This window comes from Tiliqua scincoides, chromosome 2, assembly GCF_035046505.1.
Source record: "Tiliqua scincoides isolate rTilSci1 chromosome 2, rTilSci1.hap2, whole genome shotgun sequence".
NCBI lineage: Eukaryota > Metazoa > Chordata > Lepidosauria > Squamata > Scincidae > Tiliqua > Tiliqua scincoides.
In genome coordinates, this window is record NC_089822.1 from 65764194 (window position 1) to 65908372 (window position 144179).

Sequence of the window (144179 nt, forward strand, 5' to 3'; positions counted from 1 at the left end):
CTCAGAGGCCAGGGTTTCCCACTTGTTGAGGTCCATCCCTAAGGCCTTCAGATCCCTCTTGCAGATGTCCTTGTATCGCAGCTGTGGTCTACCTGTAGGGCGCTTTCCTTGCACGAGTTCTCCATAGAGGAGATCCTTTGGGATCCGGCCATCATCCATTCTCACAACATGACCAAGCCAACGCAGGCGTCTCTGTTTCAGCAGTGAATACATGCTAGGGATTCCAGCACGTTCCAGGACTGTGTTGTTTGGAACTTTGTCCTGCCAGGTGATGCCGAGGATGCGTCGGAGGCAGCGCATGTGGAAAGCGCTCAGTTTCCTCTCCTGTTGTGAGTGAAGAGTCCATGACTCGCTGCAGTACAGAAGTGTACTCAGGACGCAAGCTCTGTAGACCTGGATCTTGGTATGTTCCGTCAGCTTCTTGTTGGACCAGACTCTCTTTGTGAGTCTGGAAAACGTGGTAGCTGCTTTACCGATGCGCCTGTTTAGCTCGGCATCGAGAGAATGAGTGTCGGAGATCGTTGAGCCAAGGTACACAAAGTCATGGACAACCTCCAGTTCATGCTCAGAGATTGTAATGCAGGGAGGTGAGTCCACATCCTGAACCATGACCTGTGTTTTCTTCAGGCTGATTGTCAGTCCAAAATCTTGGCAGGCCTTGCTAAAACGATCCATGAGCTGCTGGAGATCTTTGGCAGAGTGGGTAGTGACAGCTGCATCGTCGGCAAAGAGGAAGTCACGCAGACATTTCAGCTGGACTTTGGATTTTGCTCTCAGTTTGGAGAGGTTGAAGAGCTTTCCGTCTGATCTGGTCCGGAGATAGATGCCTTCTGTTGCAGTTCCAAAGGCCTGCTTCAGCAGGACAGCGAAGAAAATCCCAAACAAGGTTGGTGCAAGAACACAGCCCTGCTTCACTCCGCTTCGGATGTCAAAAGGGTCTGATGTGGAGCCATCGAAGACAACAGTGCCCTTCATGTCCTTGTGGAAGGATCTGATGATGCTGAGGAGCCTGGGTGGACATCCAATCTTGGGGAGAATCTTGAAGAGGCCGTCTCTGCTGACCAGGTCGAAAGCCTTTGTGAGATCTATGAAGGCTATAAAGAGTGGCTGTCGTTGTTCCCTGCATTTCTCCTGCAGTTGTCTAAGGGAGAATACCATATCAGTGGTGGACCTGTTGGCTCGGAATCCACACTGCGATTCTGGATAGACGCTCTCTGCAAGTACCTGGAGCCTCTTTAGTACAACTCGGGCAAACAGCTTTCCTACAACGCTAAGGAGAGAGATGCCGCGGTAGTTGTTGCAGTCACCCCTGTCACCTTTGTTCTTGTACAGCGTGATGATGTTAGCATCCCTCATGTCTTGAGGTACTCCGCCTTCTCTCCAGCAGAGACAGAGGATTTCATGCAGCTCAGTGACGATGATCTCTTTGCAGCATTTTAGGACTTCAGCAGGGATGCTGTCTTTTCCAGGTGCCTTGCCAAAGGCAAGGGAGTCCAGGGCCACGTGAAGTTCTTCTAGGGTTGGTTCACTGTCAAGCTCTTCCAGCACAGGCAGGCACTCAATGTTGTTCAGTGCTTCTTCGGTGACTACATTTTCTCTGGAATATAGCTCAGAGTAGTGCTGCACCCAGCGTTCCATCTGCTGCGCCCGATCCTGGATGACCACGCCTGTGGCAGACTTCAGAGGGGCAATTTTCTTCTGTGTTGGACCTAGGGCCTGCTTGATACCATCATACATCCCCTTGATGTTGCCCGTGTCAGCTGCTATCTGTATCTCGGAACAGAGCTGGAGCCAGTAGTCGTTAGCACATCTCCTGGCAGTCTGTTGGACTTTGCTGCGAGCAGTTCGGAGGACCTGCAGGTTGCGCTCACTGGGACAGACCTTGTATGCTGCTTGAGCTCTCCTCTTTTCCTCAATGACTGGTGTCAACTCCTCAGAGTGGGCTTCAAACCAGTCTGCCGCCTTGTTGGTCTTCTTGCCGAATATGGACAAGGCGGTGTTGTAAACGGTATTCTTGAAATGTTCCCATCTGTTGGATGCGTTTGCGTCCAATCTGTTGGATGCGTTTGCGTTTGCGTTTGTAGTGGGAAGGGAAAGGAACTGGGGGAAAGAGAGAAAGAAGTGGAAGAAATACGTACAACGGTTCAGCCATGGTGAAAGACCATGGCAGAGCTATGGTTCTCTGAAGAAGGAACCAGAGATACAAGCAAGGAGTGAGCCCTGTTGGCTTTGAAATCACACAGCTGCCAGGACAAGCACCATTCCCAACATCAGTAACACACCCCATTACCCAAAAGATTCCAAATGCTTCTCTGCTACACACTCTGACTTTATTTTCAGTCAATTTCACATAGAACCCCAAAGATCACCAAAATCATGGAACTGGAAGGGACATAAGAGCTCATGTAGTCCAACCCCGTCTGCAGCTTCTCAGACATATGCTCAGTACTTACTTTCAGCCCACTTGACATACAACCCTGAAGATCACCAAACTCATGGAATGACCTAAAAGGTCATCTAGTCCAACCCCCTGTCTGTAGCTTTTCAGAAATATGCTCAGTGCAGAAGAGATGGCCAAGGTAATTGGAGACATCTATTGTATCTGTTTGACTTAATGCATGCATCAGAGAAGTGGGGGGGGTGGCACATCCCCCTCACAGCTGAAGAAGAAAAATAGGGATGCCCTACTGTTCTCTTCCCAGCTGCTAAAAGGAGCCAAACAGTGGGGTAGCTACATTGGAAGGGAGCACTCGCTTGTTGTGACTGGGAGCGGTGGCAAGGTGCAACAATTGAGGGGGTCTCCATGATTGTCTGGCTGGCAAAATGCAAGCACACAGGGGACCCGGCTCCATGCGCAGGAGAGGGAGGAGGGGGCAGGGGGCAAGCTTGCCATGTGGGAGGGGTCCGTGCTGCAGCGGGGGCAGCAGGGTCAGCTTTGCAGAGGGAGGGAGAGGGGTGGGCTGGGGGGCTGTGACGACCAGCAGCAGCAGCAGCAGCAGCAGCAGGCAAGGGGAACCCCAGCACACCTGGGGATGAAGCAGGGACCAACTGGGCACCCCTTCAGGTTCCCTCACTTGCCTGTGTCAGGGAGATGTGCAGATGCTGCTGCCACCCATACAGGCTTTGGGAGGCAGCAGCACCCACACCTCCCCTGGCACACCCTCAGCCAGGCAAGAGGGAGTGTGGAGAGGCAACCTGAGGTGGAGCCCTTCAATGGTGGCAGAGGCTGCAGCGCCCACAGCTCTGCTGGCACACGCTCAGCCAGGTGAGGGGAGAGGCTCAGCCAGGAGAGGTGTGGGCGCTGCAGCCTCCGCTGCCACCCACAGGCTCTATCCCAGAGCACCTCTCCACACTCCCTCCTGCCTGGCTGAGGGTGTGCCAGGGGAGCTGTGGGCACTGCAGCCTCCACCGCCACCCACCCACGGGCTCCTTTCCACACTCCCTGTCGCCTGCCTAAGGTTAAAAGGAAGCCAAACAGAGGGGCCTGCACACCCCCCCAAGGATGACAGAGCACACACCTGAAAATCTCCAAGCACGCTCTCCTCCCCTCTGCTTCAAATGGGGCTGGGCAGCAGCATGCTCACAAAGGAAAAGCGGCACGCTGCCTGCCCTGCGCATGTGTGAGCTGCTCTTTCTGTTTATTTACTCTGTGCCTGGAAGCCTAAAATGGCGCCCCCAGGGTCTGTTTGCCCTTTTTCAAAACGGCGCCCCCCAGGTCTGTTTGCCCTTTTTCAAGATAGCAGCCGCCAGCTTCTCATGACCCACCAAGTGGGTTGCACGACCCACAGTTTGAGAACCTTTGCCCTAGCCTGCCCTGTGGGGCTACTCAGATCTCTGCCAGCTATTTACCTGGTAGAAATAAGAACAGCCCCATATAAGTCTGCTAGGCCCAAGAGGGAGGATACGATACAGTGGAGGAGGCCTCTGCAGATCTTGCCCCCTCCCAGGGCTGATCCACTCCTCCTGCTCCTGCCCCCAAATGCCCCTTTCCCAATTCCAAAGAATTGCCAGGAAGTGTTTTGTATAGCAATAAATTCTGTTAATTGCTCTCAAACTGATAAGGATGTTCTGTAGTTCCTTTGCACACTGCAGCTGCCATTTCAGGAGAAGGGGAGGTGTTAATGAGCCAGCAAGTGGGCATTGGAAGGGAGACGGAATATTTTGGATGGGACAGGAGTCCAAACCTAACCTGCCTTCTATAGGATTCAATGGAACTCTGTTGGCAACCTTCAGTCTCGAAAGACTATGGTATCGCGCTCTGAAAGGTGGTTCTGGAACAGCGTCTAGTGTGGCTGAAAAGGCCGATTCGGGAGTGACAATCCCTTCCACACTGGGAGCAAGTGCAGTCTGTCCCTGGCCTGTCTCCCTGGCTATGGGCCTTCCTTCTTTGCCTCTTAGCCTCAGACTGTTGGCCAAGTGTCTCTTCAAACTGGGAAAGGCCATGTTGCACAGCCTGCCTCCAAGCGGACCGCTCAGAGGCCAGGGTTTCCCACTTGTTGAGGTCCATCCCTAAGGCCTTCAGATCCCTCTTGCAGATGTCCTTGTATCGCAGCTGTGGTCTACCTGTAGGGCGCTTTCCTTGCACGAGTTCTCCATAGAGGAGATCCTTTGGGATCCGGCCATCATCCATTCTCACGACATGACCAAGCCAACGCAGGCGTCTCTGTTTCAGCAGTGAATACATGCTAGGGATTCCAGCACGTTCCAGGACTGTGTTGTTTGGAACTTTGTCCTGCCAGGTGATGCCGAGGATGCGTCGGAGGCAGCGCATGTGGAAAGCGCTCAGTTTCCTCTCCTGTTGTGGGCGAAGAGTCCATGACTCGCTGCAGTACAGAAGTGTACTCAGGACGCAAGCTCTGTAGACCTGGATCTTGGTATGTTCCGTCAGCTTCTTGTTGGACCAGACTCTCTTTGTGAGTCTGGAAAACGTGGTAGCTGCTTTACCGATGCGCCTGTTTAGCTCGGCATCGAGAGAATGAGTGTCGGAGATCGTTGAGCCAAGGTACACAAAGTCATGGACAACCTCCAGTTCTTGCTCAGAGATTGTAATGCAGGGAGGTGAGTCCACATCCTGAACCATGACCTGTGTTTTCTTCAGGCTGATTGTCAGTCCAAAATCTTGGCAGGCCTTGCTAAAACGATCCATGAGCTGCTGGAGATCTTTGGCAGAGTGGGTAGTGACAGCTGCATCGTCGGCAAAGAGGAAGTCACGCAGACATTTCAGCTGGACTTTGGATTTTGCTCTCAGTCTGGAGAGGTTGAAGAGCTTTCCGTCTGATCTGGTCCGGAGATAGATGCCTTCTGTTGCAGTTCCAAAGGCCTGCTTCAGCAGGACAGCGAAGAAAATTCCAAACAAGGTTGGTGCAAGAACACAGCCCTGCTTCACTCCGCTTCGGATGTCAAAAGGGTCTGATGTGGAGCCATCGAAGACAACAGTGCCCTTCATGTCCTTGTGGAAGGATCTGATGATGCTGAGGAGCCTGGGTGGACATCCAATCTTGGGGAGAATCTTGAAGAGGCCGTCTCTGCTGACCAGGTCGAAAGCCTTTGTGAGATCTATGAAGGCTATAAAGAGTGGCTGTCGTTGTTCCCTGCATTTCTCCTGCAGTTGTCTAAGGGAGAATACCATATCAGTGGTGGACCTGTTGGCTCGGAATCCACACTGCGATTCTGGATAGACGCTCTCTGCAAGTACCTGGAGCCTCTTTAGTACAACTCGGGCAAACAGCTTTCCTACAACGCTAAGGAGAGAGATGCCGCGGTAGTTGTTGCAGTCACCCCTGTCACCTTTGTTCTTGTACAGCGTGATGATGTTTGCATCCCTCATGTCTTGAGGTACTCCACCTTCTCTCCAGCAGAGACAGAGGATTTCATGCAGCTCAGTGACGATGATCTCTTTGCAGCATTTTAGGACTTCAGCAGGGATGCTGTCTTTTCCAGGTGCCTTGCCAAAGGCAAGGGAGTCCAGGGCCACGTGAAGTTCTTCTAGGGTTGGTTCACTGTCAAGCTCTTCCAGCACAGGCAGGCACTCAATGTTGTTCAGTGCTTCTTCGGTGACTACATTTTCTCTGGAATATAGCTCAGAGTAGTGCTGCACCCAGCGTTCCATCTGCTGCGCCCGATCCTGGATGACCTCGCCTGTGGCAGACTTCAGAGGGGCAATTTTCTTCTGTGTTGGACCTAGGGCCTGCTTGATACCATCATACATCCCCTTGATGTTGCCCGTGTCAGCTGCTATCTGTATCTCGGAACAGAGCTGGACACTCCTTGAAAGCAATAAAAAGTTCAATGCACTCATTTTCATACGCTATTAAAATGTTCTAAAAATTACTATCAGAATACTGTGTGTGTGGGAACTGCACAGGTTATTGTGTAAAGAGTAGGAATCCATCCTAAATGACGAACCTTCTGTGTATACATTGGCACTGAGTCACTTTATAGATCACTGCAAAGTTATCTTCAATTTGATCTGTGAATCAAATAATAAAAAACAGATTTTTGTCAATTGGCCATCAAACAATGTTGAATGAGAACAATAGTCAAATATGTAAGTGAGCCGTGTATGGTTTTAAATCTAATTTCAGTAGCAGAGATTGAGAAAAGCCCAAATAAATAGCCTAGGAATTCTTATTCAGAGAGAGGAACATAGAAAACAGGGTTCAGAATGTGTTAAAACATGCCTTGCAAAAGAGTAAGTTTGATCAATAAAATTGCATGACCAATAGGATTGCAAGATCCATTGAAGTATGAGCAATTCAGGGGCAGGTGCGCAGGGAAGAAGAGGCTGCTTTTGTTCCTCTTACAAAATTCATTGCTTGAATTTATTATTTTTTTTTAGTCACACAAACACCTCGTGCCAGTGAGTTAAACATAAACCCTAACCAAAAAAAGAAGCTATTATAACTCTAATGTTGTTCCCTGGTTTGCAGTGATCACAGTATGTATACTAACAGCCCAATCCTATCTAGGGGCTACTCAGCCCTTCATGATGGAAGTGTGCTGCATGCCTTGCTGGTGACCACTTTGGGGCCACCACCACAAACAGCAGTAATGCTGGAGGCCTACTTCCACAGCCAGTTATCACAGCGGAGGTAAGCCAGTGGCGGGGATGAGGAAGTGGCGAGCTCAACTGGGAGAGGAGTGGAATTGACAGAGATTTCTGAGCATGGGGTTCATCATTGCCTTGCATGATGACACTTGACAATTTACCAGTATGCCACTAAGCACCCTTAGTGAAACAACTTTTAAAAATAATGTAGAAATACCAGTATAGATATCCTTTGCCTGTAGAATTTAGCTGAATGCTCTGTTGTGTGCTAGAGCTGCCACTGAAATTTCAGCTGCAATGAAATATGAAGCAAATATTGGGATGTGTTATCAGGGGAAATATCTGAGGATTTTGAGCCCCCCCCCCTCCAAAGTCCTGATAAGGCTATCACTGCACCAATACTCAGAGCTGTAACTAGGGCAAAGTCTGAGGGGCACCTGCCATGGGTGCTTCGCCAAGCAGGGGTGCATGGCTAGTTATAGAAGAGGTGCTAGTGGCTTTGCGGGCTGAAGCGAGCACCCTGTCTTCTGAGGAGAACCCAGATGTGACTGTGCAAGCAGCACAAGGCAGTTACTTCCAGGTTCTCCCAGGGGAAGGAGGCGCTGGTGGTTTCACATGCCCCATTCCTTCTCCTGTGGAGGCTCCCAGTTTCCATGGAGAAGGAACAGGCCGCACAAAGCGGCCACAGTGAGTGCGCCCAGGGAGAACCAGGAATGGACATCACAGCATCATGTGATGTGACATCACTGTCCTGGGTGCTGGGGCAGTGCTGTTGTGATAGCACTCTCACATTATGTCACACATCACGAGTTATGTGATGTGGCTCTGCCACTATTACTTAGAGGGAACAAGACGTCTCTAGTGTAATCACAAGTCAGCATTGGTGTTATCCTGGTTTTGGACAACTGAGAATTCTTAACACTGGGAATGTTAGCCTGTGTGCACCCCCCAAAGTCACGAGTCACCAGGGTTGATCCAAATAGGACTCCCCACTTTATTTGGCCCATTCACAGATGGTAAAAAATGGGGATGCCTGTTCAGTGATTGGGGGACATAAGAATTTCTGCAAAATACTCAGAGGGTGTCTTACCACTGGTTGGTTGCAGCTGTCTTTTTCTCCTTCTCCTTCTCCTTCTCCTTCTCCTTCTTCTTCTTCTTCTTTAAAATTTCAGCACCACAGCAGTTGTAGTAATGACCAGATTCAGTGGCCGGGTTCCACCAACTGCAACTGCCATTGTTTCCTCTTCACAACCCTCCTACTACCAAATGTCCAGGAAATGGAGGAGAAAGATTGGTCACCTCCACATATTGGTACTTTCAGGTAGAATGGTATTCCTTACCCCTCCCCCCACACACCCACAGTGGCCATAGAATCACCACTTATTGTGACGAGGATGAAGAGGAAGAGGAGAAGCCAGGTGTTCTCTGCTGTGATGATTCCTAGTTTTATGTAAGCCTTCCTGGAAGCCTTGTTGGCTGAGTTTTGGGTGTGGTACCAATACTTGAAATGAATGAATGATGCTACAGTGACATCATTCTGAAGGGGAAACAATGGCAGCAGACAGGAGCTGGCCATACTATCACCACTGCAACCAAAGTGGCTGCGTTTAAAGGAAAAACAAGACAAAAACAAAGGACAGCTGCTACTATCTCCAGTAAACCAGCCCTGCAACTTGTATACACATTCTCATTCTATCTGAAATAAACCCGATTTTAGGGGTCCAATTCTCGTTACAATCCAATTCCTCCGGCATCTTCCAAGCTGAGCTGAAAGGTCTTCAGTGAGAACTTCCAGCACATCACTGCATATAGCCTATGAGAAGAACTAATTACATGCTTATGTTAAGAACCTGGTCAGGAACTACGGTTGACTGGTTTTGTAATGCTCAGTTCTTCGCAAGATCTAGCCGGGAATAAGCCTGGGAGACAGATTTATCTCTAGTTACACACACGGTCGTTATGACTTCACCAGAGACATTTGCCAATCATAGAGGCACACCTGACCTGTGCAACATGCACCTGCACTGTAGGGCATAAAAATGATCTGCAGGTGTCTTACACAGTCCCATATCTGAGAATGAGCAGGCCCGGGCCAGTCCAGTATCTAGTATCTTGGAAAACTGCCTAGGAACTCCATAGGTTGCATTGAATTCCTTGGAATACATGGCAGGTGGGTGTGACAATTTCAACAGCCTTGACTCACTCCCACTGCCTCACATCACTGTTCAGTGGCCATTCTCCCAGCACCCAGAGTCCTCCCTGCTGGGCAGTGCCAGAAATTTGCCTCCTCACTGGTGGTTTCCTCCTCCTCCCTGCCTCTCCTGCCTCTGTAGGCATTCCTTCAAGCAGGTTCCTGTTCAGATATTGCAGCTGTTGAAACTGTGGCCAGAGTTTCCACTGCCTTGGTTTGAGCCACCTCAATACCTTGGCCCCATTCTTCTTGTCGCCTTTGACTGCCTACCTATGGGGGGGAACATTTGTGACCCCCAAGGGTGTGCCATTGGGTGTCAATCCATTGGCACTGCTCATCACTTCCACCCTGACTCTTTTTAGTTAGATGTGGGTCAGTCACAGTGGAGCTGCTCACGTATTACAGATGGCCCTACACTGGGTGAATGACAAAGAACAGAACCAGGGTGGGATTGTACAGATAAACTGGACTAGGTGAATAAGGGCAGTTCTCAATGACTCAGTCACATTCTATGGGACAAAATGAAGCAGCCTGCAGTCTGGGACACAGGTGAAAACTGTTCTCAATAGCAGGTGGTTTGGCCTCTACTGACATGTATCCGGCAAAACAGGTGTGCCGTGCCAGGGCTATGTGTCACTATGGCCACAATCCTAACCAACTTTCCAGCACTGACATAAGGGCAATGCAACTCTGAGGTAAGGGAATAAACATTGCCTTACTTTGAGGAGGCCTCCGTGACTGCCCTCCATCTGTAGGATGCAGCACATGCCCTACTGGCACAGCTATGCCAGTGCTGGAAAGTTGGTTAGGATTGCACCCTATTTTGCTTTTTATTACTTAATTTACAGCATAAGTCTACACATGTCTACTCAGAAGTAAGTCCCATTGAGTTCAATGGCACTTACTCCCAAGTAGGTGTTTATAGGATTGCAGCCTTAGGGCCAAATCCTATACAATTTTCCAGTGGCAGTGCAGGTGTGCCAATGGGGCATGCACTGCATCTTGTGGTGGGGAGGCAGTCGCAGAGGCCTCCTCAAGGTACCTCGGGCTGCATTGTGACTGCACTGGTGCTGGAAAATTGAATAGGATTGGGCTCTTAGTTAGTAGGGTCCACCTCTTGTCCCCTCCAATGGTAAATGTAGCTATTAAATTTCTGCTCAACGTTGCATATATGCATCAGGGACCAAATGTGTACACCTATGGGCCAGGTAAAAATGCCTTTTTTTGCCCTCCATCTTTCTGGTGATGTTTCTGGTGATGTTGTTTGCCCAATGTGGGCCAGTCTACCACATTAAGTATAGAGTCAAATAACTATCATCCATCATGCCAATGCATAGGATTTCATCATAATGTAGTGGCATAGCTAAATGGGGTGCAAAGCACTAAGTGTTGCAGGGAGCCTCACTGCAGCGTGCAAGGGGTCCCTCTCCCTCCCCTTCAGAGCCATTTGTGGCCCTTGTGCTTACACCTCCGTTTTGTACCCTCCCCCACCTGGAATGGCTCCAAAGGGGAGGGAGAGAGACCCCTTGCATGCTGCAGTGAGGCTCCCAGCAAAACTTAGTGCTTCGCACCCCCTCTAGCTATGCCACTGATAGCATGCCACACTATGACTTTTCAAATAGGTACAGGTTTCCCCACTTGCCAATAGTGCAACTGGGCTAAATGCAAATACTGTGTTTGACCAGAAGCTGTGTTTGGAAGAAATATCACTGTTGGACATTGCAGAAGTCTCAAAAACAGGATCACTTCTGTGTACTAAATAAATGTGAAGCATAAATGGTGATGAATTCCAGTCAATTTTCTAAAAGAGGTATATGATGAAATTCTAGCTCCATGGGAACACACAGAGAGTTTTAGCCACTTCTGTGCATGCAGGATTTCATCTACCAACTCATTATATTAATGGACATTTCAGGCAGCTCTTCTCCTGAGGAATTCTCATCCTCCTTCCACCAAGGACAACTTATTTTCCATTTCAACTTGAACAGCTTATTGCAAGTCCAGTTTTCAGAAATGAGACATCAGCAGAGCCAAATTGACCCAGGGCACCTCCAGATGGGCTCCTTGTCACACCAGCCAGGTGTTGCTTTTCCATTTGTAGTCACAGGTGGAATCGCACTGTCTGCAGCACGGCAGCAAATACAGCACGAAGTGGGAATCACAGTACCCCCCCCCCCCCATATCCCTGCTGCTTATGCTGTGGTCTGCTGTATCTGGGCAAAAAGACAGAACAGCAAGCCTGATAGAAGTCCACACATGTGGTCCTTTTGCTACTACTGCTCAAAATAGTTGGATTTTCTGCACTGATAAATGCAGCAGTTTAAGGGTGGAGAAAATACCGGTGGACAGGGGGTGAATGGCAATCTCATTTGACATTGACTACTTTGCTGTCCAGCAAATCACTTGCAGTTCTGCTGGGAGGAGATGGTTGGCAACCCACTTGTGTGTTTCACTTTCAGATGTTGCTCCTTCTTTGAGCAAGTGCAATAAAAACTTTGACCTGAGTGCACCTGTTGTCTCTGGGTTTAGCAGATAGGGATCCCTCCTTCTGACCCTATTTGTTTCTCACCTCAGGGTAGGACTTTGTGGGGGAGCCTCTCTGCTCTCAGGATCTGCAGCATCCTCACTTTTGGACTCCTTGGGCTTCAGTGGTTGGGGAGGGCAATCCTCTCTGTTCATGAGTCCCCTCTTCTCTGCTGCCATTGTGCATGCAGCTTGCAGGGTGACAGGGAGGGCAACACACTGATAGCTGCACCTGCAGGTGCCAGCGACTATGCAACAGGATGGTCTGGCCACTGCAGTGGGTATCCTGTGTCACCAGCAGCCCTAAGGTTGACCCTCCTTCTGGTAGGTCCATGAGCTGCAGCCTTCCAGTCGGGTGTGCCTGTTTGTTTAGGATGCTAAATGTACAGTGAGGTGCTCTTTGCCTGTCTCCTGCTGTGGCTGAGTGGCTAGAGAGCCACTTTGTGGCACAGGCCAATGTGGACTGTAGAGTTGCCTCCTCTTCCTTTGTATCTGTCATGGGTATTTCTTACCAGTCAAGCAAAACATGAATGCCTTAGCGGGCAAGGTAAACCTATTGACTGGGCTCAGAAATGTTTCAGCTGGCTTGCAACCATGCATCTCTGTGTAGCTGAGTGCTGTTAACTAGCCCTTGTCCTTCTCCTGGAAAAAGGGTTCCTTCCAGTTGGGGGATTCCAGCCACAGAGAGACCTGTGTGCTTACATGACTGCCCTCTTCCATGGGAGCTGTCTTCCTTCACTCTACTGTGGTTTAACAGATATTTCTTGGATGTGTGTGTTTGTGTGAATAATATAAGAGGACTTGAATGGGTGCAGGGATTCCTAGCAGTTGTCTGCTTTCCTTGTTCGCTGCTTACATCACAATAGCTCCTGTATCGAATGGGGGTGCTTATGTCATGTGTGTGTGCATGGGGTGTTATTAAGGCATATGCCCATGGTTGACTGATGCTGTGTTGTCCCATTCCCTGGGGGCTGCCAGGACGGGTGTTACCTAGCAATGGCTGCTCATTGGCCTTGCATCTACCAGTGACCCTGCTGGTACTTTTGAGGCCACTGACATTGGGGCTGGATATGATGTGTTGACTGGTTGCTTGCACATTGGACTAATATTGCACTGATGTCAGACCACCATGTCAGGCCATGGATGCTGGGCTGTGTTAGGGCTTCCATGGATTCTAATGGTGTTACTGGGAGGTTTGCACCAGTATGGTCTTGCTGTTTCTAGTGTTCTTCCTCCTCTTTTGTGCTGGAGGAGCTTTGCTTATGGAGACCATCCCACTGGGATTGCGTTGCAGTTGCTGCACTGCTGGTGTAGCCAGGGTCATCACCAGCAGGGTGTGGGGGTGCCTCGGGGATAGTGGTGGTGGTACTGACACTACTAGAGGCCAAAATTACAGAAAACTTTTGGATAATTTGTAATTATGAATAATACATCATTGGAATGGTAATTTCATACAGAATGTAATGAAACAAACTGTTCTGAATTATCTGTATTCTATCAAAAGTTATGACCAACTAACCAAAAAAAAGAAAACACAACTGCCTTATGTAACAAAAAATGGATTTCTGCACTCAGAACTGACCAATGAGACTGATTATTCCAACAGCCAATGGGGTTTTGTTATGACACAGCAAGGAACCAATAAGATAGCTCTCATTTCCATGTATCAGAGCTAATATTCAGTTGTGTGAATGTCATCAAGTTGACAAGTGGTGTTGGTTACTGATTGATTCGGTGACCTGTGCTGTTATATATTAAAATAAATAAAATTAATGAGGGTGACACCAACTCTAGTGATGCCATTGCATTTAGGCTGTGCATATGATATTGTAATTTATTCTGTATTGTCTGGTATGGGAGGAGCTCTATCAGGGGGATGACGCAATGAACTCTCACACCAGGTGATGCAAACGCTGGTATCGCCCCTGGATGTAGTATCAGCACAGGACCAAGTCTGGAGTCTGATCATAAACAGTCCCTTCATTCCTTTTTTTTACCCTGTTGACAAAATGCTCAGCTGGTCAGGTCAGCCCTTGGGCGGCTGGGAGACAGCAGAGGGGGTTCTCCAAGTGGGGCACTGTAAGGGAGCTTCAAAGAATGGGGCAGCTTGTATGGAGAGATTTATTTTTAATCTCCTGATAGGCAAGCTCTGAAACACAGGGCATGGACCAGATCCTAACGTTTTGGACGAGCCTTGAGATTGACCCCACATATTGAAGAGGGAGGCTAGAAAAAGGGAGGGTTGGCATTTTGTCTGTGGCTTTCTTGTGGGCACATTTGGGCCCTTCAGTTCACACACTCACCCTTCTGACAAATTAAAGAGGAAGCGATTGGAAGAAGAGGCAACACGTTCGCTGAAGGCCTGGAGAGGAGTTGGCTTTTTTTTTTTTTTTTTTTTTTTTTTGGCCGGATGGAACGTTGATACAGATAGGTATGAACATTCCATCCTCCAAGGCAACATTCCAGACCCTCGTCCCTCCATTAGCTTAAACAGGGCAGCATCTATCTGACTCTCGCTCCTGCCTGTCCTGTAGCAGGGATGCATTATTTATCTCCCTGTGTTATTTTCACAGATTTCTGCAGAGAGCCGGGCCAGGTAAAGGAATAATAATAATAAAAGGAGAGAGAGAGAGAGAGAGGCAGGCTAGCATAGTCATCGCTCGCTCTCCCACGTTACTTTGAGTGACAGCTCAGCCTCTCCACTCTCCTTCTCCCCGACCTTCCCATTCTCCCTGCCTGTCTGAGCGCTCCGTTGCCTCCCATTGGCTCGCTCGGAGGGGTCCTGTAGCTCAGCGAGGAAAGGCTTCCTAGCAAAGGCGAGGCGGGGAGGCAGGCAGGGAGGGAGGGAGAGAAGGGGAAGGAGTTGCCCAAACCCAAGCCGCCACCCCATTGGCTTGATGTCAGAGCCCCACGTTGGTCCCCGAGCAGCCCATTGGCCACCCTGCCCCTGCTATCCCTCTTTCGGGGGCGGGGCCCAGAGGCTGGTTAGCTCGAGGAGTGTGAAACCGCGTGTTAATGTAACCAGCGCGGGCGGATACATTGTGTGTCCCGTTTATTGAGATCCTGCCGCCGCCGAGCGAGGCTGCGTGTCCCGCGGAGTTTTCTCTGATTACGAGCCTCTCTTGTCTTCATGGAAGAGAAATCCTGGTGATTATTTGGGGACCGGGGGCAGAAGGACCAGCAGGAGGAGGAGAGATCGCCTTCTTCTCCCTACCCCCCCCCCCGGATGTTTCCTCGAGGGATCCTGGAAAGAACTTTGGCCCGGGATTGAGCGAGCAAGAAGGCGGCGGGGAGGAGGCTTCCTAGGATGCTGCTTGTCCAGTTGCGCGCTCCGCTTCCCGGGCTGCAGCGTGGGATTCGCCTCGTGTCGTCCGATGCGCTGCGGGCCTAGAGAGGCAGCGCTGAGGATACAGCCAGGGGGATCCTTTTCTTCTTGATCCTTTTTTCTCACCCCCCTCTGCGTTGGGGTGTGCGTGGGTGTGCACCGCAGGGGGAGCAGAAAGAGAAGCCGAAGTGGAGCTGCCTTTGTGTGTGTGGTTCTTTCCTTTGCAACTCTCTGGATGCGACGGAAGGCTGGCTTTGCCCCCTCTTTCCCTTTCCTGAGCGGGGCTGCGATCTAACACCCCCCAGCCAGCCAGCCAGCCACCCCCGCCTCTTTTTTTGATTTCCTTCCCCGTGTCCTGAGCGTGACCCGGAGTCCTCGCCAGGCGCCCGGAGCCGAGCGGCCCTTTGTAGTGGGACTCCTTCTCTGTGCAAGCTCCAGCCCCTCGACCAGGCTGGGCACTTGACTTCGGCTGCAATCCTAGCCACGCTTTCCTGCGAGTAAGCTCCATTGACTCTAATGGGACTTACTTCTGAGTAGATTAGGCTTTCAAGCTATAATCCTAGCCACACTTTCCTGGGAGTAAGCCCCATTGACTCTAATGGGACTTACTTCTGAGTAGGCAGGCATAGGATTGGGCTCTCAGGCTGCAACCCTAGCCACACTTTCCTGGGAGTAAGCTCCATTTTCACTAATGGGAGTTACGTCTGAGTAGACGGGCATAGTAGTAAGCTCCTAGCTGGATCTCCCCTGCCGCCACCTCTACCCCCTCCCGGGATCGAGAAGCAGGAGCTGCAGCTTCCACCTCCAGCCGGGCTCTCCGGGCTTACAAGTGCAGCGCGCAAGTTCTCCGCCGGCCCAAGCGAGGGAGGTTGTTTGCTTTCAGGCCCAAAAGGACGAGCGTCGCCAGCTGCAGCCGGACCGTCCCTGCCCGGACAGTGGTGCTCAGCCGGTGGCTTGCCCTGCCCGGAGCGTCACAACAAAGAAAGCGGCCGGACGGGGCCCGGAGGGAGGATGAGCCTGCAGCCCCGCCGAGAGACTGCGTAGCGACCCCTCCGCCTTGCCTGCTCCCCTCGGGATCTCCAGTTCGGGGCTCCGCCGAGAATCGACTTGCCCGGGGGCCCGGCAGCGGCCGCAGCCACAGCCACAGCCATGTTTCCCCAGAGCCGGCATCCCGTAAGTAGCCCTGGCCGCCCCTCCCCAGGCGGGACGGGAGGCCCCTTGCCTGGCCAGGGAGCGCTGCCTCGGGAGGAGCCCCACCGCTTCTGCTGCCCCCCCTTCTGGTTGCACAGCGGCAGTGCTCCCGAGGCCCAGGAGAGCCCTGGGAAACTTCTGGTGCCCTCGCGGGGTTCCTGGAGAAGCCTCCCCTCGCCTGCCCCCCCTCCCGTGGCGGGGAGTCTGCTCCTTTGTTTACTCCCGGACTTGTTTGTCTGCCTGCCAGCCTACAATGGCCGGGAGGGCTTGGCTGCCTCTGGTCCTCCCGGGTTTCGAGCTGTGGGGGTGGGCAGGACTGCTTGGCTCAGGCTGAGGCGCTGCTGAAGTCTCTTGGGGTGGGGGTGGTCATGAGGGAACGACTTGCCCCTTGAAGTGGTGGGGGAGGGGTGGTCATGGGGTACAGCTTGCCCCTTGAAGTGGGGGTGGGGGTGGTCATGAGGGAACGACTTGCCCCTTGAAGTGGTGGGGGAGGGGTGGTCATGGGGTACAGCTTGCCCCTTGAAGTGGGGGTGGGGGTGGTCATGAGGGAACGACTTGCCCCTTGAAGTGGTGGGGGAGGGGTGGTCATGGGGTACAGCTTGCCCCTTGAAGTGGGGGTGGGAGGTGGTCATGAGGGAATATCTTGCCCCTGAGAACGTGCAGGGTATTTTCCCAAACAGTATTAAAAGCGGGGAGTATGTAGGTGAAGTGTAAGTGAAAGCATTGCACACTTAGTGACTGGGGGGGGAGGGAGAGGGAGTACCAATGGGTGTCCTGCAGGCCCCCAAGGGATTGCTGGCAGTGCCAAGCTCTGCTTCCCAGGTGCAGCAGGCCCTCCCTGGCACTAAGGGGTCAGACCTCCTGCTTTGCACTTTGGAGGGCTGGGCAAGTAAGTCACCACAACAGCACAATAAGGTTGCTTATCCTTGGAGATGTCTTCATTTCGGATCTAACCCATTTCTGTTTTAACTCTGTTTCACTCCCCCCCCCCTTTTCCAGACGCCACACCAGGCTGCAGGACAGCCCTTTAAGTTCACTATCCCCGAATCTCTAGACCGAATCAAAGAGGAGTTCCAGTTTCTCCAAGCTCAATATCACAGGTGGGTGCCAGTCTGTTTGGTCTGCTGACTGTTGCTTTCCCCATGCTCTGCAAACCTTTGGCAGGCACCTGGGAGGAGGATTTCAGGTTTGTCCATAGCATGCTTGTTCAACAGGATGTGTTTTTGCTTCTTTTAAAATGTACTTTGTATTTGTGCCCAGGTGGGGGCGTGTGGAATCAGTTTAAGGCCTGTCACTCTGCCTAATAAGTATTAAAAAAATATTGGCTATTGTCTTTTAATTGGTGTATGTGTGTGTGGCTGTAGTTCAGGTGAGTGGTTCTCCCCCCAGAATGTACTTGCAGAGCCTTACAGGAACTGTCAATATTTGCTCTGAATTTTTTTTTAAAGAGTCTTGAGTTGACATTTGGTCAGCTGGTGTTCCTGTCCTTGTACTTCTGCATTCCACTACTAAATGACGGGGGGGGGGGGTCAGTTACAACTTTATTGCTTTATTATAAATTAACTTTATTTATAAGGCACTGTGATAGCAGGAACTTGCCATCATTGCCAATAATAGCCTCTGGCACTTCACAAAATGGTGAACAATTTTAACTTGGCCCTGTGTTTGTTCACTCAGATGGAACTCCCACTAAACTCAGTGAGACTTACACCCAGTTAAGTGGGCATAGAATTGCAGCCAAGAGGGTAGATAAGATATTTACCTGCATCAAAAGGTGGAGTTTAAATTGCACTCCTACACGTACTTGGAAGTAAGTCCCCTTGCAATTAGCTGGACACTTCCAAGCAAACAGGAATGATAATTGGGCTGTTAAAGTGTGTTATCTTAAAGTGTAGCAGCAAAAAATGAGATCAGCTCTTACAAAGCCAGAGCACTGTGTACACAATCTTAACTCAAAAGATCCAAGACCATTCAGATAAGTAGCCTTCAAATAAGCAACATTCTAAAACTGTAGGAGCTGTCCAGGTATTTAAGTGCACTACTACAAATAACTTTTATCAAAGATGCAGAATTCAGTTACTTGAATCTTTCTAAAAGATTTGTCTTGATACCCTACAGGCCTTTATTTTGAGATAATGCACCCTAGTTGTAATCCCAATGGTGGCAGTTTTAGTACATTTCCACTGGAGTTAATTCCATGTAAATGTTTTTGAGACATAAATCTGATACTGTGCTTGCCTACCCCAAGATAAATCTCAGTAAGGCTTGCTCATTAGTTAGGCATAATCCTCTGTGTATTTACTTAGAAGTAAGTCCAGCTATGTTAGTGGTGCTTGTTTCTAAGTAAATGTGCATGTGATTGAAATCCTATGCATACTTATCTGAGAGTAAACTCCAGTGGAACTGACTTCTGAGTATACATGCCTAAGGTTTCAATGTAAGCTATGTTTACTTTCAGTTGAAAGATGTAAACTGTGAACAGGTTGAGTATAAACTTGTTAAGCATGTAATTGATGCCAAATGTGCTCTACGATCTTAATGAAATTGCACTGTGGTAAATGTTGTAGAATGCCATGTATGATTTTTAACTAAGGTTTGAGGACAGGGACTTCATTGTGTGTGCACCATGTAGTAGTTCTCAAATTGATCTGTTACTCTTCATTTTTTTTCTTCTCAGAAAAAGGCAAGTGTATAATCTAGTACTACGTGAAAATAAGCTTCTTATCATTTGACTATAATTTTAGAACTTTCTGGTTCTTTTAAAACAATTGGTTATAACACCTAAAAAGTACAGTTGAAACTGTTCTTCTCAACTTTAATGTTCTCTCTTAAGGGAGAGGCTACCTCTCTGAATCTCACACTAGTAGAAATTGCTGAATTGGTGCACTACTACAGCCTGTCATAACCCGGCCTCCCCCATTGTGAGCATGGTTTCTATATAACATCTGAATAAAACGTGTGTTTAATTTGATCACAGTAGATATTATGTACTCTGCATATTCCAGCTTGGTTTTCTATATTAAAACAGTATGCTAGAGCTTCTCAGTATTTACACTACAATATCTCATGACAGTTCTCCAAACTGCTTTTGCTTCAGAGAGCAAATAGAAGCAACTGCTTGAAATGAGTGACATACTTAAGAATACCTGTTTTTTTGTGTTTTTTTTTTAAATCTTCCTAGCCTTAAATTGGAATGTGAGAAGCTGGCAAGTGAAAAGACAGAAATGCAGAGACACTACGTGATGGTAAAGACAACTTTTCTTGCTTTTTTTTTTGTCTTAAGTGTTGCTGCTCTGTGTTCATCCCTAACAGATTTTTCTTTTCTAATTGCAGTACTATGAAATGTCATATGGATTAAATATTGAAATGCACAAACAGGTATGATGACTACAAAAGTCGTGAAATAACAATTAATGTGGAATGCTTTGATACCCAAGACTTTGCGTTAATAATTGAAATTGCCTTATGATTAGCTCTGAAAACAAAACTTCAAGGAAACGGTGTTGGTAAAAATGTACAGTTTTTCTTTGAACCACCAGTTGGCTATCTCGGTGGAATAAATATGAAGCAGTTATTGATATGGTACTATTCTGTCCTTTTAATATTGCTTCAGAGAGGCACTTAAAGTTAAGTGCTTTCAAGGAAATGGATCTCTACAAGAAATTTCATGTTAGTGCAACCTTGGGTTGGCCTAACTGGTCTCTCTTCTTCCATGCAGCATATGTTGATGCTTGCTCTAACCCTAGCAATTTAAAAGCATGAAAAGATTAGTGACTTGGAAAGCCCTCCTTATGACTGAGTTTGCAAGTTCCCATAAAATTCACACTTATGGCCACTATAATGGTGAATAAAAAGAGTATTGAACTGGAACAAGGCACTAAGGACCTCATAAGAGAAGAAAAGCTAAATGATTGCTCAGCCCAGAGGACCTTCAATTGAGTAGTTATTGTCTGCCAAAGAAAGCATTAATGGCAGGGTATAAGTATTCTGTAGATATGCTGACATCCACTTTTTCATCAAGATGCTGGTACAATAAGTCTTTCAGAAATCAATGGCCTCTTGAAAAAATTATCATTAGATGAAGTTGCACAGTTGGACACATTTCAGAGTGCAACAATACAATTCGTTCTTGATGTATATGTGCTATTTCATCTAAAACTCTTGTTTCATTAAATTAAAGAGCATGGCTGACCGGCTAGGGCACAGCGCAGAAATTGATTAGTTCAGGCTTCACATCTTCAGTATATTCAAAGACTTCCATTAAGCAAGTGTGTTTCAGTGCTGAATTCTGCTTTTGTAACTTTGAACCCTTTATTTTTTTACTATAAAAATCTATAAGATTTTAAGAACATGTGGGAAATGCAAAGTTACTCCTGTGTCAAAGGTAGATGCTGTTTAGCTGTAGAATGGTAATGTTTGTTTATATTCAAAATATTCACTCATGTAAATGTGACTTAAATTGCTCGGAGGTATCACTGAATTCTAGCAGGAGGTAGGGAAATGAATGTGCTTACAGCACATTCAGTCTCTTGTTCCTTGTGATAACTCTTTGTCTGCAGTTGTTCTGAAAATGTTGGTCTTAATACTAGTGTGAAAATTTATGTTGGAAAAACAAAATGTCCAAGAGGCTGTTTGCTGACACTTTTTATTAAACTGAGACCTAAAATAAACCGACATGTTGCAAATCATGGGTTTTATAAACTTGTCATTCATCGTAGTTTCCTCTAATGTTATGACTGACATTAAAATATCCTGGCACAGTGGAAGCAGAAGTGTCATTAGAAACAATGAATTAAAAACAAAGTTCATTTGAGCACCCAAAATGAAAGAGCCCTGGAGTTGAGGCCTCTGCCTTTAGTCTTGGTGTTCACTGAAACATTTGTTGTTTAACTATGAAGTTTGTAGACAGAGTATAGTATCTCCGCAATAGAGACTACACTTTAACCTAATAGTATGAACTGTCTGCATAAATTTAATAGAATCTCAGTTAATTCTGCTCTTGAGAGGTGCAAGAGACCAATAGGAAGGAAATTGTTTCCTTAGGAGGAATTTGCATGCTCATTGTATATTGCAGTACATAAACCTTGATTTTTCACATACAAACCAGTGCAGTGGGATTCCGTTTTTAATTGCACAAAATGCATAAATCCCCTCCCAACAAAGCTGCATTTCTTCAAAAAGCTAGAAGTTCTTAATGTTTGAGCCTGTATAGGTTTTCTTAAACTTTAACAAAGAAAGAAAAAACACCCTTCCAGATTTTAAACATGGACTGTATGTTCTAGGCATTTGGTAGAGAGTAATCATAATTCTTATTAAAACTGGTGATGTGTAGCCCCTAGGGTGTAGCCAGGCTCAAATTGATGCTTTTTGCTGGCTGATCACCAGCATGGCCTAAGTGCTCATTATGTTGTAGAGAGGGCCTTCAGAGCTCTCATTACGTTTGACAGGAATTCTCTCTAGGGGGAAACTGGGCATTAGCTAGACTCCTGACAGGCTGAAATTATTCCTGCTTTATGGCTTATAACCAAATGCTTAGCAAGGCATCATCAGGGGACACAGAAAGTTGTCACTTCTGACAACATCTTTTTTAACTGAAAAAATGCAGTGATGGGGAAAGTTTTCAGCACGCTCTCCTGTTAGTGAAACTTGAATTCATTGTCACTACTCCACTTGCCTTTGGTGTCAAAGTTCCTCTTTAAAACTTTCTTCTCATTGTAAACATTGCAGTAGTTCTGGCCAAGTGAATAGACAATTTTAAAAAAGAAAAAAAAAAGAATGTGGTTGTCCAAGGAGGAAACTAGTGCATATTTGAAAGTTGCTAGTATTGTTCTCGGATTTAATGCTGAATTTCATAATTTCAGCTATGTATTTTTTTTTTTGAGGGGGTGACCTCTTATGAGTGCCTGTGATGTATTGTCCCACATACATTCTTGACCAGTGAAAGAGTAGATATGCAACAGCTGTCATTAGTTCTATGTTGTGATTCCATTGCATGCCCTTGATGGTGTGTGTGTGGGGGGGCCCTCTCTTCTAAATGTGTAGTCTGTTCCCATGTGCATTTTCTTGGAAAAGCTTATCCTGAGGTAATTATATTTAGGGATGCAGGATTAAAAATGGATTGAAGCATTCAGAAAAAATAACACTGTCAGAGAATGGAAAGGTATGCAGTTCACATGTTGGGAGGCAAAGAATGTGCAAACCTAAACATAGGGCTTTGTTATGGAGGCTGCACCTATGGCTGCTGACGCCTCCCAGTTAATTCTAAAAGGTAGAGCTTGCCTGGTCAGTTAGGGGCAATTCATACTTGCCCAACCAGGTAAAGGACTAAATGTGCCTTACGCGCAGCATGTATATTGGAAATTTGTCGCATTTTAATTTTTTTAAAAAGAGAAGTAATCATAGGAGGGTAGAACTTGGAGTAGAGATGTTGGGGGTGGGTGCTTAACCTTTTCTGTCTCACAGCTTCTCCACTCCTATGGGATTCAAAATGCATGTTTGTCCTCACTTTGAACTCTGTGGGGGGGGGGGAGAAGCTGGGAGGTTATCTGGAGTTGAGAAACTGTGGGTCCTTGTATGGTTCTCTCTGCATCCCTCCTCCACACTGTTACTCTACTTTAAATTCTCTCCTCCTGAAACTGCTTGTCTTGAAACCCAAGTGTTGGCCCTCTTATATGCACATTTGAACAAAGCCTGTAGTTAGCTTCCTTCTGAGTGGCTAATTACAAACTTGGTAGTAATGGTGCTCTAAGGCATACTGTAAGAAATCTGGAAAGGTTGCTGTATTCAGAAACGTCTCTACCAAGTAAAATAAGACTGGCTCTCTGTTCTAAATTCTGCCCCATAATTAACTGTCATGCGCATAAGTCTTTAAGACAGTAAAGCACCTTCCATTCCTACTTTGCAAGTCTCTTGTACTATGGCAAACTGGGCAGTAGCCAGCAAGCAGAGCTGCTTTCTGTAACATGTGGTCTTGTATATTTCTGCTGAAGTTCAGGTTAGCCTTTGTAGAACTGAGTGATGATCTCCCCCATCCCCCATCTGGGAGTTGCAGTTGCTGGCACACCACTAATTATGGTGACTTTCATTTTCGTTTGCCAAGCTCTGCTGCAACTGTGAGTACTGTGGTGAGTAGGAGAGCATGATGTGAGTAGGAGAGCAGTAATGTGCAGATACTAGTGGTGAAGGGGGAAAAAAGCCATATAAACAGGTTCTTTCTGGTGACAATACATGTTGTTTCTTGAGGAAATGGGAAATAAAAGATTTTCACTTACCAGGGCAGTTTAGGCTATGTGCATTGCAGTTAAACAAGCTGCTGATGGGGACAGTATGGCTGCCCAATCATTATAGCCACATCCCTGGGCATTTAAAAATGGGGCAGCAGCATCTAGGGCAAAGATTTTCAACTACTTTTATCTCACAGCACACTGAGAAGGCACTAAAATTGTCAAGGCACACCATCAGGTTTTTGACAAGGCACACTGCGCTGACACCAGGGGTTCTCATCCCCCAGTGGCTCTACTAACAAATGATCCTCCCCCAAACTTCCACAGCATACCTGTAAACATTAGTTGAAAATGGCTGCTCTAGGGCCTCTAAAAAGTTTGGGAACTACTGGTGTCGGTTGTTCAAAGGAACCAGTTATAAAGATTATGCTCTTTATTCAAAAATTCAGAGTTAAAAAGCTTGCTCATTGTGGCAGCTGGGTTAACAGTGGCTACTGTGGTAAATCTAGTGCCAAAACAGAGTTTTTGCTTGGACACTGGTAGCCATGTGGGAAGTATTCTCTGTGTGTGCCATTCTCATCAAATCACCTTCAGAATAAACCAGGAGGTAAAACTTCTCGTGTGTTTAAAATCCAAATTGTTTAGGTGTAAGATTAGCTTTTGTTCAGTGGCAGTCAGCCAAAGAAAGATTGATCACTGCTGAACCCACTGACAGACTGTATAAACTACTTCAGTGTTTGAGTTCCTGCCATCCTAAAACTGACAGGTGGGCCTTTGTCTGCTTTGGGTGGATTGCTGTGATCTTTCTGACCTGCCTCAGGCAAGCTTGTCACTCTGCCCTTTATGTTTTGGCTTGCTGCCTTCTCACTTCCAAATAATCACAACTTCAAAAATGGCGCATACTGCTAACAGTACTAATCTTCTTTTTTCGTTCTTCTGAGGAACCACTCTTAAAATACTTCTTATTCTACATCCGTATCTTTTCCCAATCACATTAAAAGACCAGTAGTGGCTAAGTCCAGAAGTGGGTTAGAGCGACATTTTAAACATTTCTTTAAAGAGTGGCAGTGAAGAGACTCGCTTGGCCTAGCTTTCACAGAGGTGATAAACCTAGGTTTGGGCTTGCTACTTCGGGTAATAGACGGGGCTCACATCCCTGATTGCTCACTTGTAGAAAACAGGAACCCTATTCAAGCATTCACGCAATGTATAAGGCTTCAAAGGCACATGCGTGTTAGCCGTACCTCCCTTCTGATGGCACATGTTGGCCTCAATCCCACTGCCTCTTATTCAGCATTTGCAGAGGTAGACTTTTTGCCTGTAATTCTGCCTGAGAACATTCTGGAACATTCTAGGGAATGTTTTCCACTGGCAAATCCTAAACACAGAGAGGATGGGAATAGGGCCAGTCATCAGTGGGTGGGACTAATGCATGTGGCCTCATGTTCACACTCCATCAGAGAGCAGTCACGAGGGCTGATTTCAGAGAGGAGGGATGTAGCTTCCTCTGTGCAATTTTCTTTTCATATACAATTTTGTATGGAGCACTATCAGTCATAAGCTGCTGTCTTTATTGTAGCACAACCCTGATCCATGTTTACCACATTACTAAGAAATAATGACCATTGTTGGGACAGATTCAAAGATGACTTTTCCTTTTAGGGGGCTGCTTTAATTTTAATTTTTGGTATGAATGTCTTTCTCTGACTTTGCAATTAAAGCATTACATAAACCTATTGTAACACTGAAGTACAAAAGAATGCATCCAGGTTTCTGACTGAATCCTTGGACTGAACTGGACATTTGGCAGTAGACCACACCTTGCTGTGTGTTTGGGACATTGGATTAGCCTCATTTTCATGGCTTAATGGGTCTACATTCACAATTCAATAAAATGGTTTGTTGGATTGGAGATGAGGAAGAAAGGCTGGGGGTTGGGGTAGTTGAAGGATAGAAGCAGGGGAAGAATTAAGAAACCCTTCCCCACCTGCTGTTTGTTCCCAGGTTATGCCCTTTCTCTGTTTTTCAGCTGTTTAATCCCTTAAGGGGCAGCAATTTGACACACAAAGGCCATTTATAAACTTTCCACATTCAAGAAGACTTTGATAAGGATGCACTGTCTAACTAGAAATCTCATTTAGACCTTAAATGGTAGGAATGAATGTGAGATGACTGCACAACATGCTTCTCTCATACGTGAATTAGCTCTGAGGCAACCTTTTATGTGAAATGGGAACTTTGTCTTAGTTGAACATGCCTTTTGTGGCTTTCAGTTAGAATGCTGCAATAGCGTTGGTGGAACTGTGCAAGGAGTTCTTAATCTGCAAGTTTACTTTGATTAATCAAGGTACCCAGAAACAATTAAACTGATGAAAATGATTGAAAGTAAAGACATGGCTGCTCTGTGCCCTGCTTCTTCAGAATTGGTGACAGACTTTTGGCTAAATGGCAGCTCTGTGTAGTAAGGCTTTCAGAAATGATTGGACAGAAAATCCAGCCATGTTTTTTATTCTGTTTTTCAGCCTTTTGATATCTTGGGTAAACAGTCGGTCAAAGCAGCTTATGGAGTAAGGTGACCAGTCAGTGTATTGACAAGAACAGACACAATAGAAAACTGCATTAGGAGGCAAGCCATTGGGATTTGCAGTAAATATATTACTGAACACAAGTGAATTGCCAATACTGCTTGTTTAGCAGTTTGCAAGGGCAATGGCAGTATGGATTTTTGAATTAGAAGGGAAGGACTGTTCTTTCTCTGTGCTGGAACATCTAGTGGATGGCTGAGAAGAAAATTGATTTAGGGAACAAAATGCTGCAACCTCTGTTTTGTGCCACGTGAAAGGCTTCTATGGATTAGCCTGTGAAAACACAAAGGTAGCTTTCAGTTTAGTAGAGGAGAGCAAAGCAGAAGGGGTCTTTGTTTGCTGCCTGGTCAAGATGGCATGCAGCTAAGCCTAAAAGATGCAGGGCGAGACCCTTCCAGCTATTACAAGGACTTCTTAGTTTGATCCTGCTTGAATTAAAAGTGCCTCAAATATGCTGGTGTTGTGAATCTGCTACTATGAGCACTGTCAACCATGTGCAAGTGAAAAATTGAGAGGTCATTATGCTGGTGATTATTTGTAATGACAAGTTCATTTTCACACTGGGATAAAGCAAATGGTTGTGCAAACTGAGAGATCCCAAAATGGTTCTGTGAATACACTTCCAGAGTCAACTTGGGTCTTGATGTTGCTACTCTTACTTGTTCATCATTTGGGGTTATTTCACTTATGTTTTACCACTTAATAACAGCCTCGCATGTGTAAAACAGACATCACAAATTAGAAACTAGAAGACTTTTTTTAATGAAAGTGTTTTAACTCTTATGTTCAGCTGAAAGTCCAGAATGATAAAATGTTGTACCAGCACTTGAATTAGTATTTTGAGTGAATAATCTCAGTGGAAGGAAATATTGCAGCGAACTGACTGAAAAATTACTTCTTGTTAAAGGGTTATTATTTAAGATTATAGAGGGGAGAGTGGTTAACATGGAACAAGGATGCCTGGGTTCAGCTTTCAGGGTAATGGACCACACAAATTTAAAGATACTCAGAAACTTTTAAGAAGATGTTTGTGTACCAGTACTGAATACTTAGTAAAACACACAGCCCGTAGTTTAGATAAAGGCAGGAAAGGAATCCGCTTATCTTGTACTGTACTAAGTGCTGGGAACTTGGGCTCGATTCATACAGTTTCCTACTTGGATGGAATCTCTTGTGTATATAGTCATGTGCAAGGCATACATACATGCATGCTATGGAGGGAGACCCAGTTGACATGGCAGAAGAGCCATTGTTGTTTTCATGACATGTGACTTTACCCAGTTTCCTATGTAGAAGTGGTACATAGTTGGAAACTGATCATGTGTGAAGCAGCCCCAATGCATAGAGCAGAAAGCAGAGAAGAACTTGAAAAGAAATGAGCTACTTAGTCTCGCTAGCCAGTTAAGGGAATTAAAACTGCTGAAATCATATTAATCTGACTTTTAACTGACTTGTAAATTGGGTTGTGAATGACCTGAAAAGGACAAGAAGAGCATAATATAGTTGGTGTGCCTTCTTGAGTTTAGCATTCATTCGCATCAACACTGTTCAGACAGCACCAAGACACTTGCTAGTCAAAATGCACATCTGAATTTTTAAGGGGGGTAGCAATGATGCACAGTATAGCGTTCCCATTATGCGAATGCATAGTAAGTGCATTGCACGTAGGGAGTCTGGGGAGGCTTGAAATGATGAACTTCTGTTGCAAATATACTTAGTAACTGATCAAAGCTCATTTGAATTGAGTGTGTATTCCTGTTTATCAGTCTGAGCGTAATCTGTTTTGAGTAAGTTTTCCCACCCCTTTCCTGTTGATATCACTATTAATGCTGACAGCATTGATAACTTGAAATATGGTTGAAGGCTACCTTCTATGGTTTTTTTTGTGTGTGTGTAATGGTTAATATGGCTGTAAATAGGAGATGAATGTGGCTACTTTTCTAAGTCTATTACTCAAGAGGCCTGTAAACTTGATTGGCTGTTACAATTCTAGCAGAATCATTTGATTTGAGAGCAATAGAGAGATAAGATATCCAATTACCCAAATGATTTGCAGGGCTAGCCAATGTTGTCATGGAGACGTGAGTTGGAACAAATTAAATTTTAAGCAATAAAAATAATCTTAAAGCACGTCTGGGAACAAGAACATTTGGCAGTGGCACTTACCTGAATTGAATCTTAGTTTGACATGCTGTTGTTTGACATTGATATACTGTGGGGGCTTAAACTTTTTGAAATGGCACATTGCCTCTTAATGTGCTGCTGCCACTGCCAAAATAAGGGACTAGCACATTTTAGTTTTTAAATAAAAGGGTATTAATAATGCATGCTTATCATGGGCATTAAACTGGGAGTCAGTAATGGTTGTGTGCAGCAGAACATTTGAGGATTTGAGAAGTAAAATGTCTTAATCCTTTTTCTCAGTTTTTAATTGTGAAACAACTTTGCTTGGAGCTATCTAAAAGTAAATGAGGGCAACCACTCCATAGGCAACCAGTATGGTGGACAGTTTCCCAGAAATAATTCCCTTGAGTTCTGCACAGATTGGCTCTTTCAGTTTGATTTTAGATTATTTTTCCTGTACATAAGAGACTCCTAAAATACAACCTCTAAGATAGATCAGAAGTTCCCAGTGTGCAAGAAGGTACTTTTGAACTTACGGGTAGAGCACCAATTCTCCCCCCCCCCCCATGCTTGCAAGGCTCTGGAGAACTCCAGAGTCACTTTTATGGGCATAGAAGTCTGCAGATATGGCAAGCAGAAGTGACTTCTGCTATGAGAAGCATCCCTAAGTCATTTTCTCAGCTAACAGCCCAATCCTGAGCCGCCCAGTATGTGGAGCTACAATGGCACAGAAAATGGCTGCCACTGCATCCAGTAGCTCCAGGCAGCTGCTGCTACCTCAGGAGAAGGGGACTTTTGTCCCGTTCCTTGGGGTAAACCAAGTAGCCTCGCAGTGGAACTGCTTGATTCAAGGATGACCTGAGGATCGCTGTAGAATGAAGAGCGTTGGGCAGCCAGCCTGACACGGGGACTCTTGATACAATGGAGCAAAGCTCCACTAGTCCCACCTCCCTCCTGCCCCACTCCCGCCCCTGAATGTCTTCTCCCACATGCCCCCACCTACCTCTCTGCTGCTCAGTGGTCTGGTGCTCCACCGCTGCTAGCCAAGCATTGGGTTAGCACTGGCGGTGAGCTGGCATACACTCCTTAGGATTGGGCCCTCGTTTTAAAACTTAGCAAGGTGAACTTCCAAGAAAAGAGAATATTTTGGGTGATAAAGGATAAGAATCTGAAGTGTTTGTGGCACAAAATGCTACTTTTCCTTATTAATGATACATGAAACAGATTCCTGGCTTGCAGCATAGATTTAAAAAAAAAATCTCCAAGAATGCCCTGTAAAGAGCTTTTATCCTCATGTCGGTTAGACAGATGGAGACAAAAATTGGTCTGAGGTCAAGCCATTTGCTGCATTCTCGCAGTCTTCGATTTTCCTCACCACAGATCATCTCAAATGATTCAGTAATGACCAAAAGTGCGGCCTTGACCTTTTATTCCCTGGTGGATTACTGTTACACAGTATAAATGGCAAGAAGAACATTTTGTTCATTCAGATGGAGTTTTCAGCTCTATTTTGCTGGGCCTTCTGTAGCTTGAGTACAAAGCAATTCAGCTCAGTTGGTTGCTGATTCTGTGGCAAACCTGAATGCATCACTTCAGTTCCAATTAGGTGGTTGCAGTCCTTTTTAAATATTTCTTTTCTTGGTAACCTAGAAAATTATATTTCTAAGTGTCTGCTTCTTAAATGTATTCCTAATAGTGAATAAGCTTTGTTTTATCAAGGTAAAGTTGGGGTCCTTGTTGTCAATATTGGATATGGCTAAAACATTTCTGTACATTCTTGATTGCCTTTTTCTAGTTATAATTTTTCTTCTCTGTTTTGGAGAAATTGATTTTTTTTTTAAAAGCATGTAGTTTAATTTATGACCTTCTGTGAAACAACTGGTGATGGGGGTACTTGAAGGGTTAAAAAAGTTCAGTAAGCTACCTTCCTTAAGTGTCTTTATAAACATTCTGTTTTCCACAGGTCATGGTCAACCAGATTAAATGTTCAGTTGGCCATAAGAAACCAGTGGCTATATCTTATTAATGGAAATCTGCCTCAATAAGAACTCCACTAGATGATTGATTAAATTGGAAAATCTAATTGTACAGTACAACAGAAGTAAAATTTCAGCACTTAAGCCAGAGTTTACTGAAGTCATGCTTGCATCTGATACCTTTGCTGAAACAATGTGGGAAGAGAGGTTGGAAAGGTCTGGGCCAGCCTGGAAGATGCAGAATGACATGCAAGTGACTCTAGGCCTAATTTACAGGTTACTTCTGTGCCTGCTCCTGTGCTGCTCTGGTAATATGTAGCATTTGTAGCCATGTGCTTATAGCAGATTTGCCTGGTTACATACTGTATCTGTGATGTGGGGATATTTCTCCCCACTTTTTTGGGGGGGAGGGGCAAATATCTGAGTTGCACTCAAAGAAACAGTGGGAAGTTGGGTAACCAAGTGCTAACTATACTGCTATATGCAGACTCGAATTAGTCATTTGTGAGTGTATTTCCTACCTAGTCTTGAAACCAATTCATCCCATATCTAACTTCGTTCTTGTGAAAGTTGTGTGCAAAGCTCTGCACTTCATAGCCACTGGTCCCCTGGTCTTCTACTGCTTGGAGAAGGGAAGATGGCATTGCTCCTCCATTGCTGAGGCCGCTTGTTACTTGAACACAAGTGCTATATTGCAGTGAGACTTGTACCCAAATGTGCATTTCAATACAAACTGATTTAGTATGGTGGTTTGGAGACTGTGCAACGAACTTGGATTTCTCCAGTTTGAATTTTGTCTTTGCCATGAACTTCAGCAAACCACTTCCCCTCAGCTTCGACTCTCGAGTTGCAATATGGGAATAATAATACGTAACCTACATTATCTGTGGTAAGATACCTTGCAGTAATACACGTGGAGTGCTTTTCACACTTGGAAAGCACTGAACAAATGTTAAGTTTCTGTGTTGAGGTGGCTGTGGATAGCACTTCTCGCTACAAAGAAGTATCTGCTCAGTTCTCTCAGCAAGAGAGATGTATTTTTTCCCCTAAGGGTTATTCTTTTGTGAACAGTTTTGCAGCCTTTCACCAGACAGGTCTAATTTCATGAGGGCTGAAACTGTGTGTTAAATGTCGTCCCGCCCCCCCCTCCCCGCTTGCCTCAGCCAAGATCACACATTTGTTAGCTGCTGTTATTAATATCCCATCTTTTGGCCCTTACAAAGGCCCCACAGTGGCTTACAGTCGATTAAGAATGCACAATGTGAAATTCAGATTGGACGAATTAATGAAAGTGACAGGACCATTCGAAGCAATTAAAAACAGAAAATTGGAGAGCAGCATGGATATAAAATGGGGCTTGACAAACTTGCTTTGAATTTAGGGGGCTAGAGAAATTTTTTCAGGTTTTATAACATAATTCTTCCCCCCCACCTCGCATGCAACCAGTGAATGGCACAACTTTTACATATAAACAAGCATTAAAAAGCACACTTTCAGATTTGATTCAAAAGGTTTTGGTTCACAAATAAAGAAGTTATACCAGAATTTAATTAACTTAGATAAAATAAAAAATTCATAAAGCTGTAATACTGTACACTCTAATCTGGAGTAAGTCCAGTTGGACTATGTGGGCTTACATGTGACTAGTGGTGCTCCCACCTTTTCCTTCTGTTACTTCTATTATAAGCATTGTGGGGAGGGAGGAAGAGAGACTCTTACAAACTTAGGCAACCTATTGGAGGGAGGGAAGTAGAGGGTGTGTACTCCATGAACCACACCCCTCTGCCAGAATATGCCCAAAGTTCCCTCTCTAGTTAATTATCCTCCCCCCCCCCAGTCTAGTTATGGTTCTTCCTGTACCTCCACCCCACCCTGCAGCTCCTGCTCTTCCTTTTGTTGGATTTCATTGTTTAAAAAAAAAAAAAAAGTTAGGTTAAAGTAAATTAAAAGTCAGCTGAAAGAGAGGCTTTTTGAAGGAATAAATGATAGTGGTAAATGTGGAGGCCTGGTGGACCTGCTTGGGCAAGGCAGTTTGTAGGCCAGTTCAACCATCAAAAACACCTTGTCTCTGATCCCCACAAAATGAAACTACTAGAATGGTGAGTTGGAAAGCAGGGCCATAAGGGCCCATTCAAGCTCATCTGATGAAGATGGCCTTGGGGAAAAAAGTAGGGTCCCCGGTTGTATAGAGCTTGGCAATTGAAGTGCCTGCTACAGAGTACAATTCTTTCTTCTCTACTATTTCATTGGGAAGATACCTCCCCACATACGCACACATTCATAGTAGCTCCACAGGTAGACAGCAACGCAAAAGTTCCAGGCATAGGTGAGCTGTGCATAATTATGACTCCCTTAAGGGCTACAAGTGCTCAGAGAAGGGGGGTCACAATTGACACATGAGCTTTCATTTATGTGTAGGCCCAGTGTAGGTTATTAACTGAGATTTCTAGCTTGAAATATCTCAACCCTGTACCCTTTTAAGTCTCCCATAATTTTTTTTTTAAAACAAAAAAAAAAAACATAGGACCCAATTAAACCAATGGATTTAGAAAAGAGTTACTTTAGCTGTTAGTATAAGAACATTTGTAGTTTTTTTTAAAAAGCCGCGGCTTGCAAAAATCATTAAATAGTGTTAGCGTCTTTGTAGAGCTGTTCAAGCTGTTCTGAGCACATTTTGCCATTCATTTTAAGAATGAACTTTGACAAAATGACAAGCAACAGCACTTCTCTTGGCTATATTTTAGGTCAAAACACTTATGTTAATAAAGATGCATCACACAAAAGGAACCTCCCCCTCCCCCCCCCCCCAAATGACAAAACAATTGCAGTTTCTGCTGTGTCTGGCAAAATGGAGCCAAATTCCTTCATGTTAATTTTTATGATGCTTCAAAAAAGGAGGGCAGCACTTGAGTCTGGGGGCCTGGTAAACTTGTCATTTACAAATAAATGAAAAGACCATCACTGTGATGGCAAGGACTAATGACTGGAGTTGCTGTGTACTCTTTGATAGGCCCCACACTCAAGCTGGCTATTAAAAATGAATGCATTCAAGAGGTTCTGCATTAAGAACATAAACAATTAAGGGCACTTGAGCTGCTCCACGAAGAGCTGCAGTACAAACACAAGGGCTTTCATGACCTTTGCAGTCTACTTTGCTACTGAGCCAAACAGAACATGGGCAATTAGTGTTGATGTGTCTGCTATCTGCAAGGGCTTGTTTCCTGTATCCCTCATTGTTTTAACTGTCTTCTATATTTGCAGATCAGAAATCTAACGATAAGCTGTGTCAAAGTGGTGACAGGTCCCAATGTCATGAATACTACATGAACTCTTCAGGCTGGCAGGCGTTTTGGAGATTTAAAACCATATGCATTGTATAGCCCATGTGTAAAGCAGGGCTTGCGTTTTGATTTGGCTGGCTGGAAAGCCATGCTTGGATCAATTTATATATATATATATATATATATATATATATATATATATATATATATATATATATATATATATATATATATATATATATATATAAATTTAAAAGGTCATTGAATTTTGGCCTTTGAATATTTTTAGAGAAAAGCAGGAAAGTTGTGGAGCAGTTATTTTATGCGAGCTTGTCTTAGTTCTCTACCTCAGGATTTCATTACTCATTGCAGAGAACCTCAAACTTCTCAGTGGCAGGGTCTAGGAGAAGGGGGTGAAGGGGTAATTTGTTCCCCGGACCCAGCGTCAAAAAGGGAGCCCAGGAGTGAAAGGACGGGGCCTAGAAATTTCCTGCGATCTTACATTTTCCAATCTCACCCAGGTTCATTGCCCACATGGGATGCTGGGGGTATTACCATGGTACATGGCAGCAAGCCGTACACACCAGGCCCAGGAATGCTTGCATTCCTTAACAGTGTCACATCTGGGAAGAAACGGACCTGCTGCAGTAGCTCTTTGGCTTGTGGATTCACTTACCATGAAGGAATGTAGAGGAGCTCAGCGACACAGTTGCTACAGAAGTCAGTTTTGGTGTACACATGATACTTTCCATTCTAGTGTGAGCCTAACACAATGATACTATTCTCCTGCAATGATTTTCTATATTTGAAATATTTTAGAGGGGCTTGGAGTGTGTTTGGTTTTCCGTATTATTGTATCTAGCTGCCAGCACTGGGCAGGCAGGTACACCTGACCTCTGCATTGGGAAGACTGATAAACCTGGGCTCCAAAGACTCTTCCAGCTGTTGTCACATTCCCCCTGCCCGTTTTGCCCCCATTCTGCCCACTCCATTCTGTCCTCACTCTATTTCACTCCCTGCCCCTTTGGGAAGGGGCCAAAGGAAACTTTGTGCCCCCTGATAAAATTCCTCTCAGAGGCCCTGCTCAGTGGTCTTGGGTGCTTCAGACAGAATATAATTTGTGTGTAAGGAATAGATAGATCATATGGCTTTCAGGTGGATTGCATAACTGGAGCTAAGCTAGTGCCTTACAGCCAAATATCCACAAATAAATCTTCATGTGCATTTCACATTTAGTTAATTGCAAAGGAAAAGCTGCATTCTTTTCAGGCCTCCTTAGCTTTTGCTAATGAAGTACTTTGCAATGTTGCAGATTGTAGTACTATTACCAGGGATGGGAACTTGAGTCAGGTGACTCGAGTTTGAGTTGCAAAAATGCCTGTTTTTTACTGGCTTATGCACACCTGAGTCCTGCACATGGAAGACTCGATAAAACACTCCAGTCAAGGGCCCCTTGACTCGGCACTCATCCCCACGCATGCAGACTCGAGCATGTCTGTGCCAGGGTTTGCTTACTCACTGTTTTTGCGGCGTATAAAACTTTGTGGGGCCATCATTCAGACAAGGTGAGCAGCAGGGAGGTTGCAGCAAGGAGGCAGGGAAGGGTTAATGGCTTGCTTTTGCAACAAATAGGAGGCAGGAGGTGGAAGCAGGCTGTCTTACCCATCTCTGAAAGAACTGATGATCATTGGACAAAGGATGGATGGTCTGATATTTTCTTTGGCTGAGACAGGGCAGGAGGAGGAGCACAAGGGGTTTCTTGCCTTAGGATTGAGTGGAGAAGCCCAAGGAGGGGGAGGAGGCGATTCATAGCAATCATGCTTTCCAAATGCATTGTTCTGTTACTTGGGAGGAGGGAGCCTCATTGAACAACTGGTGCAAATGGGACTACTTCTGAGTAGAGGATTGGGTCCTTCAGAGGATTGGGACATCCTGGTAAGGCTTGTAGCTGCCGCGTGAGACCCTTATCCCTCTTGCGGCTTCTGTCCCCACTCTCTCTAAGGCCATCCCACCCCTCCTGCCTTGCTTACAGTTGGGATTGGGACAGCAGGGGAGTGTTTAAAGAGATCTCATACACACAGCCTGGCAGCAGCCCTGTTTTTTTCCATGGCTGGCTTTTTAAGGGACCATCTCAAGTTTTTTTGAGTCATGAAAACGCTCTGGGCAACTCGGAAAGAGCCCCAGCTATGATTCTTTTCAAGTCATGGGGAGCAAAGACTCGAGTGAAACTACGCTGGATTTGCCCATCCCTGTTCTGCGAATAATAGTGGTGTGATAGAGGTGACTGATATCATTCCACCAATCTAGTGTCCAGACAGAACAACACCTCCAGCTGATGTGGTATTTCTGGAATTGGCACAGGACTCTTTAGAAGCGCATAGTCGATGTAGCATGGTCCTCACTGTACTTCAACCATGTTGTACTCATTTTCCATACCTACATGCATTTTCCATACCTACACATTGTTGACTCAGTGCATTCCTTAGGAGTGGTCAAGGGGAAGCCTAGAGAAGCCTTATATCCCAAAAGATTGTCAGCACCCTGAAGATACACTGTTACTTGCCCATGCTGGCATGCTAAAGGATTTTGTGCATAAGTGATTTAGTCATGACTGGATTCTGTCATGGTGCAGAACAGAGTGTGGGATTTGGTGCAGTGGAATAGATTCATTCTCCTCTCTGCCAAATCCTTTCTGTAGCAGAATTTGCTATTTCCACCTATCCCTTACTTCGAGCTAAACACTCATGATCTTCTACTATCTCTCTCACTCACAGCCCAATCCTGAGCTGCTTGGTGCACGGGGCTGTGGAGGGTGCACCTGGTACACGGGGCTGAAAATGACTGCTGTTGCATCAAGCATGTACCAGGCAGCCACCGCTGCCTCCTCAGGAGAAGGGGACTGTTTGTCTCCTTCCCCCGGGTAAAGGGAGTAGCCTAGCAATGGGCTAATCAATTCTATGATGACTCAAAGGTTGGTGGAGGAATCAGAGCCTCTGTTGGGCAGACACCAGCAAAGCTCCACCGGTCTGCCCCGTTCCCTCTTCCTGCCTTTCTTCTTCCTCCCCCCACACCCTATCTATCTCTCCATGCCTGGTGGTCTGCATGACCGCTGAGCAGCAGAGCTCTGGTGGTCCACCAGTGCAAGCCCAGTTCCAGCCAGTGTTGGCCTAACATTGGTACTCCACTGGTACTAGGGCTCTAAATCTTCCATGAGGGGGAAAAATATGGTGGAGTATAGGCCATCCTTCCCCATCAAAACTATGGATTTCTGAAAATACAGAATAATTCAAAACAGTTCCAAAAGGTTAACTGACAATTTGAAGATGATCACTTTCAAAAATGCAGTGTTCTCTTTAAGCTGCATGGCCACATGGCCCTGTTGAGCTCTGAACCTTGGCTAACTTTAATCCAGATTTTGTCCTAACCCGTATGTATAACTCAAGATTTCTAGGGGAGTCTTCCATTTGTCAAACATGGGACTTTATAACCTCTTGCTATTTTGTCATTCCTTTCTCAAAGAGTCCTCTAACAGCATCTTCCCTATCTCTGCTTTGCCAACCTGAACTGAATTAATCAATTCTCACATTAAAAACAAAACAAAACAAAACTGCTTTGTGTAAACTAGGGCTAGCATCTTCTTTGAATTAAGAACCTGTTTAAAAACTCGCCAAAGATCATTCCATACAATTTTCAACCCAGTTGAAGGAAAATGTCATGTCCAATGTTAAATCTGCATCAAGTTTGGTTTAATATTTTCTAAATCATCCTGGCAACTGACCTCAGATTTAAATAAAAACCTTATCTAATCTCCTCTTATGGATAGGAATTTGTTGGGAATTCACCCCTTTGCTTTATAGGAGATAAGACAGCATAAGTTGTATCTTGTTTCTCTGTGTTAAGGATGTTTCCTACTATGACTTCGTTTCCTTATCTAAACTTTTGATTTGTTCCGAGGCTGTCCTCTGTCCACTAGCACAGTAATTTTTTATAATGTTCTGTGTGACCCAGACACTTAGAAAAACAATAGATTTGTCAACTTAAAGGCTTTAGCTCATGCTGGATTTTAACCAATGCTTTACTTGCTAATGAGCTACTTATGAACAACAGATTTGTGTTCTAATATATGTAAGAGATGAAGTATTGGAAACACAACAGATGTCCTTCTGCAGACTGAACCCTGCACTGATTAAATGTCTAAAAGTGTATTAATCATAAACAATATGGGTCTCTTGTAGTAATTTCGGCCCCCTTTGATTGTTTATAGCTTTTGTACTGAAAATGATTCTGTGAATGAACTAATACATAATAGCATGTTTTAATCCAAATATTTATGTTTTTCTATAGACAGAAATTGCCAAGAGATTGAATACAATCTGTGCACAAGTCATCCCATTTTTGTCTCAAGAAGTAAGTAAAATTGTTCAGCTGTTTAAAGTGAAAGTATGTTGCCTCTTTGTAAATTAGCTAGTTTTTAAGAAGTTAACTTTTATCAAAATTCACAAATATGATGAACATCTGTTATAGCTGGTTGGCAAGCCCCCCGTTAATCTGGTCTAGCAGATGAGAGTTCCAACTGCATAACTAGTGAAACAGTTCAATCACAAAATTATTCTAAGACAGGGTGGGAGAGGCAGACTAGTAAAGATTATCAGGATATTTTATAGTGCCACTATTAGCTTGGCAGCTGCTGATATAGCCGTTTGTTAAATTCTGTGTAAATAAAAATGTTAGTTTTTAATGGGAACACCCTACATTTTTGAGTGGCATTTGTAAATCAGTTTCTAGGAAAGTCTATACTGTATAAGGAAAAGACACATAGACATCCAATTCCATGTTGGTGCATAACTGAAGTCCTATAGAAACTGTGAAGAATGTCACTGGTTTTATAGTGCCTGTGAGCACACTGGTGAGTTCCCATTTGTCTATGGCAATGAATGCTCTTTGCATGTGGAGAACAGACTATGGAACATGGCAAGGACAAATCTTATCGTACTCACAGGTGTTATGAAATTATGGAGACTCTGTGGTTTCATATAATCCAAAGAGGCTTATTATGATGGGATAAGAAAGGCATAATTGTGACTCAGGATTGTAGCAGGATGCTTGTCAAATTACAGGTTCATGAAAACCCCTCATTACCATATCTCTAGCATGTAGAATTGTGTGATTGGATGTGGTTTACTCTATAGAGATTAGAACCACATTCTGCTTGGTGGGCTGCTGTTTATGTATTTCTAACAGGGAGTTTCATCCATGTAGCAGTTTTAACCTATATTGCTGCACTTAAGCAATGTCCTTGGTTGACTGTGAGTGCCAACCAAATGCCACAATTGGTGCCATTGGTCTACCATTGCAATTATTGAGGCTGTTCCTGAACATCTCTTTGGCTGGTGCAGCAGCTTGTAGAATCAGGCCTTAATTACATTAAATATTTCTGAAACTAAATGATTTGTAATACAATTGGGGCTTGTTGATCAGTCAGCTGTAAGATTCTAGCTCGGCTTATGTTAAAATTCTGACTTTGATTGAGCTGATATAGCATAGTGGCTAGCAGCAAAATCTTATGCATGTCTACTCAGAAATAGGCTTCATTAAATTCAGTGACACTAAATCACAGGAAAGTGTGTAGGGTTGCACCCTAGGAGAATAGCTACAAATTGGAACACTTCAATGAAATCACCACGTGGCCCTAAGCAAGCTGCTTATTCTCAGCATACACTACTTTCCATGCAATATAGGGATACTGTCAGTGCTTTTTTTGTAAATAAAAAGGTGCAGGAACTCACAACTTGTTAATCATTAATTTATTTATTTTTAAACCATTTTTTTATTGGAGAAATAAAATATTTTTTATGTGCTTCCCTTCCCTCTTTAGATGAACTTTCTTCTGAGTAGACATGCATAGGATTGGGCTGTCAATCTCACATCCCCTTCCCCCTAGCTATTTTTTCTACACATGGGGAAAAATACCGTACAGGTGCACTTGTAGCCTGTAGTATGTAGTGTGGCACTATTTCGAGGAGAGGAAGCAGTGAATGGATTCTGAAAAATGGCTTACATGAGTTCCATGTAGTAAAATTACTCTAAGCAACTGTGGGAGTAAGAACAAAAAAGGAATTCTTACACGAGAGGGGTCCTTAGGTGCACATAGAAACAGCTACGTTTGCAAACAAGCGATTAAATATGGTTTAATTCAGGTATCAGAATACTCTGTGTCTTTGGGAAGGCGCTTGGCATGCAATTGTATGTTCTCTGCTGCCCTGAGCAGCTGCTGTGCATTGCTGGAGAGGAGCTGCAAACGCTGGCTGGTGGAGGGCATACTTGTGGGGGAAGGATGAGGAGGATCTCTGGCAAGGCTTGACAGCACATTGTACACACGTAGAATCCCTTTTCACCTGCCCTTAGCATGTGAAAACGGGTGCAGATATATATCTCTGCCAGGATTAAGAGCCCAATCCTAGGTATGTCTACTCTGAAGTAAGTCTTGTTCTAGTCAATGGAGCTTACTCCCAGGAAAGTGCCTAGGATTGCAGCCTAAGAGCCCAATCCTATGCATGTCTACTCAGAAGTCCACTTTAGTGAATGGGGCTTACTGTGGATAGGATGGCAGCCTCAGGGCCCAATCCTGTGCCTGTCTACTCAGAAGTCAGTCCCATTAGAGGCAGTGGGGCTTCCTCCCAGGAAAGTGTGGAGAGGACTGCAGCCTCAGAGCCCCTCCTGTGCCTGTCTACTCAGAAGTCAGTCCCAGTAGAGGCAGTGGGGCTTCCTCCCAGGAAAGTGTGGAGAGGACTGCAGCCACAGAGCCCTTCCTCTGCCTGTCTATTCAGGCTGCAAGGCTATGACACTTTCCCAGGAGTAAGCCCCATTGAACACAGTGGAACTTACTTCTGAGTAGACATGCTTGGGCTCTCAGGCTGCAAGGCTATGCACCCTTTCCCAGGAGCAAGCTCCATTGAGCACAATGAGACATACTTCTGAATAGACACGCCTAGGCTCGTGCTGCAGATTGGCACGGGGGCTGCACCAGCCAGTTTCCTTCCCCTCCTCCTCCACCAAGCCAGTACCTGGGCATTCCGTGGGTGCCGCAGCCCGTCTTGCTGGCTGGCTGGCTGTCCATCCTCCTCCTCGGCGTCAGTGCGTGTCCCCCGCGCCCTCCACCGACTTGGAAGCTGCGCTGGAAAGCAGAGCACGGGGGGAGGGGAGGCGGGCTGGGCTCAGGCGAGAGCTTGGAGATGGGGCAGGAGGGGGTCGTTGTGCGGTCAGGCAGGGGCCAGGCACCCGCCCACCCTGCACTCCCCAGCACCCATCCAGCGAATGCCTCTATTTTGCTCTCCCCTCCTGGAATGCCTCCAAAGGGGAGGGGCCCCTGCAAAAAGGTGCCGGAACTCCGTCCCCCCGCGTTCCATTAGAAAAAAAGCCCTGGATACTGTAGTGCTGACTCACCTTATGGGGTTATTCTATCAAGAATAGGGTTACTCTATGAAGATAATCTTTGTGAAGTGCTTTCATGCTCAGAATGTGCTCGGGTGTACCAGATTGCAGAACGACCCGACAGTATACCTGAATCTTGGTAAAATGCCCATCTTTCATTCTTAGTTAAGTTAGCTGAGCTGAGTCCAATAATGGCAATGATGTTTTCTGCCTTTCCAGCATCAACAGCAAGTGGCTCAAGCAGTAGAACGTGCCAAACAAGTGACCATGGCTGAGCTGAATGCCATCATCGGGGTACGTGGCCTTCCAGGTCTACCTCCTACAGTGTGTATAACCAGCTTTCCTATCTTTATTGCTTGGGTAGCCTTGCTGTGTTTAAACTGTTAAATACCTAGCAACTGTTTTCATAGTTAATACTAGATGTTGGACATTACTTGCTTGGAACCTGTATGTTTTAAAAAATGGATAGAAGGACTGGAACTGTGATTTCTAAGATAATTGCCTATGCACCTTGACTATATTCTAGTTATGTGATGATACTCTGTCTTGCATCACTGAGTTGGGGTCTTAGCAGGTTGCAAAAGCAGTTAATCAAAACTGGTATAGAATCCCTGGGATCAACAGATTTGTTTGGCATTGAAGTGTTTTTGGTAACTAGAACTACTTTCTAGACATGCTTTTTTAACTAATTGAATGCTCTGAATGTCCTAAATAGCCTTGAAGCCTGAATCTAATATGCAGATAGGGGTTCATAGGGTGTACTTGTGCATGATTGTCAATCACAAGTAATTTGTTTTGCATTATTGAGCTTCATGAGCCATGAGTTCCATCCTCTGCATAAAATCGTTTCCCATGTCCCACTGCCACACACTCTGGAATATTGCTCATGTTTCTTGCCCTTCTGTATTAAGCAAAAGGAACTGGAACAAGAAGTGGTCCTTCTGATTTTATTCATATGCAAGTGCCTTGAGCAGATTCAAATTATTCATTTATCAATTTATGTTAATTGCTTGTGAGAAGATGCCCTGCTGGTCTTTATAGTTCCCTCAGACACTTTGTAATGATAATTAGACATGCTGCTGTATGGATTAACAGTGCCATAGCCCAATGACGTCTACAGACAATGGAACCAGTTAATCCATCTGTGCTTAAAATTACATCCCAACTGGAGATGGAAAAAAAACATAAGAGCGAGGGAGGATTAAAAGAATGAGCCTCAGCTTGAAAACTCTCCTTTTATCAGTTTCTCAATTGTAGATCTGCTGTCGCTTTGCCTGTGGTAAGCTATTGGCAGTCAATTAGGTGAAATAAACTGGGAGGGTGACCTTCATTTCCTTTTAATAGCTATTTCTCCCTCCAATGGGGAGCGTCAGTGGATTTTCAGCTTAAATTTTATTCAAGCTGCTTTATTACACTTGACAGATTAGCTTTGCATAAACATACCCCCCTTTTGAACCAGATCCTTGTTTCTCCCCCTTCTCCCATCCAATCAAATACTTAATTATTCTTATTTTAAAATAGTTTGTCTGCTGTCTTCGTGACCCTTTGCTTGTCTCTAATAAATTCTTAATTTAAAAGTTCAGCTCAAGAGTTCACATAGTCTGCTTCTTTGTCTGCTGGTTGACTTAACAAACATCTTTGGTTAAGAGGCGTACTTCTTCTGTTATACTATAGAACGTTTTAGCAGACACTGAATAGCAAAAATGTCCTTAAAATTTTTTTAAATTAAAACCTCTGACATTCGCCCATGAAGCTTTGTGGCATGTCTGACTGTTTTCTACTGAGTGCCCTATAATCCTTTGGTGAGTACACAACTCTGAGTGTGTCTCATGTACAGTTGCCATTCAGCTGAGTACAAGCTGCAAACTGAAATTATCCCTGCTTTGCAGCACTGTCCTATGAATTCTCAGCACTTAATAAAGATTTACCATTAGACTGTAATCAAACTTAAGGCGCTGGTTTCCTTTCAATAGAATCTTGACGTATTTGCATTGTTTTATCAAGATAATATAGACAAGTATCTTACAGTACTCACAGTATTAACCTATCACTGTCATTGAATATATACTGCAGTTTTCAGTGAGTATTCATAAATACTACATTGAGCCCAACTAAACTAGCACAGTCCAGCCTTTTCCCCCCAATCTGAGATTCTTGCATAGCTGATCTTGACAATTCTATTATAGCCTGAAGAAAAGTTGTGTGCAGTCCAAAGCTCATTGCTGCTCCCTCCCTCCCACATTTCTACCCAGTTGATCCAATAAGAGATTCCTTTTTCCCTTTGCACATTTGTATACATCAATAATTATCCTATGCTGCACAATAAGTTTCATGCTTTGACATATGCTTGATTTTGTTTGAAAGGAATTGTGTGCGCTCTGGAAAATTGGAGTAGCATAAAATTGGGCTGACAATTCAGTGGACCTTTGCTCCCCTTCATTGAACATGCACTGTGTCAGCCTCTTTCCCCAGAGGGGAGGAGGCATCGGGAGCCTGTCTGTTCCTACAAGCAGCAGCTGCACTGAAAGTAAACGCAGCCCAGTTTGATAGCAGCTGTCAGTATTGTGCAGAGACCCAACTTAGTGTAAAGAACAATAGCGGAGGCCATGCTCTTAAACTGCAGTGTCTTTCAAGCTAATAAAAGAAATAGTAATTTAACGGTTTAGACGTCTATTGTGAGCATGAAAGATCATGAAAAGACTTCTTTTTAAAATGCAAATAGGCTGGTGCATTCTCCAACATTAGAAATGCAATCAAGTAGCCGGTGGCTTAACTGTGCTAAAGATATTTCTGTACCATAAAAGTAGAAGCAGCAGAGAGGGAAGGGAAGTTGAACATATTCCAAGCAGGTGTTCTGTAAATAGTTTCCTATGCATAGGTAGAATTTTCATCCTTGGTGCTCTTGTTTGTTAAAAGGGTTCTGATTCCTGATGTGGCATAATGACTCCAGTAATTGTTTCTAAATTCTGTCATTGCCTTTTTAATTGAAAATGAGCTATTAGAGGCAAGATTGAATTTGTGTTTCTGTTCGGACACATAAATTGAGGGTTGTGTATGTTGGGGGAGGGGAACAAACCTCTAATTAGCAAAAATGAAAAGTTATTGAAAAATGCACTCTTTTAAAATGCAAAAGCAAGCTAACCCCAAGAGTGGCAAGTAACTCTATTATACGGGAAAATAGATATTGATGGAAGAACAAAGGGAGCTTGCTACCAAAAAGAAGCCGCAAACTGGGCATTGTACTATTTGGATACAACCAATATACAGCTACAATTATATTACAATTATTATGTGACTTGGTAGTTATTGCTGTGGAAGGATCACTGAGATTGTTTGTAAGAACAAAGGACAAGTGGCACAAAATTATGCATATCCCAGTCTATGTGGGCAGCCTTGTTTGTATTTGACGATCTTACCTATAATTAACCAAAATTAAGTGAGGTAGTAAATTGGCAAGCTAAACATTTCTTTTAAAAATAACTGCATGTGATACTGTGCATTTAAATGTTTAAGCATGAATGGTAGTAGGTTTTTACATTGAAGTGAAAGAAATCTAGATTATGGCATGAAGGGTTTAAGTGGATTATCTTGGTAGAATTTGAAGGGATTGAAGGAAGAAGATAGTTAAGCAACAGGCTGGAAAATTAAAAGTGTGTAGTTGTGTGTGCCAGGAAGTCTGCAGGATAGTTGTAATTAGTACACCCTGATGTCCAATAACATTACTTTACAAGATTGGTACAGATTGGGCAGAATTATTGAGACAAAACTTGATGAATTGTGAAGTCATACCAAGTGCAACATTATAGCTTTCCCAAGAAAGAGGCAGCCTGTGAGTGTATTTTTGTGTAGCTTGTTCAGCGAGAATTTAATACTGGAGGTGTCTGGTTCTCTCTTCCACCCCCCATCTCCTTTTTGAGGTGTGCTGCTAATGGTTCTGTGAAGTATCTCTGGGATTGACAGTACTTGTGAGACAGATTGAGTTGTTGGCCTCCAAAGAGCTTTCCATAGTTGCATGAGGTGATTGACTGAAGGATTAGCAAGATGCTGGATTACTTTTCTACTTCTTGGCTGTGGTTGCCAACTATCTTTGAGATTCTAGTGTGTGAAGCTTAAGAGGATGAGGTTAACCTCTTGAGGGTTTATTATGACCATGTAGTTAATGCTCAAGTGATTTAAAAACAGCCTTGCTGATGTAAGATGTGAGTCATTAAGAAGACAATCTATCAATCAGTCATCCAATTCACTCAGTCCCTCCCTTCACCAGTGCAAAGTGATGACCTTTCTTTCACTCAGGGAGAAGGGAGGGGTCTGCTGGAGAGAGAAGGATTGATGGATTGTCAGCCACCTGCCCTCTCTCTCTCATTAAGGAGGCTATTGTTAAATGACTGTTCAGTTTTTTAAACTGATTTTAAAGGGATGCATTTTTTCCCTTCTCCAGGGATCAGCACATTCCTTCTCATTTGCAGTGGCCATTCCTGTTGAGTCAAATCTGTGCATAAAAAAATCTGTGTATAAATAGGCTGGACCTATACTCTCTATTTACTCTTCTCTCTGTCTCCACGCCCTGCCCCACCCCACTTTAAATATGGTTACATCTATGTTATTGCCTGAAGACGGGTGATGTGAGTGTGGGAAGAGGTGGCAAGTCAGGTATTCAGCTATCGCTGGCAGATATGGAACTGAAGTAATTAGTTCAGACATCTGAAAACACTCCAGAGCTTTCATGTGATCCTTGGGCTTTCTGATATTTCCAGGTTTTCCTAATTTGTTGTCTGCCTCACAGTATTGTGTTTTTATTCACTGTCCCCAACTCTTTTCTGGAAATGAAAACTCAAACAGATTTGTTGTTGTAGATTTTCTTAGCCAAGTTTACTAAACACACTTTACTTTCAGTAAACAGCACAGAATTACAAAGTATAGATCTCTTCCCCCCCTCCCCCATTAGCTTTTCCTATTTTTCCATCTTCTTCACTTTGGCAGGAACCTTTCAAGAAAAGTTGCAAGATGATAAGAAGCAAAGATTACTAATTAGTTCAATTGAGGGTGTTCAAATTATTATGATTTTTTAAAAATCCAGTTTAGGTTATATCTCCTGTCTTGTCAGTGACCATAGCCAAGACATTAGACAGGATAACGGTGCAATGGATACATAACAAGTTACTTAGTTTTCCTATATAGGCATGCGTTGCTTAAAAATGAACTGCATATAGGATGTGGTCAAAGCACAGCAAAGAGGCTGTTAATGAGACAATCCCATAGCCTGCATCAGTGCATCGGTTTACACAACAAAGGCACTAGATTTGGGCTGAATGTTCACTTAATGACCTAATCGCATAGCAATGGAGATCAGAGAATATATCCCCAGCATTAAGTGACACACACCTGTATTAAGTTTTGTAGATGAATTTTCCTGGTCATCATGACAAATACAATGGGCCCTCCTTATCCCCAAGTTTGGCACCCTTGGGTTTGACTTAACACAGGTGCCTACCTCACGTCTGGAGGGCCTCGGGGATTTCCAGTAAGTGACCAGAAGACGCTTCCGATTGTGTCCAGGAGATCATTGAGACTTTCCCCATGGATTTGATTATCTGCAGAAATCAGTATCTGGGGTGGGGGGTGGGGTCAGGGAACAGATCCCCTGCAGATAGGTCCACTTTAATAACTGATTTGTAATATCAGCCGTAGTTGGGGCACTCTGAAAAGTGATTTTAAATGTCATAAATGAAATTAATGTTAAACCTGAAAGTGTAAAGGAAAATCTTTCTATGCATTGCACAGCTGAGTGTGTTTGCTTCCTTTCTGGACCTGAACACCATGGTTGGTTTCAGCTAACAGGGAACTGGGCTAAATTTGGAATAATAGCCTTGCCTCTTTCTCTTGCTTTATTCATAGCAATAGTCTTAGATGGACAGGTGATAATTAACCACTCCCAGGAGATTAGTGAAGAGATAATTAGCCACAACCATGTCCTTGCCCTCCCATTCATTCTTCAGCTCTGGTGCAGCAGGGCCGCACAACCCATGCTGTATCCAGTTCTACGAAGAAGCAGGCTGGAGAACTCTTTGGGGAAGGGGACATTCACCCAAGCCTGCTCAATGGGGCTACTCAGATCTGCAGCCGCCAAATGGCGAGCACAATTTCTAGGAGCCTTGTTTTGGGCTTTCAAGTCTGGGAAGAGGATTTAGTGTGTACCAGTACCCACCCTCTCCTGGGCCTGATCCACCCTTCCCCAGACCCTGTGCTGCCTGGCAGGTGCTTACCTGCTCTCTTTGGATCCAGCGCTGGCAGGTCAGTACAAGCTTTCTTGCCAGTGATGCTTACTTGCCATAAAGCACATTGCAACACCCAGCATGTTTGTGACACCCCAGGCCAGCATAGCAATTGCTGTGCTAGTGTTCATCAAGAATAGGATTGTGCCATTAGTTGCTTCACAAGATGCATGCAGATTTCGGTAGTGCAACAAAAAGTGCAATCATCCCATCTACTACAAAAAAAAAAATCATACAAGGAGGTGGCTTAGTCTGTACCGTGTTCTGTTACAGTTGCCCTTGACTGGCTTTTGTTCCACACACAAGCATGTACCTGTTAAAGGTATGGCTTTGCCTATCTTCCATTGTTGAAATCGTTGTTTTTGTATTACAGGCGTGTCCATGTATCTGTGGAGGTTCTGAAACGGAACTCCAGTGGATACGTGAATTCACTGATAGGGGGTGATGCCCCACCCTCCAGAGGTGAGGTTCACCTGCGGCCTCTGCCAGACTCAGAATGATTTAAAACTGCCTCCCCCCCTAAAAAAAGAGAGGCTACTTTAGTTTCCATGGATAAACTGGAAATGATGTTTTTAATGTCTTATAAGTCTGTTACATCTGAATGCATTTATGAAAATGCACATGTGCAAAACATATATGACTAGTTTTGTAAAGATGCAGGCAGTGTCCGTTCTTTCGGAAATCTGTTAAATCGAGGTCCATTATAAGGAATAACATAGGACACTTTTTCATAAATTGTCTCTTGTAACATCAGATAGTTGTATGGGTTTCGCTTTCCAATCTCTCTTAAGTTTGTATACCAAATAAAAACCAAGAGAGACTATATTTTGATGACAAAGTACATTGTTTTGTCAGTATAAAGAGAATTTTAACTTTTTGGTCCACTATTCCATAACAGTTCTAGGCTCAGTGTTGGAAGGGATTTTAACTGCCAACATCACATGTACAGCTTTTTCAGATTTTGTTTCAGGAACTTAGACATAGCTCTCTAGATAAGTAGTAGTGATAACTGGAGGTAAGGGCAACATAAATTGTTATGTTCCTCTGAGCTCATTTCTCATGACAGATGTCTAACTTCTAATGAGCATGCCTGGCATTCTGTTATAGCAGGGGTGCTCACACTTTTTTGTCTCGAGAGCTACTTTGAAACCCAGCAAGGCCCGGAGATCTACCAGAGTTTTTTTTACAATGTTCGCGCCATCATAACATATAACATTTATGTGTACAATGTATGTTGGTGTACCTTGAGCCCCACTGAGTATAACAGGACTTACTCCTGACTAGACATGCCTAGGATTAGGCTGTGAGGCTGCAATCCTAGCCACACTTACCTGGGAGTAAGCCCCATTGAGTACAATGGGCCTTACTCCCGGTGTTTCCTCCCAGAGGCCCCTGAAGGGGGGGGGGGTCGGCACTCCGCAATCTACTCATTTTGCCTCGCGATCTACCGGTAGATCGCAATCCACCTATTGAGCACCCCTGTGTTATACTATTTCTGGCATACTTAGTTTCTTGACACTACGAGCTTTATAAAAGTGATGGGGCAGGCATTAATTTACAATGAACCCTCAATTTAATGGAGCAGTGGGGGGAGGGGTATCCATTAAATGCTGAAAGTCTGTCTGAATGTGTTTATGAAAATACACATGTGCAAAACATATATGGCTAGTTTTGTAAAGATGCAGGCAGTGTCCGTTATTTTGGAAATCTGTTAAATCGAGGTCCATTAAATTGAGGGGTCACTGTACTTGAAGTAACAAAAAAGTTGATGTCATGCATACTGCAATGTTAAGGAAGGAATACATATGAATTTCATTTTTCTTCGCAAAGATAATTTAAGGCACATTGACATGAGATACTTAGACCAGGATCCAAACAGTCCTGTATGTCAACAAGAAGTGCTTCCACTCATTGAAAGAAAGATAGGCAGTTTTGCTTTCCATCTGCATCCTCTTGTACCAATGGCCTATGTCAGAAGGCCAGATGCAAGGGAGGGCACCAGGATGCAGGTCTCTTGTTATCTGGTGTGCTCCCTGGGGCATTTGGTGGGGCCGCTGTGAGATACAGAAAGCTGGACTAGATGGGCCTATGGCCTGATCCAGTGGGCTGTTCTTATGTTCTCTGGAGAGTGTTCTGAAGGCTGGAGAGGCTGCGTGCAGCCTCCCCATACCTCAGAACATCTTTCAGTGGCAAGGGGAGCACAGCCCCCTTCACCTCCAGAGGTTTACAGGGCTTGCCGTGGGCCAGATGGCGGCTCGTCATGGGCTGTGTTTGGCCCATTTGGCCCATGGGCTGGGGTTTGGAGACCCCCAGTAGAGTGTATTGAGAATAACTCTTAACTAATAAGAAATGGACTAACTTTTTCACTTGGATTCATTCTCTGGCTTGTATGCTGTCATTATTTCATGGGGGGGGGAATACGGGGATGAATGTTAAGGGGGGGAGGCAGAAACATGGTCAACAAGTTTGAGAGGGGCATTTATAAATGCAAGTTGACTGAGAGAGTGTCACACAGATTGTTCTGTATGAGACAGGCTCCAAACAAAAGTTGCAATGGAGCCCTAATTTAAAAGCTGGGATTCTTCTTTCTCTTTACTCAAAGCAGTTGTGAAAATACTTTGGGGGCTGAGGAGATGTGGGCAAGCTGTAGTTTTAGTCTGCGCTAATTCTGTTAATATAGAAGTGGATTTGGAGAGGTGCCAGATGTCCAAGAGTCTAGACTGCACAAATCTCCTGTTAGTCGGGCGGCAGATTAAATTACACGGCTCAGTTCTGTAATACAAAGTGGGATCAATACCTGAGGAAATATTCCAGAAGTTGTGAAATCTAGTATGGGGTTATTAGTTGGAGGAGGCTGAGATTGGGGAGGCTTTGGAATAGGAAGTAGTCTTGATTTCAGTTGACTAACCAGTTCTTCTTTTCTTTCCCTCCTTCACATGGTTGGCGGCTGCATGTACGACGTCTGCCTGGAAATACCATCACCAATGACAGCAACAGCAGTTGCAGGCTCAGCACCTCTCTCATGGCCATGGACCTCCAGTGCCTCTAACTCCTCACCCGTCAGGACTTCAGCCTCCTGGGATTCCTCCGCTTGGGAGCAGCGCTGGCCTTCTTGCCCTCTCAAGTGCTCTGGGTGGGCAGTCTCACTTGGCAATAAAAGATGACAAGAAGCATCACGATACAGACCACCACAGAGGTGAGAGGCATGGAAAGCCTGATTAGGACATTGTCAAATGAATCTTTGCACATTGCTGCAAATGGCGGGCATCTCAAAAGAAATTGAACAATGTAGAACGAAAGCCAAGAACAAACTGATTTGCCAAACCTTAAAAATAGCGTTCTGCATTTTATACCACTGAAGCAAGATTCAGCTTGAACTTCTCAGTATTTGAGCTTGGAGATCACTGAGATCTCCTGCTTTTTATGACATGCAGGGCATTTTGACATCCTGACAGATGCATAGATGTAACCTCAGTGGCCTGCACAATGTTGTGGAAAATTGTTAAACAGAATAAGTGGGTAATTCTTCTTTTTTTTCCTCCCTCTCTCTTTTTTTTGTTTTTTTTCTTCCCCCCCAAGTGTTTATTGGAAAAAGATGTTGGGTGGGAAAGGAGGGCAAATGAAGAGTCAAATTTTAAGGTGAATGTGTCGAAATGAGAGGCTTAGAACATTACATCTGTTTTGTAAGTTTGTTTAGGATACAATTTAAATATTGGGCAAAATTGCACTTGAATAATTTTTTGAAAAAAGTAATTTATTCTGTCATGGAAAGAACTAGGTTTTTGTGTATGGTTAAACTGTAAATCATGTTTACAAAATGTAATTTTCAGGAAATCACTGTATTAGGAATGTGCAATGACTTATATAAATAAAAGCCATTTTAAAACTGTTCGCGGCTTGCGTTCTAATTTTCCCCCCTTTTTTATTTCTGTTCTTGCCTCTGTGTCTGAACGGGCATGTCTGTGCATTTCTTGGTTACTACGGGAACAGACAGAGATCCAGGCACAGTAAGTACCAATATTCCTGATAACGTTAACTTTTTCAATTACTACAGTAGTTGATAGCCCAGAAATTCACGTTTTCTTCCCTCTAGGATAGTTGCCACTTCTCTCCTAGTTTAAATAAGAGGCATGTTGTTTCCTGTTTGAATAATGCTGTGCTTTGTTGGAGGAATTAAGATACTTTTTGTTGTTGTTGATCAACCTTTGTAGCAGTTATAATAAATCCCTGTAAACTAATCTGGTTTTGGATATTAGCCACTCAAGCCTACGTTAATTGCATTACGTGTTGGAAAACAGGTGAGATGATAAAATCGCACATTAGCAATCACCAGGGATTAGCCATTTTTCTAACTTCATATATACTTGTCTTAAGTACGTGCTTAGCATTTCAGGAACATTTTCCATCTCTCTTACTCCCCCCCTTCCCAAAACATTGTTAATCTGTAGAGATGACTAACATTTTCTAGTTAATGTGGTTGTTTTGATCTCTTGCCACAAATCTTTGGTTGTCCCACAGGACTCATTCACTGTCACTGTTATCAGAAGATGACTTGGCGCTTCTACAACTTTCATAACGTAACTTTAACCTACTGCTTGCATTGCTTCAGAAATGTGATTTGGTGGCAGTCACTTTCCCATTTCTGTTAATGCCATCTAACACTTTATGCAACCAACCACTCACAGTATTTTATCAATCCTAGCCCAAAGCCTTGAAATGGACATACATTGGAGGCTGTCTTTGTTTTGCTTCCATTGGCAGTGTAAGTAGTAGGTAGGAGGTTAGGAAGAGCATGTCTGCATGAACTGTTCACCTGGACCCCCCACCACAGGACATTGTGGGGGATGTGTATTTGTATTATAGCTTAATCACAACTGAAAAGGATAGCTATCTATTTGTTACATAGAACATTGCCTACTAATATGGTGCCATCCATGTATGTAGCATTTAAAGTTTAATTGGCTTAGCTGTGGTTTAACTGGGCAAGCATAGTATTGCCATAACTATATTCTTTTCTGGAGAAATCAAAACTGGTCATAGTCATTCATGCCTTGGTAACTCCAAAATTAGATTATGGTAATGTGTATAAGTTTATCATTGCGGAAAGTCCAGAAACATCTGTTTGGTCCAGGATATGGAGCCAGCATTCTTTTTGGTATTGAAAAATTGCCAACTTTGCTGACTGTCAGTTGTTTCAGGGCTCAGTTAAAGGTGCTGGTTTTACCCAGGCTCCAAGCCATTTGAGGCCTTGATCTTCAGAATCAGTGTCTTCTATAAGAACTTGACTGAAAAGTTTGCTTCTGGGACCCTTCACTTTGCCTACCTAGTGTTGAAAGTTTGGCAAGTGGACACAAGTGAAGAGGCCCTTTGAAATCATTAGGGTGTCTAGATTGTGGAATGGTTTCCCCACAAATGGTCTGTGCAGCCCTTTCATGGCCCAGTTTTAGATGGGCATTGGAGACTGTTTTATACCAGCAGTCATTTTTAAGATAAGACTTCTCCATGTATACTTACCTCAATGTTACTTTTATGATGGTGGTTTTGACAGTGTTTGTACTATGTTGTGTTTTAGCAATTGCAAGCTGCTTAGAGAAGGGGTTGATATTCATAGTTATGATGATTAATAGTATTAAAAATGCTGAATATAAATCACAATAAAAACCTATCACCAGTTTTTATGGCTTGGTATGATATATGTTTGTTGCCAGTGTGCAACTTTGGGCCCAATCCTATCCAACAATCCAGTGCTGATGCAGTCACAATGCAGCTCCTAGGTAAGGGAACAAATGTTCCCTTACCTTGAGGAGGTCTCATGACAGTTCTCCTACTGCAGGATGCAGTTACACACCCCATTGGCACAACTGCATCAGTGCTGGAAAGTTGGCTAAAAGTTGACTCTTTGTCAGCTTATCCCTCTTCCTTCTCCCCTCTTCACACTGGCTTCCTCCCTGAACATTAATGCTGCTTTGGAATATGATCTCCATATAATATGAATAGGGACCCTACCTCAAAAACCTTTTTTTAAAAAAAAAAAAAAATTGTGTATCATATGTTCAGCTAAGACTGACGTAAAGAGTGAGCTTGGACTGGAGAAGGAGAAATCTTCCATTGTAAATGCTTTAAACAAATTAACTATAAAAGCAAACAAACAAAAGTAACCTGAACCAGACTTCTTCTATAGGCATCCACCAAAACACAGCTATAGAAAGTATATGTTGTAAAGTGTATGTTGATCTAATGAGAGAATACCTCAGCTTTCTTTATTGACACTGTTCAGTTGTGTAATGGTAAACTTAAAAGTGCATCAATTCGTTATGACACCATGCTAGGAGCCATGCCCGCCCCAGACTATACAAAAAACCCAGAACATCAAATGAAATGTTTTTTTCTTATCCTGACACTTGTTTTTACTTGGGAATTTATCATATTTCATTAGCTATTTTTAGCTTAAGCTCTTGGAGTGGGTTGTGATAGTTTAAAACAAATGTATAACCGTTAAAAAAACAGAACTGAAGAAAATTGTTCATAAATGAATATGGCATTGTAATGCCATATTTCTACTCTGCATTTCTACTCAGAAGTAAGTTCCATTGTGTTCTGTAGGACTTATTCCCAGGTAAATTTGCATAAAATTGTAGGTCTGGTGTAATGTGAACTGCATTACTGTCTGTCAGTCAGCCCTGGAAAGATAATGCTTAGGTCAGTGTTTCTCAACCAGTGGTATGGATACCACTGGTAGTACTTGCAGTAGTGTCTGGCGTACTTGCAAGACTCCTGACCAACTGCTGCCCAGCTGTGACACCAGCATCAGGATGCAATGAACAGTGGTAGAGCTCTCCATGGGCAGAGCTCCAGTGTGTGCTTTTTGCATGTTTGAAAAAGCCCTCCTGTCTTCTCTGAGTTAGTGGTGTCCCATCTGGCCTCCCAACCTGGAAGTAAATGGTGATGATATAACTTCAAGAGGTACTTCCAGTAGGTGGACAATGCAAAGTGGTATAGCTGGGGACAAACATTGAGAAATGCTGGCCCAGGTGGGCAATAAATGGACCAAGGCAAAATTCTGTTTGCTTCTACTGAATCCAAGTACTTCTTCATGGCCAAAATCTATTCAAAACAAGCTACTGCTGATCACTCTTGCTAATGATATCACTGCCCCTGCTGCAAGTGAAGTCCTAGAGAGAGATATAATGTGTGTGTGTGTGTGTGTGTGTGTGTGTGAGAGAGAGAGAGAGAGAGAGAGAGAGAGAGAGAGAGAATCACAAAATGGATTGAATCCAAAGAACTGTGAGTGGCATGATCTACTAGCCCTGTTTTGTAAAAGCTTGCAGAAGAGTTTGTATTGTGCTGGGATAGCTTGGTTCCATATGTGTGCGTGTAAAAAGAAAAATATATTTCTTCCCCTCTGAACACTCTTAAACCACATTCTCCAATATTCCCTTCATGAGCTGGAGGTACATTTCACATATAGATAGGCATCTCTGGAAACAGTTACATTCTGCAGTCCCTCAGAGTAACTTGCTTAAGCAATAACAATAATGAGATCAGGATTGACGCTTGCTGACAAATGTGAGAGCAAAATGTAAACACAGGAGTTCCGAACAATAGAAGAATGTCAGTAAATGTCTTGAATACTTTCTTTCTAAATACTTTGCTGTTTTGATCATCTGTGTTGAAAGCAGAATGTAAATCTGCATTCAGTACAGGAAGTCCCCAACTTGTAAATGGGTTGTGTTCCAGCAGTTTTGTTTTCCAAGTTGGTTGTTCAGAACTCAGAATCTGTTTTCAGTGTAATAAATGAAGTTCCCAGGCTGAACCCCAAAGGCCTATTTAGTCCAGCTCTCTTCTTCCTTTCCATTGTCCTTCCTACCATCTTTCTCCTCTGTTTCTTCCTTTTTTCTTTCCTCTCTCCTTTCTTTGACCTCTACCTCATCCTTGTGCTCTACTCCCTGGCCAGATTGATTGCCCAGTTCTCACAGAGCTGACAATGACTTGGAAAATCACAAGTTGCTGAGGAGCATATACATTCTTGTTCATGGGTGCAGATTGGTATTTTTATGCCTGATATTGTTAATATCTCAGATGCTCAGATGTTTGCGACTTAAGGGATCCCCATAATGAGGAGTTCATTTTATAAGCTATTAAAAAAGAACCAGTGTGCTGTAGTAATTGTTGAACTAGAACCAGGGGAACAGGGTTCAAATTCTTACACAGCCCTGAAGTTCATTGAATGATGCTGTTTCTCAGCTTAATCTTCCTTCCCTCACAACAAACTGATGAGGTGGAGAGAATCTTGTAGGCCACTGTAGTGGAGAAATAAAAATATAACACATAGAATTAATCCAAGCTAGCACAGTCAGTGCTTGTTATCTACTAGGGCTGTGGTTTTCAAACTCCCCAGGAGTTTGAAACCCGCAGTAAGTTCGTGCAAGGGAGGGGAGGGAGGCAGCGGGGGCGGGCGGAGGGCAGCAACGCGATCCCCAGGATCGTGCTGCTCAGGGGGATGCAGGGACTGGGATGCACTCACCAGTCCCTGTAGCAGCCTTCCCGGGGTGTGGGGAGCCCTGCGCGAGCCTCTGCAGGGCTTCCTAGGACAGGGAAAGTGAAAGTGGAGCAATCGTGCTCTGCCTCTGCAAAACTGGAAGTGGAGTGCGATCGTTCCACTTTCACTTTCCCTGACCTGGGAGCCCTGCAGAGGCTCATGCAGGGCTCCCCACACCTCGGGAAGGCTGCTGCAGACACTGGTGAGTGCACTCCAGTCCCTGCAACCCCGTAAGAAGTGAAAGCAGAGCGACAACGCTTCACTTCCAGTTTAGCAGAGGCGGGGTGCAGTTGCCCCACTTTCACTCTGGAAGCATCGGGGAGCCCTGCTGACAGTTGTGCAGGGCTCCCCACACCCCTGGGAGGCTGCAGGAGGCTGTGTTGAGTGCAACCAAGACCCTGCAGCCCTCTGAGTGGCACAATCCTTGGGATTCACACCGCTGCCTCCTCCCCGCCTCCTCCCTGCCCCCGCCCCTTAAGGGCAAAGAGGCCAGGACCCACAGGCTGGGGTGTCACAATGTCCCAATCTGAAAACTTCTGCACTAGGGTTAAGTTCCTGGAAATCCTAGTGGATAGCGAATTTGCAGATAATGAACCATTGATCCTATGGAATCAATGTGGTTGGATACAAGGGGTTCCCTGGGGTACCATACAAAAGGGGTACCATCAGAAGAATCTAGCCGAGACCTTCAGGAAACCAGCAGAGTGCAGCAGGAAGTGCCAAAATGTCTCTGAACGCTGCAGAGACCTTCCAGAGGCTGCAAGGACCTTCAGAGTGGCACCTGCAACCAGCACAGACCTCTTTAAAATGACTTGCTGAAGTTTCCACCAACCATTTTAAAGGAGTCCATGCTGGTCAACAGGCATCATTCTGAAGGTCCCTGCAGCCTATAGGACAGTGGTTCCCAACCTTTAGGAGCCCATGAACCACTGAGACAAAAATTGGAATTGGCCTGGACTACATGGCCCCCAAGTGGTATTTAATAAGGGGGTACAATGTTTCTTTTGGACCCCTTCCCAAAGGGGGAGGGGAAGGGGTAAAACAGAGTAGGGGAGGGTGGCGACAGGGGTGGGCAGAACAGGGATGGAGAGGGGGCAAAACAGTTAGGGGGTCAGTTGCAGAAGCAGGCATTTTCTTTGGAACCCTGATCTGCCTGCCCACACTGTGTCAGCAGTTAAATATAGGATGCAATCCTAACCCCTTATGTCAGTACTCTCCAGCACTGGCATAGTGGTGCCAATGGGGCATGTGCTGCATCCTGCAGTTGGGTGTCACTCACAGAGGCCTCCTCAAAGTAAGGGAATGTTTGTTCCCCTACCTCATAGCTGCATTGCCCTTATGTCAGTGCTGCAAAGCTGACTGCAGGCAGTTCATTCTTTGCCCTCTCTGGTGGTCTGTGGGGGAGCATGCTAGAAGTGATCAAAGGCAATCTTTTTTTTTCCTGAGACTTTGCAGACCACTTCTCAGCATCTCACGGACCACCTGTGGTCCCCAGACCCCAACTCCACAGGTTGGAAACCAGTACTCCAGAAGGTCTCTGAATGGCAGATAACAAGAACAGAGACACGGATAATGAGAGAAGGTAGCAATTCTGCCCCTTGCGGGTAAGCGAATTCATATATAAAGAGAATGAATGTAGTTTTTCTGAAGTGTATGTTTTCATGTTACTTTGAGATAGCTTCAATAAGAACCTTACAAATATCCAGCCTTAGCATATGTCATACCGATTTTTAAAAATCTTATATCATGTTTTCTGATCTAGTGCCATACACTTAGAATGGACACTTCTGCTCAAATCCTAGTGACCTGTACATTTTTTATATTCTGCTTAACATGCTGGTACCTCTGCATTCCTATGCATTCTTACTCATTTCCACTATTTTCAGTAGAGCTTACACCCAAGGAAGTGTGCATAGGATTGCAGCCCTGGTAAACATACCAAAGTATCTGGCAAAAGCTCTAATCTCTCACCAAGCCAGTATTACAGTTTTTTTAAAAAAGTAATTCAGAATTTTACAGCTTTTAAGGAACTGTTGGTTTGGACTACTGGTTAAGTCAAAGGAACCTGCTAGAACACACAGACTAACAGAATTGTGTCTCCTGGCTTGGAGCCCCCAATCTAACTTCAGTACTGAATTTTCATTGTACGTGCTCATTGTAGAGCTTCTGGTTTTGTTTTCTAAAGTGGTTCAGTTTTGGGTGTCCATTCTGAGAACCAAGGTTTGGGTGTATGTCATAAATTGTCCTGGACGACAGTGTTTATAAGACAGGAGAGCTAGTGATTTCATGCTGTTGGTATCGCTACATAGTAACATTGGTGAGCCTTTCTCTTTACTACAGACTTGCATGTAAGTGTGGCTGGGGAATGTATGACTTTTGTATCCAACTCTGAGTCACAGCATTGGTTTACCTCTGTCTTCTAGTTATTTATCAGACTTCTCTGAAATAACCATCTCTGGCCTTGACACTTCCATAGTTTACTAGGTTGGGTGGGTGGAATGGGGTGGGGCTTCAACTGGCTTCAGCCTTCCCAGGAATGAATGATCTGTGAATGTCAAACATTAGATTTTATCTTAAGCCCTTGGTTGTGTGATTGTGTGCACCTGTTGCTTGGAAGATTGGTGTGTCCTCTTTTGAAGCCAGCAAGGAGTCAAAGAATCAGGGCATCTCTTTGAACCACATTACAGAATTTATATGCTGACTTCAGCAGCAACTGTTTTGGGTGTAGGATTCATCAGACTGTTCTGTACTAGCACTTTGTTCCATGTGAAATACGAGTGTGTGTCCTTTCTGTTTCAGAAAGCATTACTCATTTTAAATAATTGCCTGTGCCCAAAATTCAGGGCTTAACTGGGCGCTCCAGTCCTCTTCCAACTAAGAGGATCACATCAGCAGTAGCTTTCGTCTCCTTCCAGTGCTGCTGGAAAGAAGAAGAGGAGAAGAAAGCTGCCATGGGCTCCAAATCACTATGATTAACGAAGTACCAAGAAGAGGCCATTTGAAGCCCACTCCTTCCCTTTCCCGTTACTCATCATGAGGGTGATGTGATTCGGCACTGTTTCATTTTGCAATAAGCATGAATCCACCCAAGGTGGTGGTGGGGTTCCCAGAATCCCCTTTCCTGTTCATTTCAAAGATGGATGTAGATACAGTATAATTAAATGATAGTCTTTTTGTAAACTTGCATATCAGAATACGGAAGACTCATTGAAATGAGCGGTAATTCCCTTCATCACTGTAAGCCAAACACAAGATGAATGTTTGGGGGATTGTGATCGGTGACAGGAAGGACAGTTCCAGTAAGCACCTCTCCAGCAGAATTATAATAGAGGAAATCTGTAAATAACAGTACCAAGAGACTGGGAAAAAATTACTCATAAAATTGATTCAATCACTTAGGCCAATCTGGATAAATAACGTCAGCTTTGCGTTCTTAATCCTTGATAAATTGGGTTCTGACCATGAAAGCAAGGATTATCCTCAATTAAAATGTCTGGTCCACTGGAATTAAGACAAAACAAACTGGTGTCATGTTGTTTCTCTTAGCAAGCCTATAGCAATTGACAGTCCTACAAACAAAATTAATTCACACTACAGATTTAAATTCACTGAAAATATTGTACTTTTCAAGTTGTAGCTTCCTTTGCAGAAAAATAAGTGGTTCTCATCAGCTTGTCAAACCAGTCACCAGCTAGAGCTCACCTTCTCCTTTTTTCATCTTGGTGTGTGTGATTAACTATAAGATAAGCAAAGTAACTCATTGTGTTCTGTCATCATAAACACTGTGCTGTAAGCTCCTGCTTTTGTAATCATTTTGCTTCTCAGTTATGATGTCATAAAGATGAGTTCCAGGACTTGCAACCATCAAACAGAGGCAGCGTCAGAGAATACTGCCTACAAGTGGTGCACAGTGGTCCTGCTTGCGTTGCAGACAGACATGCTAGGACAAATGTTAAATGGAGATGCAAGATGCTTTCACATCAAAGGCAATAATAAACTTCTCATGGTTACTGTTATATTGCCACTGCTGATTGATCAGGGCTCTGTGACTAGGCAAACATGCAGGTCTCCTGTATTGTGAGATGATTTTCAGTGGAGATGTGACGTGGGAAGTCACTGCACTATATGCATAACCCATATGGTTACCGCTAGTATTGTTAACTATAGTGTAGTCCTAACCACCTTTTTTTTTCCAGTAGCTATAGCAGCACCAAAGTTGTATATACAGATAACTTATGTGCTACATCTGCATCTTCTAGGCAAGGCTTCATAACCTATTGATAGTTCTGGCCGGGGATGCATGAAGTGCTTGGATTGGTTGTATTCTAAAACTTTTTGTGGACAATCACTTTAGTCACTTATACTCTACTAGCCACTTGAGTGAAATATGATATTTTTGCTTGCCTGCAAGATACCTACTTGTGCAACAGACGGAGAGCTAAAGAGAGAGAAAATGTGTGTGAGATCAACAAACCTTTTCGTCCATCCACTTCCTCTTCTCAAGTTCTTAAGAAGTGACATCACATTTGTTTTTTCATTACTAGCTAACAGTTAAGCCTCCCCACACTAGGAATTCACTCAGGATGTATACAAATCACTGCTGTATATGCTGATTAATAGCCTGTTTTCCATTAACTTTGTCTGCAAGCTAAACAATGTAGAAATGATGTTGCTTCCTATTGAGCATCCTGTATGTTGCATATCCCCATTACTCGCAAGGTGAACTTGGTTGCAAAACTAATCTAAGCTCAACAGTTCAGCTAGAAATTCTGAATTGCCTGGATGTCCTTTGTATCTCTTCTTCCTGGTTCCTCAGGTCTTTGTATAAAAGCAGCTTCTCTCATCTACTCTTCTTCAAGTTTTCTGTCTTACTCTTCCCTATTCCTACATATATGAAAAGCTACTCCCCTGTAACATTAGGACAAAGTCTCAAAACTACCAGAAGGATGCTAACTCCCACAGTGCTGTGTATCTGTCTGCTTATAGGCAGGTGATTGTGCTCAGTGTTCAACCTCTTGTGCATTGCTGGTAATCTACAATATAGGTGCTACTTATGGTGGCACACAAAGCTTGATCCTCTTTCCGTGGACAAGATTGCACGAAGTGGGCTGGGAGCAAGCCTGGACATTGAATGACCAGGTGCAAGGCAACTCTGCCAGTGAGTTGCCACACTGGGTATATTGGTGAAAAACTTGTTATCCCATCTTTCTTCATCTTCTGCATCAATTGATATAACCAATAAAAGTCCAAGCACACACTATAAAGATCAAGTTATAAAATCCAGGTTCAGTGAGATGCAATGACGATAGTACTGCAATGCGATCATCTCTTAAATGTTTGAGAAGATAAAGAAATTCAGCTTGGCACAAAAAAGGGGCAGCATCAAACCTATTTCTGTGCAGGATATTCCACCATACTACCCCAGAAAAGGTCCTTCTAATATACTGTTTACTATTATATATAATACCTGCATTGAACAATACACTTTATATTGTTAACACATTGGTATATACAGGGCTTTTTTGTAATGGAACGCACCGGAACGGTGTTCCGGCACCTTTTCCCCCCTCCTCCTGGCCCCCACCTTTTCCCCCTCTTCCTGGCCCCCACCTTTTTTCCCCCTCCCTGCGGCACTGCTGGCTAGGGAGGGATTCGAACCGGCACCTTTTCCCCCCTCCTGGCCCCCACCTTTTTCCCCCTCCTGGCCCCCACCTTTTCCCCCCTCCTCCTGGCCCCCACCACCTTTTTTCCCCTCCCTGCACCACCCAGCACTGCTGGCTAAGGAGGGATTTGAACCTCCAACCTTGTGCTCCACAGCCCAGCACTCTCTCCATTGGGCTATAGGAAAGCCTAGAGTTACAGTGTTCAGAACTAATATATAAGGTCCTGAGCCCAGCTGGTGGCCATCAGCGCCTCAAGTATTAGTTCCAAACACTTTGAGCCTAAGATTTCCAATGGCTCAGTTACTAAAGTGCTGGTCTGTGGAGCCAGAAGTTGGGGGTTCAAATCCCCGTAAGGAATAATTTTTTTTCTTTTCTTTTCTTAGGTGGGGAGGTAAATAAATAAAAGATTACACTTGTTAATCTTAAACTTGTTCTTGTAAGTGGGTTCCTGCACCTTTTATTTATTTATTTATTTATTTTTTACAAAAAAAGCACTGCCCCTGCCTCACAGCACTCACAGCTCTCGCCTGAGCCCAGCCCGCCTTTCCTCTCCCCCGCTCTGCTTCCCGCGCAGCTACCAAGCCGGTGAGGGCATGGGGATATGTGCTGAGGAGGAGGACGAGGGACAGCCAGCCAGGGAGACGGGTTGCAGCACCCAGGTACTGGCTTGGCAGAGGAGGGGGGGGAAGGAAGCTGGCTGGTGCAGCCCCTGCACCTGAGACAGCCTAGGCATGTCTACTGAGAAGTAAGTCCCCTTGTGTTCAGTGGGGCTTACTCCCAGGAAAATGTGGATGGGATTGCAGCCCAAGCCTAGGCAGGTCTACTCAGAAGCAAGTAATTCATTCATTTTTATAGTTATATAGCCTAGGCTTGGCTGATCTAAATTAATTAAGCAAAAATTATTACTAATAATTTAGTAGCTTTGTAATATCAACAGGAGATTTAGGTTTTTAACTATAAATGGGGAAGCTTAAGTGTCCTTGCTGCATTATAATAACACTTAGGAAATATGTATTCCTCTGTGCAGTAGGTCAGATCATTGTTGTCTATTAATTTTTGGTTTTTTAGACTATATTTAATAATCACTATTATTATAATGGGGAATGGGGACATAGTACACAGGGGAAAGGGGGGAACCACAAAAGATGGGTTAATGAATTGATTAAGTTATGAAGTTATGAATCAAAAATCATGTGGTCACACACCCTCTATAGGTTCAAGATGAGTTGTAAAATGGATTATATTCCAGTATTATATAATTTATCTATTTTACAATTCATCTTTTGTGTTTATTCTTCTGCTCCCCCCCTTGTGTGCTTATTATCTGATCACATATTTCTCTCTTTTTTTTTTTTTTGCACCAATCATGTTTCAATGTCTTGAGCCAATAGAGGGTATGTGACCACATGATTTTTGATCCATAACTTGTTTATTAATCAATTAATTAACCCATCTTTTGTGCCCCCTCTCCCCTGTGTGCTAATTGATTTGGGTTCAAATAAATCTGTAGAGTGATGTAATGTAATCATTTTTATATTTTGCCTTCATCAATTGTTTTAACCAATATTTATTAAATGTTTTAAAAGTTTTAATTAATTTTTTTGGTTGTTACATATTTGCAAATACATGCAACAAGCCGTGATATAATCCTTGGTGTGTGCTCCCGAGGTGGTCCGTCTCTTTTTGTTCTTCTCTCTTGAAGATCTCCCTTCATTTTCTAGTTCTTAAGTAGTTGGGGAATGGGGATTTAAAGAGAGAGAAATTAGATGAATAAATAAATAAATAAATAAAAGATTTATTTTATTTTAAATAATATATATATATATATATATATATATATATATATATATATATATATATATATATATATATATATATATATATATATAATATTTTATTTTAAATAAATTTAAAAATGAATAAATAAATAAAAGATTAACAAGTCGTGAGTTCCTGCACCTTTTTTTTTTTTTTACAAAAAAAGCACTGGGTATATACATGGAATTATGATAGCTTTTCAATGCACTTGAGGGTGCAAAAGTTGAAAAGGAGTCTTGTAATCAAAATCAAACTGGTTTTAATGGTTCATATTATCAATTGCAGTGCATAGTACTGAAAATGAACGTGCTTTCAAAATTGTATATGGTAAGCACTAAAGAGCCTTGATCAAGAGGATCTCTGACAATTGGCTACTTTGTCTGAAGACCTTTCAGACAGTAACCTCCTTTTTGGTCCTGTGGTATTGATTGCATAGGTCAGCGGTTTTCAAACTCTCATGGAGAGTTTGCACTGCTGTAAGTTCTTGCGGGGGTGGGGGGAGGAAGTGGGGGCCCGGTTTGGGGGGGAGGCAGCGATGAGATCCCCAGTATCGTGTCACTAATGGGGCTGCAGGGACTGGGATGTTCTCACCACACCCTGCAGCAGTTGTCCTGGGGTACGGGGAGCCCTGCACAAGTGTCTGCAGGGCACCCCAACATGCAGAAAGTGAAAGTGGAGCGATCGTGCGCCACTTCCACAAAACCGGAAGTGGAGTGCAATTGCTCCACTTTCACTTCTGATGAGCTGGGGAGCCCTGCAGATGCTCGCTTGGGGGTCCCCACACCCCAGGACAGCTAGTGCAGCCAGTGGCGTAGCTAATGAATGTGTAGCCTGGTGCAGGCTCAAAATGTTGCCCCGGATGTGATGTTGCAACCAGAAGTGACATCACGCCCAGGCTTTTTAAGAAGTGAAAATTGGAAGGAACCCACCTCCTCTCCCCAGCAGCTCATCACACACTTGCTCTGCTGCCTCCCCCCAGTCAGTGGCATAGCTAAGGCATCTATCTACTACCTGGGGTCAAAGAAAATTTTGCATGATAAAAGCAAATTTAATTAAGTAAATAAAAAGTTATTACTTCCATGCTGTATCATAACATCTCATTGGCACTCAGAACAATCAGTCTTATAGGTCTGTTTGGAGTTAAGCCGGGTGCAACAGCTACCCCTTGCACCCCCTTAGCTATGCCACTGGCTGCAGAGACTGGTGAATGCATCCTAGTCCCTGCCGCCTCGTTAGCTGCCTCCTCCCTGCCCCAGCCCCTTAAGGGGAAAGAGGCCAGGGCCTTCAAGCTGGGACGTCGTGACGCCCCAATTTGAAAACCACTGGCATAAGTGCCTCCTGAAATGTGTGTGCAAGATATGGTGTTTTTTTTTTTAATGAAATCAACTTTGTATCCTGTAGTGGTGGTATAAAAGTATTTTTGTTGGCTTGTAAGCATACAGCAGGTCCCTACCCTGGGCAACTTACAATCTGATTTTAGCCAGGGTGAAGGAAAACAGAAGATGGCCAAAGGTAAAAAAGGATAAGTCTGAACAACTACAAAGTTCTGTTCAGACAACATTTTCTGCCTTCAACAATATGAGAGAGAGAGAGAGAGAGAGAGAGAGAGAGAGAAGGATCATGGCTGCTGACCATGGAGTGCTACACGAATACACTTACTGGCCGTGCTCCCCCCACCCATGTTGGTTACACACTTAGCATTTGTGTGTGAGATGCAGAACTAAATGCCCTGCATCCCTTGTGTTTGGCTCTGAATTCAGACAAGTGCTGGTCATGCTCTTGTCAACTCTCACTTCAGCCCCACCCTCCAAAACACATAGTGGTGCCAACAACCTGTAAACTGTGTGTGTTTTTTCAGAATTAAAAGTCCTTTTAAAAAATCAGAAATATAATATCCAACTCACCTTTTCTCCAACTCACCCCTCCTGCCTTCCTGGTTTTCTTGATTCAACAATGGAGTTGAAAAAGAAAATAGCTTCTGTATTTCAAGCTGAGTTTGGTGATCCCTCAAACCTACCTTCTTTTTAACCATAAAACACTGTAGTAAAAGCATGACCATGAAGTGTTTTTTACTTGATTTCATTGAGCCCTCCCCTGTCCCTGTGCATGTTGAGCTTGAATAGCTAGAAATGAAAGTTCTTGCTTTAAAGAGGACTGTAATTCTTGGAGTGATTGGAGAAAATTCAGATTGTGTCAGGTATCCTTGTTTGTCCTGTTGGTTGTTTTTCCTCCTTTCAGCATGGTTCAGCATTGTTGTAAAGGACTAAAAAGCTTCTTGAGTGGTAGCAGTGCTCCATTTTTTTTTTTTGGGTGGGAGTGCTATCATGGTTAAGTACTGTGCACTTTAATTGCACAGTGATGTTAGCTTTTTTTTGTGTTGCTACCCAGGTATAAGTACCTAATTTGGAATCTACTTAAATGTGCTCTTTGAAGGTGTGTGTGTAAGTGTGCTTTCCTGTTTCTTGTCAAGATGACTTTCAGAAATGAGGCTTGTCAGGTCTTTGTGGAAAGAGCCCCCTTCTCTCTCTCTCTCTCTCTCTCTCTCTCTCTCTCTCTGTCTGTCTCTGTCTCTGTCTCTGTCTCTGTCTCTCTCTGTCTCCCTCTCCCCTCCCCCCCCTATTCATTCAGCATTGTTCATGGCATTAACACACCATTGAACAAATTGCCCTTCTTGCATATGTTAATCCTGAACTTAAATCCTGAACTGAACATGCCCATTGTGACATGTTTTAATGCTTTAGCTGGAGGGAAGATGAGAATTGGAGGCATGTCAAATTGTCATGTGACCCAAAAATATCTAAAATGCCTCTCTTCCCCTTTGGGTCAACAGTTTGTGCTTAGCATTCTCAACAAGAAAGTAGCCTACAGTTTGTGGACAAGAGTAGTCCTTGATCCTAGATTTTAATCTTCCTTTCACATTTTGTGTTTTATGTTGGAAGTTTAGACAAAGAAAAGTAGTAGGGGTGAATTGACTGAGAGCATCCATTTCCCTCTTTTGGTTGTTAAGGAATAAACTATACTGTTCCTAAACAACATAAATACCTTTAATTTATAATATGTACACATGATAATTAATGCTTAAGCTTTATTCTCTCTTTTGTGCATGCCAGTGTCTGACATTTCTGAGTGCTGTATGCCCAATTAGAACATTGTCCACAGTTAAGTCTTTCTGTCCCCATTATCAGCCTCTTCCCAAACAATCAGTGGACTAAGAATCTGTGTGATCCACTTTCTAAAATTATCTATTCCTGTTTTTCAATTTACCCCACTTCCTTTGCAGTCCACAGCTCAAAGCTTACCTAGAGCAACAAAGCAATAAAACAATGAAGCTATAATAAAACCAGTTTCTCAGATCCAGCAAACAAAGTCAAACAGAGCAAACAAAGCCAACCAAAAGCAGCACTGGTGCATCAAACTGTCCTCAAAACCTTGCCAAATAGCCAAATGTTTTGTTGGAGCTGGAAGTCTGTTTGGCTCCCAGGCCAAAACATTGGGATCGCCACTCAAAAGACTCTGCAGTCCTTCAATAAAGGATGCAGTCCTATAATGCTTAGCTGGGGGTAGTCCTCATCTAACTCCATGGGATGAACTTCTGAGGCATGCATAAGATTGGTGTGTCCAAAGTTCACTGTTGCTGTATACCTTTATAAGTGCCTGCAGTAATCGGAATCTGCTTTTGGTATTTGTAATTTTAGAACTGTAAGCTTGAAATGATTTCATTCAACTTGAAAATTTATATCATTCTTTTTAATTATTAAAAAAAATATCTTTAAGGTGGCTTACATAAAAATATTAAAGTCACAATAGTAAAACCATCTAAGTTGAACCATACTGAAATAACATGGCAGTGTCATTGTATAAAGCAAACCATAAAAGCAACAGATTACTAGCTTTTAATAGGCTTTAAGGCTAAATAATAATTCTTGGGTAAGCAGAGTAGACAAAGATGGGGTGCTATCACAAAGAAGGTCCTCCCCCTCCATCCTTTTTCCCCCTCTAACTTAAAGGCAAGGGTGAGAGCTATACCAGGATGCTGGGGACCCTGTGGTTAACCTTCTATGGCACTCTCCCATTTGCCTTCTGATGGTTCACTAGGCATTGCTCCTGTCACCATTATTGAGGGTTCAGGGGACTGACTGACTGGGTTGGCCCTCTGATGAGCATGGGTCAACCTGTCTAGTCTCTGGCATTATCCCTGGAAGGGGAATCTGGAGAAAGGATTTTGAAAGATTACCTTAATTTCTGGGTAGGATCATGTGGGAGAAAGCCATTATTCAGATTTTCTGGTATCAAAAACCATCAGCATGAACTGTGCTCTGAAACAAACTAGAAGTCAATGCGGGACTCTCGGAAGTGGTGAGATGTCTCAAAAAGTATAATACAACAAGGATATTGTGTCATTTGTCATTTAGGAGCCTTAAAGTAAATGTTGATTGCCCTTGTTTGTCTTTGCAGAGCAATTCACTCTTGGTCCCAGACAGCCTGCGGAGCTCAGATAAACGCAGAAACGGGCCTGACTATTCCAATGACATGAAGAAAAGGAAAGTGGATGATAAGGATTCAAGCCACTATGTAAGTAAAGCCCATCAGACATGATTAACTTATTTTCAGATTGCACTATGAGGGTTGAGAAATTATCATACGTAGCTAGAATTTGTTACGATGCCCATAAAAGTGAGAACATTAATAGTAGCTTTACTTATGCATTGTACATGGTAGCATCAGTAATTTGACCTTATTGCTTAGAAGGGTCTGTCTTTCTTCCCTATGCTTTGTTTGGTTCTGACAAAGAGTGTCTTCATTTCAGTACAGGCATGTCCTGGTATCTGGAGGGGTTCCGTTTTGAAACCCCTCTGCAGTTACCTGAAACCATGGGTACTGGGGATATCCCCTGCCCTCTGGAGACAAGGAGAGCAGTGCTCCCGTCACCTCTGGAGACTCTTCTGAGCCCCACAGAGGCTGACTGCATCTGCCCGCAGCCTCTTCAGTCCTCAGAATGACTGTAACAAGCAAAAAAGTCTTTTCCAGGTTTTTTTGGTTTTTTTTGCAAAACCAGATGTTACATTTTTATGCCTTTAAAAGGCATTGTGAGGGCCAGGGAAGCCACTAGCGATTCCTAGTCATCACAATACCTTTTATAGGCATAAAAACATCACTTCCAGTGTTACGAATAAATCAGAAGTCACATTTTTTCAACCTAAATGGACATTCTGAGGTCTGCAAAGGCCACAGGCAGCCTCTGCGGGGCTCCGAAAAACTCCAGAGGTGAGGACAGCTGTCCACTGAAGGGTGCACGGGGAGAGGCGCGGGGGGGGGTGGCATCCACAAATCCACGAATAAGTGAAACACCAGATACAGGATCCACGGATATGGGGGGCCTTCCTGTATTGTCAGACTGCTTGCCTAGCAACAATCCTGCACAGTATCAAGGTGTCAGCATTGGTGCTCATGTTATGTCTGAACTGGGCTTGTGTAACTCTTACTAAGTAAAGATAAACAAGATCATGCATATTCGTACTGTCAATGGAGCAGATATATATGTAATTTTGTGGGTCAAATGATACAGATCTACTGCTGAACCTAAATGGTTCTGTCCATGTATGCTGCATGGATGAGAGACCAACTGGGTCCATTGGTAAGATTCTCAGAGCCCTTGTAGGAGGAGTCATGAATAAATATTGTAATTTATAGTTCAAGAACAAATCAAAGGGTTCCCCACAAATCACTTTGTGCATTGTTAGGTAACTTGTAGGGAGCAGGAGTAGGAATAAGCAAGGAGTAGGAAGAAGCAAGACCATTTGTATGGAAGCTGAAGCCATTGCAACTCTTCAGTCTTTTAAGAGGATTCTTGGAGCAGTTTACAAACACAGCGAAAACTCATAAATGACATTATAAATAATAAACTGTAGCAGCAGAGGAATCACGCATTGAACAGCAAACCAGCATAAACAAGTTAAAAACAATAAAAGACCTGGAAAAATAAGGTCTTTGCCAGTCACCTTAAAATGTCAAAATTGGCCCCAGAGAACCCTGTCTGGAACTCTAGGGGGTGAAGGTGGCATGGCACGTCTGAAAAGGTGGTGGCCACATCCCTCACTTCTGGAAGTGGGTCCGGAGGATGACCTTAAATGGTGATCTTTGATCCCTGTATTCTGTTCCAACTGGCAATTTAGCTGCAGTGTTTTGAACCAACTGCAGTTTCCAAACAATTTTCAGAGGCAGTTCTGCCTACAGTATGTTGCACTAATCCACATGGGATGTTCCCAAAATATGGACAATAGGCTAAGCTATCATATGAACAGCCTCTGCCTCATTTTTGGAAGCAAAGTATTTTTCCCCCAAAAAAAGTTTTGCTAGATCTCCAAAAGACTTAGAGTTATTGACTTCCCAGATTCTTAGGAAAAGGATGGGGAGAGAAGCTATTGTATACTTTCCATGGAGTAGTTTGCTAACTCCTGGTGCCATGAAGTGAGCAAATAATTTCTAGATCCGCATATATGAGTATACTTTGCCAAAATGGTAACTTTAATTGCAAATCATTTCATATATTGAATCAAGAAGAAGTCTTTCTTAGAAAAAACAGAGATAATGATTACAATCCTGTGGTTCCAATAGCTTTGTTCTCTGTGTGGTGTGTTACAATGAAGAGATAATTTCTAAAGAATACTAAAGTAACTTTTTTTTTTAAATCTAGGATAGCGATGGGGACAAAAGTGATGACAACTTAGTTGTTGATGTTTCTAATGAGGTAACTTCTCTACATTTATAGTATATGTTTTGATATAGTTGGGCAATGGGTTTAAGGCAGTGGTTCTCAAACTCTCTGGGAGAATTTGAGAGCCACTAAGTTCTTGCGTGGGCAGGAGGGGGGAGGGGAGAGGTAGCAGGGGTGGGGGGAGGCAGCCCTGGAGCGTGATCACTCCGCATCTACTTTCACCTGCTGCAGGTCACGCCGGGCTCCCCGCACCCCCGGGAGGCTGCAGGGGCTTGGGTACGTGCACCCAAGCCCCTGCAGCCCCCCTGAGCAGCGTGATCCTGGGGATCATGCCACTGCCTCCTCCCTGCCTCCAGGCTGCCCCCGCCCCTTAAGGGGGCAGGGGGCAGGGCCCGCAGGCTGGGACATCGTGATGCCCCAGTTTGAAAAGCCCTGGGTTTAAGGTATGGGACAGTTCTCCTTCATGTACTAGAAGTATATGTTCCATACTCAGCTCACTAATATATGCAAATTGTAAGCCCTGGAAATAAAGGCCTCATGTCTGTCTCCTACTGATTCAGTTTAGGGATTGCTGGGGACCCTCACAGGCTCTCAAATTATAACTGTATCCTCAAAGGTTCCTGTTGCAAGCCCATACCTGTGAATTAAACTTTAGGTTTTCATCTCCAGCTCCCACACCATTCAGTTGAAAACCCTTTTGATCAGATTTGCTATGCTTCTGCTGAAAACATTCTTCCCAGTACCTGTGAGTTGCATCCCATGTTTTGTCAGTAGGCCTTCATCCAGAAAGTATACAGCATGGTCCCAGAAGCCAAATACTTCTTGATGGGCACCATCAGCATAACCAGTCATTTGTCTGGAGCACTTGTCTCTCTTGCTGAAGCCCTTCTCTTATTACTGGGAAAACAGATAAGAATTCCTCCTGAGTCCCAAGATTCTTCACTTTCCTGGCCAGAGCCTTGTAGTGAGAAATAACCAACTCATTGCTGCACCCAGGAGTATCATTTGTTGCCATGTGAATGAGCAGGAAAGGAATACTGTTCTATGTTCTTGACCAGCTTCAGCAGTTGCTGTTATACAGTTATACAACCAGGGTGGCAACACACCTTGCAAGCTAGCAGGTTAAGTTGGCACACAGCAGCTTCCCTCCTTCTTACTAGGCAATCCCAATCCACCACCACCTTTTATCTCCACCTCCTGCAGGGTTGGGAATCCTCCCTGCTACCTGGTGCAGTAAATCACTGCTGCTTCCCATAAGAAACTTTAGAAGTACTAGTTTTTGAGACACACTGGAAACAATACTTACCCAGTTAACAACTGGGAAATTGGTCTAAAATTTGCTAAATAATATTCTTATTGACTTTAAATTTATGCAATTCATGTGTCCTATGGGCTTTTCCCCACTGTTTGCTGGCAGTGTAGTGAGTGTATCTAAGCTTGACTAAGATTATAAATTGCTATAAATTCCTATCTTTTAGGTTGGTGCATTTCTAAGCTAATTTTGTTCTTCTACTATTGTATTATAGTAATTTTGTTGTCCTTTCTATCCACTCAGGACCCTTCCTCTCCTCGGGCAAGTCCTGCTCAATCCCCACGTGAAAACGGCATAGACAAAAGTCGCCTTTTGAAAAAGGATGCGTCTAGTAGCCCAGCTTCCACAGCCTCATCAGGAAGTTCGACTTCCATGAAATCTAAAGAAATAGGTTTGGTGAGTATTCTCAATATGCATATTCTGTCTACTAACCATCCTGATACCAAATGATAGATGGTATGCGAATTGATCATTTTAAGACTGTGCTACAGTTGCTGTGTATCCATTTGTGGGTTTGTTTCTTTTTTAAATAGAACTTTCTCTGTGTTCATAACGCAATGCTTTTCTTCTGTTTGAACAAAACAGGCATTACTCTACCTTGATGCTAGTGCTAACTGCGTTCATCAGACTCATTTCATAACTCACAGAATGATTTTGGGGATGCCAGCTTTGATTTCATTTGGAATTGTGTGTGCTGCCAGTGTCATTGTTGCATATCTCTGAAGGATCAGCTTAGTGGAGATCAAAAAGAACTCGTGGCATGCTTGCAATATGTGGTGGCTTGGAACCAAAAATAATGAGCAGAGACAATGTATTTGTACTGTTCTGTGAACTCTTGCATAAGTGTTAGTACAAGACTTTGAGCAGTCCCACAATATATGGAGATGGAGGGCATTACAGTATGCAAAACATGATGAATATTGAAGATTGGAGCATATAAACTAGTGAGCCATAATAAAATTTTATGAGCTTTTGAAATGAGCATTTACAAAGTTTTGTACAAAAGCTTATACGAAGAGAGGAACTCTTCCAGATTTGGGATAACTTTCATCACACAGAATTTTCTTCTAACAAATCTGAACCAGTATATCTGTGTTATCTATACCTTAACAAGTGTCTGTATGTATACAAGGTAAAGCAATCATGTGAGTGTGCCTTCCTCTGTTTGTGGTTTATTGTGTAGGTATGGTACCTAGGGTTGTCTGCATGCACCAGAGTGATAAATCTTGTCCATTCATGTGTATATATGTGAGTAATAGAATAATCATACGTAAACTTAAATCACTTGGTAGCCCTATTCAATTGGCAGCATGGTCCTCGGACCTCAAGATGTTTGTCACCCTTCGTTTTGGAGTAATTGCAATTTGAGAAGTTGTACTTAAACTAAAATAGCTGATAAAATGTTACTTTGAAAAGCAATTATTTAATCGATGCCAATTCTTGCCAATAAAGAACAAAACTGAACATTTTACATGTCTTTGGCAGAAATGAGCAAGGCTGTACTTTTACTCACAAGTCAATATACTGAATGGTGGTTGGGGTTTTTGAAAATTGGCCAAAGGGAGTAGGCAGTAAATGCTCAGCATTCCAGCTGCTGCTGTGATAAATTGTGTTATGTGGTCTGGACTGAAAATAATGCTCATTTAATTTGTTTAATGATATCAGCATGAAAAAGCCAGTACGCCTGTTCTGAAATCCAGCACGCCAACTCCACGAAGTGATGTGCCAACCCCAGGAACGAGTGCTACGCCCGGACTCCGTCCAGGCCTTGGCAAACCTCCAACAATGGACCCTCTGGTCAACCAAGCTGGTAACACAACTATCTTTTATTATTAGCAATTGCTCATGTAGTTTGGTGTGGTTAGGGTGTATTCTGAAGACCTGATGTACTACAAGCTTCCATTCATAGTAATCCTCTTGTGTTCCTTTCTGATATGTGTCACTCTCTCGGTTTGCAGAAAACTTATCTAGAGTTCTGATCATTATTCTGAAAGTTCTTTCTGATTCTGTTGTCCTGTACAAGAGAGAGGGGCTGCAATGCTATACCCACTTACCTGGGAGTAAGTCTTATTGAACTCAGTGGGGTTTGCTTCTGAGTAGACATGCATAGGATTGCACCCTGAGACTGTTAATATTTGTTAAAATGTAGATCATGACAAATGTCATGTAATAATTTGAAAATAAATGCAGAGGGGAAGGATATGTAGATGCAAGGGACTATTAAACCCACAATGGGAAGTCACGTTGAGCACAATTTGGCCTGTGGCTGCTAGTGCCAGTTGGGTTTTTTTGGAAGAAGCCTCCTCTAGGAATTCCAGTCTTTTCTTTGGTTTATGTGGTAAGATGCTAAGAACCTTGATTAACCATACATGCATTTTCTTGCAGCAGCTGGCTTAAGAACACCACTGGCTGTACCAGGTCCATACCCTGCTCCATTTGGAATGGTACCACATGCTGGTATGAATGGCGAGCTGACCAGCCCTGGGGCGGCCTATGCAAGTCTTCACAACATGTCCCCTCAGATGAGTGCTGCCGCGGCCGCAGCTGCTGTGGTTGCCTATGGGCGATCCCCGATGGTAGGCTTGCCATCTGAACTGCATGAGATTGAGAGGAACCTGTTTGCTTTATTTAGCATTGTTGGACTCCTGGGATTTAGTAATGCCAGAGGGTTGACTGCATAGTTTCTTTCATGTGTGTGTTTTGTTTTTTTTAATTTTTAGGGTATTTTTCAAAGTTTGTTTAGATAGGACAGTTGGAACATTAATAAACTAAACAGTAATTACCTAGTTTGGGAAGCAGCCTTTAGTGCTTTGCTTGGTTAGCAAAACCTGTACTATTTATACATTAAGAAAGGAGCTTGAAACCATAACGTTGTTTCAGTGGTTTGTGGAGCATCTGTTTGTTCTCCAGAGGAAACAGATATATTTGCTTAGTGAGTATCTTGCATTCATCTTACAGCACAAAGGTGTTTACTCATTCTTCTGTTTTGGTCTCAATTAAATGGAGAGTAGAGTCTCTGAAAGGTTGGTCAGTAATTATGTATCTGCCGCTCTGTGTGCAATATATGAGCACACATAAACAGAGTTTATTCATCATGTTATAGGTATCCAAACTAAGGGCCCAGTCCCATCCAACTTTCCAGCACTGATGCAGCTGTACTAAAGAGGTGTGTGCTGCATTCTGTGGTGACAGACGTTGCAGAGGCCTCCTCCTCCTCAAGATAAGGTGTTCCCTTATCTTGGGGCTGCATCAGCTCTGGAAATCAGTATAGGATTGTGCTGTAAGTCTAGCATGTAGAATTTACACCATTTGGGTATCCATATAGTAGGCAACCTTCAGTCTCGAAAGACTATGGTATCGCGCTCTGAATGGTGGTTCTGGAACAGCGTCTAGTGTGGCTGAAAAGGCCGATTTGGGAGTGACAATCCCTTCCACACTGGGAGCAAGTGCAGTCTGTCCCTGGTCTGTCTCCCTGGCTATGGGCCTTCCTTCCAAGTGGGAAAACCTGGCCTCTGAGCGGCCCGCTTGGAGGCAGGCTGTGCAGCATGGCCTTTCCCAGTTTGAAGAGACACTTGGCCAACCATTTGGGTATGGGAACAAGTTTCAGCTTTTGCGTGCCTTCCCTCCACCTTCATGTAGAACATAATGTACAACACAGTGCCTAAGGTGTACAGTTGTATGCGTGTACATCCTGTATGCATGGTTGGTCCACCACAAAAAGGAGCATGTGTGCATATAATTAATCTACATGCCAGGGCAAATTATAAACTGATCTACAAGTTTATGTTAGCTGGGCTTTTAAGCAAGGTGTGTATTGTTAAATTTGCTCTAGATGAAAAATGTAAGGTGTGTTCAAACTGGCAACAGTCTGCAAATGTAAAATAGACCGGTTTAGGGACAAACTCAGATTTTTAACTGCTCTGTGAACAGTACCTTGCACAAATGCCCATATTGTTCCTTTTTATGTGGTTTTGAATTAGAGAATGTGGTCACATGAGATGGGGAGAGCTTTTCTTTCTAATTAGTGCATGTTGAGGTGTATACATTTCTTTACTTTCAGGTTGGGTTTGATCCTCCTCCTCATATGAGAGTACCTGGAATCCCTCCAAATCTGGCTGGAATCCCTGGAGGCAAACCGTAAGTAAATTCTGATGCCATAGTTAAGTCCAAGTCAGCCAGAACGCACTTGTTTATCTTAAATCAGCAAATGGAGAGTTTTGTACGTGTGGCAACAGATTCTACTGTTAAGGGCGTTTTGTTTTGTATTTTGTTTGGAGGGGGGGAAACAGTTAACTATTATAGTACACAGCATGAAATTATTATTTTTATCCCTGGTGCATGTTAATTGATATGGTCCTATAGGCCAGATCTGTTGATGTGTTTCCTCTTTTCTAGAACTCTGCCTCACCCAAAAGCCAAGATCCCTAATTTTGTCAGTTTCAAAAAAACTTAAGTGGGTTAGTGAAAATTCATTTACTGTTTTTACTATACCAGGAGGTATCTCGGTATAGTCTCCCTGTAAATAACTAATTAGTTCACAAGAGAAGTGGTTATTGACTATAGAGCATTGCTTACTTCTCTGCGTAATGTTGAAACTCAAGGCCTGCTGTTTCATTTCTGGTTTTCCAGGCAAAGCAGGAAAAGGGTCATGAAAGGCTGATGAAAGTCAGAAGGCTGAGTGCTGGACAGCAGGGGAGCTGTCCAGGAAGCAGCTGAAGCTAAGAGCTGGTCCATGGAGCTCTTACATTGCTGGCTCCCAGGCAGCAGCTAAGGTGTTCTGTAGAATTGCATAGCTGCATGACTGAAGTTCAGGATTCCTCCTTCTGAGTAGAATTTGAGAATGGGATATGTAGTGTCATCAGACAAGTACTGTGCTGATGAATTTCATTCAACAGCTCAGGCTCACTCTAGTTCCATTCCTGAGGACATGGTGATGGTGATTGTTGACAGTCCAAAATGGGGAGGGTGTGTTGGGTTTCTTGTGGGTGCTCCAGGTCCTGGTTCTTCTCCTCTGATGGGGACATGTCTGGTCCTTGCTGGTCCTGTCAGCCATTCAAAAGTGAAGTCATTCAAAAGTGAAGCATATCAGTTGCATCACAACTTAAAAGTTTGCACTGCATACTCAAGCTTTGGCTTTGGTCAGGTATAGCCTGTGTTGACACATGTTCAAATTCTGGACCAGGATACATAATTTGGATACATGTTTTGTTTTGTTGTTTAATTCTGCTTCTGCTAATTTCAGTATGTGTAGAGCAGCATTCCTCAGGTAGGAGGAATCTGCAAGAAAATTGAAGTCCTGCCCACTGAAAGACCTGTTCAGACCCTCACCTAAGGGTTTGTTTATTGATTTTAAAAAAGTCATACCCCACCAATCCCCATCCAGTTGGAGCATTCATGGCTTATGGGAGCAATTAAAAAAACTCAAGAAGTTCTACATGCATTAAAACAAAGCAAAGTATATATAAAAGAACAAGGAAGGAGAGCAGGCCACTCAGAGAGGCTATTGGAGGGAAGTCAACCCAAATCACCTAAGGTGGAAAGAAGCACATAAGTCTTCAAATACCACCAAAACACACGCAAAGAGGGTGCAAATCTAATATCAAGAAAGAGAGTTTCACATAAGGACTACCACCAGACATTCATCTCCTTGCTTTCAGCCAAACATCCAATAATAGCTGCACCTGTAGCTCCTACCTTTGGTTACATCCAGCTATTATGCAAATTATTTACAGCCCAAAGAAACTGAAGTTTGCTCACTTATTCCCCCCCCCCAAAAGATCCACAACCAATACATGTACAGCCCCGTATCAGATTCAGAGAATACTCACAGTCCCAGATATATCCCAAACTCAAAAACATTAAAATAGGCCTTTGTATTTTCACTTGCACAGAAAACAGAATTTCCAGTGCTGTGGGTTGTGGTGCAACATGGTATCTGGTCTGTGGTGGGGATGTAGGTGTTGCAAGAGTCTCTGTTTCCGCTATCTTTGTTATTTTTAAAACAGCCAGTGTGGTTGTTGAAATGTTGAAAATGATGTGTCTGGTGAAATAGAATCCAAAAGCAGAGAACTAGCAGCTGTCAGGAAATGAGGACTTGAGCACTTTGACGAGCTAGGTGCCCATTCCCCATAGCTACTGTTTCCAAGCCCTTGTTTCTTAATCGTTACTTACAGCCCATCTCCCTCCCATACTAATACTTGACTTCCATACTACTATAGTTTTGTTATATGTATACACACAAACACACACCCTCCCTTCCTTGCTGGAAGCAGTTTCCATTTTAGCCCGTGTGTACTCTATAAATAGACAAGATAAACTTTGAAAATCGGAGGTGCTGAGCTGATCTCATCTCATTATTTGCCTTTGAAACTTGACTGACTCTACGCCTGATCACCCTAAGGCAGCAGGATGCTTTCAGTTACCCTTAGCAACTTTCTGATGGCATATCCTTATCTGTGATAGATAAGTCTATTGAAAATTTCTGGTGTAAGAGTACAGATAATGCCCTGTTGCTGTGGATTCATATTGACAGCAGGAGAGTTTTCAGCTTCAGTTTGAAAACTCATTTCTTTCAGGCACACAAATCGAGGTGTCGCATTGAATTTATTTAGTAAATGGGATGCAGCACCCTAGCTGTGTATCCTCTCCTTGTTAGGGGGCAGATTTTCTTTCTTTTCCCTTCCCCAAGAAATAATTGAAGCTCCCTTCACATCTCCACTGGCTAGTATTGTGTTATTTCTTACTTAGAGCACTTTGTCAGTTTGTTTTTAAGCAGCATGTACTCTTTCTGCCTTTCCAGCAAATCGGCATTTCTGTGCATGCAACAGCAATTAGAATAGAACTGGTTGCTGTTTGTACAAAAGTAAATTAATTAATCAACCCCCTTGGGAGCACATTTTTGTTTTCCATTCTGCTGCTATTGAAAGAAATCTCTCTGGACAACCCTGTTTCCTGTTGCTACACCACCACCTGAGGAACTGGCTAAAAGAAATCCAAGACGCATTACTATTTAAAAATAAAATAAATCTAGGCCTTGTTAAAGATTTCCTGTCTTTACAATCCAAAGAGTGCCTTTGGATGTACATGAGGTACATGGATATTAGCAGTATAGGGAGCAACTTCCTGCCCTTGTGTATATCATTACCATCCTGAACTACTGGAAGCGCCTTTCCAGATGTATGCTTTTGTGGTGGTGCTACTGCCATTGTTAGTGGGCTTTAAAAAATTCTGCCTTTCAGCCAAAATGTTGAAGAGCAGTTTAGATAGCAAATAAAAACATAAAAAGATGGCTTCTCTGTCCTAAAAGTGCTCCTAACCATACAGAAAAACGTAAGAAATACCAGCAAACATCCACTGGAAAAACAGGCATTCTGCTGGAACGAATAGGAAGTCACTCTTCCCACCCACCTGAAAAATATAAGACAGCCACTGCTTTAAAACATACCTCTTTACAGCTTACTATTTATTTAAGCCCTGGTATGCTCTTGGTGGAACAGTCAGACTGTGCATGCAGTGGGTGAAGCCCCAATGAGCTCAGTGGAACTTGCAATGGAATGAAAATAGCACCAAAGTGGTCATGGATTCAGATAATTGGTAGCTGACCTAAACATTTGAGATGCTCCTTGTATTCTTCTAGATTTGGCTTTCCCCCTCCCCCAGGTGATCCCAGACTGCTTGGCATATTGCTACTGTAGTCTTTTCCCTTCCAAAACAATACCTTCTAAATTTCAATCTTTCTGCCTAGCTGAGGCTAGCAGGCTGTTCTGGTGTAACCTTTTGCAATTCAACCCTCATAAAGAGTAGAAATAGGTGTGATTTCACAGCTTTCTAACATTCTGAAAAGCTTTACATGAGTCTCTTTTTACCTAAATCAGAATTCTCATCATCCCTAGAAGCCCAACCAGCAGGTTAAGGGGCAGCAGCAAACATATGCCCATTTTGCCTTCTTCCAGGCCTCTATGGATGAAGCTGGCCTTCTTACCTGCCCTTCTTGTGCATGGGCTCTTTAAACAAGTTCACTGCATTCTGATCCTTGGAGAGCATCAGAGGATCCTGCCTTCCTGGTGGAGCATGGGCAGCTTCCCTTGCACCACCCAGCAGAGATATGGAGGTGGTGTTCCTTTCCTTGGTTCATATTTGGATGTACTTCTGATGATGTGACTGCATTGATTTTTCCTTCTCTCATTGGAATATCCATTCTCCAAGAGAAATTGGTGGACTTTGGCGTAATTTTGAATCACTAGATCGCCCTGGGATGAAGTAAAGTCTTCATAGATCTTGATATCATTCTTTTAAGAATTTACTTTCATGTAGAGCAGGGGTCCAGACCCCGGCCCGGAGGCCACTTGTGGCCATCGGGGGTTCCCAATCTGCCCCTTGGGGAGCCCCCAGTCTCCACTGAGCCTCTGACTCTCCGGCGACTTGCTGGAGCCAATGCTGGCCCAATGCAAGTGATCTCAGCATGAGGACAACTGTTTGACCTCTCACTTGAGCTATTGGACAAGGGCTCCCTCCACTACTTGCTATTTCACATCTGTGATGCAGCAGTGGCAGTGAAGGAAAGGCTAGCCTTGCTTTATGCAAGGCCTTTTATAGGCCTTAGGCTACTGCAGGACCATTCATTTATTCATACAAGTTCCATCTCTAATAAATTCACTTATGTAAATTTAATCAAATTTGAAATGTAAATTGATTCATTTCCCCCCCCCCCCCGACACAGTGTCAGAGAGATGATGTGGCCCTCCTGCCAAAATGTTTGGACACCCCCGATGCAGAGCATTATACTGAGTTGATCACAAGGAATCCATGCATTTCATTTGAAGATGACACAGTCCTGTTCCTAGATGAATGAAGGCACAGTTTCATGTTCTCTGGCATTTAGCCCTTGGTAGATGTGAATTTGAACCTGGTTAAAGTGAATTTGTAAATAGAGCTTTGTATGAACTCAATGGGCAAATAAAGTGTTGCATCAAAACTTCACCCAAAATGTTCAGTGGTGTCTCTCATCTGTTTTTGTTTCATTAAACTAAATTCTTCCAGAAGAAAGAGTTTTGGGATTTTTCCCAGCATGCTGCCACAAAGTAATCTCTTCTTACACAGATTCTCACTTTGACCTTGAGCAGCCGTTAAACCAATCACTGTGTTTTTGTGCCTGCATTTCTCTTAAGTATTTCAATTCAGATGATAAAAAAAATACATGGTTTGTTGTACTGATAATGAGCTGTTCATGTGTTCCCTCTTCCCCACGCTCCTCATCTCCTTGGGCTTCTGACTGAATTCAAAATCTCTTAGTTCAGTAATAGTTCCCTGCAGCATCCAAACTGGAAAACTAGGATTCAAGTGCTTGCTACATACCAGAATAACAAACCATGATGTTCAAAACCACAATTATTTCTCACATGAGCATCCCTCAATCGTGCACTGGAGACTAGTGCCACTGGTGGGAAGTAACCATATCACCAGTCTTGCACTGTGATTAGCTTCCTTCAGTGGGTGCATTTTCCATACCGCTGCTCATTATGTGTGATCTGGCCCCACATCATAATTTAGTGAGTGAAATAGGTCAACGATGTGACTTGTTGCTTTTTTCTTTTTCTTCCAAAACAGAGCATACTCATTTCACGTTACCGCAGATGGTCAGATGCAACCAGTACCTTTTCCTCCAGATGCCCTCATTGGACCAGGAATACCTCGCCATGCTCGGCAGATCAATACTTTGAATCATGGGGAAGTGGTGTGTGCTGTTACTATCAGCAACCCAACAAGGCACGTGTACACTGGTGGGAAAGGATGTGTCAAAGTCTGGGATATCAGCCAACCTGGCAACAAGAGCCCCGTTTCTCAGCTGGACTGTCTGGTAGGTGAACATGAGCCTTTTGCATCAAGGGGTTTTCCTTAGGGATTGGTCACTTGGGTTTAACTTGGGCCACTTTATTAAACCCACATACAGTGTGGTGTCTTTGTTGGGAGGTGCAAAGGTAAATAGAATGCCAGATGCAGGGGAGTGGCAGCAAGATGCAAGTAGCTTGTGGTCTTGTACTCCCTGAGGCATCTGGTGGACTGCTGTGAGATACAGGAAGCTGGACTTGAATGGTCCTGGGCCTGATCCAGCAGGGCTCTTCAGTATGGAAACTGAAGATCCATTTCTATTAATTTTACATGGTAATAGAGTATGAAGCTGCCTTCTGGTCTAATGCCTTGCTACTGCAACTGCTGTATTTTTCTACAGCTGCTCCTTTTTGACTCTGCAGAATTTGTGGTAGTAATTTCCCAGACCCTTGAACTCACCCATATTGGAGAGCTGCCAAGCACAAGTTATTGCTTGAAATGTGTTTTGTTTTTTTTAATCTCTTTGATCATTGTGGAGTGAAACTAATTCTGCTTGTTTGATCATAGCTGGTAGTTGAAATGTTCCCTTCTTTCCTAATAGGCATTGAAATGACGGTCTATAATACCTGATATTTTCCTGTTTAGATAAGCCAAAACTGACAAAAGAGAAAACAGACCAGGTTTTAACCTGACTGTTGCATGTAGTTCATTGTTTTTTTTAGTTGAATGTTGTTGTACTAGAAATGGCAGAAACTAGCAAGTGCCAGTAGCCAGCCTACCTCGGCAAATATGGCATTAATAACAAATGTTAATTGCAATGGTCAGTGCTTCAGAACTTTCACAATGACGTAGCATGTCTTGTAGCCAGTCCCTACTTTCAGGAGCTTTGGCAGGAAAGGGATTGTATCAAGTTACTGATGTTTCAGTTTCAATAAAGATGGCCAAGACAGAAAGACTAGTTGCTGTTAGTATGCTGAAGCCAAAAGCCATAAAAAACAATTGCCTTGATGTTTGTATTTAATGGAGTGTTGCTACACACCAAGCTATGTATTGCTTCTGTTTCTACTGCCATCCATTATAGATACCCACTACTGGCAAACATACTTGTGTGAATTAACCATTTCAAGGCACAGTGTTTCAACTTTGCTAGCTGTAGCAAAGGATTTACTGTTCTTCAATGCTTCCCATGCAGTCAGGAAAAACAAAATCTCCCTACCGTAACAAAATTTTCTGCTCTACTATGAAATGGGTGTGTAGCACACAGAAACACAAATTAAAATTGCTTTCTCTTTACTAGCTCTGTATGATTTGTTATTGGCTTTATCTTTTCGTTGGCTACAGAATTTTTACCACTCTAATGAGGCTATTAAAAGTGAGAATTCTGACAACCAGTGCATTTACAGGCTAAAACCTGGAGCAGTCAAGGCCTGGAATGTTTCCCATTCCTTTTTTGCCCTTAATTCTTCTGCAAATAGCATTTCTAGTTGTGAAACTTTGGCTATAAATAAATTCTAAAGAGAGCCTCCCTGACCAGTGAAGACCCATTGGCATTGTCAAAGGGATTTGTATCAGGTTGGCTGCAGTAGCGGTGCCATGCATCTTGTATGAAAAGCAAACTTACCTTGGCACTCCCTTTACTAGACTTCGGCTGCAGTGCAACGGAGGCACTGCCTTCTGTCACACTGAAAACAAAGTAGAGTGCCATACTTCAAGAGAGAACTTAACTTGGATTTCTTTAGCTGCAAGCCTCTTCTTAATAAGGAGCAGTAGGAGACCAGATTGGCAGTGACTTGTGTTCTTTGGCACTCAGAAGAGGTCTAGTGTTTAAAGTTTGGATGCAGCATGAAAAGTTCCATTGGCTATTATTCCGAGACATTTTTGAATGTAATTGAGGTGGCTTATGTTTCTACAGAACAGAGATAACTACATTCGGTCCTGTAAATTACTCCCTGATGGATGCACCCTGATCGTCGGTGGGGAAGCCAGCACGTTATCCATTTGGGACCTGGCAGCTCCAACTCCGCGTATAAAAGCGGAGCTGACATCCTCGGCTCCGGCCTGCTATGCTCTCGCAATCAGTCCCGATTCCAAGGTCTGCTTCTCCTGCTGCAGTGATGGGAATATTGCAGTGTGGGATCTGCACAATCAAACATTGGTCAGGTTAGTTTCTCCTGGTTAGTTTCTGCTGTTCAGCCAGCTCTTCTGGGGAGTTGTTATAGCTTCACGATGAAGGTTGATAATAGGTAATGTTTACAGTAGGTAGACAAATCTGGCTGATAGATGGCAGGGGACCAAAAGATTTTGGCTGGGCTTGGGAATCAGATTTTTCATTTGTCATTGCTCTGTTCCTTCTTTAGCTGTTTAATCCCATCCTTGCCTTTTCTTTCCATCCCAAATATGTTCAGCTCTGCCTTACTCATTGTGCATTGTTGTACCTCAAAAGGTACAGGGTAGATGTAGTGGCTTCTGGAATAGGACAGATCACCCGTCTGTCAGGAGTTGCACAAAACCTCTCCCAAACACATTCTGCCCCTGTATACAGGTGGAGCCTATTTATCGCCGTGACTCGGCACAATTAACAAAAAATGCGTTGTGCTAAATTCCATAGAGTTACGCAAATACACTGCAACCTGACACTTCCAGATGGAAAGAAACTAAGGCAGCTGCTATCAATCCCCTCGGCTCTGTACTCAGCCCTCCCTGTTGCCAGCTACCCAGCTTCTTTCACATGGGTGCTGGTCTTTTAAGAGTCCAGCCCTATGTGTTTCTACTCAGAAGTAAGCCCCATTGTAGTTAATGGGGCTTACTCCCAGGAAAGTGTGGAGAGGATTGTAGGCTAAATCTCATGCTTTGCTTGGTAGGAAGGCTTGCTTGTGTCGCGTTAGCCTGCACCATGGGGGGGGGGGGGTTGCTTGTGTTGGTGATTGCCTGCACCATGGGGAGGGGGAATTCGGCAAACACTCCTGTCAGGGGCTTGCTGCCTGGCCAGCCTCTGCCTTACCTGGAGGTGCCGGGGGGGGGGGAGAGCCACGAGAGGCAGAGGGCAGACCCCACCAGTCACCCCTGCTGGCTGCCAGGGCTGGCGGGGAGCAGTGGGTGGGAGGAGGGGCAGCCCCCAGAGAGCCACTCCTCCCTGAAGTGCAAGGGTGGCGGGGAACGGACGGGGGAGAGCCCCGGCCAGCAGTTGGAGCAAACCCCCGGCAACCCCTGCAGACGACCAGGCACTGCGGGGAGCTGGGGGTGGGGGGAAGAGCAACCCCCTTGGAAGGCACCTGGCCCCCCGCCCACAGTGACGCAGCTCCAGCGATGGCTGTGGCTCGCCTCACCTGCAGCCACCCGGGAGGCGGGTGAGGGAGCCCAGCGGCTGGGTCTGGTGGGGGAGGACGAGCGGGGAAGCACACCAGCCCGCAAGCGGCACCCCCAGAGAGGGCGCCTCTCCCCTGGATGCCGCTGGGTCTTCTCGCCCCACGGGGGGGCTCAGCCAGGAGCAAGGTGGCGGGGAGACAGGTGGGGAGGAGGAACAAGAGACAGGCTAGGGCGCAGAGCCGCTCATCTGGCGAGCAAGCCTCCCTGCAGACTCAGACAGCAGGGCGGGGTTGGCTCCAGTTCCAGGTGCCCAGGCTGACTGGATGAGAGGGGTGGAGCTGGGAACTCCATAAAGGCAGGGGAGGCCAATGATGAGGAGGAAGCCGGGCAAGGCTAACAGCCAGGAGGAAGGCTGCATGCCCATGAGACCCAGGCTACCTTAGAAGCCAAAGAGGGGGACCCCCCCTTTTTGGACCTGAGGCCACTCAGCCTCATCCCAGGGACCTGCCACAGTGTGAGTCTGAACCCCTTTTTGGCTGGAGGACCCTCAACCTGCTCCCTGGGTTTTTTAAAGCAATCTGACAACTCCCTGGGTTTTTTAAAGCAATCACCTGTTGCTACCACACCTGCCCGTGTGTGTGAGTGAGCTCCACCTTGCTGCACATGTTCTGGCTACAGAGGTTTTCTGCCTCCCCTTCCCCTCCTCAGCATCTTTGCAGGCTCAGGAGCTCCAGGAATGTTACTGTTCCTTGCAAGGGGAACCTCTTCCAGGCTATTTCCCTGCCTGGGTGAGGCGGAGCCTTTTTGTAGTGTTTTGATATGCCTGGACACGGAGCAACAGCGCAGGGTAAAGGTGTGTGTGACTTTCAGTACCCCCACCCCATTCACGTTGAGACAAATCTGCAGATAAAAAATCCTTGGATAAATAGGCTGCACCTGTACTGTTAAAATGAGTTCCTGCAAAATGAGAGAGAAATCAGCTGGTACAATATGTCCATCCTTTCTGCCTGGCAGGTGGGAGTAGGGTGTGGCATGGAGGAAATAGTTTTACCATTTCACTGGGTCCAGAGTTCTTCAGAATTTTCTGAAGAAGTTCTTCAGAGTTCTTCAGATCTTTATGATCACTTCAAGTGACCAGGTGACTGTATTTTGTGAATTGTAACTAATAGGTCAGATAACCACATCATAAATACCTCTTTTCCTATTGCCTTTGGGTGAGAAGTCTACACATGTGCATTCCCTATCTCACTGTCTTTCTGTCTTCCATTATATCATCTGGACCATGAACATCTCTGACGTGAGCACATCTACTATCTTCAGATTCCTCTCTCCCTCTCTTTGTGCATGCGTGTTTGCCTGTGTGCCACAATTCCAGAATGCTCAGGAAGCATACAAAATTAGGTTATGGTTGTATGAGTTGGTTTATTTAAAAAAAAATATTCCAGCCCTTATGGCATGAAACTTCATCAACATCTAATAAGCAAGACAGATGACTGAATAAGAGTTCCCGAAATCAGAAATCAGGGATGGCAATAAGAGTTCCCATCAGGGATCAGGGATCCCATCAGGCAATCAGGGATGGCAATAAGAAATCAGAAATCAGGGATGGCATTAATTGGTTCCACCCCCCTCCATATGATTACCAAGATGCAAAATAATAAAAATGCCTCTAAGTGGTGCTTATTTTCTTAATTTGCATAACTCATTCGGAATGGATCTTTTCCTGGCACAAATGGATAATGGTTTCAAATTTTACTTTGTTGTAATGTAGTAGTATATCCACCACCACACCTTCTCCATATTTACTTTCTAGAACCAGTTCCAACCTTCTGGAGCTTTCAGGCTTAGCTAACTTTCAGGCAATAACTAGGTGTAGGTGTGGGTGATGTGTTAAATGAGTCACTGTCATCATTAAGTTTTTTTGCAGACAAATGCTCAAAAATATGTGCTTGCCCTGGAATGCAACAAGTGTAATCATGCGTGAGACAGTGACTGACTGGCTGGCCCCAGAACATGTGGGATTTTGAAACGGCTACCATGTTTCCATTTGACTTAGCTCAGATTCAGGCGATGGTTATTTGGCCACATGTAACTAAACACCATCCCTGTCTTCAGAAAATATAACGGGCTGTTAGCCGTCTTCGCCTCCGTCAAAGCCCAGCAGGTGTGCTCTGCAAACACCATTTGAAATGCTGAGTCGCCAGAATATTAATAGCTCATTTTCAGGTTATCAAGTTGTCCTCAATTGCTTTTGGCATCGCATGCATCAGGGGAAAGGTATAAAGCAGAACAAAAATCCTTTCGTAAGCGTGTAAATAATGCGAGACTAAGGAATTTCCCCTTGGATTTGCTCCCATTAGGGACGGTTGACAATGTTAGAGTGAAATTATGGCAAACTTTTGCATAATTAACCCTGGCTTCTTTCATATGGAAATCATGAGCCCCTCCCCCATTGTCATGCCCCATCTATTCCTTCGTCATGCTTTAGCACCTCTTCATCCTCTGGTGGGATCTTTCAGTCCCGGTTTCTATCATCTCCCCAGCTGGCCACTTAATTGTTTTGTCACTCCCTAAACTCCTGTTTCAATTCCCTTTCTTCTTCTGTCTTTGCTTCCTTGGTTCCTCCTCCCACATACCACTTCCTGATCTATATCTGTAAGGGCAGCTTTCCCGCCCCCCATTTTCTTTAGCACATCCAGTTAGCTACATTCCTGCATTGTATTCCTGAGACTACCCCTGCTGTGGTGGTTCTATTTTGCAACCAAGTACCCTCTTTCATGGATATGTTGAGAAGCTAAATTCACCTTTTTTTACTTCTAGTTAAGTTACACTGGTCATACACTCTAAAGTCTTATAGTCTTATGGACCATAAGAGATGGAAGTTTCTGTAAATACTGGTGTTCTACTGAAATACACCACTTCTGCCTAAATATGATCAATGGGAGAACCTTATTCTACTTAGATGTAAGCAGATGCCATCTGCACATATCTAAGTTCATCCTATCTTCCCTCTCTGTTGTCCTAAGTTGCTCCTGAATATTTTGAGGAAGTTTCATTCTGGCTGCTCTAGTGTGAATTCAAGGGTACATTCCACTTAAATTGCCCATATCTGTGCAGGCCCGAGTATTTCTTCTTCAGGTAGAAGTTAGTTGACCTAAACTTGGTGATTTGCAGGTTTACTTTGTTGCCATGGACTTGAGTTGTAACAGATCAGTCTGTTATCTCCATCTGCCTTTGGTGATGCTGACGTCAGGATATCTCAAAGCTGTTGGCTGCAAAGATGCAAATGTTTGGGAAAGCAGTTTCACTTAACTAAGTGAAAACTTTTACTTAACTAAGGGATATATAGAAGTAGAAATCAGCTCATGAATTCTGTATTGTCTGCTGTTCCTGGTGGATTTTTGGCTGCTGATCAGAGATTTTTTTTTCTTTCTGCAGAGGCTAAGTGATTCATATTTTGCAGACAGTCTCTAACACTTCCAGGTTTGGAAGGTTGAGAGTGTGATTAACATAATACCCACATAAGTAATTTCCTTTCAAGCCTTGAAGAGTAAAGAATGAATGTGTTGGTACACCTTGATGTGAACATCTTGGCAAGGTGGTGATTTTTAACTGCCTAAAATAGCTTTGTAATATGACAGTGTTTGGTGGACCACAAGACCAACTTTTCATACATCACTGCAAAATTGGCAGCAACCCACAATAAATCTCAGCAAGCAGAACCGACACTTGCACCTGCCTTGGTAATGAGAGGCTATTTAAAGCATCAAAGTTTGGGCATTAAGCATTCCTGGACACTTCAACTGAATTAGTCATCTTAATTACGAACAGGACTCTGGAAATTCTGTGCTTCAAGGAAACCTCAACATCTACACTTAGTTAGTCCAAAATTCAAGTCAACCCAAATTCTGCAGCCTGTATAACTTAGGTCAAATCGAGCATATTTGCATATTCTTACTTTATTATGGATCTTTGGTAGAAGAGCATTTGGTCATTGTAAGCTCCTTTCATGAATAAAAGGCAAATTGAGATTGCACAAATGGTAATGAAGTCTCAGAGTTGCTTGGTTTATTATATTAGTTTTGTATATTAATGTAGATTAATTGCTTTTTAGATCAAGACACTACGGGGTTTAGTTAAGATCTTAAATCATTTTAAAATCATGAGATTTTAAATCTTAAGACTTAAAACCTTGGCCTGTCGGCCAGATCCGGAGTTTGGAAAAAGCCCTCCCCCAAGTGGCGCTTACCATTCCACCGTGTCACCGCTTAGGAAAGACCCTATCACAGGCCTTACATCCTTAAATAGGGAAGAGGGATGAAAACCATCACCATGCAGTTTGGCTGCATACACATGCCTTTAAGACACAAGTAGGAAAAGCCTGCAGGTTCCACATATTCCAGTATTCAAACATTAAAGTCCTGTCTAAAACATTCCCAAATGGGAGCTTTGTAGCACTTGCAGCTTGTGCAGAACTTTATAGCTAATACTACTTCTGCCAGTGGAAAAAAAAGGGTGTGTGTGTAAGTTGAAATAGGTATGCACAGTGCTTGGTCAACAGCATAATCCACAAGCTTTCCTCATTTTGGCATTTGCTGCCTGCCTAAGTGATGACTCTCATCAAATGTAAAGCCATCCCATGACAGCAACAAAGATTCAAATACTCTGAGACCCTCACATAGATAATGTGAATATAACAGCATGGATAAATGAATTATTTAGAGATCTGTCTTGACCAACAACCCAATAGTATGACCAAATAACTGTTGAAAATTTGCTCTGGAAAACCTGGATAATTAGATAGGAATAAAGCTTGTGTCTCATGTCCCATTGACTTGGGGCAAAGGAGAAGAAATAGTTTCAGTTATCATCACAGATTTGTTGAAGCCAGGGTTTCTGCTTACAATCCTGTTAACATATTGAATGACTCTCAAAAGCAGCTGAGTTCTTCCCAGGTTTCCTGAGCAATAAGTATTGGTTGCCAGTTTGTTGTATTGGTTGCCTTACCTGTGTTTAGTAAACATGGAAGAGAATAAAAAGAGTGTGTACTGCCTGATAACTCCTTGACTTTTCAGGCCAAGGAGGCCAGACATGCCACACTGATTCATAGCTTGTCCCATGGTAGTCATTCTTCCCTTCTCTCCCCCCCCCCCCCGCTGCTAAGGCATGGAGCTCCAGCTAATTGCTGATGGAAAAAGGCAGGCGCCTCCAAACACTCCCGTTTAGGGATTAAGGCAGGCTCAAGCTGACTCTTTGTTAGTGAGAACAGGGATTTCTGAACACCAAGATTTAAAGCATAAAACATTGATGAATAATGATGACAGCTCATGACCTGTTCTCTACCAAGGGCATCGTTTTGCAGGCAGAGCCAAGGCAACCAGAAAGCTTAGCCCTTTTGGATCCCTTCCTGCATGTGTTCATGTAGCTGAATCTTTAAAGTATTTTCATGTGCTTGATTCACAGCTTAAACAAAGCCTATAAATAACTGGCTGTCTCTGTTTAAAGGGCTTTGTCCTCCAGCAACAGAGGAGAGGGTCTTCATCCAGTGAGTTGAGTTTAGTAATCTGTTAAGTTTTATTTTTCCAGCCCATGTGTCATGGTGGATTATCGGACAGCTTTTTAAATTAGGTCTTCTTACCCATCACAGACCGCTGCAAATGTGCAGGTTGTTTTTGTTTAGCCTGCTTGTGGCACAGTTGTTGTGCTCTGGCACCTGCAAAATAGCTTGGGTATAGTGAGCACAGATTTTGCATTGAGGTATGGGGGAAGGGTTGCTGCTAGCTGCGCGTCAGCTGACAAGAGGAGATGACACACATGCAGAGTCCAAAACTAACAACACAACAGTGTTTACCTTGAGTTCTGGCAGGAAATCATTATTCAATCTGGTTTGTTTTATCAGGCAATTCCAGGGCCACACAGATGGAGCCAGCTGTATTGACATTTCTAACGATGGTACCAAGCTCTGGACGGGAGGTTTGGATAACACTGTAAGATCCTGGGACTTGAGAGAAGGGAGGCAGCTACAGCAGCATGACTTCACGTCCCAGGTGCCTAGCATTTCTTGAAGTATTTTCTACAATTCCGATGAATGTGATACTTAAAAACTTCCAGCTTGTCTTGGGTACAGTTTGTGATGAACTCAAAGCATTAATAGTGCAAAATAGTCAGCTGGTGGTAGTCAGGATCATTTCACATTGGCTGTCAGTATAACCTTGGGCTGCTTTCAGGCAAAGAAGCATTTACCTTGGAGCAAAGCCATTGTGATCAATGAAACACCCATCGAGTTGATCTGTGCCATTCATTTATAGTGAGCAGGGAGCCCTGCACTCTTGGATTAAAACAGCAGCTTGAAGCATTATAAAGGGCATTTGGCATTGAGCCTCATTTGGCATTTTTGCCTGGGCTGGAGTGGTGAAAACAGAAAAGGTATGAATACCATCAAACACTGAGAAGTAACAAGCATGGAGAGACAAGTGTGCCGACACTTCAAAATTATGAAATTAATAGCTATCATTCTGTGATTTAAAAGACACAAAAGTGTCTTATGTTTACTCGGACATATACATTGAGTTTCATTTAGCTCAATGAGACTTATTCCCAGGTCTATGGGCAACGACTTTCAACCATAGCACATTAATGTGCTGCAGATGGTCCACAGGTGTGCCATGGGAGTTTGAGGGAGGATCATTATTAGTAGGGCCATTTGGGAATGTGAGCCCCCCACCAGCAGGGTGGTGTGCCTTGTCAATTGTCAAAAAAATTGATGGTGTACCCTGAAAATTTTAATGCCTTGTCAGTTGGTTTGTTCTTTTTCTTTCTATTTCCTGTTCTAATGTTGCAAGACATGTAAACATTTCTTCTCTCTGTTTTTATTATTGCAAAAGATCTTTTCCCTTGGTTATTGTCCCACTGGTGAATGGTTGGCTGTGGGAATGGAGAGCAGTAATGTGGAAGTGCTTCATGTAAATAAACCAGACAAGTACCAGCTTCACCTTCACGAGAGCTGCGTTCTGTCACTCAAGTTTGCTTATTGCGGTAAGTTGGAGCGTGAGTGGCTGACAGCCTCCTGGATACCAATAGAGCAACCCCCCCCCCCCCACGTCTGCGCTTGAAAATTTTAGGCCAAGGACAGGACATTTGAATGCTATTTTATTTTCTGCTTGCTAAACTGAAATCCAACCCCTAGTTCCAGCTTCCCTGGAAAGCTGTAAGAAGGAGCTCATATCTATAAAATGGCAATATCATCATAGCATCATTCTTTCAAGTGCTGGTTGCAAGTAGTTAAAGTGTGGGACACTTTAGCATGTTGAGTGCCCATTGCTCCCTGGCTTTCGTTATGCTTTTCCAGGTCATGGTTTATACAAGTCACTTCACAAAGGTGGATTTGTCCTAGATCAGGAGAACTTGGGACTGATTTCAGGCATTCTCTCTTGGCTAACCATACAGCAAATGCCTGTCAAAAGGCAGGTTGTTCAATGGAGTGGCCAATGGTAATGGCATTCTGTGGAGTGATCCTGGGCAATCTTTCACACCCACCGTCACCCCAAGTAACATATTGTGCAGGCATGGGAAGTATTTTAGCTGCAAGATAAATGCTCCTCGCAGTACAAGGCAATATGACAATATACAATTCTGTCTGTTGGCATACATTGTTTGACAATATATTATCTCATTGTGATTGTTGTCATTTTGCAGGTAAATGGTTTGTAAGTACTGGAAAAGACAACCTCCTAAATGCCTGGCGTACCCCATATGGTGCCAGTATATTCCAGGTAAAAACTATCACTATTGGGAACAAAGGAAGTTGACTCAGGCCCTTGATCCATGTAGGCCAGTACTCCCTGCTTAGAGTGTGGACAGGAGTCTTTCCTCACCCTCCATGCTGATATCAGGGGCTGAACCAGGGGCCTTCTGCACGCAAAAATGCTCTGCTTCCCCACATCAGAATTCATGGAAGGGATTGGGAGATGGGAGGGTCCTGGTGGTGAATATGTGAATACAGCAAGGAACTTCAAAGATTATTATTTATTAAATAATATGTTGTATCCTACCATCCAGAAGCTCAGGGCATTGGGCATGGGACGATCCCATTCTAATTTCACAAAGCCTTGTGACTTGTTGGACTGTGCAAGTCCAACATTGATGCTTTTATGATTCTATTATATCTTTGCCCAAGTGATTCACGATTCCTGAGGCCCAGAACTTAGAATGTTAAGGGAAAATGGAGGAAATGGTACTTTCTTCACTTATACTATAGCTGTGCATTTTTCTCTCCTAGTCCAAAGAGTCTTCATCTGTGCTTAGCTGTGATATCTCTGTGGATGATAAATACATAGTTACCGGCTCTGGAGACAAGAAAGCTACTGTTTATGAAGTCATCTACTGAAGAATTGGGTTGGAAATGTTAACTTCTGAGAGTTGAACTGGGCCAAAATGTAGACGTAGACGTAGAAAGACTTTACCCTTTTTTAAATTAAAAAAAAGGAAGAACTTGGTTTCCGCTACCTTCAAACGATGCTATTTGATACGCATTGAAGTCAGCTTTCTGGCATCCAGCTACTGGCTATTTGGATGAAAAGCAGGAAGAGGAGCAAGATGGATAAATGTAGCATAGTTTTGATGGACCCTTGCAGAGCTGCATCTGCTGAAGATTGTTGCAGCCTTTTGGTTTTGTTTGTCTTTATGACCTCATAAACGTCATGCTCATTTGCTTGAATACGTGGGATTATGTTTCAGCCCTTGAAATTCCACCTGCATTCTGTCTTGTGTAGAGCAGTGGTATCTTGGATAAACTTGTTTCCAGGTTTTACCTCTTTGGGATATGGGTTTTTTGTATTTTTTTTTTTTTTGGTTGAAGATCAAACATTTGTATAAATTGTAAATATATTTGGTTTATTACAGTAAAGGCTTTAGTATCAATAAACGGTCTCTTTTTTCTCCCTTCCCACCTGTGCCCCTTAAATGATCTTTTTAAAGAAGTTGTTTTTTTCCCCCCTTTTGTAATTTAAAACTTTTAATAAGCTAGTCCCAGAACTTTGAAGCATTTTGCGGGTCTTTATATGCTAAGCATCTACGAAGCTTGTTATCCTACTAGAAATATGTAGTTTCATGCAAACGTTGTCACATTCCGATACTGTCTTGTACTACAGCAAATTGAAAAGCAAGAACTTTTACATTTAGAATAAATTTTAATTTTAAATTTTAAAGAAAATTTGTAAATGCATGTTTTAAGGAGTAAAATCTATGGCAGTGTTCTTTGACCTGTGGGTCGGGAGCCCAATGGGATCAAGAAGCCTCATTTTTGGGGGGTTGTGGCAACCTTTCAATGCCTCAGTACCAAGAGAGGGCTTGGTACTGCCTTATCAAAACCGAGTTCTTGATATAATCCTGCACAGCCTCTTCTCGCTATCTTGTCCCATGGCTCCTAAAGCCGGCACTACTGAGGCTTCTACCTCACAGGTTGTTGTGAAGACGCAAGAGGTAGGAGGAAATGGGGCAAGGGGTGAGTGGCAGTGGGAGTGTATTGGGTCCTGGGACGGAGGCAGGCTTGGTGGTGGGTCCCCAGTCTCATACTTTATTGGGGTCATTGCACAAAAAAGGTTGAAGACCACTGATCGGTGGTATACCGATAGCTTTGCAAGGGGGGGGGGTTATCCCAATGTTACAACTGAATGCAAGAGCACTCCTGTTTCACTGCAGTGTGTGGCTCTTATGATTCACTCCCACTGTTGCAGTAGGTCAGTATTGTTACAAAGCTAATAGAGCTTTCAAGGAAAGAAGTGGAGCTCAAGGCTTCCAGAAGAACCTAGGTATAGAACCAATTCAGGCGATGTACTTTAGACAAGTGGTACCTTGGTGGCATAAATTAACAATGGCTGTTAGGAAACTGTGGGATTGGGGGAGAATCTTTAGGCTTTTAAGGTTTTCTTAAACATTTGCCATTTTCTGATTCACATGCTGCGAAGTGACCATCTGATCTACACTGATTAAAAAACAAACAAACTGTTAGCCGGATACCAAAGGAATGTGCATCTGAGAGGTTCATTGGTGTAACTACCAACAAAGTTTCTCATCTGGGAACAAATTTCCTTTCTTGCTTCCAGTGCTTGACGAGACATTAGTTTTCTCTTCAATTTACATGCTCATTCTACTGAATCCATTTTCTAGCAGTATAGAAGGGTAATAGCCCGAATATATATATAACTTTGCATTTGGAATGTAAAACGTTAAACTATTCTTGATGGCCTCATTTAATAGCCTTTTAAAATTAGTGCTATCTGTTAACCTACAGCCACATATCAGATGTGCATCTAGTTGCGCATGGCCTACTGATCAGATTTCATTCATATTTGTGCTGCTTCTGCGGCAGGGAGCTCTGGCATTCTGTTTTTTTTAACTCTTCCCAAAACCTGCCATGTATCGTACCTGAAACTGCTTTATTGAAGGGCTCTTAACTCCCAAGCTGGGCAATCATTTTCCATGACCCAAGTCTTGTGTTAGAAACACGTGCTCTTATACTAAGTTGTTAACCTCGTTGAGTTTTCAGGAAGGCTTTGAAAGGCTCTGAAAAGGGTCAATGACTTGTATTTTAAAAAGAGCTTGTCCTGTCTCTAGATAATTGAAAGGTGGAAATGTCTGTTTATATTCAAGTCTCTGTTGTTCCTCAGGAATAGGTTTAGCTGGTAACTGCCCTCCACTATTCCTGCTTAGGCAAATGAAGTATCAGGCAAATTTCCAGTATTCAGTTTGAAGCATTTATTTCCATTGCAAAATTTAAAGTTGTGACATTTTGAATGAGCACAGAATTTCAGACATTCTGACTCTTAAATTTTAGTGGCACTCTGCATCTTGATGGATTCAGCCCCTCCAAAGGTACCACTGTGAGGCCTAGTGTAATCTACAGCAACAGGACCATCAATCTTCTGAAACCTGCGCGGTGGGGGGGAATCTATTAGCACTCTTCTGTCTATCAAGTTCTCCACTGAGTTGGTGCACATGCTATCTGACCCTCCTGAAGTAGATTTACAGCAACCAGTAATAGTTGACTCTGGGAGGCCGAACTTCCTCTGTAATTTTCAGTTTAGGTCTCGGAACTTTTTTCCCATTTGTCTTGTGGTAGAAAGGCTGCTCGCAGCATTAGCAAATGCCAAGTAGTCAACAGGGCTTAGCCAGAGCTATTTTTTTCTGCTGAGCTGCATTTAGTCTAGATATCAACAGCCACAATTCAGGAATAAATTAATAGCAGCGCAATGAGCTATTGTTTTACTCATATGGAAAATATTGTACCTACATTTGGTTCAGTTTGTTAGTACTTTAATCTCTAACAGCTTTGGCCACCCGTTAGGGAAAATTTATTTAATGTGCATACTCTCCTCCTATAATTGGGTCAGGCTATCTGATGAGGGCTGTGTGTGCAGGGTTCCCTCTTTGGCAATAGCTATCACACATCTGGGTTATGGATTATGGCAGTCAGACCGATCTCTTCTGTTGTCATGCACAGTCCCACTTTGCAACTGGAGTTTGCATGCATGTGCACATTGCCCTTGCAAGGTAGGGCTATGATTATCTCCACTTTCTTTTCTGGCCAGGCATGAATGACAAGCTAAGATAAACAAGTCATTTTAACTGAAGTTAATTTACTTTAATTTACCAAACTAAATTCCCAAGCAGTGATGCAGTGGTGCTAGGATGGGCTCTGCTGCATCTCCCTGGGGAATTTTTTGGGCTGCTGGAGGTTTCCTTTGGGTTTTGTCTGTTTTGTGTCCTTGCCACTGGGTAAGTTCCAGTAGCTGCAGTGGGTCAACTTGAACCTGCACCAGCAATATTGCTATCACAAGTCCGAATTGATCCATGTCAGCAGATCAGGCCCAGGAAGGGGGATAGCATACAGTGTGCAACAGTGCCACCAATCCTGCCCCCCTCCTGAATGTGATCAACTCTCCCCCCAACCCTGTGCCAAACATAACTGCTCTGGAGGGCATTTGTGAGAGTGTCAGGGAAGGCTCTTGCATTCCTTCTTGCTTGCCAGCTGGAAGCCCAATCACAAAGTGCTTTACAGCACTTTTGTGACAGTGCATGCTATTGGAGCCTGCACACCATTGGTGCAGGCCCAGGATAGAATTGGGCCATTAATTACTGGATGTACTTCTTATCTGACCTTTTAAATGTGCTCCCACATAAGATGGATAATAAATTCTGTGTAGAAAATGACATGAATCCCATGCCATGGATGATGAACACATGCACAACCATTTTGCTACAAGTAAGTGTTTGTCTTGTGGTTGAAGTAGCCTTTCTGAACATGGAGCCTGATGATGGGAACTCTGCAGCTGAAAATAATCAACCCTCTTCCTCCAAGGATTGTGCCTAATGACAAGAAGAAAAAATTAGCAAGCATTCTGAGAAGGTCACAGTGGGAAGTTAACCCATAACATGGAAAACTACAAAATCACTTGTTACATCCCAGGGAGTGGGCCTAATTTGTTTAAAATCAAATCCATCTGTTCATTTCACACGCTTTGTTCCACTTCCTTGCAGCAATCCACAGTGGATTACTCCATTACTTTAAAAATTGGCTGCAATTATGATAAGCTAATAACTCTTATTTTGTGGTTAACTGCGTCAAGATATTTTGGATAACTTCCAAGCATCCCCTTAATTTTTTTCTGAATTATCCAAATCATCTATTGGCCAAATGGCTCGCTGCAAAATGAGGTTTGAAATTAATGTACTGTTTTAATATTTATAAATTCGGTATTAATTCTGTCATTCGGTTTCCTGGCTCCTGATGAATCAGTCATGTATTTCCACTTAATATGACAGTAACCTTAATGTCAGATTGGTATTTGCAAATGTACTGCATGTATTATTGAAGAAAAGGCACATTAAGGCTTTACTTGTCTATTTCAAAGGCACTTACTTCTATCCAAGACAAGGTAGGAGCTGCCAAAATTAGGCACTGCCAATAAACTGACTGTGTGTGCATTTGGATGAGTGGTAACTCATTTGGCCCTGATTAAGAAACTCATCCCTTCCACTTCCCTGCTCACTCCAGTGGAGGGGGCAACTTCATGTATGCTTACCAAGAGAGATGCAACAGAGCCATCTCTTCCATCCAAATGAATGGTGAAGCCTGCTATACAGAAGCTTTGTATATGTCAGGGGTTCCCAAATTTGCCTCTGACATGATACCCTTCCTCAACTGGTGCCAGTCAAAGAACCTGGAAGTAAGTGCCAATGACACGACATACCCTTACTTCCAGGTTCCATGACCTCAGATGACCCTAACATCAGCATTGAACATGTTGGAGTGGACAGGCCCAAAGAAACTCTAGTGAAATGATGCGCAGCCTGTGGAGGGCAGCCTCTGTTCTCTGGTCTGTTGTATCGTGATAACACTTCCGAACAGCACGGCTGGTGTGCATGCTGCCACATCCTCAGGGACATGTTGGAATGCACAGTTTGGGAATCTTTGGTGTACCCAAAGAAGCCAATGAGCAGCTCTGGATTATAGTGTTTCCCGTACAGGACAGTCTCAGTCAAAGCCAAAACAGGGTTTTGTGTAATTTGTGTCGAATTTGGTTGGCAAGCTCCAAAATGTGCTGGTTTCAAAATCCTTGATCCGCAGGAGGGCCTAATTGAAACTGAGTTCAGATGTGCTTTCCATTCTCCATGATCAGATCTGTTCAATTCCCTTTTCAACTCCGGATTCCTCTGAGCCTTCTTACAACTGCAGCTGCTTATCTTTTTAAAAAATAGTTCCATTTAGAATGGCAATTCATCTATTGCCTCTTATTCGTTACTGAGTACAAATTGTGAACTCTTCCATGTTTTGAAAGAGCTGCACTTCATTAACAAAAATGCACACAAAACTAAATAAGAAGCTAGATATTAAGCAGCGTGTGGTTTTAAAACTGAAAATTGGAATGAAGGGTTGATCTGGCACTTTCACAGTGACTTTACATTTTTCATTAGTGAAGTAATTAAACTCCTTAAGATTCAATTTATGGTACAATTTTAAATTTTCTCTCCTACTGGGAACATTGACTTCACAGAAAATTCTCATTTTCCCCAGCTTGGAGATACGAGAGAGAAAACTTGTTACCTTTTTTTCTAACTTCCTTTACTTGCTGTTGCTTGTGTGTTTACTTCCCTGTTTTACAAGTTTGAGTAACTTCAGATTACTTGTTGCCCAATCCTCTTACATTTATGTGAAAGAACACAAGTCTCACTGTGCTTTGCTCCCACATAAGTGTGCACAAGATTGCAACTTAAATTACAATGAATCTTTCTTATGCATAGATATTATTTAAAAAATTTAATTTTGTCTAGAGCTTTACCGTATTGTTTTTTTTAATCCTCTAGTGTGTGTGTGGGAGGGAGGAGTTGGTGAAGCATGCACTTTAATGGTGTCTTGTAAATGAATGGGTCTAAAATCTTGGATATGAACTTCTTAAAATTTTTAATCCCATGAAACCAGGGATAGCATTGACGAACAATATGTATCGGACAATACGTTGTTGGATTAAGAAATCTTTTGTCTCATTTCTCAGTGGCTGAACTTGCTGTGTTTTGCAACCTCAATCCTATTTAACTTCCTGCATGGTGATGTAGTGGCATCCTGCAAGGGAGTTTCGGCATCCAGAGGTCTCCTCAGGAGAAAGGAACATTTGTTCCCTTGCCACGGGGTAAGCCCCTGCATGCCCAGTGGGTCAACTCTGGCCTGTGCCAGCTCAATAGCTGGCACAAGTCCAAATTGATCTGTGAAAATGGATCAGGTCTGGGATGGACCTGGTTTCATTGTGAGCCACTGCTGAGCCCGCCCCCTCCCAGGATTGATTTGCCCTTGTTCCCACCCCTGTCATCGTCCCATTCTGCCCTCTCCCACATTCTGCCTTGCTCCCCCCACCTTGTTCCATCTCCCTGTGCAGCCTGACCTAATCGCATTTGTGATGGCCATAAAGGAACTTACACTGGCGAAACACATGTTCCATTGGTGTGAACCTTGGTTAGGATTGGGCCATGAGAAGGAAATGTCAAATATTTCCAGGCCCAAGAACTATACAGTGCCAATTGCTAAGACCAATAACAGCACAATCTCCATCCTTTTCCACTTTTGCCCAAGCAACACCCACACACCCCTGAATTCCATTTGGGTCTGTCCTTGTATGCCTCTGAATATTGCATTTGCAGGGGAGCATACCTGGGAGGGGAATGTGCCCTTTAATTCCTACTTACGAACTTTCCTGAGTCATGTAATTGGTAACTGCTGAAAAAAGGATGTTGAACTAGATCAGCCTTTAGCCTGATCCATCAGGGATGATCTTACATGACTCTAAGGCTGAATTTGAATGCACATTTTCCAGTCCTTGTGACCAGGTCACGGAGTTCATCAATATACTTAACTTCACTCTTGTTGATTGCATTCTGATCTCTGGTTCTTTCCTTTTCCTGGCCAGGCTGCACTTCCTGGATATGTCTTATCCACAAGTCATGGTATTTCATATTGTTTGCTCCTATTCCCCCTGGACAGCTGTGGCTCTAGCATGGCGGAAAAGGAAGGCAAATCTCCATTGTCTCCTTAGCATAAATGGACACTAGGGACCTCCTTAATTTCAATTCCCTTCTGTGAATTTGGCAACAAGCTATACCTCCTAACCTATGACCTTCAGTCCATATATCGTCCTCTAGTGCAGCGTTCACCAAATTATGGCCCGCAGACTGGATCCAGCACACCAAAAAACCCATCCCTGTCATGAATGGAACTTACTGTTGTGCAGGTCAGCCACATCTTCCTCTTTGATCTCCCCAGAACCTTGCACTGGGCAGCTGCTTCTACTACCCATCACCCCAGTGAGCATTGCACCCAGATTTCCCGGCAGATGCAACTGGCTGATGCAAGGTTCTGGGAAGATCAGAGAGGAAGATATGTGGCTGCCCTGCAGACCAGTAAGCTGCTTTCAGGACGGGCGTGAGTTTTTTTTTTTTTTGGTGCTCAGTGGTCCCTTAGTTTGGCATAGAGTAGTTTGGTAGAGACCACTACTCAGTGGCAGGGCTGTGTGTACTCGGAAATTAAAATCTACACCTAAGCAATCCAAATTCAGCATTTTAAACATGCTGAGGTTCTCAGGAAAATATTGCAACCAGTGCTTCTGCTGTCATACACAAACATGTTTTACAGTACGTGCAGCCCTTCGTCATGGGTACATGTCTATAAAGTGGACCTTTCAAAGTTTGGCATTTTACTGTTAAAAACTTCAGCAAAATTAATTTCTTTTCTGCTTGCAAATGCCCTGGGGAGAACTTGCTGCCTCCTCCAAGACAGAAACGAGAGGAAAACAAGACTGTGCTACCTAGATGCAAATCCATGTGTCTGTGTCCCTGTTTTGAATCGGAACAATGTCTAGGATGCTATTTGAAAGGCAGTTAAGCCACTAATCGTATACAATCTATCCGTAACTGTGGGTGATACGTGGCGATAGCACATTCAGATAGGAGAAGAATATGAAATTCAGAGAGCAGCTTGAATGATTTGGTGTTAGCGTGGGGCCCAATAACACTACAAAGCTATAAACTCTGTCGATCTAGATTGCCCAGTTAGGTGGCAGAGATGCAATTTGTCTTTTCTGCAGTCGCCTGCTGCTAGCTAGCTCCATCTCCTGTCACAGCCTATTAGCTCCCCGAGAAAATTGGTGGGAAATTGCCTGCAGATTGTAGGAAATTGCATCTCCAGGCCCTGGAAAAAATGTAGGATAGCACAACACTGACCCTCCCAGAGCAGCTATTAATACAGCAAAAGCTGACCTTTGCCTCGGTGTGAAACGGCTTTGCTATTTACTGAATAAAGGCTGTATTATGTGTGGTTGCAGGAAGGTACAAATTATTATCCTAGCGAGGCTGGTAGCATCCCGCTTTGGAAAGCTTTTAAGGTTGAGAGATGGAGACTTTTTTTTTTTGCCTAACTTCTTGGAAATGGCAGAGGAGTTTGGGGACTCGTGGAGAAAGCTTCCTGATCATGATAGCCAAAATTAGCCTTATGTGTTTATTACATTTAAAAAAAAAAAAAAAAGTTGTAAACAGCAATACAATTGGCAAAAGGTGCCCCCTTTTCTTCCATCCCCTGTCATGTTCTGTAAGATAAAATGAAATGCCTCTTCTGAATCGTTGCTGAGGGTGTTCTGGGTTGCTGAGTGACAGAACTAGATCTCTAGGGCCAAACAGTCAGAGGTTCTGTTTTTGCATCAAAACCTCCTTTTAGAGAAGCAGGCAAGCTTTTTCAAGTTAGGAGGCAACTAATGTGGAAAAAAAAACACATCTGGATGATTATGACTGACACCCCTGCCTTAGAACCTACTAAAGACAAACTTAAGGCCCGGGGGCCGGATGCAGCATGCCGAAGCTTTTTATCTGGCCCTCAGGCTCTCAGCTGCTGAACAGTGCTGAGGTGTTACTGCTGAAAGGGCAGCCCACATGAAAATTGGGCTCTGCCATAACTTGAAATATGACCAAGATCTGTGTTTTTTCTCTTCTGTCATTTGCAGCAAATGAGTTCCTAAGTGAGGAAAAAGTGCTTATTTTTGGTTATGACCTGATTAATGATATCATTTCCTGCCTAATGACACCACTTCTGGCCTTCAGCAGGCACCATGAATGCTGTTTGGCCCTTGGTATGAAACGAGTTTGACACCCCTCTTCTAAAGGTTGGCAACCTTCAGTCTTGAAAGACTATGGTATAAGCCTTCAGCACCCGGTATTCCAAGGTGGTCTCCCATCCAAGTACTAACCAGGCCTGACCCTGCTTAGCTTCTGAGATCAGACGAGATCGAGCATGTGCAGGGTAACAGTGGCTTTTGATAATACTGTAAATGTACATTTATCTTTACAGATTCTTTCCACAGAGTTGGAGGTATTCTGTGCTAGCTTTCTGCTATGAGTAGATGTCCTAGATCAGTGGTTCTCAAACTTTTTAGAGGCCCTGGAGGCTACTGCCTAGTTTATAAATGCCAAAGTGTTGTGGCTACAATGGTGATTGGGCAGCAGTGCTCCCCCTCCCATTAACAGTTTATTTAACTCTTGATAGAATAATTTGCCCTGTCACTTTTGCAAACCACCAAAAATTGGATTACAACACAGCAGTTTGAGAACCACTGCTCTAGATGACTTAAGATATACACTACACAGAGAAGCACATTGGCTTCTCCTGCCTGGTTACTTCCTTCCCTGCACTATGGAACTCACATTGTGGTATGATAACAACAGTATTTGGGCTATTCTGGTGCAAGAGCAGTGGCACACAATACGAAATATCTATTCTTGAGTTTTCATTCTCCCCACCTTCTGCAATTATGTGACTAGCTATTCTGTCTAGATTCCTGCCTCCTATGTCCACAAATAGGGAGTAGGTTGTTTCATTTTTTTTCTCCTGCTCTTTCTCCAAGGAGCACATGGTGATTTGTGCATTGTCCACACCACCATTTTCTCCTTAATCCCGAGAGGCTTAATCCTGGTTGAGAGAGAATAATCGGCTCGAGGTGCCATTGTCAGGTTTCATACCTAAGCAGCAGTTTTTTACTTGGACCTCCCCAATCTAGGTCCAGCACTATATGCAACACCAGTTGGTTGACTAAGGGCGCAATCCAAACCTGCACTGGAGCAGGCAAGCCAGGAGGCTTGTGCTGCATCTGACGCAGGTTCATTGGCTGCAGCAGCTCAGCCAGAGGCAAGGGAAGCTCTTCCCTTTACCCCTGGGTAAGAGCTGCTGGCCCCAATGGGTCTCCTTGGACCTGCGCCACCTCTGGAGGTGGCTCAAGTCTGAGGAGAGCCGAGCAGCTTGAAGCTGCTCCATTCTCCCCGGAGACGGGGGTTGGGATCTGGCATAATTGCAGGGTCCCAGCCCGGCTCCCCATGTGCCCGTCCCCTGGGCTGCCCATCACCCACCCTCTCCCACCCAGAAACACCTCCCTCCCGCCTCCTCCACGCCCCCCACACCTACCTTTGCCACTTGTGCCGGCGTGGGTGCGAGGAAGCCGCTGCAGAGGCTTCTGCCAGCCTCTGCGTGCCGGCGCATCTACACGTGCCAATGCAGCTTCCTCCCACGGTGGCACAAACGTGCTTTACGGCATGTTTGTGACCTTCCCGGGGGACTTACGCCAGCCTATGTGCCGGTTAGGATTGCGCCCTAAGAGTGCAGACAGTCTTGGAGAGGTTGAGCTGTAGATTCACTCTGGAGCTGTACTTGCCACTTTCTAGCCGGGTGTGCAGCCTTGAGCAAAATTGAGCAACTGGTGATGCATGTTTTTGGCAGGTCAGCTGTGCAGCATGCTGATTGGTTAGGCCTTGTGTCAAGCAGAAGTCATTGCTTTCCCTTTTTATACAGAATAAGAAGTCAGATCTCTGTGCCAAGGGGTTTAAAATCTCTAGGTAGACATTACGACAAATGTGTCCTTAACCAGACATGCTTAAAATCAGAGGCTTTATTTAAAAAAATTAAGTATGGAAGATTAGAAACATGGTGCATGATGGGATTAACCTTTTCCCACAACAATTGCCTTCTCCAAAGTTGCTATTTGCTGCATATAGTAATAGGGAGAAGGGTGGATATTTTCTGTGGGGAAATTATGCTGGGGAGGTAAGGGTTAACACCCTCCCAAGCATGCTGTGATCCGCTGCTCAGTCTCCTTTGCAGCTGCTTCCTGTTATAAAAGAGCAGCTTCCAGTTTTAAGCAATTCTTTTAATGGCGCCTTTGCCATAATGTGTAGTTTGACTCTGAATAGTATGCTGCCCAAACACAGGTATTTATTGCCCAAAATGTGAGCTTTACAAAGGATCATCCTTAGTTGTACGGATAGCATTTTTAAGAGAAGTCCAGTTTCTGACACTCAGAAACTGGTTCAAGAATCTGGCAGGTCAAAAACAACTAGCTCAGTTGTTAAAAATATTCTGGGGCTAAATATTTTTGATTGATTGTTTTTTCACATGGGACATAACTCACAGCTAGCATTTTTTTTCCCCTTTCATTGACAATGGACTAATGTAATACACAGGCAAAATGCAATGATGGTCGCAGGAAGTCACATTGCTAAAATAGTCACATTTACAGAGCTGCTTATCAGAGAGGGACAAGCAGGTACATGTGCTAATCGTTCTCATGTTGAAATCCCAGAAGAAAACAATAACTTGGGCTCCAACAACATATGAGTTCTGTGATTCTTTCTTCCATAGTGTCCTTAAACTAAAGAAGAAAAATGCCAGAGAACATATTGTTGGAGCCTTAATTCAGAACTGAAATGTTCTGAAGTGATACAGGTTGGTGGCTAAGATGGAGGCCTCTATTGTTGGAAAAGGTTGCATCATTGCTAGGTGTTACGGGGCACTTCTGGGTAACAGAGCGCAATCCTTCCTTTTCTGCCAGCCCTGCTACCAGTCTTCCAGCCTAGAGCAAATGTGCAGTAAGTCATGCTTGCGGCTACTTGGGAGTTGGCTACACCAGAGGGACAGCCTGCACTGGCCTGCCAGCACTGCATCCTTTGCCAGGGCCACCTGCAGAGGTACTTACCTCTACACCACAGAGCAGCTCAGCAGCTGGGAGAGGGTGGCTGGAGGGTGTCTTGGTGATGGGGAGGCATGTTTTTGGGTGGGGGAGTGTGGAATGGGGTGGAATAGGCTCAGAAGGGGGAGAGATCAGTGGAGGCCTCCTCTGCTGTATCCTAACCACCCCGGGCCATTGGGCATTACATCAGGCTGCTTGGACTTCTGCCAACTATATAGCTGGTGGAGATCTAAGTAGCCCCATAGGGCAGGCTGGGATGCTTCTTGGGGTAAGGCGGGAAAAACTCCCTTATCCCAAAGAGACATTCATCCACCTCCTAACTTGCACTGGATATAGTGCAGGTCATGTGGTCTGGCGGTGCCAGTGCAGTTTGCACTGCCCAACAGTCACCATTTGGGCCAATTACAAATGAGTCCAAACGAATGTGATTCTAGCCACCCAAGTAGGACTAATATTTTTCTTTCTTAATAACAGATTTTTCCACAAGCTTTCAGAACACTGAGAACATTTCACTTGATTTTTTTTTTTTTACGAAGATAACCTCCCTCTCTTTAAATTGCTAATCATATAAGGAGATGGTTAGTATGACCAGTATGGTTAGTAGTTGCTAAATATGGTCTATGTTCACTGTCAATGTCCTCTGTTTAATTTTATAAAGCACTGAGCAGGATGTGTTTGTTCTGTAAATCTTTAACCCAGTTTTGCCCGGCCCATTGATGCATGCATTTGGTCCCTTTTGCATATATGCAATATTTGGCAAAAATGGCTTAAAGGCTGCCTTTCCCAATGATATCTGGTTCTCTTGGTTTCCCAATGCTATTCCATGAATGGGAGAATTCTGTAGAATTAACACTTGCTTCCCCCCACCCCCCATGTGTGCTGTGCATTAAGGAATACACTGTTATGTGGGCTTTGATCAAGAAACATGTTGCCCGTCTAGTGACTAATTATGTTCCCTTAGCCTTTCTCCAAATTATAACTTTTAAGGCATGGCTAGCAATGTTGGAAACTCTCTTCTAGATGCCTGAGTGCAATTCCTATTGTCTGTTTCCAAACTTGCCCCACCATCTGGTGACACCAGCGATCCCATCACAACCCTGGCAGGGAAGTAGCCGCCAGCACCATAAGGGCAATGTCTGGCTCTACACCCGGTCCTCCCACTGTCCCCTGGGCCATCGAGGCACCTCGCAGGATGAGGGCCTCCCTACTCTGTGGCAGAGGATGTGAGTTGCTTGTCAGAGAAGTGTTTGCCCCCCTTTCAGGGGAAAAATAGCATGCCAGAGGAGAAGGACCCTTCCCCTTCTCTTGCACCCTGGTTCTGATAAGGATTGACAGCATGTGCCACAGTTTTAAAGACAAAAGGAGATGCTTTCGGTTGGAAGCAGGCTTCTGGAGTGCACGTTTCCTTGCTTGGGTTGTTTGACCCTTTGCTGCTGCACATAAAAATTCAGTGTTTAACTTCTGCCGAAGGAAATCAAAGTGAAAAGACAAAAAAGACTCAAAGATGTCAGAGAGGAACTGTCTGAGGTGAATGGTCTGAAGTGAGTCTCTACCTAAAGGCAAAGTAACGCTTTGAAAAGAAGACTTGAACTCATTTGGCCTTTAAGACCATGGCTAAAACAGACAAAGAGATCCTTTCCCACTCAGAAGTCGGCCTCTGCCTGTTCATGCAGTAATTGGCTGCATGGTAACTGTAACACCGTTCCAGATTAACGAACGCATTTGCCCACATTCCTGGTCCGGAGCATCAGGCCCTGTGCTGTTGATGCTACAGTCTGGTTGGTGCTGGTGTGTCCTTATTTTAGCCCAGCACAACCGGGAAATGCTTCCACGGAGCTGCCACAGACACTTGTTTGTGGCAAATTCCCACTCTTTGGATATAATTGTAATAATAAGATGGAAGGATACAGATATGGTGTTGCTTCACTCCTGCTGGACTCAGAGTTGGGCAGGGTTGATGCCAATTGGAGAACTGGTGCCAGTTGGGCAGGGTTGGTTTCCAGCCTATTGAACCAATTCACACACTAATTTTTTAAGTCACGTGCAAATATTAAAATGTAATGTGCAAATGAGACAAATGGATGCTTGGTAACGTGTTGTATCGGTATGGTCATCAGGAAGCTACGGTTGGCTCTGGTTCCCTGTCAAGTAGGTTTGGACACTTGCTGCCAAAGGAAAGGCACTTAGGCTGAGGAAGTACTCACCTTGATGTTCAGTCACTTATTCCAGTGAAAACCAGAGATCAGAAGGCAGAGGCCGAAACCGATCACAAAGAGGAAAATGAGATTGCAGTGCAGACAGAGTCAGGACTGGGTCCTTACTAGGGAGAATGGGGGAAGTCTGGGTGCCACTATTCCATATGGGGAAAATGCGGTCAAGGGAGGAGAACATAAGGGAAAGTAGATCTAAGCAATGGTGTGCTGTTCCCCCTTCTTCCTTTCATTGTTTGATCGCAAACCTCCAGGTTTAAGAGTTCTGCTACTCAATGAAAATCAGTGATTGGTAAGATTTCTGCCATCTGGGATTTGATTTTGCACAAAAATGCCAACCTGGCGTGGGAACCTAATTGGACGAATAAGGTGAGATCAATTCATTCCCACTTTACTTAACAAGTTGTTTCAGGGTGCAGCAGCAGCAGCAGTGAGATGGGGAGGGCAGAAAGGTAGTTGCTGTGATCTTCTGTGAATCCACACATTCCACATTTAGGTGCCTGTTCAGATTTTGCTTCATTTGGAGTAACTTCCTTTTTGCAGCCTAGCACAAAGGTGGTGGAACAACCCAGGACTGACTCAGTTGATTCTCTAAACCAGCAGTCTCCAAAGTGGAGACCACTGTGTGCCAGCAAAGGCTTCCCTGGCATGGACAGCACTTCCCGTTTCTCAGGGAGCTTCCGCAAAGTGTCGTCATGCACCTCCATTCTTTGCTGCATCCAGCTGTTTCTGCCTGGAAATTCAGGCACAAAGCCTGCTGGGACATTGAAATTTGGAAGTGGCTGGGTGCGACAAAGAATGGGGGCATACAGAGGCTCCCCTGTGGAACGGTAAGTGCTGTTCACATGGGGGAGGGCTTAGAAAGGGCGCCAGATCTGGTCTGCGGTCTGGAGTCTGGTTTGCCCTGCTCTAAATCAGCAAGTGCCAAAACTCCAGCTTGCAAGCCACATCTAGTGTCCTGGAAAAGCTGTCCCCACATGACATGGAGCTTTCCAATTTGGCCCACAGCATCCTTTTGTTATGCTTTATCTCCCCCCAGCCTTGTGCCAGCCAGTTGCTTGTTTCCTAATGTCCCAGATGGTTCTGCGCCCCAATTTTCCCAGCTGGTGCAAGGCTGGGGGGAGATTGGGTGTGACAAAAGGACACTGTGATGTGGAATGGAAAGCTCTGCGCCATGCAGGGATGGTCCTTTAAAAAAAGAAAACAAAACACCTAACTGCATGGGCCTTTTATCCTAAAGCCAGAGACTTTAAGCAATTCATTCCTTACATGGTAATGGCAGACTGGTGTGGTGGGTGTGTATGCAGGTGTCTGTGCTACTCCCCCACATATTCAGGGGCTTGTCTCTGAAAATCTCTTAATGATCAGAGTCCTGGCATTTGACCAGTGAAATCGAGCAACTTTTAGCACCAGTGTGAGAACAAAGAAGCCATTATGGCTTTCCATTATCTGGCTATAACTTAACATTTTTTTGGAAAAATGCGGTCATCGCTTGCCTTCACTTAAGCTCCCTGGAATTCTGTAGCACCTCTGCAGCAATTCTAAGTTAACAAGACAAAGCCTACATCTGAGAAGTCTTTGTAATTGATTTCATTATTATGCTTGCATGGGCAATCAGTGATTTAAGGATAAAATACATTTCCCTTGCAAAGTTAGTGGTATTTTGGGTGTCACAGGTGCATTCATGTGGGGGAAGCATTGTGCAAGGTGAATATTTGAATGTTAAAATGGGCATGTGGTTGTCTCTCCCTGCCATGGAGAAAACAGTTTTCTGCTATTTTGTCTCTGAAATGTACTACAGTCTGTGTTTATAACAAGTGTTTCTCACTGTGCTACTACTTTAAAGTCTGAGGTTTATCCATAGCAATTTCCCATGTTTTTGGTGCAAAGCCTCCAAAACATGCCTCAAGCAAGACATTCAATCAAAAATAAAACATGCCAGTTATTGACTGTGTCTCCAGCTCCTTAGGGGGGGAGCTTACTGCTACACTCGTCTGCAGAAACCCATGTTATGAAAAGCAAAATGAAAGAAAGCAGAAATTAAAGACAGCAGCTTTGTCTGGGTCTCCCATAGCAATATATTTTCCGAAAAAAAAAGAGAGGAACCTTAAATTTTCAGGCCCTTTTCACTCTTTTGCTCCTCAGAATGCTTTTTCTTTCACCATCAAGCCATGGGCAATGATCCAGACAGTCTCTTCTCCATGCAGAAACAGACTGTGGCACATATGTGGCACATGTTCCATATGTGGCACAGTCATTCTGCTCACATGAGAAACTAGCATTAAAAAAAAAAAAATCAGGCTGCCTCCACACAGTCTGTTCCACCTTTGGAGTCTTCACATGGTTTTGCACAGCTACATTGGAAACCTGGAGGGCGGAGCTTGCTTCTTCCTCTGGGCCACGTGCGCTGTCCTCTGGGCCACGGCCTTGAATTCTTCATCAATGGAAACAAAACCTTTAGCAAAAAGACCAAGTTATGAATCTGGGTAAAAATGCCATGTCCAGAACTTACTCCGGGTGAGGAACGTAGGATATTTCAGTCATGTTTCATCCTTGTTCTGGCTTTATCAATGATCACTGTTTGCCTTAAGGCCAAACTATACAGTACATGGAGGGGCAGCCACACACGTCATCCTAATTAACGTATAAAAAGTGGTCTGTTTCCTTTACCTGAAAAGGAGTAAGATAGGAGTGGAGCAAAAAACAACTCCTCCACCTTACCGCAATAAGTCTGTTGTTTTAAGCAGTCTTCCTGCAGCCAAGCTAATATCAAGCGGGAACTGAACTGTGGGAAAATTGTTGAATGCAGTAGAGCGAAGCAAGGGAAGGGGCAGATCTCATACCTTCCACATGCACTTCTTTTCATCTAAAGAGTAGCTCCCCTACTTCCAGCAGTTCTCAAACTTTTTAGAGGCCCTAGAGCAGGGGTGTCAAACTCATTTCATATAGTGGACCAAATAGCATGTATGGTGCCTGCCGAGGGCCAGAAGTGGTGTTGTTAAACAGATGATGGCCATAAATAAGCACTCTCTTTCTTCTCATATAGAAACTCATTAGCTGCAAATGGTAGAAGAGAAATTGTGCAACTCTTGTTCATAATTTCAAGATATCAGAGAGCCCAATTATCACTTTGGGAGAGCCCAATTACATTGGGAGCTGGAGAAATTGCTTCTGGGGGCTGCATCCAGCCCAGGGGCCTCATGTTTGATACCTGTGACCTAAAGGCTGCTGCCTGGTTTATAAATGCCAAGGGGTGTAGCTATAATGGTGATTGGACAGTACTGCCCCCCTCAAGTAGCAGCTTGTTTAACCTTTGAAGCATATAGCTTCGTCTGCCCTAATCTGCCCTGTGAGTTTTGCAACCCACTAAAAATTGGGTCACAACCCACTGTTGGAGCTGCTGCCTACTCATATTTTATATGTAAAAAGGGCAGCCATGTGACTCCAGTCACATCTAGCCTAACACTTCATAATCTATGAATTCCGTACAGTACAGTTAATGATCTAGCTGCTCTGAATCAATAAGGGGAAGTTCAAATGCTATGTTTTTAGGTGTATATTTAAAATTCTAATTGGTGACTGTGGCAAACTTGTATTATACAGGTACAGGCAGAGTCATGATTGGCTCCAGCTCCTTGTTGAGTACACATGGCAGTGTTTTTCTCAGTATAAAGTGTGAAATTATCCTTATCCCTGGGTGAAGGAACAGTGGATGATGGGAGAATGTCTCTGTAGAGACCACTGGTTTTTCAATTAACACATAAAAACGCTTGAATTAGTGCAAAGGTGCCAACATAATGTGGAATTCCATTACATTGCTGGAATCCTGGGCTCTACATTAGGTTTGATCTTCACATTTGTAAAAAATATCAGTTACAAGACAGTTCAGCCGTCCTCTATCAGACACTGAGGAATGGGACTTCCAGCTCAAGCTCAGTAACCAAATTTTCTAAATCGGGCAAAATAAATCTGTTAGGGTTCAAGTTTGCTTAATTAAATGAAAATTCTTTCATAGGTCAAGGAGTAGTAGTAAGACTACTTTCAGATATTATCATACATGATTCACTAGTAACATGCATCCATTTAGATTTATAATTTGCTCCTTCTGGTGCTCAGGTTAACAGTTACAAAATTAATGCCATCAGGTGAAATATCTTTTTATGTGTTAAGTTGATCATCAACTCTTCAGTCAAGGAGCTCAGAGCATTATTTTAGCCTCCCAACTGTTCTCTGAGATTGGTTAAGCTGACAGAATGAATGACTTATTTATTTATATCCCATCTTTCATCACCCCAAAGGTACCCAAGACTTGCCAAAGGCCACCCAGAAGGCTTCATCATTGAGCCAAGATTTTAATCTGCATATTCCCACTACCAAGCCTACTTCAGCTACTGCTTCCCAAATATATGAGAAAAACTCTGCCCACTGACAATAATAGAGCTGTATCTTAAGTAAAGTTCACCATGAGTAACTACCTCGGGCATGACTAACTTAACTAGGGATACGATTCATTGCCTTTATGAAATGGGTAAATTCATATAACCAGGCAGAATATGTCTCTGGGGTTTCACTGAGAGTACTTCATGAATGACAGACACTACTATGAGGCTCTTCCATTTGAGCTGACTGTAGAAACTGGGACATTTTGCCTGGCCCAGAGTTGTATACATTTGATCCCTGTTGCGTATATGCAACATTGAGCAGAAATGGCTTAAAGCTAAGCTATTTAGAACCAAAGTTGTTTGAGATTTGATGATTAATGGTTCCTTTGGGAATGCCAAAACCTTATACCCCTGAATGACATGCACAGAAATGACTTTGATAGGTGCTGCATTTCACCTCACCTGCTTGAGTCTGGAGAAATTACTCCTGTTTTAAAGTGTTTCTATGTGCCTGAGAATGTATGGGAAAAAAATGTGTACTCGGATCCTAAGAAGTTTAAAACACAGCCTAAGAGGAAATCTAGCACATCAACTTGTTTGTAGACACAGCTGAACAAACTGCTCCAGCAGCGTCAAGGGCCACTACAATGTAAACAGAAGGAAGCAGTGACCTACACTGTATGCTTAAGAAACAAGAAATACATTCTTCATGCTGTTGCTGGCTTTCTGCTGAATCAGGGCTCCATAAAGCACAGTCGGGAATCTTGGTTTGCAAAATAAAAAATCTAATTTTCCATATTTACACTTTCCAGGATTGTGCTTGAAATGTTTCAACTGGAGCTGTCACAAGTGTATCTGTTATGTCATTGACTGAACACCCATGAAAGGTAGTGATATGAGCACATAGAGCAGAGCTAACCAAAGATGGTAATTACCCAAGTGGGAAGGTAGCAGAGATCATGATTGAGTTTTCTTGATTTCTCAGTTAAATCGGAGGCTGAACTTCTGGAAAACGTACCAAGTGAGCTTCTCTACCTTACAGGCTCTTTCTTCCCCCACAAACTTCCCGGGTGGTTTTTGTCATGCTACCTTATAAATGACACTTGTACCCAGATGGTTTAGTTATTTGGAATGGAACCCTTATCGATAAGGTTATTCAAAAACTGCAGTTTTTGGACCCTGCCCCCTGAAGCCAACTGGAACTGAGCTCTGGTTGGTCCTGAAGCTCTTCTGAAGCTTGCAGAGACCAAAACTTCAACCTCTGCAGGCTTCAGAAGAGCCCCCAAAAGCTACACGAGCACAGAATTGGCCCGCACCACAGGTTCGGGGACCTGCAGATAAAGAAATTTGTGGTACTGAACCTGCGGGTTATACAGGCTGCCTGTAATTAGAAAAGATTTATTAGAGGTTTATTATTTGTTTAGAAGATCTGAGGTTTGCTACTTTTGCTGCCAGCTGCAGGTGTCCATTCTCTTCCCTCTCTGGTGGTCCATGGGGGACTGCTCACTCAGAGAGACTTTGGAAGGAATCAAAAGCAATTTTTTCCCCCGGAGACCTCATGGACCACTTCTCAGTCTCACGCACCACCTGTGGTCCTTTGGGAAAAAAGTGGGTTGTAGCATAGTGTCTAAAATACTGAGCTACAGAGCACATTACTCCTGGTTGAAACCTCACCTAAGCCGCAAACTCACTGAAACAAGCCACACCCTCTTGAGATCTGTTGCAATGTGAGAATAAAGTTCTGACCTTCCAGGTTGGTTGTAAGGACTGCATCAAGATAATACATGGAATGCATTTGTAGGCACAAAAAGCGCTATACAACTGCTAAGTATTGCTATTAAATGGAGGCTGTCCTAGGTTACCGCTGTGTCAAATATGGTGGTATGCAGTGAAGGTACGGATGAGTAAGGCAGCAAAATACCATGCCGTCTGCCAAACCTAACACATATGGTCACATTTTCTGTTCATTGCACAATGCAAATGGTCTCAAGTGAATTCATTAGAACCACATTATGGCTCCCCCCCCCCCCCAGCATAACTTTTGTGTGTAGGTTACATTTCTGAGTATCAACCCAGATCCTTTATAATGAAAATCAGATGCTTCGATTAAGCACTTCAAAGCCAGCAATTCTCTTTCAAAAATGTAGTTTATCTTTTCTAAATTGTATCCAGACTCAGACACTTGAATTATGGGATACAGTTTGCCAGGTCCTCATGCACCTTTTGTTATAAAATAATATATAGTGAATGCAAATAAGGCTATTGACAGGGGTAATGACAGTCGTATGGGGGTAATATGGTCACTTCCTGACGGACTAGTTAGTTGCCATCAGGATACATGTGGAAGGAAACAGCACTGGAATTAAGCCATTTTTACTTATAGATGGTGGCAAAAAGTATTTAAAAATAATGCTAGATGCTTGACCATCTATATCCGTAGTTGAAATTCTTAAGTGTAGATCTGGGACTGCAATTTTATGGTACAGTGCATTGCATTTATTGGCTTCATTACCCATTAGGGATAAGCTAAAAAGGGAGCCCCATTTTGTAACAAACATCATGAGCATCAGAGACTTGACATAGTGTTAGTGTTCAGTTGTTAGCATGAGTCCTGATTGGATCAGACCACTCAGTTGAAGCCGAGCTATTCCATCTGCTCTGAGCGTGGGAGGATGGAGGCCAGAATGTGAAACCAGATCAGATAGAAACACCTGAATGTTGTGGTTCTTGAAAGAAAGAACCTTCTTTCATTTGTAAAAATCCCTACAGGGATTTAAATAAGCCTGCCTATGTAAACCGCCTTGAATAAAGTCTTGTATAAAGACCAAGAAAGGCGGTATATAAATACCTGTATTATTATTATTATTATTATTATTATTATTATTATTATAGCAGCAAATATTGTCCTCTCTGTAAATTGCCTTTAATCATCCTTAGGCTGCAATCCTGTACACACTACCTGGGACTAACTGCCAATCCTATGGGCCAACTTGTGGCCAGAGGCACAACATACTTTATGGCTGTTATGAAAGGCAACACACCATAGATCGCAGTTGAGCCACACATCAGCAGCCCCAGGAAAAGCCCAGGGGTAAGACAGTGTGGATGGGTGGAAGGAACAGGGTTGAAAATAGGGTGTAGGGGATATGGCAAGGCTGGGAAGGGGGTGGTATCAGCGGTGATGGTGTCGCCAATATCCTATTCCCCTTTCTGGCCTTGATCCACCTTCCCAGCTCCACTCAGACTTATGCCAGCAAAATCACTGGCACAGGTCCCAGTAGACCCATTTGGGCAGTGGAGGCTTACCTGTGGGCATGGAATTATGTTAAACAGAGAAGACATCTGGGATTGTTCCCCTGCAGGATGCAGCATTCATTCTGGTGGCATCAGTTGGGTGAGCTTTGGTAGGCTTGGGCTGTCAGTATCTCTGAAATCAATGAGGCTTACTTCTGAGTAGACATGCCTAGGGGTGTGCTATAAATGGTACTAGCAGCCAGCCAAATCAGGCTAGGTAACATGATGACATTTTTACAACCAGTAAACGATCCCTGATTGGTTGGGAACATTTGGGAAGACTTAAAAAGAGAAAAATAATGCAGAAACAGCATGGGAGGGTAACCATAGACACTCACAAAAAGGGTAGTATGAGGGGTCTTCAGGGGTTTTTCTCCCACTTGAAAATAAAACTTTCAAGAAGAAAAGTGAACCTTGGCTTAGGCCTACAGTGCATATCTGATCACACAAACCACAACCTGGTGTTCCAATGTGGTTGGATATATTTGTGGATCTTTGGCATCAGAATTCATAATTAAACCCCAAAGTATCTGGATGCCTTGGACAATTCATTTTGTCTCATTCTCCATTTCTGTTCTATAGTTCTCTAAAGCAGCCATTTTCAACTACTGGGCCATGACACACTGGTGTGCTGTGAATGGTCTGCAGGTGTGCCATGGGAATTTGGGGAAGGGTCATTTATTAGTAGGGCCACTGGGGGATGTAAGCCCCCCACCAACAGCATGGTGTTGTCGATTGTCAAAAAACGGATGGTGTGCCTTGACAATTTTAGTACTTTGTCAGTGTGCGTGAGGTGAAAAAGGTTGAAAATCATTGTTCTAAAGGGATATGATGAATGAGAGACATTGTCAAGAAGTCTTTCACACTAGAAAAAAGTACAAGATTCCCATACCATTTCTCCCAGATCTTGCTAACATGTATGCATTTTTTAAGTGCTTTTATTCATCATGAAGGAATGCTAAAATGCTACTGGATATTGCAGTTTATATCATGCAATGGATGACATCTTGCATGTAGCTGATCTTTTGTGTCATCAGTGTGGTTTGGCCACCTTTGTTTCCTATGAAGTGTACTTAATTTTCATTTTCTTTGCAGTCTGTCTTGGGTACAAGTCATAAGCTGGAGGCAAACAGAATTTCCGAAATGTCAATATACACACAGGGTTTTGTCAGGATGATGAGTTGTAATGCAAATCATTGCTCTTCTTGTATGTGTTCCTTGTGCAAGGGAGTCTCCATGCAATGGAATGCCTCACTCCCTGGACTTCCAAGGCCCTTTCTGTGACATCAGAGATGACACAGCCCCTCTGGCTGCTCTGAAGAATGGGGGCTTCCTCAAATCTGAAGTCAAGGAGCAACTCCTGTGAAATTGAACAGTGTCAAGGTTGTGTATAATTCATGGTCTTTGGAATAATCAGTTGTACCAATCAGTGAGAAACTTTGGACCTTTGACTGGAAAACAGTCTTCCTGCTCATGGCTAGGATCCAGAATTGTGTATGCCTGATTCCTTCTGGCCCTTGGGTTGCGGCTCAAATGGACTCCTGACCTCCAGGGAGGGTGCTTTGTAGGCACTCTAGGATATAGCCCAAGGGGGAGCTGAATGTGAAAAGCACATGTATACATGCAGTACAGACTGTACAGACATAGTTTGCACTGATTTCAGTGGAATTTAAGCAGGGATGCCCAGAGGCAGGATTGCCATTTGGGGACAGCATCTCTGCTTGATCATGATTGCCAAGATTTCCCAAGAACAACCTGTTCAGTACATGGTTTGTGCAGGATGAGAGCACATTGTGCTGCATAGGGCTCCTACCAGTTGACCTCATGAGCTTCTGTGCTTTTAATTTAGATCATAAAACAAGCAGACAAACACAAGTAAGGCTGGGTGGGGAAGGTATAATTCAGCAAGTGTATCTCACCAGTGCCTGGCCTCTGACACTTGAAGTGTTGTTTTGACAGCAAGCAAGCAGAAACCCAAAACAAAGTTCAGCCCCACAGAAAGGCATGTGCTCCACACCCCGGTGAAAGATGAACAATGAGTGGAGGCAAAGATCACTGATGCAAGAGATAAGAGCAACCAGTCACAGGTGGCAAGATTTGTGGAGGAAAACGTAGGAGCCCCCTGGCTTTTCCTCATCAGATGGAGAGATGAAAGAGAGAGAGAGAGAGAGAGAACTGGAACCTGAGTTGGAAGAGAGTCCCACAAGTAATGTCCCTCTCATCCTACGTGCAACATACACACACACAAAATTCGTAGAAAAATTTCATACAAGCAGATTCTGCACTCTCCCTAAACAGCAGTTCTAGACCGAAATTGCTCTGAACTGTTTCTCCATATGAACATGTGACATGGCTTCCTGATTGCCTTGTGATGAAACTAGTCAATACACCAACTGAATGTGTGTTTGTCTTTATGGAATAGCAAATGTGCAGCGTCCTATCCCGGTCCGTCCGTCCTCCCTCACAAATGTGCTATTTACTTATTTTATTTTGTTTAAAGCCAACCACACAGGTCCTAATCAGGCAATAGGTGTATTGTCTACTCTGGCCCTTCATTATCTCTCATTAATACTTTTCCAGTATCCTTTTTGAGGTGAAGCCAGGAAAATTGCACACCATATCCTGTTCCCAAAGAAAAAAACCAACATGGAATGGGGAACAGAAACCAAGGCCGAAAACTACTGGGCTGTACCACGCAGCATACAAAGGGATTTATGTCACTCCCTGCCAAATGCACCTTTCAAAGAATTATCTGGCACGAAATGTTCATTTTTCCAGCTGGCAAACCCGGACACAAATGTTTATAGGAAGGCTGGCAAAGGTGTCAACAAGCAACAGCTGAGCAAAGGTTATGCCTGGCGTGTGCCAGGGGGGTGGCACTGGATGACACCAATGGTGTTTTCCACTCACAGGCCTTCAGTTCGTGTGCAGATTCCTTTGCCAGCAGGTTCTTTGTGGAGACAGCTGGATAACATTAACAGGAGCCACCTCTCCTTGAATTCAAGATGGGACTGCATGAAACTCTCTTTCCATCTGTCTGCTGTGATTTCCCCTGCCCTCATATGCCTGATTCTCATGAACAACAGATGTCTGGGCTGCGTCCTTTCAGACTGCAAGTTCAGATGCCTGAATGGTCTTTACATAACCCCACCATCCCAACTCTACCAGGGCCAGCCTTAGGGCAATTTGGCCAAATTGAGCTCTGTACCTGGAGAGGCCCCACTCTGGTGTGGCAAGCAGAGTGCCCGCAGCTGGTAGCTGATGCTCTGACTTGGAATCTTCCATGCCAAAGCATCATGAGGAGAACATGGTGAGCAGAGCATTGCCCCTGAACAGCCCTCTCTCCCACCCATTCCTGGGTCCAATTGCCTTGAAATTGTTCCCCCCCCAACAGTTGGCGGTGATGCCACCTCTGGGTACCTTGCTGTTGCCACTATCCTGGTGATTAGATGGGCCTGAGCCCTTCCCCCTGCAAAAATGTTTTGCAGGACTGGCTTTAGGAGCTGCAGGGCCCCTGCAAAACATTTTTGTAGGGGCCCTGCAGCTCCTAAAGCCAGTCCTGATCTCTGCATATGGAAAACTAGATCTCAGGAATAAGGCTTCTAACCTAATCTTCTATGATACTGTCTTGGAATGAAACGGACAATTGGGCCATCTACGTCAAAGTTTCTCTGCACCGACTGGCAGCCCCCCTCCTTGCTTTCAGATGGGGCTTTTTCCCAGTCTTGCCTGGAGGTGCCAGGGGCTTAAACCAGGCTCTTCTGCATGCCAAGCATGGGCTGTATCCCAGCGCTGTGTCCCTCAGTCTCCTTGGAGATTACCTTTACCTTTATGCTTCATTCCATGGGTGAGCTTTCAACCAAGCAGAGCCCCCAACCGCAGTCTGAAGTGGTGGTTGACCACCTCACCCATTTTGTGAGCCTGACCTGCCAGAGCAAGTGCTCCTTGGTTGCAAGTGTTCTGTCTTTGTTGTTTTTCTGTAAGAACAAAAAACAGACTGTTCACTCTTTGCGAGGGGGCTGGTCAGGCCCTCTGTGTGAGGTCCTTGGCAAAATAATCTCACTCCAAAGATTGAGGTGGTTGGAATTCCCCACTCCCAGCTTCTACCCCTTTAATACAAATCCTTAAGCATCAAGTGAAGCAGAAAATGAGTCTACTCTACATTTATCTTCCTGAATGGCAGCCAGCTCCTGCCTAATCTTTCAACAGATATTTGTTGAATGAAGAAACAGATCCCATAAGCTGTGTAATGGGTGGGTTTAGAAAGGTGTCTACTTCTGTTTGATTTTCGCTGAGCTGTTGACTATTTAGTGTGTGATTCCAGCATACATCATAGCTCGGGATGACTAATGTGAGGCCAGGACACATATACCTTCCCCCTCCCAATCCCACGAAGTCCTGTATTAGTTTGTATCAAATATACACAATTTGATACAATGGGAGTGATGGACTGATAATTCATCCAATGTTCTTCCATTCTCACAAATGCCCACCCGATAGAGAAAAGGGAAGAGAAACAGACCACAGGCTACTAGGACAACCTGTCACATATAGTTAAGAAATAATAGCATTTACGGAATGCTTTCTGAGTCTGCCAAGGGCTTCACATATATTACCTTGATGTAGTCCATACAATAACACTGTAGGTAGAGTAAGTATTGCTATTCCCACATGGGAGTTGCAAACTTGAAGCCAAAGAGGGAGGGGCTTGCCTCCGGCCATGTAGTGAGAATTCATGGCAGAGACCAAATTCAGACTGGAGAATTTATGATTTGCAATTCCTGCACTTAGCCACCATGCTACACCAGGACAATGTTTAGAAAAAAATAGGGAAATGGGATATAGGAGATAGGTGAGGGGATGTGCAACTTCAGAGGAACCCAAGAAAGGCATGGAGGCACTGCTTAAAAAAAAAAAAATTGACTCCTGACTGTTGAGAAACCAGTGGTGCCTGATTAATTCTAAGTCATCTTTCGCTTAACAAAAATGATCTAGCACCTGGATCACCTAGAAGTCCTCCAGAAGTTCTCTAGAGCAGTGGTTCTCACACATTTAGCACTGGGACCCACTTTTCAGAATGAGAATCTGTTGGGACACACCGGAAGTGATGTCATGACCAGAAGTGACATCATCCAGCTGGAAAATTTAACAATCCTAAACTGCAGTCCTACCCATATTTACCCAGGAGTAAGTCCATTGACTATCATTGTTAAAAGAATATGCATAGCAGCTTGTTAAAAGCATAGGTCTACAACATTTCCTCAGCAACATTACCACCCCATGGTAGCATCAAGTCTAATATATTAAAAATAAAATATTGAAATGAATGGGGACCCACCTGAAATCGGCTCGTGACCCACCTAGTGGGTCCCGACCCATGTTTTGAGAAACACTGCTCTAGAGACATTGGGCTCTAATATTTTGAGCGGAAAAAACACCTTGAGATTAAATGAGGACCTTCTGCATGCAAAGCTGGGAACCACTGTGCTATTATCATTTCCCTCTATGTCCTGCTACCAGATTTTTTTAAAAATCCCTGCTCATAGAAACTAGCATGTCAGGAGGAAAGCTAGGCCAGAACCCTCCACATTGACATCAAGTTTTTCTATGTGCAAATAGAGATTTATTTTTTTTAATGGCTGGAGAGTTCAGTGAAATGATTAGCTGCCTACATTCAGAAGTGATACAGTCAACAGTTTGATCTTGCAACCAGCTCTTTGTCTAGAAACTCTCCTTTGGAGTGGATTGGGGATGCTCACCACACGATGGAGTATAAACCTGTGGACAAGAGCTTCTCAACATTGTGATGTGAAAGAGAACAACCTTCCAATGGGGTACCATTTTTTTTGTGGCATTCCTGTGGCTGATGGGATGTGTAGCCCAGCTTTAACATAAGTGGCAGAAGTACTAAGAGAAATCGAAGCTTTGGCTCTGGAAATTAGATACTCAGGGAAGAAAAAATGAAATGTGGATCACAGTGTAGCAAAATTTGAACAATTTCATGTTTATCCAAATATTTTGATGTTTCTTCTTTAATTTTGGTTCGATTAAAAAATGCAGCTATTTTTTGCATAGCATCAATAGTTCCACTACCCCAAAATGTATGCAGTTGTATAATATGGCATTTATTACAAGGCATTAGGAAATAGGTTTAACACAGGCACAAAAAATAACTTTAAATGTTTTGACGAAAAAAAAACAACTAAGCTTACCATTGGAATCAGCACCTCTGAACTGTATAAGAAACACTAAAAATTCAACATCAACAATTTTTGTGTTACGTGGTATAATTGCAACATTTTGGAAATTGAGGTAAGATTGTTGAAAGATTCTCAAGCTATAAATATTTCTCTTTTTGTTGCATTTCATGGTGCTACTTTGAATTGTGTACAATACTTCCTTATGCCTTAGTTTTCGAGCTGGGGGAAGGCCTCGTGCATTGTCTTTGAGGCAATGTTTTTCAAATATTAGCTCAAGGAACAGGAGGGGCTCTTGACTTGCCTCATGTCTTTGTTTGATCGGAGAGATAAAACATACAAATTATGTTCATGTTTCCAGACTCTCATCTTTAGATGGAGTTCAAGCCCCCAGTTATTTGCAGGTTATCTCTTGTACAAAACAAATATTCCAGCTTTTGCAGTTATGTACTTTCCGCCGCTCTCCCTTCTTTAAATAGTTATTTGGCCTGAATCTTTGTTACTTCTTTAAGCTGTGGTTCCACAGTCTCTTGGTTGAAGTGACAGATCTATGTGACAGATCTATAAAGCTTAGTTTGGGGTTTTTTGTTTTTTTTAAGAAACCGTCTGTGAGTCAACTAAGTGGTGCATATCTAAGCATATATAAACACCAGCTGTCCACAAAGCATTAGACATTTCAAAAGGGAAATGTCATTCCCATGCCTTGGCTATATCAGTTTGCGTATCTGTTTTGTTTGCTTTCTTGGGCTTGGGATCTTTTATGATAGCAAGCGATCATTCATGGCTGACAAAGCAAGTCATTGGCTTGGGTCCTAGCTTCTGTTCTGTGAACAGAACAAAGTTGCAATCATGGAACTGGACCTTAATGAACCCCCCTCTCTGCAGTCCCTTCTCCCCTCCCCAAATTTGTTCCTATGGGTTGCAGGACTCTCTGGAACAATATGGTGTGTGGTACAGAGCTTGCAGCAGGAAGAAGGAATTGCTGAAACTGACGGGGTAGGGGAGGAGGGCAAGCTCCCTTGCAGGAGCGGAAGTGCCTTCCACTTACACAGTAATTCCTTCAGATCCAAGCCATAGAATGTGTTTATATTTTGCAAGGCAAAATAAACAGCAATAATAAAGTAAATGTAATAAATTGATTTTTTGGCAATGTACAGTAGGGGTTTTTGGGAAATGAATGTTTAATCTATGTCAACATCTCATTTGTCAATTGCACATTTATTATGCTATTAAAGTGTTTGTAGCTGCTCATTTTAGTCAAATGCTCCAAATTTAGAACCCTATGTAAACCACTTCAAGAATGTTTTTGTTGAAGAGAGAGCTATTTTATATATATTCTCATTTTCTCCCCTTTTGTGTGTTTGTATGATACAATCTGATAGGACAGGGATGTCAAACATATGGCCCATAGGGTGAATGTGGCTCCTGGAACTTCTTTGTCTGATCCCTGTTATAATTGTGCTCTCCCAGAGCCACCCTTTCAGCAGCGCTGCTTCTGCAGAGGCATCACTTTGCAGAGTGCCTCTTACTTGCTGAGCTGAGAAGTGACACCCCAGCAGAAGCAGTGCTGTGAAAAAGGTGGCCACACTCTCCCATATCTTGAAAATATGATCAAGATTTGCATGTTTTCTCTTCTGTCATTTGCAGCTGGTGAGTTCCTACTTGAGAACAAAATTTCTGGCCATCATCTGCTTAATGATGTCATTTCCTGCTTAATGATGTCACTTCCAGTCCTCAGCAGGCACCATGTATGCTATTTGGCCTGCTATATGCAATGCGTTTGACATCCCTATGATAGGACGTTTGCATGTTTTTAGATAGGATTGTGTTTTGGGTGAATCAATTGACCAAGTTTCCCACCCACCTCCTCCAAGAGCTGAATTCAGAAGTCATTGTATATGGAGAAACTTTTGGAACTGTGGGCCCTTCAGGGTATTAGCTGAGGTGGCATCAGGTTCTGTCGGGTTGGACAATGGCTGAACATCACAAGACCTACCTGGGCAGGCTGATCCCTGAACGCTCAATACCTGTGACAATACCTAACCTGCTGTTAGATAGTGTGCCCAGTGTGGAGCCATTATGGGTATCCCATAGCTTGCAGAAAGTGAATCTGTGAACATCCAATCTTCCCCCAATTGGGAATATCCTGAAATTGTTGGAATTTTGTGTGAGAGTATTCATTGTGTGTGTGTGTGTGTGTGTGTGTGTGTGTGTGAATGCATTTGAAATTTTGTTTGGAAGGATTCTCTACTTTGGCCTCCTGGCCGTGATTGTTTCAATTAATCCTAAACCTTTCTGGCTCCATTGCTGAAACAGCCTAACCTTTCATTATCCTTAACCTTCCTTGGCAGCTTGCTAAATTGTTATTGTTGCAGTGACACTTTTGTAACCACTGAAAGGTAAGATGAATGTGACAAGTGCTCATTCCGAACACCCACATTTGCTGAAACTGTGAACTGCTTAGCATGAACGAGCCGTTTGCATCTTCCAAGAATGGCTGAGGTCAACAGTTAACAGCACTCCCGTCTGCCTTCTGCCTAAGAAATTAAAGAGCCAAGCTTAGAAGATGGGCCATCGCCTTGTAGGGAAAACAGCATTTTAAAAGCAATAATAGTGGGGACAGCGAATCAGCTATTCCTTGCCATGAAATAAGGAACAAGAAAGATCACAATGCAAAATATCCATTGTTCCATGAGAACATGAAGAGAGAATGCAAGTCAGCAGGCACTAAAAATATGGGGCTGTCAAGTCCTTACTGCCGTGGTAACATCATTCCTTTTTTGTTACCCTGCACATGCCCAATCTCGTCTGATCTTGGAAGCCAAGCAGGGTTAGGCCTGGTTAGTACTTGGATGGGAGACTACCTGGGAATACCGGGTGCTGTAGGCTTATACCATAGTCTTTTGAGACTGAAGGTTGCCAACCAATAAGAGAGGTGCTGTGGCTCCCAATGACATTGTCATTGTTTGACTTCAATGCCTTGATACTTAATAAAAGATGTAGGCGGTGCTTGACATAGTTGCTCAATGGTGAGGGCCATACTCTAACTGCACATGCTCACTGATAGTTTTCACCACAACACATTTCCAGGTTGACCCTGAGCGTTCAATGTGGTTTCGAGGACTGAACCCCATCTCAAAATGCCCTTGTTAACTTTATTTTTTCGATGATCTTGTAAGTCCCTTCCAACTCTATGATTCTATGATTTGTACAGCACCTAGCACTTCACAAGGAATAAGAAGCCAGGTTCCTGTCTCAGTGGGCTCACAATCTAACACTGACAGAAGGAAGGCAATAGAGGAAGGAGAGTGATGTGGAAGCAGGGATGAACTGTGGAAGAAGGATCCTATTGATGGAATTGCCTCACTGCTTCTTTATTATTAATCTGTTTATCTAGCACCATCAAGGCATATGGTGCTTTTAAAGCCAGGTTCCTGCCCCTAGGGCAGTGGTTGCCAAACTGCACACTGTAGTACCTTGAGATTTCATTTCTTTCCTGGCAAGCAGGGAAGAAGAGGCCATGCAGTGCCCCAGTGAGTGCAAAGGGTGCCACGGCGGCAGTGAGTTTTGGAACCGCTGCCCCAGGAGTTCACAATCTAGATTTTGACCCAAGGGAGACAACAGAGGAAGGGCAAGGGGATAGAGGCAAAGTCAGTTAGAGAAAGCATCTGTGTTTGTTTCACCTATTTGATCTCAAGCTGACTCTCTTGCCACCCAGTTCTTCCGAGACACAGCTGGCTCAGTGACGTCATGAAACAGGGTCAGACCTACGAATGCACGGTGGGTGACAAGACTGCCTGCCTTGGAGACATTTTGCTTCTTCTTCTTCTCTTTGCCGCTTCATTAGACTGCATGATTTCGCTTCAAAAATAGATCACCCTCCCTTCAGTTCAAACAGAACTCCAGTCTCCTGGTTTTGATTAGTGGCAATTTCTCTGAGATGTTGGCATCGCATCAAGCACCGAGCACATTCCTAGGATAGCCAGTATAGGACTGGCTGAATCTGTAACCCTGATAAACAGAGCAAGCCATCCCTTTCTGTACTGTCTTCTCAACAGGGGATGATCTTTGTGGATGGAAGATGAATGCTGAAATGTCAAGTGTCAAACTACAAGCGCGTTAATAAAAAAAGAAGGGGAAAAAGTCTGCCGCACACTGAAGACTACAAGGGCTGGAAGGCTTCTTGTCAGACAAATAACTTGTATCTCTGGGAAAGGTGAGCATCCAGAGCAGGCATTCTTTGTGCAAGGAAACAGAAAATAATTTGACTGGGTTTGACAACGGGTGTGGAAAGTAGGTGTATTACAGGAGAATTAAACTCTGGTAAGCAAAAATGCCACTCTTCTTTAGATGATGGCAATTCCTTCTACCATGTCCAATTCACATATGTCCAACAAGAACAAAACTGCTGTAACAATGGTGAGAAATGACTAATGAGGCTGTGTGATAGAACAGCCAGTAGAGATTTAATGGGGAATCTGCAGACCCGTGTGGCCTCTGGGAACCCAGTGCCTCGGGAACTAAGTGCCAGGTAAGGCACGAGAGTTTAGCATCTGGGCGAGGAGAAGGCAAGGAGACCTCTGAGTTTTGGAGAAGGAGAGGAGGAGGAGCAGGAGGAGGAGGTAAGTGTACTCATTCTAACGCTTTGTCTTTCTAACTCCCTGTCTTCTAACCTTAACCTTACCTTTAAATCAACCTTAAATCAAAATTGAAAGTTAGCACCTAAGGGAGATACATAGGTCTACTCTGAGCAGGAGCAGAGTCCTACTCATGAGTAAGAGCAGAGTCCTACTCGTGAGTAAGAGCCCAAGGGTCAGGCATTTAAATCAAAGTTGAAAGTTAGCTGCACCTAAGGTAGCACCTAATCGAAGGAAGGGAGGAGGATAAAGTGGAAAGCAGGTTTTTCTACTTGTTTAAATTAAACCTATACTTAACCCAGGTTAAACTTAATCTAAGTTAGAACATAACCTAAACAGGTCAGTAAATTGGGACACAGGATCTAGAGAGCAATAAATAATTAAACAAACCCAAATAAAAACTAGCTTGAGGTTACAAAAACAGTCCAGCCTAAGAGAACAGAACTAGGAGGGAAAGAACCTAGGAAGGGCCAATTCCCAACCCATTAAGAGCCCCATTAGGCTAATCCAAGCAGTCCATTCAGGAGCCTGCAGAGTAGGTCACGCCCATCAGCAGCCATTTGCCTTCCTGAGCTTTTGTAAACTCACCTGGGAAGGCCAGCCCCCTTTCAATCAGGAAGGAAGGAGGGAGGAGGAGCCAGCCAGGAGTATAAAGCTAGGCGGGCCATCGCGTGAGGCTCTCTGCAGACGCGTGTGGCCTCTGGGAACCCAGTGCCTCGGGAACTAAGTGCCAGGTAAGGCACGAGAGTTTAGCATCTGGGCGAGTTCAGCAGCAGGGCGAGGAGGCCAGGGCCCCATACACTGCCCTTCCTCTTCCCTAGAGAAAAGGGCTGCTATCCAGTGTACGGTTTTTAAAAGGACCCCTAAATAAAACAACAACAACAACAACAACAACAACAACAAAAAAGCTATGCAGTCAGACAGCCAGCAGCAGGGTGGGGGCTATCCAGTGTTCTGCATTGAGTGCCACATGTATGATTATATGCCTCTGGGGCATAAGTCATGGGTGTGTCCTCGGTGCAAGGAGCTCCAGGGTTTCAGGGAACGCGTCTGCTCCCTTGAAGCCTTGGTGGCCGACCTGGAGAAGCGCAGGCAGCCAGAGGAGGACCGTGGGGAGACTTCCGGGGACGATCAGGCTTCGTCCCAACCTCAGGCGTGCAGCTGAGTTAGATCAGCTAGTCACGGAGCCCACCAGAGGACAGGTGACTCTGGATTTAATATTGTGTGGTACGCAGGATCTGGTTAGAGATGTAAACGTTACTGAGCCATTGGGGAACAGTGATCATGCTGCGATCCGTTTTGACGTGCACGTTGGGGGAAGAATACCAGGCAAATCTCTAACAAAAACCCTTGACTTCCGACGGGCGGACTTCCCTCAGATGAGGAGGCTGGTTAGAAGGAGGTTGAAAGGGAGGGTAAAAAGAGTCCAATCTCTCCAGAGTGCATGGAGGCTGCTTAAAACAACAGTAATAGAGGCCCAGCAGAGGTGTATACCGCAAAGAAAGAAGGGTTCCACTAAATCCAGGAGGGTGCCCGCATGGCTAACCAGCCAAGTTAGAGAGGCTGTGAAGGGCAAGGAAGCTTCCTTCCGTAAATGGAAGTCTTGCCCTAATGAGGAAAATAAAAAGGAACATAAACTGTGGCAAAAGAAATGTAAGAAGGTGATAGGGGAGGCCAAGCGAGACTATGAGGAACGCATGGCCAGCAACATTAAGGGGAATAATAAAAGCTTCTTCAAATATGTTAGAAGCAGGAAACCCGCCAGAGAAGCGGTTGGCCCTCTGGATGGTGAGGGAGGGAAAGGGGAGATAAAAGGAGACTTAGAGATGGCAGAGAAATTAAATGAGTTCTTTGCATCTGTCTTCACGGCAGAAGACCTCGGGCAGATACCGCTGCCCGAACGGCCCCTCCTGACTGAGGAGTTAAGTCAGATAGAGGTTAAAAGAGAAGATGTTTCAGACCTCATTGATAAATTAAAGATCAATAAGTCACCGGGCCCTGATGGCATCCACCCAAGGGTTATTAAGGAATTGAAAAATGAAGTTGCAGATCTCTTGACTAAGGTATGCAACTTGTCCCTCAAAACGGCCATGGTGCCAGAAGATTGGAGGATAGCAAATGTCACGCCTATTTTTAAAAAGGGAAAGAGGGGGGACCCGGGAAACTATAGGCCGGTCAGCCTAACATCCATCCCGGGTAAGATGGTGGAATGCCTCATCAAAGATAGGATCTCAAAACACATAGACGAACAGGCCTTGCTGAGGGAGAGTCAGCATGGCTTCTGTAAGGGTAAGTCTTGCCTCACGAACCTTATAGAATTCTTTGAAAAGGTCAACAGGCATGTGGATGCGGGAGAACCCGTGGACATTATATATCTGGAATTTCAGAAGGCGTTTGACACGGTCCCTCACCAAAGGCTACTGAAAAAACTCCACAATCAGGGAATTAGAGGACAGGTCCTCTCATGGATTGAGAACTGGTTGGAGGCCAGGAAGCAGAGAGTGGGTGTCAATGGGCAATTTTCACAATGGAGAGAGGTGAAAAGCGGTGTGCCCCAAGGATCTGTCCTGGGACCGGTGCTTTTCAACCTCTTCATAAATGACCTGGAGACAGGGTTGAGCAGTGAAGTGGCTAAGTTTGCAGACGACACCAAACATTTCCGAGTGGTAAAGACCAGAAGTGATTGTGAGGAGCTCCAGAAGGATCTCTCCAGACTGGCAGAATGCGCAGCAAAATGGCAGATGCGCTTCAATGTCAGTAAGTGTAAAGTCATGCACATTGGGGCAAAAAATCAAAACTTTAGATATAGGCTGATGGGTTCTGAGCTGTCTGTGAAAGATCAGGAGAGAGATCTTGGGGTGGTGGTGGACAGGTCGATGAAAGTGTTGACCCAATGTGCGGCGGCAGTGAAGAAGGCCAATTCTATGCTTGGGATCATTAGGAAGGGTATTGAGAACAAAACGGCTAGTATTATAATACCGTTGTACAAATCTATGGTAAGGCCACACCTGGAGTATTGTGTCCAGTTCTGGTTGCCGCATCTCAAAAAAGACGTAGTGGAAATGGAAAAGGTGCAAAAGAGAGCGACAAAGATGATTATGGGGCTGGGGCACCTTCCTTATGAGGAAAGGCTACGGCGTTTGGGCCTCTTCAGCCTAGAAAAGAGACGCTTGAGGGGGGACATGATTGAGACATACAAAATTATGCAGGGAATGGACAGAGTGGATAGGGAGATGCTCTTTACACTCTCACATAATACCAGAACCAGGGGACATCCACTAAAGTTGAGTGTTGGGCGGGTTAGGACAGACAAAAGAAAATATTTCTTTACTCAGCGTGTGGTCAGTCTGTGGAACTCCTTGCCACAGGATGTGGTGCTGGTGTCTAGCCTAGAAGCCTTTAAAAGGGGATTGGACAAGTTTCTGGAGGAAAAATCCATTATGGGGTACAAGCCATGATGTGTATGCGCAACCTCCTGATTTTAGAAATGGGTTAAGTCAGAATGCCAGATGTAGGGGAGGGCACCAGGATGAGGTCTCTTGTTATCTGGTGTGCTCCCTGGGGCATTTGGTGGGCCGCTGTGAGATACAGGAAGCTGGACTAGATGGGCCTATGGCCTGATCCAGTGGGGCTGTTCTTATGTTCTTATGGGAATCTAGCTTTCATTCACTATATTGTATAGCCACCAATAATAACTTATTTACTGGGAAGCTAAGGCTTATTTACATCATGTGTAGCATTTGTGCTACTCTGTGTTTAATCATGTGATGTGTTGATCAGCTTTGTGTGATGGAGTATATTAATTGCTCCCTTTGAAAGCCGATGAATGAAAATATTGAGTAAGGTGGTATTAAAGTTCTGTTTGTGGTGTGCAACCAGCAGAAGGATCATCAGTTCCTACATGAGCCTTCCAGACCCTGAGATAATCTCCGGATGGCCTGGGTGGCATCAGAATCGGCCAGGTTAGGCACTGGTCAGGCACTTCTTAGGGCAGTGATTTTCAGCCAGAGTGCTGTGACACATTGGTGTACCATGGAAGGTCCACAGGTGTGCTGCAGGAGTTTGGAACACAGTGGTTGAATATAGCTGGAAATGGGTTCTGTGACTGTTTCTAGGGCAACTGTCTCTAGTAACGAATTGTCTGTCCAATTTCCTCTGCCGGGTCTGAGGAGGAAGAACAATTTGTTACTACAGACAGTTGCCTTAGAAACAGAGCCACATAACCCAGACAAGTCCCTTGGGAGCTGGAAGTGACATCACAAGAGGTAAAGACCACAGGGAAGACCACAGAAGTCAGTATGCAATGCGAACAAAAATTTTGAAAATCACTGCCATAGAGAATCCACCTGACCATGCCAACTTCTATGGTCTCAATACAGGAAGCAGCAGCAGTACCCAATATGCTATCAAGAAACAGGTATGGGATGCCAGGAGGAGCCTACTGCAGGGCTTTGCTCCAGAGCCCTCAAAAACATGGCACTGGAGCTGCCCTGCCATTTGAGGTGAGGTGAGGGAGTGATGAAGGGATTTTTGCTGTGGTGGTGCCCCATCCCTGGCCTCTATTCTGATGCCTTTTCAGCTCCAGACATTTTTATTTTGTGAGGCATTCACATTCTTTCTTACATTGTTTTAATGCTGCTTTTATTTGCTGCTCTTTCATGCATTTTTTTAATGCATTGTTAGGCTTGTGCCTATGTGAACATGTCTAATGTGATCGCAATTTTACTTCAACGCCTGTCCAAGTGCATGGTGCTGGATTCTGTCTTGCTTTTCCAAACCATTGTCATGGCTTGATGCTGCTAGTCAACGCTAGTGTCAAGTTGGTGAGGGCCCTAGCCAAATCTCTGCTATGAGTGCTCCCATTGTGCTTCTACCCATCCCTTGGTTGGGCATTACTGTTGCCATTGGTACTGAGAGTGCAGAAGTTGGCCCAAGCGGACCTCTGATGGGCCTAGGCCTCCACTACTGCTCAGTCTGGTTAAACCCTGATGCCAATCTTGCTGCAAATTCTGCAGCATCTCACATTCACTGAATGCTTATGGTATGCAGACATCACTTTGCCATGAGTGCTATGTTCCATTTAAAGCACTGACTGTCAGCTGTCGAACTATGACTAAGATGGTTCACATCATCAGCAGAACTGCCATTTTTGAAGTGAGAAGGAGAAAAGCACATAGTGAGTTAAGGTAGAATAGATGATAACACATTGAAAGAGAAGCCTATGGTGCATGTTGGGGTTACAGTAGCTCCTGGGTCTTAATAATAATAATAATAATAATAATAATAATAATAATAATAATAAACAACTTTATTTATATCCCACCCTTCTCCCCAAAGGGACCCAGGGCCGCTTACAACATATTAAAAACAGATTAAAAACATAATTTAACTGCAAATAAAAACATATTAAAACACATTAACAGATACCCATAAAAACAGTAGTCAGATAAAAAGTCAGATAAAAAGAGCAAAATGCAGCAAATCATAGAGGAATCAGGCCTGTAAAAATACTAAAAGATATAGAAAAGATGTTAAAAAACCCGATGTCTTAACCCGATTGGTTCAGAAAACATCCTGGCAGTGTTATTGTTTTATCATTACTGTGTCATTGAACATTTTCTTAATACAGTCACATCTCAAGTGGCTTTCTTCCTTTTTAAAAAAATACTCCAGATTAGAATAATGTTTCTGCCTAGCTATAAAAGCTATAATTACATACCTATTATATAAAATGTTAATCTTTGCATCTCAACTCATTTGCTTAAATGGATGCAAATACATGCTATGGTATTCTTGCCCTGGGCTAGTTGTGGTCTTATGATTGGCAAATGAACTCCAAGCTTCACAAAGGCCAGCTAGCCTTCCTGGATCTCTTGGTGAATGAGTATTTATGAACTAGCAGCTTTGCCATTTAAGAGCCTCCCATACCTTCTTTAGTCACTCTATATTAGACTACTTGATTTTCCAAGGGATCTGGCACATACAATCCATCTCATTACTAAAAGATTTAACACTTAGCTGTTGATGTTTTATTGGTATGCATCTCCGCACATAATTCGAATGGTGATACGGTCAGTTTCAGGGCCAGCCTTAGGAGATGCAGAGCCTAAAGCCAATCCTGGGGCTTCCATCCTATGATCCCCACTCATTGGCACAAGTGGCAGCCATGAGCTGATGGCACTCCTTGCAAAGCGTGGCACCCAGAAGTTTATGGCAGTGGCATGATGTCATCACCGCCAACTGTTTCCGGGGGGTCAATTTCAGTGCAGTTGGACCAGGGGTGGGTGGGTGAACCACATAAGAGCTCTGCTCACCATGCCGGTCTCTGCAAGGAGGCTTACCTCCATGCGTATGCTGGAATGCAGTTGTGGGCAACCCACTCCCTGCCACATGCCCCATGCCTGGGGCCCAATTGAGTCAAATATGTGCAATCAGGCTAAAGCTGGCCGTGGTAAGATTCTTTTGTTCACATTACTATTTCTCATTATACCTGAATTTTAGGAACAACAATACTGTTTTTCATAGGGCTATGACCAGTGTGCTCCACTAGCCCACTTCTTTAGAATTCAGTTGAGTCCTGTCATCCAAACAGACAGACAAACACAAATGACCAGTACAGATACATGCAAACAAGTAATAGGAAATAGTTCAAACCAAAGATCAGGCATAGAAAGCAAAACGGTCATATGCTTTCTAGCTGTTGTCATTTGTCATTCTTCTTCAAGACCATATCCTCACTGACCGCAGCGTTCAACATATGGTTGGTTCAATCCATTGGAAAGTTGCTTGAGAAACCCAGCCTGGAAGGTTTAGTGTTGTCCCGGTCATGTGTTCAGAAGACTAGTTGGAATGATCAGAGTCAATATGACAGGAATTCTTCAGACTGTCTGAAAAGCTATCCTGAGGATCATTTAAGACGCCATAAGAAATGATGCATACGGCTCATTATCAAAATGTCTTTCTGTGTTACATATTCTAGCACTGAGTTCTGGCTGAAGCAGCTAGAGTCGCTTTCTCTTCTTATGTATCGAGTCAAAGTTTTCTTCTGCTTTGTTGTAATTTCCTGCATGTAAAAGCTCCTGGAGGGATTTCAGCCCGCAATTAGCCTTCAGTATATTGCTAGACAGAAGAAGCAACAATTGCTTTATTTATTTCAGTTTTGCCTTCTCTGAGCTCTGCTTTTGAGTGAGCACTGCCTGCTGCTATTTTTGACTTCAGATCGTTCTTTTATATGATTTTAGGAATGTGTCATTATTGTTCTTTTTCTGTATATTTATTGATCCAGGTCCCTGTTAGCCACTTTAATGACATTTTTATAGGAAGACGGGATATAAATGATGAAAATTTAAAAGTAAAATAAAGCAACTTCGGCATGTCAATTTCTCGATCGCTAGCAAGGCTTGTTCTCATATCTCTCCCTCCCCCCCAGTACAAATCCTTAACAGTACGGCAGTCAATATTCAGAGCCATTAAGTGCGAATAATACATCCACAGAGAACTTTAACATGAGAAAATTAGCCCTCCTCTGAGATTTACATGCCTTTTCAGGTTGGCTGATGCATCTGAAAATAATGCAGATCATAAAGGCACAATGGAAGCCTATGCATGGACGGTGAGTGATGGTTTGTTTAGCATTCATAGAGCATACAGAAAATATACCACCATAATTCAGCATGTCATCTACTGCACCCATTTTATCTGCTTGATTTTTTGTGAATCACATGTGAAATTCATATTGATAATAAATAATTTTCCGAAAGAGAAAGTTTTATACAGCAAGATCTAGGGAAAAAGTTGTTTCTTGTCGTTTTGAGACCTTGGCTGCTCTGTCTTTAAAAAAAACTATAAATACTACTCAATACATGTGATAATCAGTTACATGGAAATATTAGTTGCTGATTCACACTTAACATTTTTAGGGCGCAATCCTAACCAACTTTCCAGCACTGACTTAGTCACAATGCAGCCCCCAAAGTAAGATAACAAACATGCCCTTACCTTGAGGAGGCCCCCTTGACTGCCTCCCCACTGCAAGATGCAGTGCACACCACATTGGCACAGCTATGTCAGTGCTGGAAAGATGGTTAGGACTGAACCCTTAAAGAGTTAAAGTCAGACTGACTTTGACTTTTCCAATGATTCTGGCAGCATGTTGAACAAGTGTTGCAAACCTTCCATTCTTTGTCTAGATTGTGATTCATGATACATCCTGAAAAATCATCATGATTCTGCCAAAGTAAATATTTTTAGGTCCCTTGATACCTAAAATCATTAACAGCTCCATTCTATTAGGCTCTCACAGTACTGCAAGTCCCAGTGCAGTCCAGCAAACGCTGCACTGTTACCATGCGCAATGGAGCCACAAATAGCCAGAGATTTCATGTGAATACCAATGGCTCCAGGACTCTGTGCTGGAGCAGGTAAGGTTGCAGTTCAAGAGAGGAATGGGGTGAGGAGTGGACACAACCAGTTTGGGGAAGATCTCACCATCAGCAGTCCACGCCAAGATCTTATCCCCCTTTCCAGCCCAGACCCACTCCCAGGTGCCTCCATGGACTTACACCAAAAAAAGAACTAGCACAGGTCCAAGGAAACCCACTGGAGATAAAAAAGTGTTTTACTTACATCTCCTGAGCTGTCTGGTAGCACTTCCTACCTGTCTACGGGAGGGTTAAATGAGCAACACCAAAGAAAATGTAGCTCAGATGCATTGAGGAAGATTTACAGAACCAGCGATTGACCAACTACAAAGTTAGAAATATCACCACCAATTACCAAGTGTGGAAGCATGTCATGAATGACTCATGGATCCCAGCAGCGCCTACAGAAGCATGTTGGGTGAGAGGGAAACCTGCTCCCCAAGCACCAGCTAAAGACTGAAGAAGAAGATGAAGATGAAAAAGACCACAGCATGCAGCGCACACTCCATCAGTGGTCTGGCAGGGGTAGGACTGGGCCATAAATAATTTTGGGAGTCATGACAGACTAACAGTACAGATGAGCACTTCATACTGTTCTATCTAACCCAAACGGCAGCATGGATGGAGGAATCAACCTAAGGAGGTTGTATGATTTTGCTCTCCCAATGCATCTCTTCTTGCTATGTGTGGTCTGGGCTCTTAGTGTTAAATAATTTTCTGACCAGAATGGATTTGATTGTGCTTTGTTCGAACCTGTTCTTCCTTTAACTTTTGCTTCATAGTACACGACCATAAGTGTACTTGTATTTGGGAATCAAGCCAGAGATATTAGGAGTAAACAAACTTATTCGAGGAAGCAGTAGCAAGGATTTAATGCTCTCTGGGGCAAACAGGAGCAGGGAAGAAAACACGCAACATATAAAGGCATTTGTTGAGATATGATATCTGTTTTGGTGATATTAATACCTTCCCTATGTGAAAAGTGGAATAAAAAACAGTATCAGTGAAAAGCACACAGTTGGACACCCAAGGAGCTTGTAGGTATCTGTTGTTAAACCCAATAAAGGATATCAGATGCCATCTTGCTGGAGGCCACAGTGATTGGGGAGAATATTCCGATTTCGGGGGTCTGCTTTATTTCTTTATTCAACAGTTTATTGGTGCCTGAAATGGTAGTGATTGTTTTGTACCTGAGGTTGCCATTTTGAATAAGCACGCTGCACAGCTGTTACTGGCTTTCCTGTGACTTCATGACGAATCAAATAGTAGCATTTGAAGAATTTGATTTGTTCTAAAAAGGGATGGATTGGAAATGTACACTCTGACCCCACCCTGCCAGTCAGAACCATTTGAGATGGTATAGCTAATCAACACATAATGGGATTTTCCCCAGCTAGCTTCATAGAACATATAGCCATTTAAGCAGGAGAAGGTTTCTTGGTAGGAGAATAAATGTGTAAAACACATTTCATTTAGCAATGTGTGACCGTGAGCGCAATCTTAAAGATGTGCTTGGCCTACTCAAGTCCCTTGCGCTGGCCTGGGAGGGTTGCAAATGTGCCGTAAAGTACATTTGTGCCTCCATGGGAGTAAGCTGAGCTGGTGTACATAGCTGCACCAGCCCGCAGAGGTTGCATCCAACCTCTGCAGCGACCAGAGAAGGTAGGTCAGCGCTAGCTGAGCTCAGCCGGCACAGGGATCTGGCGGGGAGGATGGCAGGGAGGAGGTGTATCAGGGCAGGCGGTGGGTGGTTCCATGGGCAGGTCGGTGGGGAGTGGGAGGCAGTACCAGGATCTGCCAGTTATGCCAGATCCTAGCCCCGTTCCTGGGCTGTGTGGAGTGGCTCCAGGGTGCTTTGTTCTGCTTGGATCTGCGCCACCTCTTCAGGTGGCACAGATCCAAACAGACCCATTGGGGGTCTCCCCAGGGTAAGGGGAATTTTTTCCCCTTGCCCTGGGCCGAGTCTCAGCCAACCCCAAACTTGCACTGGATACAGTTCAGGCCCGCCTGCCTGCCTATTCCAGCGCAAGTTAGTATTGCACTGCCCAGAGTTCAAGAGAAAAGTGTTGACTCTACTATAGAGTCCCAAGGATCCACTGGTGTGACATTCTATAGAGTCCTAATTTAGCCTTCTTGGGGATAATATTGGAATGGAGTTGGGGCTCAAAGGCTAAAAAGGCACACTTTAGGGTCGTTAACTTCATCATCTTCAAAGTCAGAGTGGGGACTCCAAGGATTATTTTCAAGTTCAGACAGGCTCATGTGGGAGAAACAGGTTCCTAAAGTATTCTGGTCCCAAGCCATTTGAAAACTCTGTCCCCCATGGTCCTGAACCAGATCTCTCTCTCTCTCTCTCTCTCTCTCTCTCTCTCCCCTCCCATGGCTGCCATTTGCCCTGGGGAAAAATTGCCAGGCACCAAAACAAACTTTTTCGCTTTATCAAATAACAGCCACAGGAAAGCCCAATCCTGATCAGAGCTGGGGGGACAGGTAAAGAGATCAAGGCCCATTCCCCTCATGTCATGGTCCTGATCTAGATCTATGGGCTCCATGTGGCTGCTAATTACATTTGAAGAAGTACTGCATTGAGATGTTACTGATACGGGAAGAAATTGTGGGGAAGCAAAAACCATATTATTGATCTGGTTACATATAAAGCAGTCAGCAGAATGGTTTGCATTCAGTTCCTGAGGGTTTCCCCATACAGGAACTGGTCAATTTCACTTGCATATGGGAGTGGCAGTCAGTTATTGCTTTCCTCCTTGCAGTGTCATGTAGAAGTGCAATGTTGCTTCCACATAACAATAGATAAAACATGTTTTGGGGACTTAGCAGACTGACTTCCCCCTTCTCCCTTCCTGTTTCTCTTATAGCCTGCTGTATCTGGGCCTATACCTCTCAAATAAGATAGACCTGCAATGCTAAGAATAATCCGTATCTGTGATGACTGTGCTGATACACCACTTTTTACATCATTAATGGAGTATTCTCTTATTCAGTACATGTGCTGCTTTAATCATAGGGAAAGTACAGCTGGACCACAGGTAGGTGACATTATTGTCTGAACCATCCATAAATACTGCATGAATGAGAACCCCTTTCAGACTGTACTGTAATAGTGGACCCATCCAGGACTACAAGCATGTCCGTGCACATGCTAGCAAACACTGTGCTTTTTAGCCCTGCCTCTGCTCCTGGGAAAAGCATTGGTCTGACAAGACAAACACTTGGGAGACTGGAGGGGCACACCTAATTGGCTTGCCAGTGGCAGAAAGCTGGCCGCTAGACATGTTGTAACCATGGATGGGCCCACAGTTGTAATGTATCCTGTACATGCCCAATCTCATCTGATCTCAGAAGCTAAGCAGGGTCAGGCCTGGTTAGTACTTGGATGGGAGACCGCCTGGGAATACCAGGTGCTGTATGCTTATACCATAGTCTTTCGAGACTGAAGGTTGCCAACCACTAGTGTGTGATTGTATTGTATTGGCAACCTTCAGTCTCGAAAGACTATGGTATCGCGCTCTGAAAGGTGGTTCTGGCACAGCGTCTAGTGTGGCTGAAAAGGCCAATCCGGGAGTGACAATCCCTTCCACACTGGGAGCAAGTGCAGTCTGTCCCTGGTCTGTCTCCCTGGCTATGGGCCTTCCTTCTTTGCCTCTTAGCCTCAGACTGTTGGCAAAGTGTCTCTTCAAACTGGGAAAGGCCATGCTGCACAGCCTGCCTCCAAGCGGGCCGCTCAGAGGTCAGGGTTTCCCACTTGTTGAGGTCCATCCCTAAGGCCTTCAGATCCCTCTTGCAGATGTGTGTGTGTGTGTGTGTGTGATAATCCCATACTAGTGTGTGATAGTGTGTGACATAATAGTGTGTGATAATCCCATACTAAACACTCCATCTGGACATACTCCAAATCTATATTCATATTACTTCTATAAAATACAAGTTTTGGTTCTTCCTGATGATTCACTGACGAAAGATTTCTGGTAGTGTCACTCCAATCGAGAAGGCTCCCTGCACGTGAGACCGGAGTAGAAGCCAATCGCTCCTGATTGACACACGCCCTTCTTTGACAGTGTTTATGGCAATCATTCATGCGCCTCAGCCCTCCAAGATGCCATTCATACAGCTGTATGACATCCAAAATACCCAGGGTCTAATAAGCTTGAGCTTTCCCTCCATATAAATAATTTAATCAGATTAATGACATTGTTCTACCTGAGGGATTCTGTAATTAGTAGATTACTGAAGCATCAAACCAAGCTATCTCCCATTAGCACCTGGAGGAATTCCTGTTGTCTTCGTTGGTGGAACGGAATACGAATATTTCTGTCATGCAGACTGTAAAGATAATAAGCCACTGGCATTTTGTAAGCTATATAAATCCATGATTTCACATTAAATATTTAAAGCACAGGGGGTGTTATTTGTTAGGGTACTGATAAAAGGCGTTCAAGCATTTCAGCTTCCTTTCTTTTTTTTTCCCCAGCTTGGCAAATCCCTCTTTGTGTGAAGACTCTCTCCTGCAGTTCTGTATTTGTTTTTCCCCCCCTCAGGCTGTATATTGTTTCAGTTTCTCTGGAGGTAGATCTCAGAATTTCCAGACAAAGCACTCAAAATATTTTTACAGGAGGTCTATCCTTCTGATATAAAGAGGAAATTCAAACTCTGAGCACAACCCCACGTGCGGCAGTGTGAGGCTGTCTCAATTCCAAGCGGTTCCCACCGTTATTTGCAAAACGAGCGGCTCTTCCTTGAGATGTTATTTGCATAACCGGTCCCAATGTACATCGTTTATTTGTCCAAAAACTATCCTAACGGAGGGAGTTTGGCAAAGTGAGTCTGCATTAAAATATCATAAAAGGGATCCCGTAAAATAGAGACTGGAGAACAGTTGCTAATGCTATAATAAACTGTGAAGAAGTTGAACAGAAGCTTTTTATGTTTCCCTAAAATATGGGAACTCTTTGCCTGAATGGGAGCTGTTATAAATTACCAGGTGAATGAAACTGTGAAGGGAAAAAAAGTTTGTTGGGTAAAGTGTCTCTGTTTTTAATAATTACCACATCAGGCTGCAGTGAAACCAAGATAAGTGATGACCTTTGAAGTCCTTCGGATAAATTATGGTTTGTGTGCAAGAGATGATAACACCGTTTAAAAGATTTATGTAATACTTCTTCAAAGAGCCATGGATATTAGCACACAGCCATAAATTAGCAGGAGTTTCAAGGAAGGAATTATGTTGAATGGAAGAACGCTGGAATTTCATCCCTGCAGTTCTCCTCTCCTGATCTAAGTAGCTAGTGAAGATTTCAGGTTCAGGATTAGCTGGTGGTTATTCTAGGCAATGGACGGCATTTATGGCAGAGGTGGTCTGGGCTGCGATAAGGACAGCTCAAAAGTGATCAAATGGCTTCCCCAGGTGAAGAATTGAGCCTCGCCCTCGCAGGGCACATGTCAGAAATGTTGTGCTTTTTCTTTCAGGCTCGGAACAAATTAAAGTGCTTTTCAGTTGTTAAGGCCTTCTTGGTGGTCTAACTAAATCATTGCCACACAAATACCTTTTGAAACCTTTTACTGTAGTTGACTTGTCTAGGTAAATCCTTATCTTATCATGGTGTTGCCATTTCCCTATCAGCTGGGAAAGCTTAATCTTTATAGGGTTATAGATTTTGCAGAGTTTGCTTGGCACACATAGTGTACCTAAGATAGGATCAGTGATTATATATATATAGTATGATTACTAATAGCAGCAGTGTGTCTTGTGTCACATGCTACACTTTGTAGTCATTGAGGAGAAAGGATTTTATTAGTGATTGGGCCCAATCCTATCCAACTTTCCAGCACTGGGGCAGCTGCAATGCAGCCCAGAGGTAAGGTAAAAAATGTTCCCATAACTTGAGGAGGCCTCCAAGACTGCCTTCCCAACACAGGAAGCAGTGCATACCCCATAGGCACAGCAGCACTGGCACTGGAAAATTGGATAGGATCGGGCCCCTCGTTGCACCCATTTTGTTTCCAGAAACTCACATGTTGTCCCTGAGGAATTCCAGGTCTCCAGCAAATAAAAAACAACAACTTCATATTAAAAATGATTTGGGTAGCAATGCGCGCTCTCTCTCTCTCTCTCTCTCTCTCTCTCTCTCTCTCTCTCTCTCTCTCTCTCTTGCTGTCTGCTTCCCCCAGGTGATTTGGATGATCAATGAGAGTACCACCTGACTCAAGACTGAAGCTAGTTAGATACTGACTAAGCCTAACATGGCCAAAAGGTCGAGGCAGTATAATTGTGCCAGCTCACTCAGGCCATGCTTTAAAGTAGTCTTTGCTGGATCCATCCAGGGGGTCAGCCAATCAGCCTCACCGAGCCAGGCAAGCAATGTATGAGTGGCCCTGGCTGTATCTCTGACCATGCTCCCTCAGAATGGACGCCAAATACTCACGCCTTCCTACCCGACTCACATGCTGCCTGCCTGTAATGTGACCGCAAGGAAGGAGAACCAAAGGAAAAGAAAAAACCCCCACTCACAACAGTCTGGGGTAGGTGAAAAAACTTCCAACCAAGGACCAATCAAGCTGACTGCAAAAAAGTTCCTACATGGCCCTAAACAAGCAACCAGCTGGACTAAATGACAGGTGGGCAGGGGATCGCTGTCCAGGTCCCTACTGAAGAGGCTGGGTAAGCATGTGCAAGTGAAAACGTGCTTCCCCTACCCCCTGACCAGGCAATCCACCAATGAACGCCCTCCCCCCAAGTCTCACCACAGTGTGCTGGAAGAGGTGGGGCAAAGGGCAATGATATGAGTGAGTGCATCATCATCATCATTCTTTCACACTTTAGTTCTCCTACAGCCTTTTCATCTGTACTTCTGGGAATGTCAGATGGGTCCTGACCATAAATTTTAGGAAGGCTTATGGTGTCCACTGCTCACTTGGTTTCCCTCTCTTGGTCTTTCTGTTATTTACCAGCTTCTGTGCAGACAGTTCAACACCTTGGAGCAATTTTTCAACCAGCAATTTTTCACATTTTTCAACCATCTAATTTCCCCTGCAATTACAGTGCAATCTTACGTATACACTATATTTACACTGAAGTAAATCTCATTGTGTTCAGTGGGATTTACTCTTAGGCAAGTTTGTATAGGATTGCAGCCTTAATGTGAATGATGGTTTATTTTCCTTCCATTCTTCCAGGGAGTTTTTAAATGTGTAGGCAATGTCTCTCCACATTCAGATAAGTATAGCTGAATATTAGTTTCTGAGGACAAATATTAGGGGAAGGCTACTTGCTTTTATGTGTTGCTGATGGGACTCTCAGAGATATCCAAGAACGCCCAGAAAAAAGCTGGATGATAGGTCTGATCTAGCAGACTTCTTACTGTAAGAATATAAGAAGGATGTTTTGAATCTACCAAATGACTTAGAACATTTCCAGGTAATTGATTTTGAAAAGAGGTGAAAAATAAGGCTGTAGTGTGTATGTGTGTGTGGGGGGAGACTCACCCATTCAACACTATTGACCACCAGAGGCATCCTTAGAGTGGGTACTACCTGGTGCAGCATTTACTTGAGTTCAGGGGTAACGTAAAGACAATCATGTCACACCTGACCTTTAGGCTATTGCATTGCTTTATATGTGAAAAGCCTGCCTTTGGACTGACTCCATTCAGTGATCTTTGGTTTGTTCAGACCCAAACGCTTTGTATTCTCAGCAGCAAGCAATGAAAACACTATCATCAACTGGGTCTGGAGTGTGCCGAAGACTGCCAAATGGCTTGGGCCGTGTGGTGCCACCCTTCCTGAGGGTGGTATCTGGTGCGGCCTGAACCACCCACATCCCCATAGTGGCACCACTGTCGACCACTTACAATGAATGAAAAAGACATTACAACGTGTTTCATGATATCTAATCAGCATTAGATCATTTCTGTGAAAATAACCTAGTATGGCTGAAATGTTCTCGGCCTGAAAGAATGGAGTTGGATAAGAAGAGAATTAAGACAGAAATGTTTTTACCTGCATGTCATATGCATCCCTTATATGCCATCATGCTTACAAGAGCAAAACTGCAAGGTAACGTTTAAGCTGGGTTTGCTGACCTAGGAGGGAGAAATGTGATTGAGGATATGTCTCAAGAAGCAACTGAAGGAATATCATGATAGCGTCCATACAGCAGCCCTGTAAGGTAAGTAGCAGTGCAGCCCTATGCATGTTTATTCAAAAGCAGACCCCTTGAATTCAAGGGGACTTTGTCCCAGATAAGAGAGCACAGGGTTAAAAGCTAGGCATTATTATCCCTGTATTGCAGAGCTGAGACTCAGAGACAGCAGCTTGCCTCCGGCCACCTAGTGGGTTCATGGCAGAAGCAAGATTCAGACAGGGGAAGGCCTGGTTTGCCGCTCAGTGTCCTGGCCCCTTTATACTAGACCAACTCCCTTTATATCTGTGTGTACACATGTTGTGTGGAGTACCAGACTTGGGGAAAAAAGTGGACGTGGGCATATTGGGGCAGACTCGTATGTGCTTTAAGTCAAAACAAATTCCAGAACTGTTAGAATGTGCAACACAAAATGCACATGTGTCTGGGGTGAGCAAATCTTACTGTTGAACCAAAAGAAAGGGGGGAGGAACGGGGAGAAAATTCTGTTATATCAGTATCTCACGCTAATTGAATGTCTTCGGGATGTAAATGCAATGTACTCTAATTATCTGTTTAGGCTTGTTCTCGCACCAAGTGGGCTTTTTTATTATTATTATCTTAGCCATAAGATAAGAACCTGGTTACATCTATACACTCGGAACGCAATTAATAACGTGCACTTCTCTTTTCTCCCAGTCAGAGATTGAGATTAGATATTTCGGTACAATATGAGCTATTCCCCAGCCTTGATCGCGTAACCCCCGCAGGCTTCCGAAGCAGCTTTTCCTTTGTTTATGGACTTTGCAAGGAGGGGCAAAGTCTTAATTATGTCAGCAGGGCTATAGTCCTGTGGCTGTTTATAAAGACGTATGTGCCAAGTTGATCCTCCTCCTTGGTTTCCGTAAAGCCAAGTGCAATATTGAAAATACGTTCGAGAACACCAGATTTATTTGCATCTTTCCCTTCCCACCCATCCTCTGAGTGGTGGAAACAACACCTGGCAAAGACCTGCACCTGACTAGTCATCTTGCATTTTAATTTCCAGTTGTGTAATACGGTAATCCTCAAACCACTTCAAGGACGCCACTTCAAGTTAAGCAGCTTGAGGTGTGTAGCTTTTTTATTTTTTATTTTTTGATCTGCAGGTACACTCATTGCTGATGGTGATTGCGATCTCGCATTGAGGGAGGGAAATGACTAATGAGAAAACAAGTTGGCTCTCCAAGAACACGTATTGCCCAGCCTTGCTATGACAGTGGTTCAAATAAACAAAAGTAAGCCTGTTTCATGCCTCTTATCTCATGCCATCGTGGTGATGCTTCACATTCCAGCTCTCACTGCATATCTCTGAGGAAAATTGTATCTTGATCATGTTGCTCTTTGAAGTAGAGATGTATGTAGGTCTCCTTGAGTTGCAGTTCTGGGGTGGTTATCTTTCACACTGCCAGGGAACAGTCTGTGCACGTTTGGGAAGAGAGGGAGACAGGCAGACATGCACACGATGCTTCTTGCGAGATGAGTAGAGGAACGATTTTTCAGTGATAACGAAATAAAAACCCATAACACCGTTCTCTGCACTTCTCGTTTTTGTTAAAAAAAAAATCCACTCCCAAATCTGCTAAAATATGAAACCATTTTCTAACATTGTTACACATTGGTCACTGTAGGCTAGTTGGGCTGGACTGGAGGGGGAGCATGACTGTGTCTGCTGGCACAATACCACCTGTATCACCTACCTAGTGCACTTTTGAAGCAATGATAATTTCTAAAAATGCAACGTTGGAAGAAAAACACGTAATTTTTCTGCCCTTCTCATTTTTACCAAAAAACAGAATCTGTGAAAAAATAAAAATGAAAAATCACACCTCTAGAGATGAGCTTGCAGATCTGAGGGTGGAGATGAGGCAAATGCTCATCTGTGGGTGTTCTGAGCTAGATTCCATGTCACAATGGCTGAAACAGCCTAATGCAGGGTTCCCAAACCTTGCAGTGCCATGATTCTCCT

At 43.9% G+C, this 144179-nt stretch overlaps 1 protein-coding gene and 1 pseudogene across 4 annotated transcripts; both read left to right on the forward strand.

Moving 5' to 3' along the window:
• Positions 1 to 14843: 14843 nt before the first annotated feature.
• Positions 14844 to 93490, forward strand: LOC136642229 (transducin-like enhancer protein 1). 4 transcript variants are annotated; one of them, XM_066618588.1, is made up of 20 exons: positions 14844 to 16260; positions 17278 to 17378; positions 19460 to 19523; positions 19612 to 19656; positions 37812 to 37874; positions 41118 to 41222; positions 50162 to 50366; positions 51161 to 51177; positions 67646 to 67762; positions 69885 to 69938; positions 71461 to 71613; positions 72883 to 73027; positions 73603 to 73793; positions 75278 to 75354; positions 80824 to 81073; positions 82958 to 83205; positions 90251 to 90398; positions 91236 to 91386; positions 92047 to 92123; positions 92630 to 93490. In XM_066618588.1, the coding sequence occupies exons 1-20, from the start codon at positions 16237 to 16239 to the stop codon at positions 92735 to 92737; spliced, it is 2343 nt and encodes a 780-aa protein (XP_066474685.1). In that variant the 5' UTR covers positions 14844 to 16236; the 3' UTR covers positions 92738 to 93490. The 4 variants fall into 4 exon arrangements, with proteins under 4 accessions (XP_066474685.1, XP_066474686.1, XP_066474687.1 ...); XM_066618589.1 differs by having other exon boundaries at positions 73606 to 73793; XM_066618590.1 differs by having other exon boundaries at positions 41118 to 41192.
• A 43857-nt stretch (positions 93491 to 137347) lies between these two features.
• LOC136642578 (5S ribosomal RNA) lies at positions 137348 to 137468 on the forward strand (annotated as a pseudogene).
• Positions 137469 to 144179: the final 6711 nt, after the last annotated feature.

Bases quoted from the DNA above. Each gene is read 5' to 3' on its own strand.
- LOC136642229 (XM_066618588.1), top strand. From the start codon at position 16,237: ATGTTTCCCCAGAGCCGGCATCCC. The intron at 19,524-19,611 runs GTAAAGACAACT...TTCTAATTGCAG, and splicing joins TGCAGAGACACTACGTGATG to TACTATGAAATGTCATATGG. The intron at 67,763-69,884 runs GTAAGTAAAGCC...TTTTAAATCTAG, and splicing joins ATAAGGATTCAAGCCACTAT to GATAGCGATGGGGACAAAAG.